The sequence below is a fragment of the Canis aureus genome, chromosome 32 (genome assembly GCF_053574225.1).
Source record: "Canis aureus isolate CA01 chromosome 32, VMU_Caureus_v.1.0, whole genome shotgun sequence".
Classification (NCBI taxonomy): domain Eukaryota; kingdom Metazoa; phylum Chordata; class Mammalia; order Carnivora; family Canidae; genus Canis; species Canis aureus.
The window spans coordinates 41,756,946-41,896,431 of NC_135642.1; the positions used below are offsets into that span (position 1 = coordinate 41,756,946).

A 139,486-nucleotide genomic window follows, 5' to 3' on the forward strand; every position below is an offset into this window, starting at 1 on the left:
AGACTGTCCTAGTCAGGGGGAATAGCACCTGCAGAGGTCTTGAGGCAAATATGCCTAGTGTATTCAAAGAACCACAAGGAAGGGAGCAAGAAGAGGAAGCAAGGAGGAGAGTGGCAGATGAGATCATAGGAATAGCAGGGGGCCAGGTCATGCAGGGCTTTTTAAGCCAATTTAAGGATTCAGTTTTTACCTTGGAGAAATCTGGAGGAATGAAAATTTGCCTATGTTTAAAAGGATCACCCTAGGTGTTGTGTAGATAGTAAATTTGAAAAGGAAGCAAAGAGACAGACTAGGATGCTATTGCAACACAGATATGTGACGAAGATGGCTTGGACCAGGGTGGTAGCCGTGGAGGTGGAATGAGGTCATCTGGTTATGAATATATTTTTAAAGTTGATTTAGTAGGATTGCCAATGTGGAGTTTGCAAGAAAGAGGAAAATCAAGGATGACTGCAAGGCTTTTGGCTCTCTTGGAAGAATGGAATGAAGTCGTCATTACCTGAGATGGGGAAGACTGTAGGAGAAAAGGTTTTTTTCGGTTTTATTTTATTTCCAAATGAGGAAGAGGTGGAAATTATACTTTTGGTGGGAGACAAGTGGAGATGCTGAATAGGTAGTCAGATATACAGAATTCAAGGACACATTCCAAACTGGAGATTTAAATTTGAGAGTTGTCAGAACATAGATAATATAGAAAGCCATTGGAGGATGAGATGACCAAGGGAATGGGCACAGAGCCGGAAGAAAAAAGTGCTGAGTACTAAGACCTGGTGTTCTCTAACATGAAGAAGTTGGTGGGAAAAGAAAGACCAGCCCAGGAGATTAGAAGGAGCAACCAATGAAGGGAGGAGAAAAGCAAGAGATGGGAATGTTCTAGAAGTAGAAAATGTTTCAAGAAAGAGAGTGAATGAATCAAGGGAGAGAGTGAAAAGACTGATGATGCAAGAGAGAGAGAGAGTGGCTGGAGTGATGTCCTCAAGGAAATGAGAGAATGCAAGAAGGGACCAGCCTCAGTAGGAGCACCCTGTCTCACCCATAGCACCAGGGGCAGGCAGAGCAAGTAGGCCCAGTTGCTCTTTCTCCTCTTCTGTCTCTGCTCTTCTCAAGGGTGGTTTTCCCCTTCTGCCTCCCCCCACCCCACCACTTTCCTGGTCTCAGACCCATGAAGCACACCACCAGGGTAATCAGATCAGGGTCTTCCCATGTGCAACGTCTTAGACAAGTGCTAGACCTGGGCAGGACTCTGATGCTATTCACTTACCAAATTCTTTCCATTCCTCAGGGTCATCTAGCAGCCCATCTCCTCTGGGCACCCTTCCCTGACCTCCACAGCCCCAGCCCACACTGCTCCGAATCCCCTCCCCGCCACTTCCTCCTCCAACCCCAAGACTGGCATTGAGGAGCATCATCCTTAGAGACCAAGGTTGGAGTGAGGATGGAGGCCCTAATTTTTAGTTGCATTTTGACACATCACCAGGAGGGGGCTCAGGATAGCAAGTGCGGCTGTCAACCAGAGTAGGGACAACTTGTAAAAGGTTCAGGAAGTTGGAGACAATCTGTCCCTTCTGGAATTTGCAGACCGCTTGCGCATGTGCTAGCCTGCTTTATTAGTCCTGCGTGCTTCAGAGCCCAGGGGGAAAATACCTTCAGGTGCTCTCAGTGAGAAACAGTTGGTGACTCAGCAGGCCCTGGAGGAGACTGGGCAGGACTCTTTCAGAGGAAAAGGAGGCAAAGACCCAGAACAGCTGCTGACCCATTAGCCTGGTCACATGTAGCGTCCTTGGCAGGGCTGGGAGGAGAGCCCTGATGTCCTGGTTTCCAGCCTACTATCCCATCTGCACCCCACCCCTCCCAGCCTGGGTTGAGGCATTCATGCCAGAGTTCAAACTTTCTTCCAGCTATAACAATAGGAGGGATGGGGTGGGGGAGGGGGCCTGGCTAAGGAGCCTGGAGGAGAATAAGCTGGGGTCCTGCCCTGAGGAATTCTAGAAATTACATGGGACAAGCAAAGAACACTGGGCAGCACATGTGAAAACCAACCAGAGCTGAAGGTGACATGTGTTTCTTGAAGATGGCAGGGAAATAAGTGGATTTGTCCAGTTTGAGAGGCCTACCTCTGATAGACTGCCCGTCCTTGAGGTGATAGGGAACTGAGTGGTGTGAATATTCACAGAAGTGTGGAGGGTGTGAAGGATGATTCAGGGTGACCACATTTTGATATAATGCTGACCCTCACAGAGCAGAACGGGGAATTTCTAGGGTGAGTAGAGACACCCCAGAGGTGGCTGGGACATTCCTCAGAGGTGGCCACGCACCTCTCCGAGTGGATAAAGTCATTGCAGCTGCTCAAGGCCCTGTTTGGAAACCCAAGGCCCATCACGGGGTTTGGCTGTGGAGGTGTCGGGTTTCCTCAGAAAGTCTGGTTGTAGAGATTTCTTTAGAAGTTATATTTGTGATGATCTCATCATCATGGGAAACGAGGAAAGAAGAAGAGATGCCAAATATGTTATTGTGCTGAAAATCCTGTTTTAAGAAAACAATCGCAAAATTGTAATTCATTAGCAACTGCTTGACACAAAAATAGAAAAAGTAGCTAAGCCAATAAGAACTAATCCCCCCCTCTGAGACAGGGAGTGTCTTTGGGGATTGGGCCCTGGGGAGAGAGCCCACTTCTGGTGGCAGAAGCAGGGTGGGACGGAGGGCTGACTGGGGACCCTGCAGCTCGCAGAGCCTGCGTACCGCGGCCTGGGCGGCTCCCCAAGATCAGCCACCTGAGGGGCCACTTCCAGCACACACCGGATGTCCCCAGACCAGAGGGACACCGGGCGGAGGGAAGCCGGCAAGAGCAAGGGCTGGGATCGGTGGTCTCCCTCGTGGCTGGGTGCCTGGGTGCTCGGTGGCTTAAGCAGCTGCCTCGGCTCAGGTCATGATCTCCAGGTTCTGGGGTTGAGCTCACTTGGGGCTCCCTGCTCCGCAGGGAGTCTGCGTCTCCCTCTGCCCTTACCCCCTATTCCCTCTCTCTCTCTTTCTCAAATAAATAAATAAAATCTTAAAAACAAAAAAGACTCTCTCCATTTCCCTTTGCTCCTGTTCCCTCTGCCCTGCCCCACCCCTGCCACCTGCTTGCATACTTTCTCTCTCTGTCAAAAAAAAGAACTGGCTGGTGAATAATGCCCCACTCAACTCAGGAGGATGGAATAAACTGTTCTCACTATTGGGGCAGTGAAGCTTTCCCTTGTGTCCTTGACCAGGGCTGGGACCATGGTCAGATGTGTCCTGAAGACTCCCAGGCACAGCATCTCAAGTCCAGCTAAAATCAAGTGGCCATAAGGAGTCCCCGTAAATGAAAAGAGCAATACAAGCATTTACGATTTAGCACCTGGATTTCTGGATTTCAAGCGGCTTATCCACGGTCTTCCTCAGAAGGTCTCCACTGCTGGCTTCTCGTGTGGGGCCCCTTGATCTCCAAGCCCGGGGCTCTTGGTCTTATTCTTCTAGCTGGAACTCCTGTTCTGTTCTGTGCTCTCTTCTCTGACCCTGTCATAGGCCAACAGGACCAGGGCCAGGGGCACACAAATGAGGCCCCTGTGACGCAACACTGAAGGAGGTGCTCACTCTCAGGGTTGTGCAAGTGCTGATCACTGAGTTATTTGCACGTGACTAGAAGTCAGAAAAAAAAAAAACCCAAAAACAACAAAAACAACTCCCAATATGAGGGAAAAACGTCTCCTGGAACCACAGTGCTCTTTGACTTCTGTTGTATTGTTTCTTAACTCCATCCCAGCCCTCCTGTTTGGAAAACCACCCTGCCCCTCCAGCAGCAGGACAGACTCCAAGACAGATTCCTGGTATCAGGAGCTCTGGAAGCCTGGGATGGAAGAGGAAGAGGAAAGCAGGAGGAGGGCTGACAGCTTCCACCAGGGATAGGGGAGAAGGCCAGACCCTGGAGAGGCTGGGGGGTGGGGGGAAGAAGAGGGGACAGTGGGTCAGATAAGGGCAGCTAGTTATACAAGCCTGTTAGGAGACGTTTTGGGATTTTTGCAGTGTATATGTCGCATGGAGAGGGGTAAGGCATTCTTGAAGGATCCCGTGTGGCCATGGGATTGTGGCCAGTTCCACGCTTTTTCAGGCTGCTCCTGTTATGTTGCCAGCCAGCTGCTTCCAGCTGGAAGTTTGGATCTAGACACCTGAAGTCTACTCCAACACTAGAGTGCCAGGAATAAAAAGCAGAAAGCGTGAACGTGCAGTGGTCGCTATGCTCTATATTCAAACCTACACTGGATCCGGTCATTTAGGGGAAACTTGGTGGCCTTAGACAGTCTGGGTGGGCGGGCGAGCTGGCTCCAGATGGCAGCCCTGTGTGCCCTTAAATGAATGGGTGGGCCTGGGTGGGGTTGTAGCCTTTGCCAAAACATCAGGGACTTGAGACCCAAAAATGCAAACAAGTCGGCAGGTAATGTGCAGCCTGAATAGGGGAAGGTCAAGGCCACGATATTGGGAAGTGTCCTGGGGAACTTGGAAAAAATGCCCAAAAGGGCCCCAGCGTGCGTGGCCAGGACTTGATGTCTCTTACGGAAACGTAGAGTTCTGCGTATTGTTCCTCGGTGAGGAATGCGGGTGTCTCAGAGCTGCTTTCTGAAAGATGGGCCGCTTAGCTGCTCTAAGGAGCCAACCCCCCCTACACATCTTAAGGCTGGGTTAGGGAATCCAGCCTGCTTGACTTCAGGGTATTCCGATAGAGGAGGAAAATGCTTGTCCTTCTGTATGTTAAAGGAAGCACAAGGAAGCTGTCTCTGAATTTTATCAGCAGCTCAGAACTTCTGTTCTGGGGAAAGGAGTAAGAGGGTCAGACCCCCCGCCCTTGCCAGAATGATGCTCTGAAGTTCCTTCCAGAGGCCCCGGGGAGGAAGAGGGTCACTATTCATCCCTCATCAGTCCTGAATGAGCAACGGCAGCTCTGGGGCCTGGCCAAGGGCTGGCGGCAATCCAGGGTATAGGTGGCAGCTCCCCAATGCCTTCGGGAGCCAGACACTTCTGACTTTCTCCTCGGCCACCCTAGGCTTTTGTCCCCATGGTTGCGGGATGGTTGCTTTACAACCGGTTGTGTCTGCACTTTGGGCACAGAGAAAAGGAAGAGCAAAGGCAAAGGGCAAAGGCACATGCCAGCTACGCAACACTGAAGGAGGTGCTCACTCTCAGGGTTGTGCAAGTGCTGATCACTGAGTTAAGTTATTTTTTTTTAATATTTTATTTATTTATTCATGATAGACATGGGGGTGGGGGCAGAGACACAGGCAGAGGGAGAAGCAGGCTCCATGCCGGGAGCCCGTCTCAGGACTCGATCCCGAGACTCCAGGATCACGCCCTGGACCAAAGACAGGCGCTAAACTGCTGAGCCATCCAGGGATCCCCTCCTTATTATTACTTTCAAAAAAGTTTCATTGTAGTAAAATATACACAGGATAACACGTACCCATCTCTACCATGCCTGAGTGCACGGTTCCGTAGCATCACGTACATTCACTGTTGTGATGCAACCCATCCAGAACCCTTCCCATCTCGCAAAACAAACCCTATACCCACTCGGCAGCAACCCCCCATCCCCTCCTCCTCCAGGCCCTGGCAACCACGCCTCTCCTCTTCGTCTCTAGGAATTTGACTACTTCAGGGACCTTATGTAAGTGGAATCATACCTCCTTGTCTTTTTGTGACTGACTCAGTACACTTAGCACAGTGCCCTCAGGGTTCATCCACGTAGTAGCATGTGTCAGAATTTCCTTTCTTTTTTTTTCTTAGAATTTCCTTCCTTTTTAAGGCTGAATAAGGTCCCATTGTATGTATCACCACATTTTGTTTAGTCATTCATCTATCAATGGCCAACTGGATTGTTTCTACTTTTTGGTTATTGTGAATTATGCTGCTATGGGCATGGGTGTACAAATATCTCTTTGAGACCTTGCTTTCAATCTTTCCGGTTTGTACTCAGAAGTGGGACTGTTGGATCCCACTGTGATTCTATTTTTACCTTTTTGATGAACCACCATGCTGTCTTCCCTAGTATAAGCCTATTCCTTGAACAACTTTTTCCCAAAGCCCCACCCAATGAGTTTCACTTCCATCTCATTGGCCACAATGGGTCATGTGGCCACTTCTAGCTGCAAGGAAGCCTGGGAAATGATGTATTTTTGACCAGGCATAGAAAAACACTCTGCACCCTGGAGATTCCTGAATACTGGGATGGTCAGTCTAGCTGTTTGTGTCAAGGCCAGGTGTCTGAGTCTCAGCTGAGCCTGTCCTGCAGGCACTCTGTCTATTCCCTGCATTGGCTGCTAACCTTTTGGGGATATCAGCACCCTCCCAAGCTGCTGCTTCCAGTAAGGAGAGGCAATACTCACTTCCTTCCCTCCTAACCTGTTCTCTTGAGCAATTACAATAAAGTCTCCTTGCTGCTCCACACCAATACAAGCTGCCCTGTGCTATTCCTTCACTGTCCATCATGGCGGAGTCATACTTCTGCTGCCAGACATAAGTCCTCTGGGACAGGACCTGTGTCACCATTGCAGGGCACAAGGCAGAGGATTGACTCTTGGTGGAGGTAAGGAGAATGCATTCTTCTAGATTAGCTATATGCCACCTCCAGGTGCTGCAGGGCTGCAGGGCTCCTGGCTCTCTCAGCCTAGGGACGCCTCTTCCTTGGATGTTTCTCCTCAGGTTGTGGGGTCTAGTGGGGGCTACTCATCCTGAGACCTATGAGGTCAGGCCCAGGCTGGACAGGCCCTGATAGGGCAGGGGGAGCAATATGGCTTGGTGGGGAGGGTCATGACCTCAATGGGGAGGCTTATGAACTTGGAGGACTCTGGACTAGGTAGCCAAGCCTTGAACCCCTCTCTCTGCCCCCATCCCTAGAAGCAGTTACATAGACATAGCCAGTATCAAACTTATATTCAGAAACACATGTGCCCTTAGATTCAAATACAGAACTGTTCACAAACACACATACCCGTGTACCACTGCCACAGAATTAATTTTTTTTAAATTTTTATTTATTTATGATAGTCACACAGAGAGAGAGAGAGAGGCAGAGACATAGGCAGAGGGAGAAGCAGGCTCCATGCACCAGGAGCCTGACGTGGGATTCGATCCCGGGTCTCCAGGACCGTGCCCTGGGCCAAAGGTAGGCGCCAAACCGCTGCGCCACCCAGGGATCCCCAGAATTAAATTTAAATTAGAATTAAATTTGCATTCAGCACTTAAATTCAAGGGGGCAAATCCTGTTCCCCTACTTAATAGTTTGATCCTTTAGGACATTATTAAACTGTTTGTGTCTCAATTTTTTTACTTGTAAAAGTGAGGATAATAAGAGCATTCCCCTCGCTGATTTGTGATTATAAATGAGATAAAATAGTAAAGAGCTTACAACAGTGGTTACAACAGCTTACAGAGGTGACCTGCATCCATTCCTATTTCCGGAGCCCCCTCCCCTTTCTCTGCTGCCACTTGGTGGTGGGCCTGGCAGAAGCACCAGCTCGGAGTCCTTTTCGTTCAGCCTCAGGTTTCTCATGTGTAAAACGGGGATATTGTCTACGCGGCGGAGCTGTTGTAAGGATCTAAAGAGGCCCAGCGGGGAGAGCTCCGAGTCTAGACCCCGGCCCACAGAAGTCTTGCTGCACTTCAGCTGCTCCTGCCTGTAAGTGACGAGGAACAGGTCAGAGAGCAGGTGCAGGCGTGGGATGACCCAAGGCCCGGGCCCGACCCCCATCTCCTCCCAGGCTGGAGCTGGGGCCTCTAACGACAGAGCGGGGAGGGGAATCAGAGCGCTCCCCGCTTGGAGCCCGGCCTGGGGCTGGGGGCAGGGCTGGCCCGAGGGTAGGAGGAAAAGAGGAAAACCAGCTCAGTGGAAATTACCCTGCGGTTGGCTCAGGCGCCCACGACACTGTATTTATAGAGAGCTCCTGCAGCTCTTAATTCCTCGCAGCCGGGTTAACCCTTTCCAGGCCGCGGGCCCAGCCCGGGGGCGGAGGGAGAACCCAGAACCCGGGTGGTCGGCGGGCAGTCACCTGTCCCTGTCCCCTCGCGCAGAAAATACACCCCGGACCCTAGGAGTGTGGGAACCGGGCGGGGGATGCGCCCGAGCAGAGCGCCCCCCACCTAACCCCGGGGGCAGGGGCGGGGTCAGGGGCGGGGGATGGGCCGGAGCAGAGCGCCCCCCCCACCCCCGCCGGAGTCCGGGGTCTGCTCCGGGGTCAGGGGTGGGGATGGGCCCGAGCCGAGCGGGGGGGGGGGGGGCAACGGGGGGTCCCAACCCTGGGATCTGCTCCGGGGTCAGGGCGGGGATGGGCCCGAGCCGAGCGCCCCCTCCGCCCACCCCGGGGTCTGCTCCGGGGTCTGCTCCGGGGTCAGGGGCGGGATGGGCCCGAGCAGAGCGCCCCCCACCCCGGGGTCAGCTCCGGGGTCTGCTCCGGGGTCAGGGGCGAGATGGGCTCGAGCAGAGCGGGGGGGGGGGGTGGGGGGGCACAACCCTGGGATCTGCTCCGGGGACAGGGGCGGGGGATGGGCCCGAGCAGAGCGCCCCCCTCCCCCCACCCCGGGGTCTGCTCCGGGGTCAGTGGGGGATGGGCCCAAGCAGAACGCCCCCTCCCCCCCGCCGGAGTCCGGGGTCTACTCCGGGGTCAGGGGTGGGGATGGGCTCGAGCAGAGCGGGGAGGGGGCCCCCCAACCCTGGGATCCGCTCCGGGGTCAGGGGTGGGGGATGGGCCCGAGCCGAGCGCCACCTCCCCCACCCCGGGATCTGCTCCGGGGTCAGGGGCGGGATGGGCACGAGCAGGCCGGGGGGGGGGGGGCCCAACCCTGGGATCTGCCCCGGGGTCAGGGGTGGGGGATGGGCCCGAGCAGAGCGGGGCGGGCCCCCCACCCGGGATCTGCTCCGGGGGCTGCTCCGGGGGCTGGGCGGGGAGGGGCCCGAGCCGAGCGCCCCCTCCCCCCCCCCCCCCCCGCCGGAGTCCGGGGCTGCTCGGGGGAGCTCCGGGGCTGGGGCGGGGTCCGGGCGGGCTCAGGCCTCCGCCGGGGGCCGCGCCGCGGGGCCGATCCCGCCTCTGGGGCACAGCCCGGCGGCCTTTCCGGGCCCGCGGCTTCCTCGGCCCGCCCCGCCCCTCGGCCTGGCGGGGCCGCCCCCGACCCCCACTCGGGCCCGGCCTGGCGGCGGCGGCCAGTCGCAGCGCCGCGTCCGGGTGTCCCGCGCCCCGGTGCCCCCGGTGCCCCCGGTGCCCCCGCCCCCGCGTGCCGAGAGCCGGGCGGTGAGTGCTTGCGTGGCGCGGGGCGGGCGCGGGGCGCGGGGCGCGGGGCGCGGGGCGGCCTTTGTCTGCGGCGAGCGGTGCGGGCCCGGGAGGCCGGGGAGGCCGGGGAGGCCGGGACGCCGGGACACCCTGGGACCTGCCCCCGCCCCCGGAGGCCCTGGCGGAGGCTGGGGGTGCTCGTGGACCCCCGGGCCTCGGGCGTGCAAGGGCCCGGGGGCGCTGTGTCCCTGGTTGGGGCCGCAGAGCTCCCCGGGGCAGCGGGCTGGCGGGGAAGCGCGGTCCCCAGCTTGGGAAGCACCCTGAGCCCCACCCCGAGGAGGGGGAGCTGCCGGGAGGGTGAGGAGCCCCCCTCCGCCCCCCCCCCCCGCTCGGCCCCGAGGACGGAGTAGAGGACTTCCGCGGGCAGCAGTGGGCGCGGGGGCGGGGGGGATGGGGGGTCCGGGGGTGAATAGGTGTTGGGGTGGGCGGGGGCGATTGGGCTCGGGAAGTCTCCGGGAGACGGTGGGGGAGGTGGGACGCTTTTATGGAGAGGATTTGGGGACTCGGTGGGGACCCCCTAGAGGGGAGGGAGTTGAATCTGTATCCAAGGCCTTCAGATGCTGTGGGGGGGGGGGCATGGGGCATGGGGGAGTTGGCAGGTCTGGTGGCTGAAGGCAGCGAACTGCCAGAAAAGGGGCTTTATTTCTAAGCCAGACCTGCCCTAATGAGAAATGGGTGACAGATGACTCAGAGGCGGATGGATCTATCACCGAGGGGAAACCTTAGGCAAATAGTAAAGCAGGAAAGGACCGCGGGCAGGGGGGAAGAGTCTGTTTGACTTAATTGAGAAAAACAATTTACCTTCAAATTGGATGTGGATAATTATAAATGAGTCAATTTCATCATTAAATTAAGGCCCCAGGTCCTTTTCTTACACGCCTGTCTTTGGCAGTTAGCTTCTGTATTAGAAAGTAATGAAGCCCTCCTGTCTTTAAGAGAGTTCTTAAAAAAAAAAAAAAAAAAAAAATTCTTCATTTAGTCCAGGCTCCTCTCACTCTCTCTGGCCTCCCAGAAGTCCCTAGGAAATCTGATGCTGAGTGCAGCCTTCCTCCTAGTCTGGGGGCCTGCACGTGGGTGGGACACTCCGCAGGCCCAGGGAAATTGAGGCCTAAACTTGAAAGGGAAGCTGAAACTTGTCTGATGGGTGGGGCTGATCTGAGAGGTGGGAGGGGTGCAGGGCTCTGGGGCTGTAGGGTGTGAGTGATGGCTCATATTTCCAGCTCATTTCGGAATGGGAATATTTTGGGTGAGTACCGGCCCCTATATCTAGAATCCCTGAGCTTCAGCATTAACACTTAGGCTTAACTATCAAGGGAGGAAACCTTCCTCTCCCATATTAGTACGTGCATCAGAGTCTGACATCAGGACGCTCCTGGAGCCAGAGAAATTTTTCTGCACGACTTCAGGTCAGTGTTGTGAATGTCAGATTTTGCACTAAGGGACTTTTGAGGGAGTGAGCTTGGCACTCAGTGGCTTCGGCCATGCTTTTATCGATCCCATGACTGCTGTTTGGAGCTCTTCCCTTTCTTCAATGACATCACTGGTGGTTCCTCCCAATTGCCTTCAGTGAGCTTTCCAATTTACTCCAGACTTCTGTGCTGCAAGAAACCGGACCATTCAGTTGGGCCGAGGTGAGAAGAAGCCCGTGTCAATGCAAGCCCGAGGGTGGGAAGGGCTGCTGGGATTGGTGGACCTGTTTTTCCTTCATGTCCCTGGTCCTCTGCTGCTCTGACCTGGCACCCAATGGAAGTAGATGGGCTGAATGTCCGAGATGCTCAGATGCCTGACAGCTGGGTTGGGTGCTTGAACATTTGTGGAAAGGACATTTGTAGGAGCGTTGTCCCCTTCTGAAGAGGCTGTGTCCCTCCTCTGGTGAGGTTGACTTCAGAGTCTTCCTAGGGGAATTCCTTCATCCTTGAACCTGTGGTCCTCTCTGGAGCCATAGATGAATTTTCATTCTTTGGAATGGGACTTAGCCTTGACCGTGAGCTGAGCAATACTGCTTGGGGTCAGATTGGCAGGATGATCGCGGGGGTTTTAGGTGGGATTCCACAGCACCCAAGGACTCTTGTAGAAAGTGTTGTAGAGCAAGTCCCTGGCCTGCTGCTGGCTGGTTCATGGTTGGACATGTGAGGTTTGAGTGTGAAGAAAAATGATCCAAATCCAAACAGCCTCCAAAATGATGACCACATGGGGCCTGAGGCTGTGGACTTGATTCATGGGGTCAGGGGAGGAGGAAGAAGGGCAGGCAGGATGATGTCACTGCCCATGAGCTTGTTCTCTGAGTGGGTGGCCACTTCTCACTGCGGTCCTCTTTCCACACCCCAGGGCGGGAGTGCCAGGGAGGTCCACCAGCAGGAGGGGGAGGCATGGCCTGGGCCTGGGGGGGAGGAAGAGGGTGGGAACTGATTGATGTGATCCATGAGAAATTTCCTGTGGTCTCACATGCATCAAACATCTGGGACAGGGCCCCATGTCCTTTTATGCACCCTTTGGCTGCAGTTTTGCCACCCTTGCAGTATGAGGTTCCAGCTAGGAACGTTGAGTTTCCAGGTTTAGGGGTGGGGTTGTGTCAGATGCTTCATAGACATCATCTCATTTAATCATGTCAGTCCTCTGAAGCAGGGAGTGTCATTGGCTCCATAGTATCATTGGGGAAGCCAGAGCCCAGAAAGGGGAAGTCACCTGCCCAGAGACACACAGCTGGCAAATGCTGGTGCTGGAAAATTGTCTGTCTCCAGGACAGGCTCTTTCTGCCCCTCGCAGAGGCAGGTATGGGCTTCCCCTTGTTCTGGAGTCTGGCAAGATGGGCTAACTGTCCCCACGGCGAGGCAGAGAGGACTCACCTGGAGAGCTGGAGGCAGGCCTGATGAAGGCCTCCCAGTCCAAGCCATCGCTGAAAGTACCTGCTTTTCCAGAGGCCTGGTCTTCAGCACATGTATGTCCTCGGAGTCCCCCCCTGCCCTCCAGTTCTGACCGGTGCTCCCACTCTGCCTCTCATTCTCTCTCTCCTTTTTTTTTTTTTTAAATTCATTTATCCATTCATGGGAGACACAGAGACATAGGCAGAGGGAGAAGCAGGCTCCCCGAGGGGATGCGGGACCCAGTCCCAAAGGACCTGAACCAAAGGCAGATGCTCAACCACTGAGACACCCAGGTGCCCCTCTCTCTCATTCTCTTTGTGGTTCAGGGAATGGATGCCTCCTCCACACCTGGAATTTCTTTGGGCATTTGAATATGTCAGAGGGAAACCCGCTAGGAGTGGGAAATGAGAAGCATTTTTTTTTTTCTTTTATTGGGAGCCCTGGAGTAGGAAAAAATAGTGCCTCTGAGAAGCAGGGCTCCCAGGCCCCGGGGCTTCCCTGGGAGATACTGGAATGTGTGCTGGGGGTTGGGGGCAGCCCTTTACTGGGGGATGTGGGAGCAGCAGGGCCAGGAGGGGCTGGAGCCCACAACGCTTGGCACTGTGGTCTCGCATCTAAAGGAGCAAGGGGGAGGTGACCACTAGGGATGGATGAGCCAGACGCAGAGATGGAACCCAATTGTTTGAGTCTGCTGCTTTGGAGCTGGGGTGCAGGTGGGATTCTCGGTGGAAATGGGGTCACAGAAGGAGTAATGGTCTCAGGGACCTGGATGCATAGCCCGACAGAGGAGCTCTTGGCTGGGGAGGGCGGGGACACTCAGTGCAGGGGGCCCAGGAGGCCTTGTCCCCATGACTACGGCAATAATAATGGCAGGACTAATTGTTACCGCTGTTTGTGGGTGCTAGGTGCTTTCCCAAGTCCCTTCTGTACATGTTCTTATTTTGTTTTTGTTTATTTATTTATTTTATTTATTTATTTTTTATTTTTTATTTTTTACATGTTCTTATTTTGTTCTCCCAGTAGCCCATGTGGGGTAGGGGTTGTTACTCCTGTTTTAGTGATGGAGGATCAAGTCTCAAAGGGGTCAAGCCGTTTATACTTGGTCCTGTGTCTAGCATAACTTTTGAATCAGAATTTGAACACAGGGCAGCCTGCTCTCGAGCCCTGGCTGCACCCTGTGGCCCGCAAGGCAGCCTGACATTCTACTTAACAACACAAAAGGCCCAAATGACCCAGATTTTTGGAAAAGGGAAGGTCAGTGGGAGAGTAGTTTAGGTCCCTGTTTTATCAATGACCAAACTGAGGGTCAGAGGATGTTTTCCCAAAGTCATGACGAGGAAATGGCAAAGTCTAGACTTGAAACTGTATCTCCTACACCAGAGTCATCCCCTAAAACACCACGGCTCACTTTTCCCAGGAAGCCTGTTGTGAGGACACCAGCCTAGCAGGGGATCACGGTTACAGCACGGGATGGTGGTGGGAACTTTGAGGGTTGAGGCGACCAAGATCCAGAGACCAAGATCCAGAGCGCCAGTGGGTTTGCCCTAGGGAGCTTAGCAAGTGAGGGATGGAGCCTGGTCTAAAATCCAGAAAAATCTTCAAAGTTGCTGTTTTCCTCTTTGTTAATTGCAAAGGAATGACCTGCTCACCCTCAGAGTCACAGAAGTGTATCAACTACGAAGGAAGAATAGATGCTTGCCCTCCCTCCCCTGCCCTGGGGTTGGGTTCACTGTCAGCCTTTCCCATATACAAACATCCACCTGTCTCTCTTTCTAAGCACACAGACCCCCTCATTCATTCGACAGCGACAGCGCATCAAGCACTCGTCAGGTGCCGGGCCTTTGCTGGAATTAGGGTGCAATCGTCCATAGAACAGATGCTGTTCCTTCTCAGGGAGGTTCCCATAGGATGTTAGGAAAAGAAAACCGTAATGAGAAGGGAGCCTGGGTGGCTCTGTGGGTTGGCGTCTGCCTTCAGCTCACGGTCCTGGGGTCCAGCCCCACATCAGGCTCCATGCTCAGTGGGGAGTCTGCTTCTCCCTCTCCCTCTGCTGCTCCCCTGCTTGTGTGCTATCTCTCTCTCTGTCAAATGGATAAAGTCTTTAAAAAAAAAAAAAAAGAAAAAGAAAACTGCAGTGAGTAACAGGGACTTCCCTGGAGTGGCAGATCCGTGCCTGGCTCTCCTGCCAAGGTGACTCTCAGGGTAAAGAGGTGTTACCCATCTCATCCAGGAGGAAGGAACTGTGTTTGCAAAAATGCATGGATCCCCCATCATAGCTCCTAGAAGAGGCCACTATGGGGAAGGAAATAGGAGGACGGGAGGCTGGGGAGGGCTTCAGGGCCAGACCAGGCAGGGCTCTGTGGGCCACCATCAAATACTGGCAGTGACGGCCTGATGCAGCTTATGTTTTTAGAGCAGTTGGCCCGGTTGCGATGTAGAGTCAGGAGCCGGAGTCTAGAAGCGAGTGGGGAGATGAGAGGGAGGGTAGAGAGAGCTCTTGTGGCCATGCAGATGGGGACGGGGATGGGGACCGGGACCGGGACCGGGACGGGGACTGGGATGGGACGGGACGAGGAAGACTCAGCAGAACGGAGCAGCAGCCCAGGTGGGAGGAAACACTGGGTGGAACCGGATCGGGCGGCAGCACACTTTTTCTGCAAAGGGCCGGAAGGTAAATATTTTAGGCTTTGCGATGATCGCAAGTGCTTTTCTGCAAGTGCTTTTCTGCCGTTGTCTGCCAAGGCAGCCGCAGACAATACATAAATGAAAGGTGGCTGCGTTCCAAGGAAACTTTATTTACAGACACTGAGATTTGAATTTCATGTAATTCCCGTGTCTCATGAAATAGTCTTTTGATCTTCAAGCATTTAAAAAAGCAAACCGTTTCCTTTTTTTTTTTTTTTTTTAAGATTTTATTTATTCATGAGAGACACAGAGGGAGAGAGGCAGAGACCCAGGCAGAGGGAGAAGTAGGGTCCCCGCGGGGAGCCCGACGCGGGACTCGATCCCAGGACCCCGGGATCACGACCTGAGCCGAAGGCAGACGCTTAACCACTGAGACACCCCAGCGCCCCCAGCAAACCCTTTCTTGACTGGCGAGCTGAACAAATGCAGGCAATGGGCTGGATGTGGGGCTTGGGCTATAGTTTGCCAACCCTGAAGATATATTTTGGGGTCAGGAATGGTCGTTCTTGGTGATGGATTGTAGAGGTGAGAGAAACCCCGGTTTCTGGCTTGAGCAGAGGGTGGAGGGTGGTGCCTTTTCTGAGTGGGAAGAGCTGGGGAGAAATAGGTTCGAGGGGAGATCAAGAGTTTGAAGAGGGACATGCTAAGAGGGAGAGGCCTGGGAGTCACTGGCTAAGAGCTGTCTAGGGGATGGTTGGAGCTCAGATGAGAGGTGTGGGCTTGGAGAAAAAAACTCTGGGAGTTGCTGGCGTATAAAGCCAGTACTTACAGCCACGGGAGTGGATGAAATCATCTAGGAAAAAATAGTAGGGAGCCTTGAGGAGAAGGCCTGGGAGCCAACTCCAGGAGGTCCCGTGCTGGAGGAAGAAGGGTCTGTGCTGGAATACAGTTGACGCTGAGATGGAGAGAGAGGTAGGGGACCTGACCTGGGTCCATGGGGCCATCTGTTAATACAGGAATGAGGTCATACAGTTGACAGTAAACTTTATTGATGGTGACATAGGTCATGGACTTACTTTCACATTAGTACACATTCTTTTAAAAAGCTCTACGCTCTTCCATTCCCCAGATGTGCCGTAATTAATGTACCAGTCCCCTCCTGGTTCCCATTTCTGCTGCTCGCTTGGGTGTCTTTGAGACTCGAGCCAGTGTTTCCGTAAACCAGTTCCTACAAACTACAGCCCATGGGCCAAATCTTTAGCCGCTTGTTTCTGTATAGCCCACAGCTAAGAATGGTTTTTACATTTGTCATGGTTGGAAAAAAATCATGTGATTCATAAAAATTTACATGCAATTCAAATCTGAGCGCCCATAAATAAAGTTCTTTTGGAACACGGCTCTGCTCATTCATTTATACGTTGTCTCTGACTGCTTCCCCGCTACAATGGCAGCGTTGAGTAGTCGTGACAGATGATCAGATGGCCTGCAAAGTCTGAAATATTTACTACCCAGACCTTTACAAAAGAGTCTTTCCTGCTTGCTCCAACAGAACAGCCCTGGGAAGTCCGATTGGGTGTGGTTTGGCTCATGGGCCCATTCCGGAGCCAATCACTGAGTGTTCCCCGATGTCACGTCTGGTCACCCAGTGAGGCCCGAGGCTGGGGGTCAGCCCCACCAGCACCACATGGACTGGGTTCCCTGCAGGGAAGGAGCCAGTGTAGAACAAGAGAGAGGCTCTCTAGAATAAAGGGCTTGGAGGAAAGTTACTAAGAGTATCAAGACTGACTACTGGGGCAGAGAAGGTCTGCTCAGCCTGTTTTGATTCTTTGTCAAAGAAAGAAGTTGCAGAAGCTGTTAAGAAGGAGCTGACGTTCAGGCCAGGTAGGGAGGTGATAATCTGCTTTCAGTGGCTTTGTCTTCTGGCCCCTGTGATCGTCCTGGTGCTGAGTGAACTTGGGGATACCTGAGAAGTTGTCGTGGATATTTCAGGACAACTGGGGTAGGTGGGGAGGGTGGGGGTTGGGGTCGTAGCCCTCCACGGTTTCCCACTGTGTACAGAATCAATCCCTAACCAACCCCTGACCAACTCCCGTGGCCCATCTCCTGACAGTCACTCCCCAGAGTCCGTCTCTTCTCAGAGTATGCTGTGGGGGCCAACTCCCTGATGACTTCCCTCAAGCTGCCAGACCGTTGACATGACTTCTCCTCAGAGCCTCCCCACTCCCCCAGGCAACTGCTTGACCCTCCATGCCCATAGTACTTCATCATGTTTATTGCATGAGTGGATAGTTGAGTGCTGGAAGATTTGAGATGAGCAAATAACCAGTTTTAGGGGGAAGAAGGCAGATTTTGGGAACAACAGATTGGAGATCATGTGCTTAACCCCTAACAAAATTCTGGAACCCATTATTAATTGAAGAAGAGTCCATTTTTCTTCAGATAAGCCTTTTTTTCCCCCCTGGTTCTTCCCCGTTTGACTGGTCCTCCGCCAGAAGGGGGATAAGAGGTGGCAGCCTGAGTAGGGAGATTGCTAATCCCAAAGCCCTGATGGGTGTTGATCCAGAGGCAGAAACCTAAGCTGTGGGATCTTCCTCTTCCTGAGGACCTTGATGACAGAAGAAACAAAGCAGGGAGAAGAGGGCAACCTTTTTGGGTGACATTCATTTTTCTGTTTTTTTTTTTTTTTTTTTTTTCATCCACCACAAAATTATTGAGCACCTTCTGTGTACCAGGAACTGTCACAACAGTACTTCAAACAACGATGGCGTGGTTGCACAACACCGTGACTGTACTTCACACCACTCAACTGTACATTTAAAATGTTTAAAAGGGTAAACCTCACACTCCATGTATTTTGCCGCGATTTCGAAGAAAAGGTTGTGGCAGTTGGAGTGATAGAGCCGACTTAACCGGATGAAATGTAATAATAGCACAAATGAAATATCCCATAAAGTTCCACCCTTTCTCCAAGTCAATCAGAAGAGGATGGCAGAGATGAGGACCTGCTGCAATGCAAATAACTGGCTTCTAGTCATTGGCCACAAATTTGGTAGTCTATTATTTGGGGTTAGCTTGGTGAACAGTATGGCATGACAGTCCGGGGTGACCTCATCAAGGGAGAAGATCTAAAACTTGCGGAGAGGAGGCAGACATGGATAAGGTTAAAGGAGGATGGACAGGGGCTATATGGGAGGCAGATTTTGGCTCGAGATAAGGCCGTCTCTCCCCAGTGACAGCTGCCCAAAAGCCAGTGGAGTTCCTTGGGAGGTTGTGGGTGTCCATCACTGGAGGGGGCAAACGGGTTATGAGAGTGGCCCGAGAGAGTTTCCCTGTTCTGATAATCTGACCATTAACTCCTGCGGTTTCTCCCGAATTTGTTGGGGGACCTCTCCTCATCCATAATCTCCCTCAATGATCCCAACTTTGGCTCCCATCACTCCCAGTGCTTGGATAACTCCCCGTCCTGTTCTCAGCTCCAGCTCTGTGTGTCCAGGAATCTGTGTGACATTTGGCCTGGATGCTCTGTAGCTCGAGCCCAGCAGAAATTGTTCTTCCTCCTAAATATGCTTCATCTCCAGGTCTCCCCACCTTATGCTGTGTGCCCACGTGTGCCCGTTTGTTCAAGCCTCTGGGACATCCTTGACTCTCTCCGCCCCTCCCCCCCCATACAAACAAAACAATCCCCAAGCCAGGTCATGTCTACCCTTGGAATACCTCCTGAGCTGGGCCCAGGCATCACTAAGTGACTCAGATGAGATAGTGTCCAGTTGGTATTTTGAAACACCTATTTTAGATGTGGTTTCCTTTTGCTGCTCTGAACAGTGGCAATTTTCATGGGGTGGGAAGAGCGGGGAGAGAACGAGGGAAAGGAGGGGAGGGATGGCTCCCTAAATTAGTCACTTCAGATGCTGTAAGAAAGACCCAAAATAACAGTGACACTTAAGTAGATGCTTGCTCTCACCCATGTGACAGTCCGGGTACGTCCAGGGCTAATACCGCAGCCCGTGGGGGGGGGGGGTTGTTTCTTGCTGTTCTGAGGTCCCCAGAGGATTGCCTTTGGCAGCATGGTCTGAGATGGTCACCACAGCTGTGTTCCAGCTAGTGGGAAAGAGGAGGAGAAGAGGGAGGGCATGCTCCCTCTCCGTAAGGGTATGACCCAGACACACACATCAGTTCCTCTCCCATCCTGTTAGCCAGAAGAGGTCACACGGACACACCTCTCGTCCACAAGGCAGGCCGGGATCTGCCTTTAGCTGAGGGACCATGTGCCTACACTAAAAATTCTACAGAAGATGAGAATAATATATATGAGGGGGAGACTAGTGGTTCCTGCCACAGTCATCCTGTGTATTCAGTGTGACCTGCGTGATGCTTAGTTGGCTCAACCACAAGGATGTGGTACGTGAAGATTTAACACACTAGTGAAGTTCCACTAGGATCCAGCAAGGCATTTCTTTTTTTTTTTTTTTAAGATTTTATTTTATTTTATTTATGACAGACAGAGAGAGAGAGAGAGAGTCAGAGACACAGGCAGAGGGAGAAGCAGGCTCCATGCAGGGAGCCCGACGCGGGACTCGATCCCGGGTCTCCAGGATCACACCCTGGGCTGAAGTCGGTGCTAAACCGCTGGGCCACCGGGGCTGCCCAAGGCATTTCTTTTATACATGGGAACGCTGAGTTTAGAGAATAACTGTTAAAAAAAAAATGCCTAGCAGTGTCAGAGTTGGGACCAGAACCCTAAACTTTGGGCTCATTTTCTGCTATTTCAAAGGGATCCAGTTGAGAGGCCCTGAGGCAGTGCCAGGAGGACAGGTCTCTCGGAACTGGGGAAAAGCCACCCTTCCCAGCCTGTCTACCTGAGGAGCTGCTCATCATTTTTCCGGACCCACCTTTAGGGTAGTTATGTCTCTGAGGTACCTCCAAGTAGCCCTCCGCGTATCTGAGTAATATACCGTATGGAAGTGCAGGAATTCCCCGGCACTGAGAAGTGCAGGCTGCATGGAGTGCAGGCTCCGTGAGGACAGACACAGCTTAGTCATCTCTCTGTCCCCAATGCCAGTACTCCGTGAATCGCTAAATGCGCTACCAAATACACAAATACACGAATGCATGTATATTCAAGGAGTCTTTGAGTTGCAGTCTTTGAGAAGCTTAGCTCAAACTAGCTTGAGAGAAAAAAATCCAAGATTGGTTCAAGTATCTGGGCAGTCTAGATGTGCACTGCTTCAGGCATCACTTGCTCCAGGTGCTTTAACTGCTGTTTTCAGAAGCTCTGCCTCTATGCTATACTGGTGAGCACAGACTGACGCTAGTTAAGTGGTTTGACTCTTCTTGCCCTCCTGGTAGGAAGCCTTGTCCAAGCAGACCCCGCAGGGATTGGGAGGAGGCAGGGGGTTAAGAGATACGGGGTTGGTTACGTTGGTTACGGTGTGGACAGTGAATTCCTCTTGAGCTTCCCTAGGTTGGGGATGTCTTGGTATAGAGTCTCGGCCTTTGCTTCTTGATTTTGGCTTAATGGGGCACCTCTTGGGTCATCTCTTGGGAGCTTCCCTGTGGCCACACCCCTGTTGGGATTGAATGAACTTGCTGTACCTTCAGGTCAAGGGTGGCCTGGGCACCTCAGTCCTGCTTCTCGGGGAAAGCCAAGGCACTGTGTGTTGTTTCCTGGCAGGGCTCCTTGGAGTTCCCACATTTGGCTGAAACTGGGATGAAGGAAGAGGAGGAGGGAGGGCTGGCTGGTGACTCACTGGGAGGGGTGGCACATGCTGACTCCAGGGCAGGTCCCTCCAGGGAATGAGAATTCCCCTTTGTAGAGAAGGTGGGGAGGATGGTACAAATGCAGCATGAGATCTGCGTGTCTCCATGAGGCTCTGAGGCAGGGCACCCCATCTCTCCCAGGGAGCGGTCATTGGCTCTCTGTTCCCAGACCATGTTCCCATTCCCTGAGCAGAACCGGGTCTCTGAGATGTGTTTCTCCATCCCCGTCTCAGCCCCCGGGGCCCGCCTGTTGTGGTAGGAATCTCTGGGTGCTGTGGAGTTCTCAGGTCTTCTCGGTTCTAGGCTGTCGGGCTTTTCCCTAGGGTAAGCCGTGACAGTGGGAACTTTGCCGGGCTCAGAGTCTAGGAAGGACTGGCTCCTTGGGTCCGGGCGGGAGTGGCAGGCGTAAGCAGCAACGGGAGGGGTGAGGGAGGTGGCCTGGGAAGAACAGATAGGCCTTGGTTTTCTCCTGGGGGTGAAAGGGAGGAAGGGACTCGTAGGATCTGGAAGCTTCTTAATCTTTAGTCCCTGGTGCTTCTTTGGAGGGGGGGCCGGGGCAGCGTGGAGGCCGCGGCCTGCTAGCTTTTCCTGTGGCCAGCGGTCGCCCTTGTAGGCAGGATGTGGCGCCCGCCAAGGGGCCTTTGTGAATGGAGCGGAGGCTGGAGGCTGCTGACTCCGCGGGCCGAGGCCGAGGCCGTGCGGCTGCCAGGCTGGGACTGGGAGCGTCTGGGAAGGAAGTGGCCGTCCGGGGCCTCCCCGTGGTGGGGCGGGCGGGCGGGCACCGAACCCTCGGAGCTTGCTGACGGCAGGTCGGCAGGTCGCATCGCGTTAACACAGGCACCTCCCTCGCCCGGGCCTTTGTTTTGCCCCTTGCAAAATGGGACCAAGCGGACCGGCTGTGTCCCCGCGCGGCTGGGAGAAGGGGACGTCTTTGCGTTCTTGATGAATGGGGCCGGAGCCTAAATCCACATGGGTCCCCTCGGCTCCCCTCGGTTCCATGGGGGTGTGGGGTGAAAGGTCAGGCAGTGGGACCTGGTAAAGGTGGATGTAGCCGGCCCATGTCAGGTGCCGCGGGGTGCAGCCAGGGGCGGGAGAGGGCCTCCCTGGCTCAGGTCTCGCCTGTGTCCCCAGACACACCCCTTAGCCCTGACTCTGGCCTCTGAGGTCCACCCCAGTCCAGGCCTCTTTCATTTTTTTTAAAGATTATTTATTTATTTACGAGAGACACAGAGAGAGAGAGGCAGAGACACAGGCAGAGGGAGAAGCAGGCTCCATGCAGGGAGCCCGATGTGGGATTCGATCCCAGGATCCCAGGATTTCACCGCGGGCCGAAGGCAGACGGTCAACTGCTGAGCCCCCCCAGGCGTCCCTCACCCAGATCTCCTTTATCTCATTTCTCCTGCAGATGCTGTCAGTTGTCTTTATGGAGCACAGCTCTGATCCTATCCTTTCCCCTGTTCTAGAACCTTCAGCAGCTCCCAGTTGCCTTCAAGATAAACTTCAGACCTTTCAGCCTATTTCTACATCTGACTCCATCCTCAGCCCGCGTTCTCCCCACCAGCTATTATCTGGAGCCGAACTGATCCAAGCTGATCTGTGCACATTCTTGCCCTGAGCCGGCCAGCCTTGCCTCTACTTGCCACCTTGCCTCATCTTCCTTATAGTTCGTACCGGCATCCCAGCTGCCCCTGCTCCGGGCGCCCTGGTCCTGCCTCCCTAGTGACTCAGTTCCCTTCTGCCAGCATGTCTCCAAAAAGCCCTCCGTGGAGAGCCTTGTAGGGAGTGGGAGGGAGGACCTGCCAGTGGGCAGTCGCAGCCTTCCGTCCTGGAGCTGGTCCAGCGGGGAGGAGGTGAGGGCGGGCCTGGGGAAGACCCTTTGAGACCAAGGCCTCACTTCCTCTTCCTCGCAGGCAGGGGCAGCCTTCCACCACGGAGAGCCCAGCTGTCAGCTGCCGCTCCGGAAGATGCTGCGTCGGGCCAGCGCGGATGTGGGTGTGCGTTTGGCCGCGGCCCTGGCAGCGCTGTGGTTCTGCATCACAGGTGAGGGGAGCAGAGTGGAGGCTGGCGGGGGGGACCCATTCCCACCAGGGCTTCGGCCAAGCCCGTCTGCCTAGCAGGGACGAGGTGGGGGGAGTTTTGGCCAACTGCCTCCCACTGTCCCCTGTCCACTCATTTGCACTGGGATTCGACAGGCAACTTATTTTGCATTTCTTCGCCTCTGTCCCCTCTTCTGTAAACTGGTAATGTGAGCACTTGCTGTGATAATGCTGTTTCTTGAACACACAGTGTGTGTTCTCCATCCCGAGGGCCTTTGCACGTCCTGTCTCCTCTGCCTGGAACATTTGTCTCCGGACATTGGCATACCTTGATCCTTTCTTTCTTTCTTTTAGGTCTTGGCTCCTATGTCACCTTCTTAGCAAAGTTTCTTGGCTACCCTGTAAAAAATAGCACACCGTCTCTCCCCACCCTCGACTTTACTTCTTCATGCTTCTTCCCAGCCTTCATCTCCGCCTGACACCTGCTTATTGGCCACTCTGTTCAAAGAGTAGGGTCTACCCCCGGTGCCAAGACTGGTGCCAGCCACATAGTAGCTGCTCAGCAACCATGTTGGATAAATGATGTAAATCTTCCCACGCAGCTCTTGGCACACAGTCAGCATTCAATAAGGGCATTATTTTGAATAACAACATCCTTACCATATTTTAAATCCTAACCAGCCTCTGGCGGAGGGAAACTGCCTTCTTCTGCCATGGGGAACGCAAAGCTGAGTGTCTGGTGCCCCCTCTTGATCACAAAGAGGAAGCAACTCTAGCCGCTGCTGCTCTTGATTTTTCTATGGAAAGCGCTTCCGTCTGGATTATTCCTCCCACAAGTTTCATCCCTAAGTGCCCCCGCCCCCCATAAGGGGCACCAGTTGGAGAGCTGGCTTGGGGCATGTGGTATTGCATGGAGAGATCCAGGGCCAGCATAAGACCTTTAGAGACCTCTACACGCTGCAAAGATCATGATACCCTCTCCCTGTGTGTCATTCACAGTAAAAATACTGTGGGCACCTGGGTGGCTCAGTCCATCAAGCTTCTGCCTTTGGCTCAGGTCATGATTCCTGGGTCCTGGGATGCAGCCCCACATCGGGCTCTCTGCTCGGAGTCTGCTTCTCCCTCTGCCCCCCCCCCTCCCCACCGCTTGTGCTCTCTCTCAAATAAATAAGTAAAATCTTAAAAAAACAAACAAACAAACAAACAATAAAAACACTAACCATAAGGTGTTTTTTTTCTAAATGCAAGAAACTTTTAAGGGGTGCTCTATCCAGTCAGCTTTGTGTCAAGACTGTTTGATCTTTACACTTTTTTGAGTATGCTTGCAGTGCTGGTGGCCAAAGCACACACTTCCCCAAGAATGGCAGTGCCAGAGTAGGGAGCATGCCTCCCCCAAAGAAAGGCTCGGGGGTCCCCGTCTAACCTTTCGGGGCTCTAAAAGAAGGAGGTGACGGAGGAATGGAGGTAGAGGTGACTGGGTGAGGAGGCTTGCCAGTTCACAGGTTAAAGGGCAGGGGAGGAACAGGGGAATCTGCCCCAGGGGGCTTTTCACTGGCCATGCCCCTGGCCCTGGTTCTGGGGATGAGTTGACACTAGGCTTCTGGGATTCCTGCTCCCGTGTTCCCCTCACCTCCAGTTCATCAGCAGGTCCTCATCAATAAACCTTGAATCTGTCCCATGCTCTCCAGCACCACTGCTACCCTCTGGAGCTAAGCCAACATCACTTCTTACAAAGACCCCTGAATCCATTCTCCACAGAGGAGCCGAAGTGAGTTTTAAGCCTTGTTGGCCAGATTATGCCTGGTTCCTGCCCCCCCGCGCCCCCTACAACCATCACCACCTGCAGTGACTTTCCGTTGCATATGGCAAACCTAAGTTCTTTACTGTTTTTTTTTTTTTTTTTTAAGATTTTATTTATTCATGAGAGACACACAGAGAGAGGCAGAGACACAGGCAGAGGGAGAAGCGGGCTCCATTGGAGCAGGGAGCCCGATGTGTGGGACTCAGTCTGGGGCCCCGGGATCACACCCTGAGCCAAAGGCAGCCGCTCAACCGCCGAGCCCCCCAGGCGTCCCTCTTCCCTGGTTTTACAAAGCCCTCACATCCAGACTCTTGGCCACATTGGACAGCTACCTGATATTTTCATTTAGGGAGCCGAACCTTGCCTCAGGGCCTTCCCATCTGCTGTTTCCTCTGCCTGGAACACTCTTAGCCTGGCTTTTTTTGTATGTCAGACTCTTCTTCATTCCTTTTAAACCTCAACTTGGCTGAGACTTAAATTTAGTGAGAACGGGCCTCACTGCATTGAAAGGTGTGGACATTCTTTCGTTCAGGTATAAAAACAAATCATGTTTATTTAGGGAAAGAAAATAGAAAAAAACATTTCATGGTCCTTTCTCATTCGGAGAAAACCACTATTAACATTTGGTCTGTAATTGTTTAGACTCCTCTTTGTAATTAATAAAGATGACATATACTTAGGTGAAAGTGCAGCTAGCGCAGACAGGTGTTAAATACCTGTCTAATTTTCTAAAAACTACCACGTCTCATCCTTTGGCTTACGTGTGTCCTTCATACCCCTGATCCCGTGCTCATGAGAATCTGTGTCTTAGTCTGTCTCACTCTCCCATTAAAAGGTGAGCTCTGTAAGGGTGTGACCCTGCTCTTGTTCTCTGTTGCATTCCTAACTCTTGCGCTCGACAAACAGTAGGTGCCTACTGTAGTCTTGTTGACTGAATGAGGACCACTTTGGGTCTCAGGTCTAAAGGAGGGATGGAAGAGCCGGGAAGGGGAGGAGGACTAGGGAAGCTTCAGGGGCCCTGCCCCCTCACCGGCCCACCCTGTGTCCCCCAGGCGCCGTGGAGGTCCAGGTGCCCGAGGACCCCGTGGTGGCCCTGGTGGGCACCGATGCCACCCTGCGCTGCTCCTTCTCGCCCGAACCCGGCTTCAGCCTGGCGCAGCTCAACCTCATCTGGCAGCTGACGGACACCAAGCAGCTGGTGCACAGCTTCGCCGAGGGCCGGGACCAGGGCAGCGCGTACGCCAACCGCACGGCCCTCTTCCCCGACCTGCTGGCCCAGGGCAATGCGTCCCTGCGGCTGCAGCGCGTGCGCGTGGCCGATGAGGGCAGCTTCACCTGCTTCGTGAGCATCCGGGACTTCGGCAGCGCCGCGGTGAGCCTGCAGGTGGCAGGTGAGCACCCTCCCCGGCTGCACCCTCCAGCTGCCCTGGGCCCCTTCCCCGCTGTGCCGCCCCCGACCCCAGGACCCAGGTGCCCTTTCCCCCACGTGACACCCCGCCCCGTCCAATCCTTGCAGCTCCTCCACCTCTGCCCTCTGCCCCACTCCAGCTCCCTACTCGAAGCCCAGCATGACCCTGGAGCCCAGCAAGGACCTGCGGCCCGGGGACACGGTGACCATCACGTGCTCCAGCTACCGGGGCTATCCGGAGGCCGAGGTGCTCTGGCAGGACGGGCAGGGAGCACCCCTGACCGGCAACGTGACCACGTCGCAGATGGCCAACGAGCAGGGCCTGTTCGACGTGCGCAGTGTCCTGCGGGTGGTGCTGGGCGCTAACGGCACCTACAGCTGCCTGGTGCGCAACCCGGTGCTGCAGCAGGACGCCCGTGGCTCCGTCACCATCACGCCCCACAGAAGTCCCACAGGTTCTTTATTTTTGTTTCGCTTATGTCCTGTGAGAGAGGGAGGCTTTGTCCCATCAGAGGGGCTGCGGGATTGGAACCTCGCTCCCTACCTTCAGTCTCCCACAGTGGTGAAGTTCCTAGTAGTGATGACAGGAAAGGTGAACGGGGTGAGGAGGCGGGGCCTTACCTTGCTGGGCAGGGAGGACAGCCGTCACGGGCCTTCTCCACCTCTGGGACTCCTGACTCCAGGGCTCCGGACGCCTCTGGAAAGGATGGAGGAGCATTCGGATCTCCCCAGAGACAGTAAGGATAGGCGAGGGAACGGATCCATCAGCAGGTGGGGGTTTGCTAGGGCTGGATACTGTCCCAGGCCTGCCCCCCCCCACCCCCCACCCAGGCATTGTCAGCCCGAGGTCAACCCCCTGTAATCCTTGTAAGATGGGGGTGACTCCACATCTGGAGATCGGAGACTCAGTCTGCTCTTGGGTCTGGAGAGAAAGTGGGAAGATGGACAAGGACCTGGGGGTTAACAGAGGAGGAAGTCTGGGAAGCTGGGGGCGGATAGGCTGGCATGGCCCTGCCCCCCGTCACCGGCCCACCCCGTGTCCCCCAGGCGCCGTGGAGGTCCAGGTGCCCGAGGACCCCGTGGTGGCCCTGGTGGGCACCGATGCCACCCTGTGCTGCTCCTTCTCGCCTGAACCCGGCTTCAGCCTGGCACAGCTCAACCTCATCTGGCAGCTGACGGACACCAAGCAGCTGGTGCACAGCTTCGCCGAGGGCCGGGACCAGGGCAGCGCGTACGCCAACCGCACGGCCCTCTTCCCCGACCTGCTGGCCCAGGGCAATGCGTCCCTGCGGCTGCAGCGCGTGCGCGTGGCCGATGAGGGCAGCTTCACCTGCTTCGTGAGCATCCGGGACTTCGGCAGCGCTGCGGTGAGCCTGCAGGTGGCAGGTGAGCACCCTCCCCGGCTGCACCCTCCAGCTGCCCTGGGCCCCTTCCCCGCTGTGCCGCCCCCGACCCCAGGACCCAGGTGCCCTTTCCCCCACGTGACACCCCCCCCCATCCAATCCTTGCAGCTCCTCCACCTCTGCCCTCTGCCCCACTCCAGCTCCCTACTCGAAGCCCAGCATGACCCTGGAGCCCAGCAAGGACCTGCGGCCCGGGGACACGGTGACCATCACGTGCTCCAGCTACCGGGGCTATCCGGAGGCCGAGGTGCTCTGGCAGGACGGGCAGGGAGCACCCCTGACCGGCAATGTGACCACATCGCAGATGGCCAACGAGCAGGGCCTGTTCGACGTGCGCAGTGTCCTGCGGGTGGTGCTGGGCGCTAACGGCACCTACAGCTGCCTGGTGCGCAACCCGGTGCTGCAGCAGGACGCTCATGGCTCTGTCACCATCACAGGTAGGTGGCGGGAGTGGGGTGGGGTGGGGGTGCGGATGAACAGCTGGGGAGATGCAGGGAGCTGCTGCCTGGTTTCTAAAATATGAGTTGGAATTTAGGCAGGTTTCAGTGATCAGAAGCCTTTTTATTTATTTATTTTATTGATTCATTTTAAATATTTTATTTAAATTCAATTTGCCAACCTATAGTATAACACCCAGTGTTCATCCCATTAGGTGCCCTCCTTAGTGCCGGTCACCCAGTCACCCCCCACCCCCGGGTCAGAAGCCTTTTTGAAAAACATATTCATACATTTCAGGTGTCTCAAACCCTCCACCAAGAAGTCCTTAAGGGATTTGCCTGAAGGAGCTGATAAGGGTCGTTTGTAATAGTCGCCCTCTTCCGAGTGCCTTAGCTGGTGCTTGTGCTTCTTATACAGGGATGGGGGTAGCTCCCTGGACTCTGGGGGTGCGGTGGGAGTTCCAGGGCAGACTCCACATGGTGAGGGGGGGCTTTCCTCCCGGTGATGGGAAGGTTTTGCTGCATGCATGGGCACCATGGGCACCACCGAGGCCCTGGGAGTCGGCTGTCCGCTGCAGGTGGGGGGAATCGCTGCTGCCCCCATGTGGTCAAACACCAGATCGATGTTGCTCATTTGGCAGTTCCCTGGATAGTGGGGTCTGGTTTGGGGTCCCAGCCCAAACACCCTCCCTTCCTGTAGTGCCCACCTCAGTGGGTGCTGCTTGTGCCTGGGGCGGGGGTGGGGGTGAAGAGGGCTCAGGCCCACCCTCAGGCCATGGGAGGACATCTCCATCTGTGTCGGGACATCAGGTTGGCTCCAGGGGCCTCCTCACATTTGCTGGTGTCAGGACAGCCGGTTCTGTCTGCCTGGTTGGCCTCTTTCCCCTTCCCATGACTTCCACATGCCTGGTGTGTTTCCAGAGAGAATAAGAAATACCAGGTAGAGTGAGATTGGCAGAAAAAGTGAAGCTTTCTAAGAAGGGAGGCAGGGGCCAAAGTGGGCTAGGGTGGCTGGGAGAAATCCCCAGGGACAGGTGGGAGTTGAGAAAGCCTTGAAAGATCGGTGGACTTTGTGATAATTTGCACACTGGGCTGAGATGGATATTTGCCATGCCGCGCAGAAAAGGTTTATGGGTGTAAAAGGAGTTGTAGGGAGACCGCTTACCCCATCTAAAGGGGGAAAAGAACCCTTTTATTTTAAACTTCAGTAGCTCACATATAAAGCACTTTTGTTTCAGAGATGAAACCAAAGCCCAGAGAGAAGAGAGAACTTTCCCCAAGTTTGCAGACATGCACAGTGGCTTTATTTTTTTTTGGGGGGGGGGGGGGGGACAGGCACCTATTTGAAAATTAGGTAAATGATAAATGCAATAGTTGGCACTTAATGTTTAGAAGGTGCATGAGCCCCCCCTCATCTGTGGGGTGTGTGGCCCTCGGCTCTGGGACCCGGCCGTGAGCACATGAGCCAGGACCAGAATCCAACCTTGAGCCTCTCAGCCTCATTTTCTCTCCTCCCCACCACCCAGCCTCCTGTTTTTGGAAGAGTAGGTCTGGCCTACTTTGGAGCCCTTGGCCTGTATTCCGCTTCAGGCAGCTTTGTGCCTGGTAAAACATTCTGGGATTCAGAATGTCAGTCCTGCAGCCTGGTGCCTCCCACACCCGCCGGAGGTTCGTGAAGTTATGTGTGCTGTGCTCTACGAAGCAGGCACCGGATGTGGAGCCGCAAGACCCAGGTCTGAGCCCCGCTCTTCACTCCAGGGCAGGTCTGCCCTGTGGCAGGCACTGTCAGCAGCCAGGGGGTGAACGCAGAAAGAGATCTTCCCTACTCCGGCCTATATTTCTGGGGCTCTGCTCCCTCCTTGGCTGCAGGAGCCCCAGCCGGGATCCCAGGGGTTTCTTCCATGGGCCTCCCGGGCCAGCCTTCCTGGGCCCTCCTGTCAGCCGCCGTCCTCTCCTGCTCCCCTGGGTGACGGGCCCCTTTGGTTGCAGGGCCCTGAGCGGCAGCTCTGAAGGAAACATCTGCCGCGAGTGGCTGCGCCCCTGCCCGGGCCTCTGCTGCCGACGGCTGTCCTGGCGCTGCTGTCTGCGCTGCAGGTGCCTTCTGCAGAACCCGGGGGCCCGGCCGCGGCTGCTCTCTCCAGAGAGCAGAGCCAAGCAGTCCTGTCTTTGGCCAGCTCTGACGTCCCCGGGGCTTCTGCCCGGGACCCAGCATGGGCTCAGGGCCTGGGCTCCTGGCCGGCGTGCTCACAACAGCCGCTGGCCCTGCCCCAGGTGTGGGTGCCTGCAGCCTTCCCTGCGGGGTGAGGTGGCGAGCAGAAGGGCCCTCGCCGTCTCACAGCAGCATTCCCCTGGCAAGGCTCCTCCTCCGGGGTAAACCCAGGACCTCACCACGGCACCCTCGGTTCCCACCCCCACTGCATGTGGGGCTCCCCAAACATTTTCTGTTCAGGGATGGGTAGTAAATATTTCAGGCTCTGTGGGCCACAGACGATCTCTGTTGCTGCTGCTGATTTTCCTTCCCCTTCTGCTCTTCCTGTTCCTTTTTTGGTAACCCTTCACAAATATAAAAACTATTATTAGCCTACAGGCTGTACAAAAACAGACCACAGGCCAGATCTGGCTCGGAGACCAGCCGGCTCCCTGATCTATCGGATGGGGGATATCTCCAGGCAGGGCTGGAATAGTCAGAGAGGGCCTCCGGAGGAGGTGAATCTTAAACTGGGAGAGCGTTTGGGAGCATTTCTTTTTTTTTTTTTTTTTTTTTTTGCATTTCTTTTTTTTAAAATTTTTTTAGTAGGGGAACCAGTCAGCAATGGCGTGGGGGCTGGAGGGAGCCAGTTGTCTCTGCCGAGAGGTTAGTTCACCAGCTTGGGTGGAGCAGAGGTTCCTATAGTAGAAATGGAAAGAAAGGTTGGGGGGAGGGTGAGCAGCAGCCACGTAATAGAGGTCTTTGAGAGGATTGAAGCGTTATTCAAGTCGGTGCGGAGCCATAGAAGGTTCTAGAGCATCATGGATGGCAGGCTCTTCAGCCTGCCAGGTTGAAGCATGTCTGCAGCAGCCATGGCTGGCAGGGTCTGGATGTGTCTTGGTGTGTGGGGAGGGGGCCTGGGAACGTCAGTGAGCTCCCTTCATAGTGTTTGGAGCTCCCCGTTCACACCTTGTGACCCCGGGTGTGCTGTCCTCAGGGACCAGGGGGCCAGGCGTGACCGTCTCTTCCCACTCTCCCCACTTCCCCTCCCAGGGCAGCCCATGACATTCCCCCCTGAGGCCCTGTGGGTGACTGTGGGGCTCTCTGTATGTCTTGTCGCACTGCTGGTGGCCCTGGCCTTCGTGTGCTGGAGGAAGATCAAGCAGAGCTGTGAGGAGGAGAATGCAGGTGAGTGAGGGTGTGTGCGTACATGCACGTTGGGTACGTTGGTGTGTCTGTGACATCAACATGCAGGTCGCTTTCTGGTGACAGAATGAGCATGAGTGTGCACTTGGGCCCTGACTGTGTGTGTGGCCTGAGGCTGAACATGTCTGCTACGTGTAGACAGGCGTGAGCCGAGCCGGCCGGGGTGTGGCTTTGGGCGTCACTGTGTGAGGGTGTGTCTGCCTCCCCGTGGGCAGAGTCTGAAGCAGCTGCCCTTAGCTGGGCTGCGGTCAGTATGAGTTGACTTTGGCAGGTGGTGGGTGGACGTTGGTCAATAGGTGCTTTGAGCTTGACAGCTAAGTGTGTCAACTCTGGTGAGTGCGGGGTGAGCACGCATCGGGGAGTGGGGGGTTGATACTGGTGGGTGGTGGGGGGGCACGCAGAGGCTTCCCCGGGTGAACATGAAAGTGGATGGTCAGAGGTGGGAGCTGGCTGGGCGTGGAGAGGGAGGGTGCATATGTGGAGAAGGGACAGACGGGTGGGGGCAGCGGTGGCGGGGGAAGCTGTAGAAGGACAAGTGCACGGGGAGGCGGGCAGGGCTGGGTGGATGGGTGAGCCGTGGGGTCGGTGGGTGGCCAGGAGGAGGGGTGAGGAGGCGGGGCTTGGCTGGGTGAGGGGTGGGCTCTGCTCTGTGCTGGCCTCAGACTCCCACCCTGTGCCCGACACCTGGACCGCAGGTCAGGCCTACGCAGCCCGCTCGCCTACGTCCCGCACTCCGGGTGGAGAACTGCAGTAACGGCAGTGGGCTGAGAGTCTTTTCTTTACTGAGTTCTTTTCTTCCAGGTGCTGAGGACCAGGATGGGGATGGAGAGGGATCCAAGACCGGTGAGTCTGAGCTTAGAGCTGGTCTTGTCGGCTGCGGGAAGGACACAGGGGCGGGGACAGGACTCTAGGGTCTGGAGCCACACTGGCTTGAGGTTTGAATGAAGTGTGTTCTGTGGACGGTGGTCCTCTACGCAGGTGAGTCTGGTCTTTGCTCAGTGTTAGGCCTGGATGTGAATCTTCCAGGTGCTGCTTCGTCTTTCCCGCCTCCCTGACCTTTCTACCAGGGCCGGTTCCACTCTGAGTGACCCTGCACTGTGGGGTCTGGTGGCTTCCTAGGGAAAGAGTGAGGGAGCAGGAGACGGGGCGGCCTGGGCTTCAGCTCCAGCTTCCACGTGTGGGCTCCGTGGCCTTGAGCAAGTCACTTTGCTTTCTGGGCCTCAGTTTCTTCATCTTTGGGCCTTGGTTTCCCCCTGATGACTGCCTCCCTTCATAGGTTGTATGGGTTTAATTAGATGAGATAACGTGTATAGAGGGCGCGCTACCATCCCCGTGCCTGGTCAGTGCTCGATATCTCGGAGTCTTGTTAGTAGGCAGACAGTCCCGTTCTGGTTAGAGGCTGTGTGACTTTGGTCAAAGTGCTTTGCAGCTCTGGGGTCCAGAGTCCCTCTGTAAATGTTATCCTGACGCTGCCTCGATGGCACCGGAGGGCTGTGCTGCAGCTCTTTTGAGTGACTGGATACACGGGTGGTTTGCGAAGGGCGTGGTGCTTCAGAGACACAAACCCGGAGCCCAGCTTGGGGCGGGTGCCGAGCCACCGGTGTTTTGTCACCACTGGAGGCCTCCCTGCCCTCCCTTCTGGGGCTCCTGGGGTGGGAGAGGCAGGTTCCCGCTGAGTCATTTGGGATAGTGCCAGGTGACACCAGTCCCCTCCCCGCCCCCATGAAGGCAGCAGGAGACTGACACCTGGGGATGCTGAAAATTCTGCCAATTAACTCCCTGCCTTTGGTGTGGAGGCAGCCCTGGGATCAGGCCTCATTTTTCTTGCTCAGAGGCAGATGTAGTTGCCAGGGGGAGGAGGTGGGGCGAAGAGGACGGCCTAGAGATTTATTCAGTCTCGGTTCCGCATGACCCCAGGCCCACCCGGGGATGGCTGCAGCCTCCTGTAGCTTCTTACTGTGCCCCCTTTTTTTTTTTTTTTTTAAGTAGACTCGGCGTGCTTCCAATTCCCTAGCTCCCTGGAGGGCAGGGTAGCCGTTCCCATTGTATAGATGTGGGCAACTGAGGCCCAAAGAATGGGGAGTGACGGGCTGCAGAGCGGAGCTAGGCCTTGGGACGGCTGCCCAGGGCCCCTTCCCTGGGGCTGGGAGGTTCCCCTCATCCTCCCAGCCTCTCGCATCCCTGCAGAGCTCACCTCTTCCTCGGCTCCCGTCCCTCGTCCCTCTGCCCGACTGCTGACCCCATCACTTTCCGAGGTTCCCCCTCACTGTGTGCTCCTTCCTTTTTTGCAGCCCTGCGGCCTCTGAAACACTCTGAAAGCAAAGAAGGTAAAGACACGGGGTGCTGGAGGTTGCGTGTCTGTGTGTTTGTGCACCTGAGTGCGGGGCGCTGGGGAGGGTCGGCGGCGGTGGGTGGTGATTATCACCTGGTGCCCGGTGACCTGAAACTCTGTCCCCGGGAGAGCAGCCTTGACTGTCCCCCGGTGAAATGGCCCAGGGCAGAGTAACCAAGGCCCCGGATGTGACGGGGGCATCACAGAGACAGGCATGTACTCCCGTCTCCTGTAACGGTCTAGGCCCGGGTGGTCTTCGGGCCACTGGTGTCCTCGACCTGGGCTCCATTTATTGGTTTCTGGCCTCTTCCACTCAGAACTTCCATCCCTCGGCCCAAGGGGGCTGCTCCAGCTCCCACGCCCTCTCCAGATGCAATGGGGGGGGGGCGGGGAGAGGAAAGAGAGGAACGTTTTTTCTAGGGCTTGTCTAGAAATAGCTCCTGTTACTCCAGTTTCTGTGCTGGGGCAGGACCTCGTCACATGACGCCTCACTCGAGCCAGGCTAGGGAATGTGGCTTCGGGCGGGGCAGCCGAATTCCTGGTCCACGGTGGGTGGTTAGCAGGTGGGTGGTTAGCAGGTGGGTGGTTAGCAGCCCGTAACAATCGTTAATACTCATCTTCTGTAACATCAGCAGGTACATTAGGGGGTGGTTGGTTGGGGGTGAGTTTGAGATTCTTTCTTACTGGAACCAACCAACAGCGACATCTCTGTATGTGTGTTTGGGTGGAAATATATGTGATCCTGTGTGTGTGTGTGTGTGTGTGTGTGTATTTTGAACGAGACATTCCTGGATGCAGAGTTGCCACTCGATGTGAATGGCTCTTCCACCTAGAACATCAAAGTTGGTTGCTACAGGTCATGGAAACTTTCTCAGGTTGCCTGGGCGTCCCTGTCAGGATATAGACTTTCACTGACTTCCTGGATGCTCATACCCGCACCTAGGGGAGGAGGGAAGGACGTAGGCCCTGTCTTCAGGAGACTTCCAGAAGGGTGGGGGTGGGGAGCAACGAGGCTCTCAGCGACCTCTACAAAATACGTGATTCAAGAGGGTCAGAGACTCAGACTTTGACAGAAGGCAGTCAGAGGACTTCAGGAAGGCAGCACTGTGCGGAAGAAAGAGGCCCCAGGGTTTGGAGGGGGGACCTTGGGGCTAGTCTCTGCCTCCGGCCTTCCAGGAAGTTCCCTCATCTGTGGAATGCACACCTCCCTTGCAAGGTGGTTGTGAGGATTAGGCAGGGTGACAAATGCAGAAGCAAGAAGTCCTTTTGAATGCTGTAGAATGTTCCCTGGCAGTCAGGGACCTATGTTGGGGTAGGGAGGGATGGAGATAAGTTATCTGCCTCCTTGTTCTGAACCAAATGAGGCATAGAAGCATCGAGCAGATGGAGATGGAAATGTCAGCTTGGTACCAGAAGAGAGCTGCAGCTGAATGGCCTGGGTGCGGGGTGCAGTGGGCTCCCCGTTCCTGCTCCCACCAGGCAGCCTGGCCACCCAGTCTCTGGTCACGCTGGGTGCGCACACAGGCGATGCCCAGGAGGGAGGACTGCTTCCCCCGGGACAGACAGACAGAGCCCAAAGAATGGGAGAGGGAGCGGTGGGGTCACACAGGCCCTGGTCCTTCTGAACTCTCCCCAAGCCAGGGGGTCTGAGTCCACTGGGTGCCCCCCCATGTGGAGACAAGGGTCAGAGGGACTCAGCATGGGAAGGGGAGCTGGAAGGGATTTCTTGCTAGTGGAGGGGAGGGAGCCAGTCCAGGGAAGACGGAAGGGAATAGCAAGGAGGGGGGCATGGAGGGGACAAGTGTGCCAGGGAGAGGAGGGCAGGTGATTGGGCAGCGTGCGGGGCAGATGGAGCTATGGGGCTGAGAGAGGGCTGGCGGGAGTTAGGCAGCCCCCCTGGGGCGCCTCTTGGTCTGTCTGATGGCCAGCCCTGTGCCTGCGCGGGCCTCCAGGGCGGTGCTCCGCAGAGGGGCTGCTGGTCAGACGGCAGCGGCCGCTCCCACAACACTCCCCACCCAGCAGTGCCTGGCCCTGGGCCTGGGCTCTGGCGCATGCCCAAGAGCAGGACTCCTGCATTTAGTGCCTTTCCCCCCATTTTTTTTCCATCTCAACATGCAGATGATGGACAAGAAATAGCCTGACCATGAGGACCAGGGAGCTGCTGCCCCTGCCTGGGGGCTCCCTCCCCTGGCTGCACTGGGGCCTCAGTGTGAGCCCTGCCCCCGACAGATGGCTCCCACCTCGGCGGGTCCACTCATTCTCCAAAGGACAGAGAGACCACCCGCAGCCTTATTTCTCCAATGGACGTGATTCCCAAGTCAGCCTGCTGCCTTATTTCTCCAGTGACACGATACGTAAACCATCCTGCTGTCTTCTTTCTTATGGACGTGATACAGACACCACCCCGCCGCCTTATTTCTCCAGGGGATATGCTGTGTGGACCGTCTGGCTGCGGCAACATTCAGAATGATCCTCTGCCTTATTTCTCCAAAGACAGGAGACACAGTCGCCCTGGCCTTCTTTCTCCAGTGGTCCTGATACACTAGTCATCATTTCTCAGCTTTTCCTCCTCACCGCTCCCCCCCACCCCGAAGCCCATCTCCTTAGAAAGGGCCACAGCAGCTTCAGCATCTCCTTGAGTCCACGGGCATCTCCCTCCTGCCTCCTCCTCCTCCTCTGGCCCCCACGTTGGCCTCCTCCCTCCCTCACTAAGTGAAGACAGGGCCCTTCCCCCCAGGCCCGCAGGGGCACACAGGTGCATGTTCTGGAACATGTGCGGGGACACGTCCTGACCTCCCTTCGCCCAGTCTCTCCCGTGGTGCCCTGGGCTGTGCCCTGTGAGCTCCCTCCCCGTGGGAAGCATGTGCTGGTCACACTGGGTCCCCGGGTATCTGCGTGGGCCCCCTGGGGGGTCCCTTCTATCCCTCTGCTTTTCCCTCCTTTCCTTTTGTTCATCCAGTCTAGTAATGTTCATTGAGCATCCATGGGGTGTCAGCACTGTGTTAGGTACCGGGGACCCAGGTGAGAAGACAAGCCATCCTTGAAGGAGCTCATCCTTCAACTGGCTTCTGTGAGGAGATAGACAACTGCGGCTCATGAGGGCCTCCTGCCCTGCCCCTCCTGTACCCCTCTTCTGTGCTCACAGCTTCCTGGATACCTCACTCCCACCCCATCCCTAACCCCTACCAGGGCACGGGGTGGGGGCAGAAACCTGGAGAGACAGGCGGTTTCCAAAGTCTTTCCAGGTGTGAGCAGGTGGGCAGGTGGCCAAGGCACTCGGGCCCCGGGGAGCAGAGGCACAGGTGAAGCCTGGGGACGGGGCAGGGCCAGGAGGGCGCAGGGACACAGCCTCTCGCCCCTCCCATGGTGCTATTCCGGGGCTGGGAGGACACCTCCTGGCTTGTCTCTCGCCGGCCCCCAGCCCCCGGAAAACTTCTGAAGTCCTCCCGCTGACATTTCTTCCCCGGGAATGGAAGAGGTGGCATGTCTAATTTAAATGTGGGACTCTGAGGAATTTTGTTAACTGGGGGTGTAATTTGGGAAAAATAAACGGCTTTGTAGAAAGGTTTTTCTCCGAGAAGTGTATGGAAGTGGGTTGGGCAGCAGGACTCGGCAGGAGGGATCCCCTCCTGGACAGTTGAGGCCAGAGGGGGCTGCCTGCATCTCCACCCTCTCACCATCCTTCAGTCGCTGGGTCTTTGTGGCCATGCAGCCCCTCCCCGGCCTCAGTTTCCCTCTTGGTAAAGTGAAGTTTGCTGTCTAGAAAGCCAAGCCTCTGGTCAGCGTATGGGACTCCTCCCATACCTGGAAATGCCCCCTAAATTCTTTATCCAGGTAGACTCAGATCCTCAGGGCCACCTCTAGTGCCCCCATTTCACAGATGGGGAAGCCAAGTCCCGGTAGGAAGCTGAGGCCAGGGAGGGAGCTCTGCATGCTGCTGTTGGCTGCCCCCTGGGATCAGATCCAGGTCCAGGACCACTCTCTGCCCTGTGACCCTGAGGGCACCCAGCTTCTCTGGACCTTACTTTTCTTTTATGAGAAATAGGCCTGAGGTTTTCACCATCCTTGCACCTCCAAGGGCTGAGAAGAAGGGGGTGAATGTGGCAGATGGACCGGGTTCCGGAGGACTGGGTTCAGGGATGCAGGAGTCTGCAGGGATACTGTGCCCACCTGGCACTGGGTGACAGTCTCGCACCTGGCCGGCCAGTCGCTCCCAGAGCTCCGTCGGCCCTGCCTTAGGCAACTTTGTAGATGGAGCGCAGTGACCTCAGTTTGCCCACCTGTAAAAGAGGCTTGATAACCAGGGCTTTTCCTTTCTGCAAGGGCCAGGATAAGCCTCAGACACTGGATCAGTTGCTTGCAGGAGGGACCCAGCAGGTGTGGGACTTTCCTGGAGGTGGAGGGGTGAGAAAAGTGGCCACTAAGTCCCCTGTGATAAGTGCCCCCCAGAGCAGTATTTTTAGCCGCCTTTTCCTGGGCAAAGCTCCAACTTCTGCATTTTAATGGAGAAATAATTCTCACAGTGCGACAAGCTGTAGCCTGCAGGTGTCACATCCATATTAAAGAGGGGACGGAGCAAGGGTTCATTTGCCTGGCTCGAGGTGTGACCGGAATGCACCTCCAGGAGCGCATGTGACCAGGGCTGTGAAGACCAATTAGTAGATCTGATCACTCAGAGGAAGGAGCCTGGGTAGGGGGTGAAAACAGCATGGCTGGGGGGCCCTGAGCCATCCTGATTGTCCTCTTTCGGAGCTCTGTGCCTCTGCTCACGGACAGAAACTGTGCCTTCCCCTCCCCAAGTCCCTTCCTGGGGAGGCACCTGACCTTGCTGAGCTTGTGAGCCAATGAGCAGAGACCCTGGTAGCTTCTGAGCCGGGCAGCGTCCAAAGGTCCTTCTGCAAAGCCCGAGTCTTAAACTGAAACGAGGAGCCAAGATTTGCCCCAAGTAGCAAAATCCCAGGCCTCCCGGAGAAGCAGGAGCTGAGGACGGTGTGAAGTGATGCGTGGGAACACTGCAAATGCAAACGGTGTCGTGTTAAACCAACAAGCAAACACAAACAGAACACCACAGGCCCAAAATGGCATCGCTTTGGCCAAGCCCCTTCACTGGGGCTTAATACACAATGGAATTGCACTTTGGACCTACCCCCCCGCCCCCCCGCCCCCGAAATACAGTCTACTTAGTAGGGATTTTCTTAGTTAGTAGGGTCACCAGTGAGGCTGCCACGTAGGCCCTCTCCTTCCCCCCAAGGGAGGATCTGCACACCAAGGGGAGTTGCTTTTCCCTGCCCAGGGAGAGCGGCCTTGCCTGGAACAATCCTTTTGCTCACAAATTTTCTTGCCCCACCCTCCTAGAAGAACCTTCCATTTTGTACAACTCCTGGGAGGTTCCCTCTACTGGCCAGATGGCCCGAATCATTTAACAAAGCCAGTGAGATCTTCAGGTTCACTCGGCTGAATTCCGTTACTTAACAACAGAAATGTACAGAGGGATTGTCGTCACCGCCAGCCCCCTCCACTCGGAGGGCCGCACCATTAGGGGTTGCTATCCTTCTAGACTTTTCTCTGGGCTAACATTTCTATAAAACGGACACCTTATGTATTGTTCTGCAGCTTTTTTTCTTTTTTTCAGTTTCTATTACCGTGTTCCCCACTCAGTTCTTTTTCTTTGCTTTTTATACTGAGGTGTAACATACATCTAGTGTTTAAAAGATGCTGGTCCTTAGTACAGGGCTGCGTGACTGTGTACACACTTCCCCAGGTGAGATACCCAGCTCTAGATATAAAACACTCCCAGAATCCAGAAGGCTCCCTTGTGCCCCTTCCATCCAATGGCCTCACCCAGGGATACTGTTCTGGCTGCTTTCTCCGTCGATTGGTTTTGATTTTTCCTGAATTTCGATTAAAAAAATTTTTTTTTAATTTATTCATGAGAGACACAGAGAGGGAGAGAGGCAGAGACACAGGCAGAGGGAGAAGCAGGCTCCATGCAGGGAGCCCCACGTGGGACTCGATCCCGGGACCCCAGGATCAGGCCCTGGGCTGCAGGCGGCACTAAACCGCGGGCTGCCCGAATTTCGATTGGTTTTGATTGTTCTTGAATTTCATATAACTCAAACCCCGAGTCCATACTATTGTGTGCCTCGCTTCTTTCAAGGACACCCCTCCTTCTTTTTGAATGGCTATGGAGTATCTCACGGTACTGCTTTCTAGAATATGTTTTCCAGTTCCTACAAATAATGCAGGTGTGTGCTTGCGTTTTGACAGGAGGGAGCCCCAGAAGCGGGATCTCGGGGTCACAGGCCTGTTACTTTCAATGTTGGTAGAGTTGCCAGTCGTTTGCTTAGCCAGTGTCCGTGGCAGCAAGAACGAGCAAGCAAAGGACACTTAGGGCCGCTCGCAGGATGGCTTCTGGACAGGGCAGGAAGGGTGCTGGGAATTCCCATACCCAGCTGGGCTTCAAGGGCCCTGAGGGGTGCACCCCACTCAGGAGTGGGTGGGGCCTGTGGTCAGCTCCTCCTCCCCTCCCTGCTCTGGGCCGCCTTCTCTTCAGTCCCTGCCCCTGTTCGCAGTGGTGACTATTTCACCACCACCGGGTGGTGCTTGTTAGGACACAGGACACCAGGGGCTCATGGGGCAGATACATCCCAGCCCTCAGAGATAGAGCGTCTCTGACCTTTGTTCCTGGCCTTTCCCTGGTGTCTGAGCAGCAAAGCCTCCTCTCCTCAACCTCCCTCAGTGGATATTATTTCTCCACCCCCATCACCCTCCTCTGGACATGTTTCGTCACTGTCTTTCAGATGGAGGCTCTGGCCTCAAAAATATCTCATCTCATAATCGATTATTCTCTTACCTCCTTGATCCTGAGCGCTATACTTCTCGTGATACAACTCCGGATTCCATTAGTCCAATAGTTCTTAACCCTGCCTGCGCATTAGAATCACTCGGGAGATTTTTAATGATACTTGTGCTTGGGCTCCATCCCTAGAAGTTCTGATGCAATTGGTTGAGATCATGGCTAAATATTTGATGTGTGTGACCCAGAGGCCCTAGCATGGCTTACAAGTTAATGCAAAATAGGGCTCACAGGGAAATCCTGAGCAGAGACCTTTGAGACCAGGCACATGAGACAAGCCAGCTGTTCTCTGCAGTCACTGAATCAGACCGAGGGGTGTTTGTTTTCTCACTAAAAGAAGCACAGAAAAAACAGGTACAAAGAAGGTTGAGGGAATCTGTGATCCTACGTGGATGAAGAAGGGGGGTTCTGTGTTGTGGGGCCCAGGGGTGAGCAGGAACCCTGGGTTCTTGCCCTCAGTCAGACCAGGCACCCAGGCTCTGGGGGAGTGAGGAAGGACGGGATGCCATGCGTGAAGGCTCAGACCCTTCAGCTCAGGGTAAGAAATGGGGCCCCTCCCCCTCCCACTGCCTCCCTTTCCCCCCCCCCCTCTCTCCATCGCCCCCAGGCCTCCAGATGTGTACAGCTGGGTGGCTGGTTCCGGCTCCCTCCCTCTCTCCCTCCAGCACCGCATTCTCCAGGAGGGAAAGACCATCTGTCCTGCTCCCTGCAGCCCTCAGGGTGTGCCAGGCTCAAAGAGGCAGCCCTGCACTCCTCCTGCGTCTTTCCCATCTTTCCCTTCGTCTCAGACTCGCTTCCTCCCCAGGGGGTCCCGAGCCTCTACTGAACTGCAGACCAGCCAGTGCCTGGAGCCATGTCGCATCCTTCCTCTACCACTGCCCCCCACCAACTTCTTGTGGGGTCTCTGGCTTCTAGTCCTTCCTAAGTTGGCCTACCTGGTCCCACAATTCTCTGGGCCATGAGGCTCTTGGCGGGGGGTGCCTGGTCTGCACCTTATTCTGCTCCCTTCCTGCTCTCATGTTTCAATAACCTCTCCAAAGTATTTCCTGCACAATGCGACCACCACTCTTTTTTTTTTCTTTTTTAATTTTTTTTTATTGGAGTTCAATTTGCCAACATATAGCTTAACACCCAGTGCTCATCCAGCCAAGTGTCCCCCTCAGTGCCCGTCACCCAGTCACCCCAACCGCCCCTCCCACCTCCCCTTCCACTACCCCTTGTTCATTTCCCAGAGTTGGGAGCCTCTCATGTTGTGCGACCACCACTCTTGGGGGGTTGGAGGAAGGGCCAACGTGCATCTCTGCCAGCCGCTGACCTGACACTGCCTTATTTGCTAAGATAATTTAGTGCAATTTCCTGCTAATGAATGAAAGCACTATTTTTCTCTTCCTTTAGCTTTCATAATGGCTTTGAAGTCCATGTGCTCGCTGATTGCGCCTTCAGAGAACCTTCCGGGAACCCGGAGGGGGCCAGGCTGCAGATGGAGCTCGGCCTCCTTGGGGGACCATGCTAAGGGCCTGGGTGACACGGCTGGGGCGCTGATTTCCTTGGTGGCTCTGTCTCCGCCGCCCTTCCGGGTGTCCGCCTGCCGCTGCGGCTGGGAGGATCTGGCTCAGCGCAACAAGAGAACGCTGGCAGCCAGGGACCCCAGACCTAGGGCGTGTGTAGAAGGGGCTCTGCTGAGAGAGGGGTGCATTCGGCTGTGTCTGGAGGGCGGGCGACGAGGGAGAAGGGGACAGAGATGATGGGCAGAGTGGCCGAAGTGGCGCGCACCACATTCAACCCTATTTACCAGCCTTTGCTGCGGCTCCCCGACTCCCACCGGGTCCGCCCTCTGTCCCCTCCACCTGCGCAGATCCTACACACTCCTCCGGCATCCCCCCTCACCTCGGGCTGCCCTGGGGGTTCACTGCTAGGGAAGGCACCGGCTCCTTCACCCTTCCCCGGGAGTCCATCCCCTTCTCCGCAGAGCAGGCCTGTGGCCCCCCACTCAGCCCTGGGCATGGAGCAGACCCTGGGGGTTGCAGGCCGGCCAGCACCCAGACCACATCAATCTGAAGGGAAGGGAGGAGCCTGGAGTTTGCTTCTGCATCATCCCTGAAAAAAGAATTTCCCGGGGAATGAGTAATATAAGTGAGGCTGCCAAGGGGTGATTAACCTATTTAAAGGAATAATCTATTTTAAAAATCTCTTAGAAGTACCTATTTACCCAGAAACAATTGATATGGTAATTGCAAGTCATTCTCTCTCTCTCTCTCTCTCTCTCTGTCTGTCTCTCTCTCTTTGTTATTTACCAGAGAAGGTTCCCTAAACTCCCTTTGCCCACTCCCAGGTTCGGTGTAGAAAATACTATCTGCTAGCTCTTGGGGAGCTGGGTACAAAGTGCTCTGCGTCCTTGCAGTGGTGTCTGTAAAATAGGGCCAAGAGTAAGTAGCACCCTCCTTCCCTGGGTGACTGAGATGGAGACAGATCACCCGCAGGACAGAGGCTTCGCGGGGCCGCCTCACCTGCACTTAGTGTGAAAGGAAGACTCTGAGCAGATGGCACTGGGCTCAGTGCAGACAAAGGAGAGGGGACAGACAGTCAGACAGGGTAGAGGAGGGTGGAGATGGGGGCGGGGAGGATTGCTCATTGCTCAGCCGAAGATGGCAGTTGAAGGAGCCCCAGGTGCGAGAGAGAAGCAGCCACGGCCCCCCTGGATACCAGCATTGCAGATCAATGTAATCCCTTGGCCTGCAGATCGATCCTGCTTTCTCAGGGTTTAATTGGCTTGTTGGCTTTGGCTTGGGGGAGAAAAGAAGCTCTTTCCCAAGGAGAGGAGCTGCATCAGAGGCAGCCATGGCGCCTCCATTCCTGCTCACCCCCACCAGAGGGATGATGGGGCAACAGGCAGATACCATTCCTACCCCCTCCCCAGACCCTGGCCAGTGCTCTCCCAGCCTGCTGGAGTGGGGTGAGCCATGCCAAGATGCTCCTGGGGGTGGTAGTCCAACCCTGTGCACCTGCTCTGGCTCTGCTGCACCTGCTCTGACTTGGCCCTGGCTGGTGGGAGTGCGTGGGTAAGGTGGGGGGAGGAGGAGGTGAGGGAGGATGGGGAGGAGGGCAAAGGACAGCATCCACAATCTGGTACATCAGCCTGCCCAGGAAGGGACCCTCAGCCTCCTCTCCACTGTCCTGTTGAGCTCAGAAGCGGGGAGCTATTGACCAGAAACTGGAAGCAAAGCTCAGAGGAGAATCCGGGAGGCCTTTGTCCCCAGCTCAGCACTGTGTCCATAGGGATTCTGCTATATAGCCCTATGGGGTTCAATCTGAGGATAAGAACATGGTATCCCTTGCAGGGAGTAGAGCTGCCCAACAGAGTGGAATTCTCTTTGCAGCCCCCACAGGCAAGCCCCTCTGGGAGGAGTACATGTTTCATTGGTGGTGGCAGCAGCAGCAGCCGAGACCTTTTGGGGCATCTCTCCTCCCGGCCTCAGCAGCCTCCTTTCCTCAATCCTGTATTTTTCCTAATAAACGCCTTTAAAATATTTATGAAGGCAACTTCAATGAAGTAACACAACATTGCTTTAAAATTATTTTCTTCTTCTAATAGGTAGCTTTGGCATGAGCTCCGAGTCCCAAGCTTCTGAGGACAGGCCCACCAGGGTAAAGGGCTGTCTTTTAATGAGCTAAGCAGTGGGGATCCTTCCCTCTCTTGGGGGGCCTGACCTGGTGGCAGGTGTGGAGCTGAGACAGTTTGATAGGGCTCGGGGACCAGAATCTGGAATGTGGAGAAATGGGTCAAGGGAAGAAGGAGACTGGAGGAGGCTCTTGGAAGAACTGACAAGGGAGGAGCTTGAAACCATGGTTTCTCTGGAGCCATGACAGCACCCCTGGGCTCCGCTCCTAGGGGTCTGAGAAGCCCAGAAGGTGGCACTCCTGGATCTGTGCCCCATTTTGTTGATAGGAGTGGGGAAGGGCTGTGCTCTAGAAGGGAGTGATGGATGCCATGGGTTGGTGGGGTGCGGCCAGGGGCACCTTGCCTCTGAATAGCTGGTGGCTGAGCTCAGCGACTCCCCAGCAGCCCCAGAGGGGGAAAGATTGGATAGCAGCACCTTGTGTGCATATGTTGGGAATGGGATTCAGCAGCTGGCCTCCAGTTTTGTCTGTCTGGCCTTTGAAACTCTAAGGAGCCCTCGCCTGCCCTCTTTCTTGCACAAATGCCTGTGTTGCCCTCCCACGTCAGCCTGATGTACCTTGTCCCCCGTACAGATGGGGACATGGACACCCGTCCCTACGCCCCTGCCCTTCCCTCTATCCTTATCTATCTGGAATGGAGGGGAGGTCCTGATGGAGACATTTGGAGAGAAGGGTTCTATCCTCACCCTGTTCACGCCCCGAAAAGTCTCTTTCAAACAAGAACTGTTTTCATCACCATCGCCTAAACCCTGGAGCTGCTCTAATTATGTGTCAGGATGGAATCTGACAGGAAGCATTTTAATTATTAATTTGAAGTGTGCTGAGTGTCGGGATGGAGGAGGGCCGGTTCCTTCAGCTCACTCACGTCTGTTGGGAGCTCATTAGTGACACCTCAGGCCTTCCAGGACTCTCTGTCCGGCCGGAGCATCTTTCCTGCCATGGCCCAGGGCCCGCATCTCCCACTCCTCTGCCCTCTGACCCCTTGCTTGGCACAGCTCGGTATGGTTTTCCTTGCTCACAGAGTCCTTCAGCAAGGAGCCTACAGATCCCATTCTATAGATGGAGGGGACTGGGAGGAGGGGGGAGAGCGGTGAGAGGCGCTGCCCGCAGTCATGGCACACAACAGCCAGAGGCAGAGCAGAAATTTTGGGTTTTCCAACTTGAGCTCTTTGGTTCTTGGCCACCCGTGGATGTGGCCTTCTGCTAGGCTGTTCTTCCTCTGGTGTCTTATCTTCATACTTAACCTTATCTGTAGTGGCACACAGACTTTTCTCCGATTTGCTGCATGCGTCTGACACTTTCAAGGATGTACACTCCTTTACACTCAGGCATGGGCATAACCTTCTGGGGTCTGGGGCTGGCCTGCTTGTACTGCTCCAGGGAAGGGAGAGTCAGGGCCTGCCACGGACTGGGGACGTCATCTGGCCTGTTGCCTCTTCTGCCCCCGGTGAAGGGAGACTGGTCCTCTGCTCACTGGTTATGTTCTAGATATGACCCTCCACACTCTCCTGTGTATCAAGACCTGATCTTCCTATCACACATCATCATTTCTGCATTTCTGGATTCAGAGCCACCAAGTCCCAGCTCTGGAGCTGACAAATGTACTGCTTCATATGTGTGCCTGCTGACTTGCTTCTGTATCTGAAAGGACCGTTTGTTGCCCCTTGGAGCCCCAGGGTTTGTGAGGTTGAGATTGTGTTCCCATCCCTGGCTTTCCTCCCTGTGTTGCTGGCTGCCCCGGGGAAGCCCAGCCCTCTCTGGCTGATCCCCATCCTCCCCAGGGCATGCCCGCCCCTGCCCGCCTCTGGAGGGCCGACACGCAGGAAGTTGCTCTCAGCCAATGGCCTCTGGTTCGTTTCCTTATGCGGCCTTCCTTTACGGTAGATCCCAAGCCACGGTTGGTTCGATGGAGAAGTCATGGTCCACGAGGGGAGATAACATTTATACAAAGTTGAAGTAGGAGGAGCTGTGGGGTCCACAGGAAGGAGGAAGAAGCCCTGGAGGAATTGGAGGCGGCTTCCCAAAGATGGTGCTCTATGAACTGAGTCTTGGAAGATACTGGTTTGTAGTCATGGTTGGGTGCAGGAAACAGAAGCTACGGCATTTTAAGCAGAAAGAGGTTGAATACAGGGTATTGGGTGTTTACAAAATCACTGGAGGGGCTGAAGGAGCAGGCTTGAGGCTGGGTTTCCAGGAATGGCTCCAAGAGCAGCACAGACCTGACCGGCCAGCACGCTGCCATCCTGGCCGCAATCAGAAAGGCACTGTGGTGGGCTGGATCTCGTGCCGGATTCCCTGAACCCGTGAGTGTTATTTTATATGGCAAGGGAGACTTTGTGGTTGTTATTAAGTGAAGAACCTTGAGATGGAAAGATTATGCTGGATTATCCAGATGGACCCAATATAATCACAAGAGTCCTCATAGAAGAAGGAGGCAGGAAGCAGAGTCAGAGGAGGAAAAAGGGAGATGGGATGACAGAAGCTGGCTTGAAGGTGGAGGAAGGGGCCATCAGCCAAGGAATGCGAACAGCCTAGAAATCGATTCTCCTCTACGGCTCCTGAAGGAACGCGGGCCTGATGACCTTGATTTTAATCCAGCGAGACTGACTTTGGACTTCCGACCTCCAAAGCTATAAGAGAGAATTAATTTGTGTTATTTCAAGCCTCTAAACTGTGGTCATCAGTTTTAGTAACAAAAGGATGTGGGGGGCGGGGAGGAATCACTGGAACCAGTGGGTCTGGGGACCAGGATCGTGCCCCCGCCTCTCTGCACCCTTGACTCTGAAGACTTCATGCTGAAATGCTGCTGCATTTGCGCAACTGGGCTGCAGGCCGAAAGCAGCCCAGAGCAGCCATACAGCCTCCAAATCTGCCTTCCGAGTCTTGCCAAAGTGCCTCTAATTGCTGGAACGTAGCTCAGACACGGAGCCTCAGCTGCAAGGGGGCCCAGAAAGTGTCATTTTTAGCTTTCCAGCCACAGACGTCCAGCAAGGCCACGAGGAGGGGGTAGGAAAGGGATGCCGAGTGTTGATCAAACATGCCAGCCAGTGGGGAATAATGGATGATGACAATGAGTAATATGCCTCAAAACCTGTCTGTGGGCGAGCTCTGAAAGCGTCACCTTGGCCCATGCACGGGGGTTGTTGAACTGTCCCCTGTAATCCCATGAAGCTAAGCTATTTGCCCAAAGTCCCACAGCAAGCAAGTGCTAAAGGCAGGCTCTGAACCCAGCTGTGCTGGACTTTAAAGCCCGAGTTCTAACCAGTACGCAAGACAGAGGAGAAGCAGGGGTCAGTCCACGAAGGGAAGCGGCCCCAGAGAACACAGAGGCATGAGGGAGTCGAGCACTGGAGGGACTGAAAGCTGCTCATCTGCCCTCACTGGAGGCTGAGTGGATGGGAGAGGCAAGGAGAGCTGAAGCCTGCGGGGACCAGGCTGTGGGGGGACTCGGGGTCCTGCTGTGTAATCCTAAGGGCCACTAGGAGCCACTGACATTTCCTCCTCTTTTCCTTCTTTTCTTAAGAGCTTTTAAGGCAGGAGAGGGAGAAGTTGTTTTGCATTCTGTAGGTAAGGAATGGCTTACACTAGAGATTGGGGAGCTGAGTCAGAAAGAATATACCGAGTCCTGACCCTGGCCATACCCTGAGCCCCGACCCTGGTTACACACTGAGCCCTGACCCTGGTCACACACTGAGTTCCGACCCTGGTCACACACTGAGCCCCGACCCTGGTCACACACTGAGCCCCAACCCTAGTCACACTGAGCCCCGACCCTAGTCACACACTGAGCCCTGACCCTGGTCACACACTGAGCCCCAATCTTGATCACACACTGAGCCCTGACCTAGGTCACACACTGAGCCCTGACCCTGGGCACACACTGAGCCCTGACCCAGGTCACACACTGAGCCCTGATCCTGGTCACACTGAGACCTCACCCTGGTCACACACTGAGCCTTGACCCAGGTCACACACTGAGCCCCAACCCTAGTCACACACTGAGCCCCAATCTTGATCACACACTGAGCCCCGACCCTGGTCCCACACTGAGCCCCAACCCTGGACACACACTGAGCCCCGACCCTGTCACACTGAGCCCCAACCCTAGTCACATACTGAGCCCTGACCCTGGTCACACACTGTGCCCTGAGCCTGGTCCTGTACTCAGCCCTGACCCTGGTCACACACTGAGCCCCAATCTTTTTTTTTTTTTTTTTTTTTTTGAGCCCCAATCTTGATCACACACTGAGCCCTGACCCAGGTCACACACTGAGCCCTGATCCTGGTCACACTGAGACCTCACCCTGGTCACACACTGAGCCTTGACCCAGGTCACACACTGAGCCCCAACCCTGGTCACACACTGAGCCCCAACCCTGGTCACACACTGAGCCCTGACCCTGGTCACACACTGTGCCCTGAGCCTGGTCCTGTACTCAGCCCTGACCCTGGTCACACACTGAGCCTCAATCTTGATCACACACTGAGCCCTGACCCTGGTCACACACTGAGCCCCGACCCTGGTCACTCACTGAGCCTTATGTTTAGACTAGGCTGAGTGAGTCCTATCCCTGGCCTTTTCCTGAGCCCTAACTCTGAATGTAGACCGAACCTGTCCAGCAGCTGAGTCCTTATCTCATTCAATTATCCCAGGAATGCCACCGATCACTGGGGCACTCCGATGAAAAACCGGTTCACTCAATATAGCTGTTCTCTACTGCTGTGTCCATGGCCCGGAGCTCACATCTTTAAAAAGCAGAGAAGTGTCATCTTCCTTGTGAAGGATGACTGGACAATGCTTGCTTTGCACCTGATGAATTGAGGAGAAATAAGGGCAGGGAGAGGAGGGGGAAGAGAGGAAAGTGAGTTTCTAGAACATTAAGCTGCTTTTTCCATAATGAAGGGAACTCTCACTACCAACCTGGAGCTCCCTGATAACCAGATGGGAGTGCGGGAGCACCGAGGGACAACCAGAGCTAGGTGTGCTCTGCTGCCTCCAGGAGAAAGCTCAGCCCCTGGGCCTTCCCACAGCCGCATCCAGGTGGGGTCCTACCCAGTGTGAAGAGGTCTGAGGAGACCAGGGAAGCAGGACCAGCCCAGCTCAGACCTTACTGGTGCCTACTGGCTGGAGGTGGCTGGACACTGCAAGTCAGAGGAGGAGGCTTCTGTAACTGGCGCTCTGGGGGATTGGTGAAATAGCTACAAATCCTATCTGATTTGAGGATTCCTTATTAAGAAGTACAAAAATCATCCTCCGGCCCTATAAAGATGCTCTAGACTAAAAAACAAATCGGGGCACCGGGGTGGCTCAGTCGGTTAAGCATCTGCCCTTGGCTCAGGTCATGATATTGGGGTCCTGGGATCGAGCCCCACATCAGGCTCCCTGATCAGTGGGGAGTCTGCTTCTTCCTCTCCCTCTGCTGCGTCTCCTGCTTGTGCGCACTCTCTGTTAAGTAAATAAATAAGATCTTAAAAAAGAAAAAAGCTGGGTGAGCGCCTTGGCACTTCCAGCGAGGTCGGCCACCTCAAAGAGCAGGAGGGTCAGGCAAAGTGCCCTCCTCAACCCTTTGCTCCCCACCAAGACCTGGAAGGACACCCCGTCCCCTTGGAGAGATTGTAGGTGTCATGACCCCCACTCTGGATCTGGGAAGAGGTTGGAACCACGTGGGCAACGGAAGGCGGTTGGGGGCCTGAGAATCAGTGAGAGACGTAGCCACTCAATGCACATCCACCAAGTACTTGTGGCAACTCCCCGGAGCGCGTGGATTATTCCTGCCCTCCAGGGGCTTGCAATCCGCTGGAGCAGACAGCTGTGTGCGACATAAACCCCAGTGCAGTGATGAGGGTGGATCTAGGGCATGTTCTGGGACGGCAGGAGAAGAGAGGGCATGGTAAGAGATGCACTGAGGGCAGCTGGGAGCAGCAGAGGAATCAGACTTGCACACCTGAAGGAGTCCCTGCAAATGACTGAGCGCCACCCGGCCAGGTAGTGGGGACGTGGGGAGTGTGGGGAGCCATGAGAGCCCCCCCGCCCGACCTGGACCTGGAGGGGGCTGGTTGCTCTGCTTCTGCTGTTTCCATGTGGGAGACCAGCCCACTATTGTCAGATCGTTTGTTTTTTGTTTTTTTTTTGTTTTTTTTTAAAGATTTATTTATTTATGATAGACATAGAGAGAGAGAGAGGCAGAGGGAGGGAGAACCAGGCTCCATGCCAGGAGCCCGACGCGGGACCCGATCCCCAGGCTCCAGGATCGCACCCTGGGCCAAAGGCAGGCGCCAAACCGCTGAGCCACCCAGGGATCCCCCATTTGTTTTTTTATTTTATTTTTTTTTTTATTTTTTATTTATTCATGATAGGCACACAGTGAGAGAGAGAGAGGCAGAGACACAGGCAGAGGGAGAAGCAGGCTCCATGCACCGGGAGCCCGACGTGGGATTTGATCCCGGATCTCCAGGATCGCGCCCTGGGCCAAAGGCAGGCGCCAAACCGCTGCGCCACCCAGGGATCCCCCATTTGTTTTTTTTTAAGACAATTTTCTTTAGAGCAAAATTGACGGGACTTCCCCCCCACCCCGAAGAAACCTGGGAATCTGTATTTTTATGTAAAATCCTCTTCAGAACCAAACCAAACTATGTGTGGGGAGCCAAAGAGGTGTTCAGGCCACCAATTTGCAAGCACTGCATGAGAGGAAGAGAAATGCCCAGGGAAACTGGAGAGTGAGTGGGGGTCAGCTCGGCCCGAGCGGGGGTCCGGGGGCTAGAGAGGTTCTCAGAGCGTCCCCCGCTTCTGCAGCTTCCAACCTGCGCCCAAGGAGCCCCTCTCTGAGGAAGGCTGAGGGAAGGCCTGGATGGGGCTCTCCGCTGAGGAAGGCAGGAACCGGGGACACCAGCTGGGGAGTGGGCCAGACTGTATTCCATGTCTGGGGCCCCCCCGCAAGATCCCTCCCCTTGGCCACACCAGATCTGGGGCGAAGCCGATCCTGAGAGGTGTTGGCATCTCGTCCAGGGACGCTGCGGTGTGCCACCCATTAAAGGAGTGTTAGGCTGAGCACCCCTGGACCTTGTCCTAAAGCCACCTCTTCACCGGGTGAGCTCTTGCTTCATGCTCCTGGCTCCTCTCACAGAGATCTCCTCTGCGCCCCCCCCCCCCCCCCATCCCTTGGGATCACAGGGATGCATCCGCTCATCTCCACCCCACACGGGCCCAACACTGGGCTCATCACTCCTGGGACTCATCCTTTCTTGTTTGCTAGTTTTATGGATTGAAATCTCCACGCTCACCTTGGGTCTCTGGGACAGATCGTACCTCCCGACAACGTCCCTGGAGGGAGCGGTCAGTCGTGGGGGCAAAGAGAGATGGTAGCAAGACTGCAGGCTGTGGGCAGGGGCCAGAGTTCTGTCTTGGCCCCTGTACTCCTGAGTCACCAGCGAACTTCTTCCCTTCCCCACCTCTCCAAAGTGTGCGAAACGTCACAGCCTCCTCTGGGGCCCTTCCCATAATCAGTGGGCTTGGTTCTGTCCCTACAAAGCTCTCCTAGGAGGGCCCTACCACTGGCCCCAGAGAATCCTCGTAGAAGTTGGGATCCCCCGGCTTTTATCCACTGTTCCTCTATAGGCTGTGGCCTGTAGTGACCTCAGCCCTGTGTTGCCCTCTTGAGGGTGGAAGGTGGGTGGGGCACAGCAAATGGCAGGTGAGCTGGTGCCTGGAGACGGGCTCTGTGACACTTGTAAGATGGCAGGCGGCGGGGGGGACGTCCTGCTGGGTCTGCACCACCGTGTGCTTGCCCGCAGCGGGAAGCTCCTGCCGTCCGTGTGATCCGGCGGGGATGGGAGGGACAGCAGCCTGAGCAGGGACCTGAGAGCCTCAGGCAGGTGTGTGAGCTTGAGTGTTCCTGGCAGGGAGTCAGATCTGATCAGGCTTGGTGCCTGGGCATGGACAGCACGGGCCTGAGGTCACCCACCTGGGTCTCCTTGGCTGCCACGGCCCGGGACAGGTGAAGTGGGACACGTGGGCGTCGACAGTGGCCGTGCTCCTCTGTGTAGCCGGCCCCCGGGCAGGCAGGCGGGCAGAGTCAGGTCTCTTCAGGGTCTCGGCTAGTTGGCCCGGAAGCGGCCAAGGGGGCCCTCGCGTCCCAACCCCTGCCCTGGCGGGAAAGGAAGGTTGGGTGAGAGAGCTTTGCAGGAGGGATGCTTAACCTGTTGGATATGATGACTTTCGGGGGCTTCAGCGTGTTACCTACCGACGTGCTCATCACGTGCTGCTCTTGTCCATTCTTTCACGCCGGCCCCTGCCGTGGGCGCCTCTCCTGCTAATGCTTCCCTGAGCCCTCCTAAATCTATTCTCCAGGTGCCCGACCAGACGGGAAAGCTGGGGTCCTTCTCCGCAGGCAGGAGGATGCCCTGGCTCTGAGGAGGGTGAGGGGACCCTTAATCCCTTGCTGCTGCCGGTCGCATCTTTCCCAGATGGCGCCGACACACGGCCTCTGCTGGAGCGAGGTCTCTCTCTGCTGCCCACTGAACGGCCGCCCCAGACATCTTTGTAACCCCCCCCCCCTTTTCCAGCTGCCTGAGTTCTACTCCATTGCAAATGCATTCCATCTCCAGCCCTCCTCCTCCCAGAAGCCTTTTCTACACCCTATAGTCCCTAACAAACGCCAGTTCAGCCCAGACCAGAAAGGGGTGGCCATGTATTGGGCTGAAGGCCTCATCTTCCAGGCTCTGCTGGAGATACGAGAAGGGGAAAGGTTCCCTTGGACCTGGAGCTATATTCTGCTGGTCATCTCATCCTTGGCCCAGAGCCACAGGGAACAGGGTTGGTTGGGGGGTTGCTTCTAGGAGTCCTGCCTACCGCTCCAGAGGCCTGAGGGGCTGAGCTGGGGGAGGCAGGGCCTGAGCCCTGGTGAGCCCTGGTGAGCCCTGGTGAGCCCTGATCAGTTGTACCAAGGGAAATCTGCACTCTGGCAACGTCTCTGCTCGCAGGGGTCCTGCCTTGGTCCCCTTGAAGCATGTGGGAAGCATGAAGTGTCCATTCAGATCCCCTTTCTGTCCTTAGGAGCTGGTCATTTGGAACAGGATACTCTACGTCTCTGGGCCTCAGCTTTCTCCTCTGTAAGCTGGTAACAGTCTGAGTTACTTGGAGGGGTGTTGTAGAGCAGGGGAGGCCATTTACACACGGTGTCTAACACACCAAAGAGTAGGTATTCCATAAACAGTTGCTCTTAGGTAGTGTAAAAAAACACTAGCAATGTCAAGTCCCCAATTTCTGACTGTGCAACTTTGAACAAATTCCTCGTGTGTCCGTTAGCATCCTCGCCTGTAAGGTGAAGATTGTGCTTCATCCATGTATTCAGTAAATAATTACTGAGCGACTTGTGACATGCTGGGCATTACTAAACCTGGCATTTACTGTTAGTTAAAAGATGTGGCCCAGTGCCTGGCATATATGAGGTCGTCAATAACTCAGTTTTCTTACACAAGTCACAGCTGGACGGTGGCAGGTAGAGGGGGTGGCACGGAGGAAGGGGACTCAGGGGTGAGGGTGGAAGGCTGGGCCTGCCTCAGATTCCCAGCCTCCTTCCCACACTTACACTTTCCCCCTTCAGCCAACACGGCCTCACTTTGCCTCTAAGCGAGGTGTTGGGGAGGGTGCTGGGGCCTCTGAAGAGTTTGCCGTCCTTTCTGCCCCTTGGTCCCGTCAGACCACTTGCATAGCCTGGATTGTCCATTGCCTGTAAAATGGAGACCGTGGTGTCTCTTTGTTCTCAGACACTGGGGACACGGCCATGTGCCCACCTCAGTAAGAGTGGTCTCTTCACCAAGCTGTTCCGCCGCCTCATGCTCCTGGCTCCTCTCCTGGGCCCACACAGTCTGGACCCAGTGTCACCTCTGGCTTCTCAGCACTGGAGCCCCCCACCCTTCCCTGCTGGCTTTGCCCGGCCCCCAGCCACACCGGACCAGGTCCTCTCAGGGGAACCGTGGGTATGTGTGTGCATAAGACCTGACACACGAGGTCTACGATCAAAGTTGATCGAACGAATCCACAGTGGATGCTCCTCTGCAAATGGGGCTTGTTCCTTCAACCCTCCACCGTTTATCCAACTCATAATCCATTTGGTGCCAAACCCCGTGTCAAGGGCTGTGGCATTTACGTCACCAATAGCCAAGCTCGCCAAAGACTGAAATGTCATTCACAGGTTTTCTGCTCTCAACACCTCCCCATCCCCCCCAGGCCACCTGACTCCCAGCCCCCCAGCCCCCTCCTTTACTCCCGGAGACTAGAGCCCTGGCTCCACCAGATTTTGGCTGCAGCAGAGGTCAGAGTGCCGCGCCACTGAGTTTGGGGTCAAATCCTGGTGCGTAACCCACCCGGTGCCCTTAGACAAGTTACTTAACTTCTCAGAGCTTCATTGCTCTCATCTGGAAAATAGGCGTGAATAAAACTGCTTATCTCGTCTTTGCTGCACGGAGTAACTGAGATAAGGCACACGCTTAGAACACTGGCCGCACGCGGTACAGGCTCCGTGAACGCGAGCTGTTCAGGACGGTTGTGACTCCTCTCTGTCACGAGCGCCCACCTCCCTCCCCCTCCGCACTGTTTGGCACAAGCCTGAGCTCCTAGCAGGTGGTCAGTGAAATAAGACTTCCCAGAAACGGGGACACCTATGGACCTGCTGGGTGAGGAGACCCAGAAACTGGTAGAGGTTCGAAGGAGGCGGGGGAGCAGCGAGGGGCTGTCCCTGGAGGAGCAGACAGGGTCTCAGGGCTGGCTGTGTCTGTCTCAAGGACCGGGAGCTCGTGACATGTGGGAGCCGGGCATCCCACAGTTCAACAGCTCTGACGGCCACGTGCTGTGTTTGAAGTCCTAATAAGCAAGCCACGGGGATCCCACCCAGTGTCGGGGAGGCCCACCCTGGCTGTGGCATAGTTACAAGAGGAGTCCGTTACTCCTTTGTTTTCCAGAACCTATACCCCCTTTTCCTCTTCCAGGAACCCCTTGCGCCTTTGGTCCACATGAGGCAAATCGCCAGGTGGTGAGGCAGGGGAGGGCTGACCGAGGTCAACCGTGGCCAGGGGTAATCACAGAGCCGGAGTGGCTGGGTGGCTGCGGGGGAGGCTTCTGGGAGACGGTAGGGCCTTGCCTGGGGGTCTCTCGGAGACCTCTGGCTCTGGGCCTCAGTTTCTTCCTCGGTGAAATGGGGACCTTCTGTAGGTTGCTTTTCCCTGCCCGTTGTAAAGACCGGAGACTGTAAGTCTAGGAACAATCTTGCCATCGGGGAGGAGAAACAGGTCTGGGAAGTGGATGTCTTCCCTCAGGGCGAGGTGTGCTCAGACCTGGGCGGGGACCACCTGGACTGCAGGACCCAGCTGCTCCTTCCTCAGGGGCGCCCCTGGGGTTCATAAGCCACGTCTTGTCGGTGAACTGCCTGAGTGGCCTGGGGCTGCCAAAGGGGCTCAGATCCCTGGCTCCCAGGCCAGGCCCGGGCAGGGTTAGCGCGGCCCACCCACCTCTGGATTTCCACCCCCGAGGCTGCGCCGCGGCTAGAGCTAGACTTCTGACCTCAGCCCAGGCCTGAGGGGAGATACCCACACTGCAGTCGCCCACCCTAGGCCCGGCCCACATCGCGGGAGCATCCCTGGCCGCTGCTCCAGACTGGCCTACAAATTCTCTGGGTCTCCCCACTGCTGGGGCTGGACAGCATCTGCTCGGGCCCCTCCGGCGGGGGCACTGGTGCTGCCAGGGGCAGAGACCCCCTTCCAACGGGTCCTGGTGGGCGGAAGCCTGCCTTCATCGAAATGTGTGGCATGAGGACCCCACAGGGTGTCCTGTCGTGCTGCTGCCACCACCTCCCTGCACTGAGGGAGGGGCCGTGTATCGAGCTGAAGCAACCTCCTGGCCTCAAGCTGCCGTGGAGGGGACAAAGCAAAACAGTGATGGAGGGATGGCTCCCAGTTGACAGAAGTGGCTTCTTTCCTGCGTGGGGGATGGCTCCTGGAAAGCACTGGAATCCAGGTTAGGGGGGGGTCATGCCCAGTGCCTTGGCGCTTACCAAGTGCTTTTGCATTTTCCTATCTTGTCGAAGCCCCACAGCCGCCGATGAGGTAGGTGAAGACGATCAGCCCCATTTTACAGATGAGGCGGGTAGGCTCAGAGAGGCAAGTGGACTCCCCCAAGGTCACACAGCTGCTGGATAGCGAGGCCAGGTGCAGCCTGGAAACCACAAACTCACGGGAGGCACAGGTTCTGTGACTTTGGGCCAGTTACTTAACATCTCTGAACCTCAGTCTTTTCGTCTGAAAAATGGGGATAGTAATCGTTTCTATCTTACCAGGTTATTGCGAAGATCAAATGAGACAGCGCTTCTACGACATACTCGGTACGGTAGCGGCACAGACCTGGTAATGACTGTGGGCAATGACCAGGATTAGTATCCCAAGGATATCCAGATGCTGTCCCTGTGGAGGCCACACCCCAGAGGACGCCTCGTTACCCATAGGCTCCCGCCTCGTCTCCGTTCACCGTATCTGAGAGCTGCTAACGTGGGTTCGGGGTCCTTGTGTGAAGAGGCAGGGCCCGAGCAAGGCGCTGGATTCCTCTCCGGCTCTGCCTGCCTGGAGGAGGAGCTGGGGAACCTGCCTTAGCCCTGGCGGACAGCCCAGGGGGGCTCGCGGCCCTCCGGTCAGCACCGGGCCGTGTCAGGTGTTGGCTGAGGCTCTGCCCGGAGTCTTCCACCCCTGGAGGATGGGAGCTGAGGATCGGCCGTGGCTGAGTCTCTCCAGCCAAGCTCTGTCCAACCCAGCCTGCTCCTCCAGGGTCTGGGGAAGCCCAGCTCCGCAGCACGGAGGCCTGGCCCAGGGGAGCAGCTTGCTCCTTGTCTGTCGCCTGTGTCACCCTGAGATGGAGCAGGGGTAGGGTGGGGCTTCCAGGGAAGTCTGTCTTTGGGAAGCAGGGGTGAAAGTCTGCCTGGGAGTAGAAGGCACGGTGGGGGGGGTGGTGGTGGCTGGTGTCAGTGATCCTGGGCCCAGCTGGGGTGACGCCAGCGCCTTGGCCATCGCTCCCTGCCAGCCTGCCACCTGTTGATCAGTCCCCTCCAGGACAGCCCCAAAGTCCGCTGCTGTGCTCAGGGGCCGGGGAGGGAATCCCAGGGGAGGCCTCTCTCACCTGATTCACACGCCCCTGGATAACCCTTTCAGGAACCCTGCAAGGAGGGAAGGGCGGGCGGTTCTGGCCGCCCAGGGGGTGCCTAGAGGGGGAGGAGGCATCTCTGCGTCTAAGACGAGCTCTGTGAAAGCTCTGGGGCCTTTGGGGCTAGATCCTTAGCATTTTAAAATTTTATTATGACTGCGTTTGTTTAAATATATATATATGTATATATATATATATTTATAGCTCTATGTGCCCACTGCCCCCCGGGCCCCTCCCAAGCCCCTAGTTTTTCCCCTTGGCCTTCTGTTTGGCAGCCGTGTAGGGCAGCAACGTCTGAGTGCTTTTGTCGGACACCGTCTGGGTGCTACTGTTCCTTGTGACCCTCCGGGTCTGCTCGGGGGCGGCGGGGCCCGGGCGGCAGCTGGTCAGCGGAGGGCGCCTGGGCTTGCAGGGGGCGGGCGGGGGCTTGGGGGCGCCCACCGGGGCCTCGGGGCGGGGGGGCTCTGGGGACAGGCCCGCCTCGGCCGCCGCCCCGCCGTCCGCCTCCTCGTCGTCGCAGCACAGGGCGTGGTAGAGCACTTTGTCGCTGAAGCGCACCCTCTCGCGGGTGCCTGGGGTCCGCTGGGGCTGGCCCTTGGCCGGGCCGCCGCCGAAGGCCTCCTCGCTGGAGGAGTCCGGGGTCTCCACCCGGGGCCCGTTGGGGACGGGCGTGCCGCCGTTCATGAGCCGGTAGTCGGGGCCAGCCCCCGGCCGCGAGGGCTCGGCGCCGTCCACAGAGTCCGACGGGGTGGACGCGTCCAGGAAGGAGCAGAACTCCCAGCTGTCCGAGAGGATGTCGGCCGTGACGAGGTCCAGGTGGCCCAGGTCGAAGGGGCCGCCCACGCCCGCCTTGTCGCTGCTGGAGGTGCTGCTCACAGTGGCTGTGGTCCAGTCGTCTGGCTCCAGTTCGAAGTCGAAGTCTGAGGTTAGCTTATCGATCTGGCTCACCACCTGGCGGGGCCGGGAGAGAGGGGTGAGGGGCCCCGGCCGCACCCCGCCAGGTGCCCACCCACGACCCCCGAGGTCTCGCTGCACCGGGGGGTCCTCTCCTTCCTCAGTCTCCCCTCCCGGGCCTGCACCCATCCACTCACACACCCACTCTCCCAAAGCCACAGGCTGTCCTGAGCGCAGCCCCGGTGCTCAGAGCTCGGTTTTCCCTTGACTGGGAGGTGGCCTGGGAGGTGGCCTTCCACAGAGGGCTGACGCTGCAGCAAGGCCACTCAGCGGAGAGGACAGCGGGCCACACCCTTCGTAGAGGAGAGGATACGGGGTGCCCATAAGGAAGACCCTCCCCAGGTTTTCCAAAGCATCCTGGGCCACCCTGTGCCGCCGGGCAGCGCCTCTCCCCCGGGGACACCCTGGAGCCACCTCCGTCCTGCCCTGCCCCCTGACAGTGGAGATCAAGCGTGGCTGGCGGGGAAGGAATAGGACAGCATCACTTGGTGAGCAGGGAGGAACCCCGGCCCTGGCCGAGCTGGCCAGAGCCAGAGCCGCTCCTCACGGGCACCCGGGGGACAGCCGGCTGCGGAGGGCGCTGTACCCCCCCGCCCCTACCTCCCTACGGGTGGCCTGCCTCGGGACGCCCCCTCAGCCAGGCCCTGCAGCACAGAAACCCGGCGAAGGGAGACCCTACCAGCGACGTCGGGAGGGGACAGAGTTAGAGGAGGAGGAATGATGATTCAGAGCAAAGACAAAAATGGCAAAACGACGACGACAGCAAAGCAGAGAGACGGGGAGACCCAAGGACAGGACATACACAGGGAGCCACTGGCCCAGGACCCCTCCCGGCCCCTCGCTGGGGTCTCTTCCTGGGGGCAGGGCGGCCAGTTAATGAATTAACTAAGAAGTCTAACAAACTTTTACGAGGATGACTGCTGTCCGGGATGTGCAAGGAGCTCGTGAGGAGTGGGGCGGGGAGTGCCCCAAAGTGCAAGACCAAAGCAAGGCCAACAGCCACGAGCCAGGAGGCGTTGGGGTCAGCGGGACATCTACTTGGTCAGGAACGGGGGCAGGGGCATCCAACAGTGACCTGGTCATCATTTTCCCTCTGAGCCTCAGTTTCTCAATCTGTAAATGGGGAGGCTGTGCGAAGGGTTTACTTCCAAGGTTCCTTCCATCTCTGAGATTCTAGGACTCTGTGTTTATAGGGATCACTAGGGAAGCTGTTTGGGGCTGTCCCTGCCTAGGGGTGCCCATTCCCCACGGCCCCAGGCCCGAGGGGTGCTGGGAACACTTGGCTGAAGCCTGCAGAACCGGGGGAGTCCAGACACTTGGGTTCCAGATTCAGCTTAGACATCATTCTGTGTGTCTTCAGGTAAGTCACACAACCTCTCTGGGCCTCAGCCATTTAAGCATGATGACCCCAGCCCTGCCATCCTCACCAGCGCCTCATGAGGGACAATGAGAAGGGCAGTGAAGAGTCTCCGTGGGGCTTTGGTGATAAAAGTGACATCGTCTCCCATCTCTGAGGACCTACTACGTGTCAGGCTTTCTACCTAAGAGATCATCATCTCCTGAGCTTCTAGAAGATGGGCCAAAGTCACCAGAAACTAGGGGGAGCCGAGGCTCCCACCCTCCCCCGAGGGTCCCCTGTAAGACTGCACACCACCATGAGCTGCTGCTGTGATTTCTGGGCTTGGGCAGGCAGTGGGGACAGGGCCCCATTCTCCAATCTGGCCACCCTCCCTATGCCCGCCACCCGCGAGTGACTCCCCCTATACCTCAGAGAAGCTCACATTCCCTCAGAAGCCCTTGCTCAACCGAAGACCCACTTGAGGGGTGGGAGCCCTGGCCCAGGGCAGGGGGCTCTCAAACTGGAGTGTGCGCCAACCTACTCCCCAGAGTCTCTGATCAGCAGGTCCCGAGCGGGGCTTGAGAAGCAGCATATCCGACATGCTTCCAGGTGCTAGTTCAGGGGCACACTTTGAGAACCACTGGCCCGGGGGGCCTGGGGATTTAAGCTGGTGAAGAGATAGCACCTCAGGGCATTGCCAGCCTCAGGGGAAGCCCTGCGTCTCTGGGACAGTCACATCCTCCAATGAGACTCCCTGATCCAGCTGAGCCTGAGTCTGCGGCTGTGGCAGCACGGGGACACGGCTAACAGGACTCTGGGTGGATGACCAGCTGTGACCACACAGGGTTGGCTGAGGCCAGGCCAGGCCCAGAAGCGGGGTTCCTAATGCCCTGTGAGGAAGATCCGGGGTGCATAGGGCAGGACCCCCAAGGCCGTCAGGCTTGCACACACTCCTGTCTGCCCAAGAAGTTCCTGCTGGCTGGCTGCTCAGGCAGGCTTCACGTTCAGGCCCCTCCTCTCCTCCATTAGGACGTCCTTCTCTGGTTTCATCCTGGGAGTGTGGACGGATGGGACAGAGGGAGGCTTGGGGTCAAACCCCAGGTAGGCCGCATCGCATCTAAGGGGCTTGAGGCAGGTGATTTTCCTCTCTGAGTCTCAGTTTCCTCCCCTGTAAAATGGGCTGACCCTCCTCTCCTCACCAAGGCGATGGGGACTAACTAGATATGAATGTGGTTTACACCGCAGAGTCGGCACAGCCCGGCACTTAAGGACCCGGCCTCTGGAGTCCGCCCTAGCGTCCAGTCCTGGCCTCACGGCTGACCGGCCCTGTGGCCTCAGCCAAGTTACCCAGCATCTCTGTGCCCAAGTGTCTTCATAAGGGGGATTTCTAGTAGCTCCTGCTTGATGGGGCTGTTGTGAGGATTTAATGGCACGATGCATGCAAAGCAGGTGGAGCAGCACACACTATCAACGCCCTCTGTGTGCCCGTGGGTGCTGATATGTGACCCAGCCCCTGGCACCAGGCCCAAGAGCGGATGGGCATCAGCTCTTCACCAATGGAGTGACATTCTGAGGGGGGCAGTTCCAGCGCCTGTGGTGGAGGAATGGGACCTACTGGGCATTTCAAAGCCCAGCACGTGGGTGACATCTACGTTCCCTAAAGTAGGTCTGGCTCCAGACAGAGCAGAAGCAGAAGAGGTTCTAAAAGCCGAACGGTAATGAAGCTCGAAGCGAATCTGGCCCAGACCGTGAGGGACAGGAACACCCACATGATGAATGACCTGAGTGAGGACCAGAAAGGGGAGTGATGGGCCAAGGGTCCCCGGACTGCACGCAGGGCCCCTGTACCTCATTGCATGGGGCTGGTGGGGAGGGCAGAGGGCGGGCAGGCCCTACCTTACCTGCTTGTCTGCTCCGGATGCCTGGAAATCTGTGATTTCTCTCTGAGATTTAATAATCATTTTGCCTGCGTGTAATTTGGGATTGTCTTGGAGTGCGGGGAAATAATTATATATACAGAAAGAAATAGAAGGGGGAGAGAGAGAACGGAGAGAGAAATGACAGCATAAAAATGACAGGATCACAGAACCTCAGAGCCAGGGGGACTGGAGTCGCTGTTGGCTTCACCCCGTCACCGTGCTTGCTGGCGGGGAGGCTAAGGCAAGGCCCAGCAACTGGAAGGAGCAGAGCTGAGGCCCCGGGTCAGGAGTCCTGGGACCTTAAGGACAAGAATTACTGGATTTGGGGGGTGGGGCAGGGCTGAGGGCCGGGACAGACCTGCTGGGGGCTCCAGGCCCCATCTCAGGGGCGTCCCCAACCAAGGTCCTGCTCTCAGCCGTGGCTCCCTCCCCTGACTGTACCCATCTGGTGGCCGCTTCCTGTCCAGTTCCCGCTGCATTCGAGGCACTTGGTAATCAGCCTAGAAGGACCCCTCGGCCTCCAGCACCCCCTGCTCCCAGACTCCTGAGCCTCTCAGACACAAGCCACTCCCAACGCCGGCCACGGGCCCTTGGCCGCCAGCGGGCAGCCGCCACCGCCAGGCCTGCCTCCTCGCCAGCGCTACACACTGCACCGGGCCACGTCCGCCCCGGGCCTCACCCGAGAGGCTCCCTCCTCGGCTACTCGCCCCATCTCACTCCCAGAGGCAAGTCTTCCCTGCCCTTCCATTGCGGACAGGGGCCCTGTCATAGGCCCTGAAGGTATTCTGTGCCTTTCCTAAAAATATTTTCCAGTTTTATCACCGCTACACTTTTATGTGCAAATATGTTAAATGACTGACGTCTCCCCAGGAGACAGTAAGCCCCATGAGGGGTGGGACTGGGGACGCCTTGTCCACCCCCCCCACCAGATTGGCACACTCGTTACAAATACGGCCATTGGGTGAGTGGGTGAGTTGAGACAGGGGGCTTATAAAACCGGCTGGGGGCTGCTTTCTGAGGAGTTCCACAGCCCTGTCCCGCCTGCCCCAGCCCTCCCTCCCGCCCTGGCCCTGGCTGAGGCCCCACTTTAAGGAAAGCACATCTGTGTCCCCTAAGGTCCCCGAGCCAGGACGGAGGGCCCGGGAGTTCTGGGACTCCCGGGTCCTCCATCCTGGTGCCTCCCTCACCTCCGGCCCCTTCACCTCACTCGACAAGCTGCTACCTCCTCCCCTCCCTCCGAGCTCCCTAGGCAGCTGGTTATATAACTGGGGATCTGCATTATTTATGACCACTGATTATTTTTTAATTCTGTGATTATGTTATTTATTGTCTTCCTGGGGGGGGCTGTGGAGCTGGGCAGGGGGGAGAGAGGGGACTGTGATTCATGACTCTCATCCTGCAATTTGGCCTAATTGGCCAGGGAGCCTTGAGAATCTGTCCAAAGGAGGAGAGCGCAAAGGGAAAAGGGAGGAAAGGAAGGTGAGGGGGAAAAAAAATAATAAGAAAAAAATCTGCACAATTCTTGCTGAGCTGCGGGTGATGGAGCTGACCCACTTTGGCACAGCTCCGTGGTCCCCAGCCTCTCCTGCCCCAGCTGCTTCCTGGCCCGGCCACATCCATCTCGTGCCCGCACGGCCCCTGGCTTCCCAGGCCACCCCATACACAGCGCTCAGCCCGTGGGACTGCGCAATTGCCAGCGGGCCTGCCCCCCAGGGAATATCAGGTGGGGAGACCCTCCAAGGCCACCGCTAAGGTGAGCAGCTTGTGACCACCCAAGAGCCAGTGATGACATAGCAGACGCTAGTGGTGAGCCCGAGGACCATTTTCAAGCTCCCACACTGACACCTTGGGGAGGAGGAGGAAGCCAGGTAACTGCTTAGGATAAGCTCAACATCTGGGAGGGTGAGGATGAAGAGTCCCTACCCCTGCCCTTGGCCACCCCCCCACCCCCCTCCCCGGCTGGTGGGGAACAGGGAGAGCACGGGAGAGGCAGATTCCCACCCAGAATCACAAGAGGAGGTTCCTGGGGAGCATGTTGGGATTCTAACTGAGGATTAATCCGAATTTCATATCACAGCCCTCAAGGCTCTGTGTCATCTGACTCCCTGCTCTCTCTTTGACCTTTCCTCCTGCTTCTCTCCTGCTGGTTCACTCCACTCCAGCTGCCCTGGCTTCCTTGTTGATCACGAACATGCCACGTACACTTCCACACTTCCTCCTCAGGACCTTTGCACTAGCTGCTCCCACTGCCCAGAAGGCTCTTCTCCTACATATCCATTTGTCTCGTACCCTCTTTTCCTTTGGGTCTCTGTTCAAAAGGCATCTCAGTGGAGATTCCATCCCCTTGTCACTGTCACTCTCCTCCCCTTTCCAAGTTGGAGAGGGTGGCACTGCCTACTGCAGGAGAGGCCAAAGGGTGCTGGCCAGGAGGCCTGGCTCCTGCCTCTGCCCGCTCTGATCATGGCTCAGAAGCCGACAGCCCTCCAAAACAACAAGGTTGTACCCAGAGTAGGGGGCAGGCCAGTGCAAGAATGTCTCATTAATAATACCTGAAAGATGTGGGGCTAGTTTTGTGTCCATCCCTGTGCTAAGTACTTTATACACAGCATCACATTTCATTCCTAGAGCAAACGTGGGGTTGGTTGTGGAGGCATAAAATTCAGCATCCTCATTTGCCCAAAAACGGAAGCCCAGACAGGTGAGGTAACTTTACCAAGTTCACACAGCTAGGAGCGGGGTGGACGCGGATTTGCACCAGAGGTCTCTGGCCACAAGAGCCCACGCTCTTAGCCTCTGGGCTGTACTGCATCTCTACCTAAGTGAAGATGCACAGAATTTTGCGGAGCTTTGAGAGCCTGCTGGGATTGGCCTGGCATCCTGGAGTGCTGGGGAACCTAGGAGAATGAGGGCTAATTAATGATTGACTGTGACATCCCTCTGCAGCCGTTTCTTTCGCTTTCAAAGCACTTTTACATTCCTCACCTCACTTAGTCCATTAAGATACTTTTGCCACCCATGGGACAGAACCTGCCCCTATCCTGTGGGGAGCCCGGTGAGAGAGGCAGCAGGGGTTTGGGAGGGTGGGGGAGGTTTGGGAGAGGGAACCCCAAAACCTTTAGGGCTGTGTGCTAGACCCCCTTGCCACAAGCCCTAGATAAACCCTTGAAGAGCACTCTGAGATGGGAATGATCAGCATCCCCGTTTCAGAGATGAGCAGACTGAGGCTTAGGGGTTTGGGAGGAAGGGCTTTAGTGTCTCTCATCTTTCTATGAATTTTAGGGCTGTATGCTCAAAAGGATCATGGGAGTCTGCCAGGGTCAGTGGTATCTGGGGCCAGGGAAGTGAGCAGCAGGAGGAGGAAGAGGATGGCCGAGGGGCGGAAAGCTGGCCTTGCTCCTTCAAGCGAGCATCCTGGGCTGCTCCCTGGCAGCCTCACATGTGCATCTTGTCTTCACATCTAAGCGCTTTGCTCTCCTGAGAGGGAACCCAGCTCAGTGAGCCCTGAGCTGGTGGTGTCTGCGGAAGGGGGTATGATGAGTGAAGATGAGCCTGCCACCCTCTCGACCTTGGGTCTACTTAGGCCCAGTGGAAAATTGCCACACAAAGGGACTGAGAAGAACCAGCTAGACCCAGCTTTAGAAGCCCCCTTGGAGGATCAAGAGCCAGAATCACAGGTTCCAGGGAACAGAGGTCGGCAGCCCCTCACCCCAAACCAAGGCCTGGCCCTCCCACTGGGTAGCCCACGTCCCTGACAAATCCCATCCCACAGGAAGTCAGCTATGGGGTCTCCTCTTCTGCCCGGGGCCTCCCAGAGCCTCACCTGCCTTCCCTGACACTCACTTCTATCCACCACCCCGAGTCCAGACCTCGCCTGGGGGGTGGGAGAGTTCTGAGGCCTGCCCCCCTCCCAGCTGGGTGCCATTGGCAGCGGGCAGGCGGTGGCATACGGGGTAGATGCTGGTTGCCATAGCAACCTGCCAAAGTCTTGGGTGGAGGCACATGGCCTACAGGGTGTATAGGGGGAGGGAGCTCATCTCTCTCTGTCCGGGCTCAGGCCTTTGGGCAGCCTGTGAACCTGAAGTTCTACTGTTCGGGACACGGGGTATGAGTGTTTGTGCTGAGGAGGGCGAGAGGGAACATCTAAAAGATCTGCAAATAAATCCTAGTGCTTCTGATCCCCCTGCCTCATCCCCAGAAGGGCAACCCCTCAGAGCATCATAGCAAGAGAGTAAGCTATCATCTCCAGAAGGCCTCTGCCAAAATGCCAAAAGGTCACCTGCCTGCCCACCTGCTCCAGCTTCAGAATAGGCTACAGGAACCTAAGTTCTAGTTAGTTCTGCCACTAGTAGGCTGTGCCACCTTGAATAAGCTCCTAGCCCTCTCTGGGCCTCAGTTCCTTCAAACAGAAAATGGATAGGGCTGGTACGGATGACCTGTGAGATGTCTTTAAGTTCTGGATGACTATGCCCGGGGCGGGGGGGGGGGGTGGGGGGGGCGCAACAGGGGAGGTGGATCTTGGGAGATGCTCCTTGGAAGATGCTCGATTGGGAGTAGGTTCTGGGCTGTATGATTTCCAGGCTTAGAGTCAATCCTGGCTCTTTTCTGGGTGGGCTCCTTTCTTGGCATAGGTCCCATGCCCCTGCCCAAGGCTGAGACTCTGGATGGCTCCCACGACCCTGAGAGACCCACAGAGCATCTAGAAAAAGATGGGGTGGGGAAAGATGAGGGGGCCTGGGGGAGGAGGGGTTACTCCGAGGCATCTGGCCTTTGGACCAATGGGGTTGGGGGAGGAGGGGTGGCTCAGAGGCCTCTGGCCTTTGACCACAAGGCTGATTCTGGGCTGAGTGGCTGCCCTGCCCCACCTCAGTTCTGTCCCAGCCTCTCCACAAGCCCTCTGCTCCGGATACAGCTCCGTTCAAACATCTCCTGCTCCTTGGCTCTCAGGCCAGGCTGGAGTTGGCACCCACCATCATCTCCTCTCCTCGGTCCTCCTGGAGACCCCCCGCTCTTGCACAGCTGGCTGGGGAAAGCATGAACCCATAACTCCCGTTAAATCACTCTCTCTGCTCTCTCTGCAGGGGCCCTGGTTACAGGGAGTTGAAATTTGCCTAAAGCCCACCTGGCTGGCATAATGGCACCCAGTGGGCAAATTCAGGCCAGCGGCTCAGAACGCTGGTCATGCATTTTGGGCTTGAACACAGCCCAGGGGGCAGGGCTGAGGACATGTGTACCTCATTACCCCAGCGATGTGGGAAGCAGTAATTAAACCGAGCTCCGCTTAGAGAGACAGAAAGGGACACACATCCCAGGATCTCTCAGTGACTTTTCAAGCCTTGGCATAAACATTCAGAACTGTGGCCAGGGACGCATGCCTTTAGACGAGACTCCTGCCCCCCACCGACGTCCACAGGAACTCTGGTTTCCACTAGCAGCCCCCTGGACTCATTCCCATCTCAGGACAGGGAGGGCAGAGCTGGCTTTAACTTCTCCAGGATCAAGGGTTCTGAGTGGCTGTGTGATTTCTGGAGAAAGCTCCTAGCTGGACCTCCTTAGTAGGGCCATCGGCACCCCCACAGAGCCCCTTCTGAGCAGCTCAGAGTCTAGGAGGCAGATGGCGGGGTCAGAAGCCAGCTTGGGCCCCAGGAGAGTGTCTCCCACTAAGAGGCTATGGTGGGATTTAGTCTATATTTGTCACCTTGGCAGCCCTGAGTGCTAACCACAGAAATGTGGTCCCACAACACGCTGCCCAAGCCGACTCTACAACACCAGGGCCCCTCTAGTCCTGGAGTATGCGGAGATTTCTAGCAAAGCAGATCTGGGGAAAGGAGAACAAGGAGAAGGAAGCATCCAGCAAAGCGACACATGTGCACACAGCTTTGAGTACACACACACACACACACACACACACACACACCGGAACACATATGTGAGTCTGTTTTTGTGCCAGGCTCAGGAAAACTGGTCTGGGGTCGGTCTGGCCCCTCACTCACCTCCCTGAGCTCCTTGGCCACCTCCTTGAGTTCCTGCAGAATGCCCTCGAGCTGCCCGATGACCATCTTCATGCGCTGTCGAATCCGTTCCCGCTGGCCACCACTGCTGGGGTCGTCACTGGGCTGCCCGAGGTCCGGGGTGCCCCGAATGTTCATCCTTTACCACGTCGCTGCAGGCCTGCCCATATTCCCCCCAGCCGGGCACTCGCTGCGTCTGCCTCCACAGAGCCCCCCTCGGCCAGGCACAGCTCCACATCTTAACGGCCCGCCAGCCCACCCTGGCCCTGGGTGGCCCTCACCCAGCCTCTGCCCCCTGCCCCGCCGCCTCCTCTGCCTCTGGGCGGGGAATGGGACACCCCGAGGACGACAGAGGATGACAGAGGGGACCGAGGTGAGGACACAGGAGAACAGGGGGAGGGCCTTGGGTCTCAGGAGTGGTCTCCAGGACTTGAAGCGACGACGAGACGACGCCGAGCTGATCTCTGGCTGAGCCCAGACACAGAGACAGGGGGATGACTCTGCAGGGACTCGGGGTAAGAGATGCCCTTGGGATGGGGGAAGGCGGCCGTAATCCCTCACAACTCCTGGGCAGTTGCAAAGGCAGAGGTCTCCGCGAGCGGCTGACACCTGCAGAGGGCCGTGGCTGGGGTGGGTCTTCCAGATGTGGATGTGGAGGGGGTCCAGGCCGGGCAGCTCCGCGAACCGAGCCGGACGCACGGGAGAAGGGCAGCCCCCTGCAGAGAGAGCAAGCCTGGCATCAGCCCTCCCAGGCTGCAGCACCAGCCGGCACTGCCGCTGCCTCCCTCCTCCCGCCGGCCTGCACCCTTCGTCGCGGCAATGGGGTTTTTTTTTCCCCCTTTGTGGGGAGGGCTGGTGGAGGCACCGTCCGCGGCCTAGCCCCTCCCCTGGAAGGAAATGAAGGAGCCCCTGCTTTCAAGGCAGAAGTCTTCAGCCTGCCGGGGGGCGCCCTGCCCTGCCCCTGCCCCCCCCCCCCCCCCCCAGCGCCGGGCCTGCTTCGCGGGTCTGCGAGCCTCCCTCCCCGCCGGTGCCCCCGGGCCGACCCTCCCTCCCGCGGCCCCGCCTTCCCTCCCGAGCCCCGCTCCGCGGCCCCGGACTCACCTGCGGGGGGCGCCGGCCTTCCTTCCGAGCAGCGTCGGGGGCCAAGCCCCAGGGGAGGTCGGGGGGCCCCCCAGGCTCCCTAGGGCGGGCTTCTGTGTCTGGAGTCGGCCCCTGGCCGCGGGGGGGTCCCCAGGGGCGCCGCGGGAGACATCGGGGCGGTGGGGGCGGGGCCTCTGCGCTCCCGGGACGCGGGCAGGACCGGCCTCCCGCAGGACGCGCGGGGGCCCGAGGCCACAGGTGCCCGCGCGTGGGCCGGCGTCGGAGGGCGCGGAGGGCGCGGGGATCCCCCAGCCCACGCGGGCGTCCCCGGGCTCGGCTCGGTGCGGGCAGGTCCGCGGGGGCGGGCGGGGCCGGGGCGCGGGGGGCGCGGGAGGGGGGAGGGGAGGGGAGCGCAGGGGGGCGCGGAGGGGAGGAGAGCGCAGGGGGCCCGGAGGGGAGCGCAGGGGGGCGGGGAGGGGAGGGGAGCGCAGGGGAGCGCAGAGGGGCACGGAGGGGGAGGGGAGGGGAGCGCAGGGGGGCGCGGAGGGGGAGGGGAGGCGAGCGCAGGGGGGCGCAGGGGGCGCGGAGGGGGAGGGGAGGGGAGCGCAGGGAGGCGCGGAGGGGGAGGGGAGGGGAGCGCAGGGGGGCGCGGAGGGGGAGGGGAGCGCAGGGGGGCGCAGGGGGCGCGGAGGGGGAGGGGAGGGGAGCGCAGGGGGGCGCGGAGGGGGAGGGGAGCGCAGGGGGGCGCAGGGGGCGCGGAGGGGGAGGGGAGGGGAGCGCAGGGGGGCGCGGAGGGGGAGGGGAGCGCAGGGGGGCGCAGGGGGCGCGGAGGGGGAGGGGAGGGGAGCGCAGGGGGGGAGGGGGAGGGGAGGCGAGCGCAGGGGGCGCAGGGGGCGCGGAGGGGGAGGGGAGGCGAGCGCAGGGGGGACGCGCGGCGGGCCGGGCCCGGGCGCCCGGGGCTCGCAGCCTCCGCCGCGCTGCGCTCCTCCCGGCTCGCCGCGTCGCCAGCCCCCGGGCGCGGGTGAGGCTGCGGGGAGCGGGGGGCAGAGCGGCGCGGAGCCGGGGGCCTCCCTCCGCCGCCTCGCCCGGCCCTGCGCTGCCCGGCCCCGCGGGGCCCCGCCGGCCTGGCCCGCGCCTCGGCCCCTCGGCCCCTCGCCCTCGGCCCCTCGGCCCCTCGGCCCCTCCGCCCCGCGGCCCCGCGGCCCCTCCGCCCCGCCGCCCCTCCCGCCCTCGGCCCCTCGGCCCCGCCGCCCCCGCCGGCCCGGCCGCCCCCCGCCGCCTCCCGCAGCGGCGCCCGCTCGCCCGGCCCGGCCCGGCGCTGGCGGAGAAGGGCGGCCCCGCGCGCCGGGAGGGAGCTTTTAAAGCGACACACACGCCGCCCAGCGCCGAGCGCGCCCGCCGGGGGCTCGGCTCCGAGTGACGCTGGGGCCCCGCGCCCCGGGCCTAGGCGCCCTCGCCCGGAGCGACCCCGCGGGACCCGCCCCCCGCCCCGTGACCCCGCCCCCTCCGCGGGGCGCCCGAGCGCCTCTTGGGCCTGAGCCTTCCGCGCCCAGCCCTTTCCCTCTGCCCCTTCGCACACCCCGACCCACCCCAGGCCTCGCCTGGAAGCAGAGAATTTCAGGAATCTCAGAAACCTCAGAACACAGACAGCTCTACGGAGCGCCTACTGCGCGCCGAGCTCTGCGCAAGGCCCCGCGGGGACTTGGAGGCCCTGGCGACAGGTATGCCCGGGACACAGCTCATTTCTTCGGTTGCTCTGTGCATTGGCTCGACACTTGTTCCACGTATTCGGCGCCTTCCCGGTAGGCCCCACGCTGGACTCGGGGGCTTCGGGAAGGAGAGCAGCATTGCTTACGGCTTACAGCCCCTGGGGGAGTAGAGGGGGGGTCAGTGCAGGACAAAGGCAAGTTCTGGAATAAATGGTAAGGGATTGGGGAGGGCGGGGAGCAACCCGGGTCAGGGGCTGGCAGGCTCTCCCTGGAGGCAACCCTTGAGCTGCATCTGGAAGGAGAAGTAGGAGTTACCCAGGTGACTGTCAGTGTGGGGGAGGTGGGGATGAGCGCTCCTGGCAGGGAGGAGAGTTAGGGGGGAGGCTCGGAGGCACAGGGGAGGGGAGGGGAGTTTGAGCCAACTGTGTCCTTTGGAGATGCCTATTTGACAGCTGGAGGGGGTGGGGTGGGGGGAGTGGATTGGAGGAAGACCAGATCCTGGAGAGACTTGGAGGCCACAGTCAGGCGCTAGGATTTCCTCCCAGGGGCAGAGGGGAGTGATGATGTCCGGGACGAGTCTGTTCCTGCTCACCTTCTCAGGAGATCCCTCCCGTGGTGTTGTGGACGGGAACGCTGAGGGCCAGGCCACAAGGAGGAGACCAGTTAGGAGGCCGTTGCAAGAATTCAGCTGGGCGGGGGGTGGGGGTGGGAGCAGAGATGGAGAGGATGGGATGCTTTGAGAAAGCATTTAGGAGAATTGGACGGGACTTAGGGACTGGCTGAACTTTGAGAGGGAGGGAGAGTCCAGGATGCCTCTTACAGCTGACGGCTTACAGCTCGGGAGACTGAGTGGACGGCTGTGCCGCCACTTTCACGAGAGAGCAGTGGGGAAGAACGGGTCTGGGGTGAAAATGAGCAGTCCGATTTGGGACACGTGGCGATACCCCGAGGACAGTCGACTGTATGGACCTGTTATGCCCGGCCTGGAGAGGTTGGTTTGTTTTCAATTGAATCATCATTGGAGGCGACGTGATTAAGCAGGACGATTGTGTAGACTAGTACCAAAAGCAGTAAGTGTAGGCTGGAACTTTGGAAAAGAGCCCCCGAGTGAGATGGAGCAGGAACAGTCAGGGAGTTAGGAGAATAGAGAGGATAGGGCATCTTGCAGGCCAGGGAGGACGGGGTTCGGAGGAATGCATGCTCAGCCGTGTCAAAAGCTGCAGAGAGCTGCTGGGAGAAGGAATGGAAAGTGCCCACTGGCCTTGGGACTTAGGAGGCCACCGGTGGTGTGGCAGGGGCAGGTTTTTGGGGGGGTAAGAAAGAAAAGGAAGGTGGCAGGAGCCCTATCATTGGGCATTGGGTGCTGAATGGTTCGTGAGGAACAGAAGTGAGTCTAAGTGACACTTGGCTGCCCATTCTTCATCCCCCAGACTCTGGCAACCACCCTTCTTCTATTTTCTGTGTCCGTGAATGTAACTACTCTTGGCACTTCACAGAAGTGGAATCCTATAGTCCCACCAACCATTTTCATAGAAGCTATGATGCTAAGGATAGCCAACATCAAAAATGGGCTGAGCCTGAGAAAATAGAGGAGTTTCTAGCTTAGGTCCACAGGACCATCTGTGCACGTCCGGGATGGGGGGAGTCGTATTCGAACTGGGAGTTATTAGGAGACAGTGAGCTTGGTTTCAGAGGATGAGATGGAAGTGCTTAATACCTACTTGATTCTGGGTCTCATTAGTGGAAGTGTGTTATTTGGGAAAAGGGAGATGACATTTCTTCTGCTGCCTGGGTGGATCGAATGTCGAGGACCCCCATGCGGTGGGGGGATCCCCAGGAGGGCAGCCAGACGGAGAAGCAGAGGGACTGGTGTATATGTCCTGTGAAGAAGGGGTAGGCTGGTCAGAGCAGAGCAGAGGAGAGGATCGTCAGAAGATGTCTGATTATAAATCTCCAAAGGGCGACCACAGGCGAGAGACAATAACTAGGCTCTGGGTGGTGCTCAGGCCTGCCTTCCTCAGCGTTTGGAGTTTGGCCCATTCTCTCTTCCTTTCAACCTCCCTGGGCACCTGCCCAGATGTCCCATCCTTCAGAATTCTGCTTAGATCCATACTCCCTCCCCCTGCCACCTCCGGACAGCCTTGCCTAGTCCTTAGTTGGCAGAGAGAAACAGAAGCATTTTTTTTGGCCCTTAACCGAATGTTTCCGAGGATGTTCATTTAATGTGCTAGCTGTGCGACCTTGGGCAAGTCACTTAACCTCTCTGAGCGAGGATAAGGAGCCCATGAACATTTTATTTTTCCCTCTATTGGCTGCCTTGCCAAAAGGGGAGGGGGAGCTGTTTTTCTAATGTCTCTTTGACTCGGAAAAATAGGGATGATAACAGTCCCTACTTTCCAGGGTCATTGTGAGCTTGGAATAAAATAACGCGTGTAGAAGTACTTGGCCCGATGCCTGGCACCTGGTAGGTGCTCCGTGGATGGTAGCTGCTCTCAGCTCTTATTAACGGCTTTGTGTCTGAAAGCCTTATTTCTCTGTGAGGCTCTGACTCCCCAAGATGGTGTCTGTTTCGTGTCTGCCCCCGTCTCTCGCATGGACCAGTGTCGTGGACTGTATCAGTTAGTGACTTTTACCTCTTTAGCCTGTTTCCCATCACCCTACTTCTGGCATCCCTTTCCTTTGGGAACCTCCCCGTTGTCACCGAGACCTAGTGGGCTGCCCAATGCTCCCACTTATCCTACCCCATGGCCAGCAGGTGGGCATGTGACCCAGACTGCGCATATTATAGAACCTCACCCTCTAGCGTCAGGGGTCAGGGATCGGCCCAAGAGGTAGGCAACACTACCCAAGCAGAGCCAATCAGACTCTTTCCCCAGGATTGATATGTGGGTGCTAGGGGAGCGAAGCCTTCTTACTGGGCCGCAAAGGCTGCTGACAGCCAGGAGTCTAGGGTAACAGAGTGGGGAGGAGTTTAGAGAGCATGCTAGGGGCACTGAGTCCCAATCTTGGCTTTTACGGCCTGGCAGTCTTTCTTTCAGCCCTGGGAGCTGCAACAGCATCCTGCCCATCTCGAAGAGCCAATAAATTCCTTTTATTGCTCCAACTTGTTTGGTTGGGTTTCTGTCTCATACAACCAATAAGAACCTGACACATTCAGGGAATATTAGCAAACAGGTGACTGGCTAAATGATCAGATTCTGGAGAGGGTGGGATGTCAAAGATCCTGAAACCCAAGGGTTGGGGGCTGCTGCCCTGTGGCCGTAGAAGGGAGAGTGGGTATTTGGTGGGTTATTTATATCAGGCAGACTTGGATTCCAGTTCCAACTCTGCCATTTATTAGCTGTGTGATCTTGGTCAAGTTCCTTACCGTCTCTGAACCTCAGGTTCCTTATCTGCAAAATGGTCAAAGGAATAGAGACTGCATAGGGTTGCCCTGAGGATGGAATGAAATAAGTGACGAAGCACCAAGCACTGTGCCCTAGGTGGGGGCACAGGAGACAAGAGCTAGAAAAATGGTAGCTGTTTTTCTTAGCTCGCAACCCCTTGCCACTGATAGCATAGGACTGAGGTTGGGACGCAGGTCACAAGGGAACCACGATTCAATCTGCAAGCTGAATGCTCAGAAGGAGGGGGGCCTGGCTTTCCACTAACCACGTGACTCGCTAAATCTTCCCAAGCCTCAGTTTCCTCTTTTTTTTTTTTTTTTCAGTTTCCTCTTTGTCAACACTTTCTTGATGGATATCTTGAAGGCTAAATCCACGTAGCATGTTCAGCACAGGGCTCAGTAGGTGTTCCATAAATATGATTGTTATCAATGTTTGCGGCCTAGGGAAATTTCTGAGCACAAAGGTAGGATCAGTGGATAATGTTACAGGCAAACTTTCCATGAGAAAATCCCCAAGTAAAGGAGCGTCTGTATCTGAATCTCCCAGGAAAGGCCATTTCGGAATGAGGTGGGGGGACATGTGTTTTTCTGTAGCTGGACGGTGGTAGGGCTCATATCGGGGAAGCCATGTCTGGGAGCATTCCTGTCACCTTCTTGCTCCCTGTGATCTCCCCAGCTAAGACAAGGTTTTCTTTTTTTTTTTTTTTTTAAAGATTTATTTATTTATTTATTTATTTATTTATTTATTTATTTATTTATTTATGATAGACACACACACAGAAGGGGGGTGGGCAGAGACACAGGCAGAGAGAGAAGCAGGCTCCATGCTGGGAGCCTGATGCGGGACTCGATCCCAGGACTCCAGGATCGTGCCCTGGGCCAAAGGCAGGCTCTAAACTGCTGAGCCACCCAGGGATCCCCCAAGACAAGGTTTTCAAAAGATTTTTCTACACTGGCTGCCTCTTCTTCCTCACTTCTGATTAGTTCTCAAGCTTTATCACCTGGTTTCAGCTGCCATTGCATTGTTGGAATCACCATCACTGAGCAAGATCTTGTTCTTGCTAAGACCAGCAGACACTTTTTCTCCCCTAAGGTGACCACTTTGTAGCCCCGACCCTGAGAAGCTGGTCCACTCTCTGTTCTATGACATTATAGCTCATTTTCAACTGATTCTCTTCCCAGCCCTCTGAGCACTGCTTCTCAGTTGGCCTTTAGCATTCTTCTTCTGGGGCGCCTGGGTGGCTCAGCGGTTGAGTGCCCGCCTTCAGCCCAGGGCGTGATCCTGGGGTCCCGGGATCGAGTCCCACGTTGGGCTCCCTGCATGGAGCCTGCTTCTCCCTCTGCCTGTGTCTCTGCCTCTCTGTGTGTGTGTGTGTCTCTCATGAGTGAATAAGTAAAATCTTTTTTTTAAAAGAGGATCCTACTTCTTCTGGTCCCTGGAATGTTGGTGATCCTTGGGGGTTCTCACTTGGACTTTCTTCTCACTCCATACGCCTTCCCCAAGGGAAGTCTTCCACATTCCCTAAAGGTTTCCGACCTCCAGTTTGCTATTTCCAGAAGAAACTGTTCCAAAACTTCAGATCGTATTGCTACCTGCCTGCTGGACATTTCCATGACGATATCATGAGGCGCCTTGAACTCAGTGTACCCACATCAGAACCCATTATCTTCCCCCTATCCCCCACCAAATGTAGCCCCTTTTATCACCCCCCATCTCAGAGGCTGGCGCCACCCTGCAGCCCACCATGCAAGCTGGAAACCTGTGATCATCCTAGACTCTCACTTTCCCGCATCCCTTGGGGAGCTAAGTCCTGTTCATTCTACCCTCTTAACACTGCGTAGACAGGTATGTTCTCTCTGCTGATGGCCAGGCCCTGTCTTGAACCCCCTGGCCCCCATTAGCTGATGGCCAACTAATGGGTCTGCCAACCTTCAGACTTATTCTGTGGAGTCCACTGTGACTGGTATCAGTTTTCTGATCTCCCTGTTTACGACATTCCATGGCTTCCCATCCCTACAAGGCAAATCCAGCCTCCTTAGTTTGGTGTTCACCTCTTTTCAGGAGTTTGCCCTTGTTAGTCTCTGCAGCCTCCTCTCTGTAGCCTCTTGCTCCCTTGGCTTCTGCCGGGAGCTCCTCATGCACCGCTCCCTTTATACTTGCTCTCCTCTTTGCCTGGAATGCTCCCCTGCTTCACCCTTTTCCTTGACACCAACCGCCAGAACTACCTGAAACATTCCCCCAGCGTGTGACGTCTCTCCTCTGCGCCACCACAGATGCCTGGTCCTCCGCAAGCGCTTGCCATGTTGCATTGTCATTGTGAGTCTGACCCTCACAATGAGCTGCCGGAGAGCAGACACCTCCAGGTCCTCCACGTCCAGCAGAGTCTGCTGTAGTCAATTCTCCAGCTATATTTTTTTTGAATATTGAATCTCTAAAATACCTGTTGTCTCACATCTTCATTAAACAAAATATCCTTAAGGTGGAAAAAGCTGGACGGAAAGAGCAGGGCACATAGCTCAGGGGTTTTCCCAACCACATCCTGAGCCTTCCCACCCATGAACCTCTGATGCTCAGACCCTGCCAACAGCATCAGTCTGCCCACAGTATGGGCAAAGTGTGTTGTTATCAACCCCTCCTGCCTTCCGGAGAATCGTATGCTGTCCATGACCCCTCACTCTCTGCCCTCCTGTCAGTTAAATCATACCCCCATACAAAAAAAAAAAAAAATCCTACCCCCTGCACACACACCCCCGCCTCTTTCTCCTGGGCCCTTTCCATCAGCATTTACACCTGCTTTCTAACTCTTCCATCTTAAAAGTAAGATCTCACTTCCCTCTCCAAGAACTGGCTCATCTTTCCTCTCTCCACAGCCAGACTTACCCCAAGAGTTGTCCCCATGCCCGGCCTCTTCTTCCCCAGCTCCCACTCACTCCTCTTCCTTGGCAATCTGGCACCCGCCTGTACCACTCCTCTAGCCAAATGTTAAATGCTGAGGTCACCTGTGACCTCTAAGAAGCCCCACCCTCAAGTCCTGACCTGACCTGTCTTCCCACTACATTTGGTAGTTAACCACCTCTTTTGTCGGCCGCCTCTTTCTCCTCGGCTTCGGGGGGCACCAAGCCTTCCCGGATTTCTGTGGGGGGCGTGGGGGGTGTATCCACCACAGGCCCCAAGCTCCCTCTGTCTTTCCACTCTGCCCCCGTCAGAACGCAGCAGTGCTCCAGGCTCAGCTCTACGTCCCGTTCATCCTCACCCCTGTCTCGTCCCCCTCTGTCCTGCCCCCACCCCCGCCCAGCTCGTGGCCCCTCATCCCCACATGGCATCTCCAGCCCAGACTCTCTCCAGGTTCCAGACTCATGGGATCCTCTGCCTCCTGGGGAGCTGGGATTCAAAACTGAACTCGGGATATCTCTGAAGCAAGCCCTCAGCTCCTCTATCTCAGCAGCTTACAGAGACTCTGGGAAGCTTCTTTTATACCTATATCTCCTCACCCCCCCACCCCAACATCAAATCCACCTCTGCTCGTTCTGCCTCCCGCGTGTCTCCCAGTCTCCCTTCTCTGCTGCCACCGCCGTGTCTGAGACACCGTCATCTCTCCCCCAGGCAGTGAAATCCACCCCCTACCACGTGCTCGCTGGGCCTTTCAAGGCATTAGCCCCGTGGCAGGCACAGGGATCTCAAAAAACTCTGAGTCAGACGTATCATTCCCCTGCTTAGAAACATCACGTGTCTCACATTTTCCTAAAATCCCCAATGCACAGGAGCCCCTGGCTGGTGTGGCCCCTGCAGCTCCCCCCCACCTCCCCGCCCTCTGTCCTCACCTCCCCGGACTCCCACCCATCAGCCCTGCTGACCTTTCAGCGCCTGGGATGCACACAGTCCTCTAGGCCGGGCACCTGCTGTCCCCTCTGCCCGGGGCACTCTCCCCCACCTTCATGCAGCTAATGTCCGTTCATCCTTGAGGTCCTGGCTGAAAGGTCACTTCTCGGGGAAAGGCCTATGCACCCCACCCCCCGACACCCAGTCCTTGCTAGGTTTCGGATCCTGTGGCCTACGGCAGGCCGCCTCTTAGCCCCTTTTGGACGTCTTGGCGCCTGTGCCGCCGGCCCCACAACACGCAGACTCCTTTACCAAACCAGGGGTCGCGCCTCCTCCGAGCTGCCTGTTCGGTGGCCGAGCCCAGAGGATCCAGGGCAGAGGCTGCGCCGTCCCGAGCATCCCTGTGCCCCGGGCCTGGCATCTGGCCAGGCGAGGACGCGGAGTCCCCGGGACGGGCCTTCGGAGAGTGGCCCGCGCCGCCCTCCCCGCAGCACCATCACTCTGCAGCGCGCCGGGCGCTGAGCCTTCTTTCCCTTTCCATCCTAAGCTAACTCTTCACGGAAACTTTGACTACAAAGAGAAAAGCAATAATAATTACTTGGCGAGTAATAATCGACAGAAGCGCAGAAGGAAATAAGACCCAGGCTATAGGGGCAGCCCCGGGGGCTCAGCGGTTTAGCGCCTGTGGCCCAGGGCGGGATCCTGGAGGCCCGGGATCGAGTCCCACGTCGGGCTCCTTGCGTGGAGCCTGCTTCTCCCTCTGCCTGTCTCTCCCTCTTCTCCATCTCTGCCTCTCTCTCCCTCTCTCTTTGTGTCCCTCATGAATGAATAAATAAATAAAATCTTTAAAAAAAAAAAAAAAAGACCCAGACTATAAAACACAAGAGCCTAGAGATGGTTGAGGCCAAGAGGCTGGGCTCCATGAGGTCTCTTGGGGATCACTGCCCCTTTGGCCCTTGGGCCAGGACTTCCACCCTTGTCCCGTACTCTGGGCTCAGTCCTGGCTAGGGGGGCGCCTCCCTGGGCACTCTCACTGGCTGACAAATCTGTGGGCGGCACCTCTAAGGGGACTGGGATCTCCAGGGATGGGGAAACAGAGGCCCAGACAGAGGAGTGGAGAGTGGGCTTCGGTGTTCAGCCCCAGACCCAGATCACACCCGTGCTGGCTGAGCTGGTCTGTGTAGCCCCTGCCCCTGCAGGGGCTGGCCCTGGACCGATAGGGGGTAAGAATGGAGGGGAGGGGGCCCAAGTGCGTGGAGGCAAATGGGTACAGCTGAGCCGGAAGGGGGGGCTGGGGGGAGGGGAGGGCCCGCGGAGCAGGGGGCAGGACGGAACAGCAGGTTCTTGTCAGGCACACAATTTAATTCTGAGGCTGTATCCCTCGTGCCTGAGAGATTTTCAGCTTGCAATAGTGTCATTTACAGATGGATTTGCAGTGGCGAATTACAAGTTTGTAAGCAACAGCTTCTCTGACGCCTCGAAGAAAAAAAAGCCTTATCCCTCTGCAAATTATAAATTCATAACTAACACTTTTATCCAACTGAATGCAAAACAAATTCATTACCAGCTATATTATTCCATTGAATACCAAGTGAATGAACTGCGCAGGATTTTGTGCGGATTAGGGATACGTCGGGAGATGGGGACCAGACAGCCCTTCCTCCGGTCCCTCTTCTTTGTGTCCCTTCGGGCCCACCTCAAGCTAACCCCAAATGCAGGCGGAATTGGACGGGGCACACTGCTTGGATCAAAAGGAGGCTGGAGGTTATGGTGGTGATGGTGGCGAAGATGGTGCGGGGGGGCGGGTGCGCCGAAACACAACCACCCTGCGGGCGCGAGTGTACATCTTTTGCATGATTATTAAAATTGTTGTGGTGTTATCTTAAGATACTATCTGGTGAATGCCTAAGTCCTTGTGAGGTGCAGGACACCCCCCTGTAAAAGGAGATCATTGCAGTCGTTCACTACGCAGGAAGACTCGAGTCCTCTGAGCAGACTCCAGACTGGAGCAGGAATTCCCAGTGTCTCCCCAGAGCGTTACTCTCAAGACCACGTTCCAAGGTGCTGAGCATGTGGATGGGTGATCCTGGGGGCAGGGGGTGCGTCCAGACCATGCCTGCCACATGCGGGCCCTTTGGGGTCTGTGGCGGGATGGGGGGGTCATACTTTTTAACTCAGATAATTTAGTCCCTGACTCTCTGGTGTATTCCCCATGTGCGGTTCTCGAAACTTAACTTTTCTCTTTAATGTTTATTTTAGAAAATCAGGAACATACAAATAAACAGAACTAAAAAATATGTATACGTCCTGCCAGAAACAACCCAAAGTGGTTGAATGAATGGAAAGCTGTTCATTCAGGAACTCTCATCGCTTGGAAGACTTGTCTCCACGTTGGCTGTGGAAGAGGAGGGGAGATGGCCCATGCTGTAGCTGTGCAAGCAAGGGCCGGGGACCACAGCTCCCGTAGGATCCCCTCCACCCCCCACACTGCCCCACAGTGTTCCCAGCCTCCGTGTCCCGTCTCGGCCTCTCCTCCAGGCCAACCTCCCTGCCTCCCTTCCTCCTATTTCTCTGATCCTGGTGCCTCTCTCTGCATCCTGCTCAGGAGCCAAATGACTTCTTATCTCATGCTGAATGGTTTGCAACCATCATCTCACTGAACAGTTGACCGAGGGTTTTTTTTTTTCTAAACAAAGACAGTTTCCCATCTGAGAACAATTTCTGGTGCCAACTGTGAAGATAAACTATCTTTACCTTGTTTTATGAACACATATTTTTTAGAAAGAGAGGGTTATTCTACAAATGCTGATATCAAACCTGCTTTTGTTCATTAACAATGTAGCATCCGCATATTTGTATGCCCATCGAGAAATCTATATGTGCTGTTTTAATGGCTGCATATTCGTCCATGTGATTTTTAAAATTTTTTATTTATTTATTCATGGTAGACAGAGAGAGAGAGAGAGAGACACAGGCAGAGGGAGAAGCAGGCTTCATGCCGGGAGCCTGACGCGGGACCCGATCCTGGGACTCCAGGATCATGCCCTGGGCCAAAGGCAGGCGCTAAACTGCTGAGCCACCCAGGGATCCCAGTCCATGTGATTTTTTTTTAGTCTCTCTCTCTCTCTCTCTCTCTCTCTCTCTCTTCTGCTATGCACTTAGGCTGTTTCTAGTTTTTGCTATTATAACAGCACATATCATCCTTGCACATTAATTATTTCCTTAGGTTCTTAAAAGTAAAATTTCTGAGAAGGCACTTTCCAAAGGCTATTGTCATATCATTGAACTACTCTTTTTTTCTTTTTTAATTGCACTTCTCTTCAGAAAGTTCATGCTGATTTGTATTCCCGGCAGCAGATTGTGTTATTGCCCCCTTACTATTAGTTCTAGCTTTGTCTCAGTTACGCTCCGAGGTGCCACAGGAGGACCCCCGTGGCCGCTCTGGTGACACACGGCAACCAGTGAGTGACTCCTTGAAGGATGAAGAGACTCAGGAACAAGAATGGGGGCCATGTGACCCACCTGCCCCTCCTATAGATCCTTTGATGGCCTCCGTGGAGGGATTTGAAATTGATTGATTGATTGAACCATTGATTTTATGAAGGAAGATACTATGTCCCTTCCAGTGATGGTGATGGTCACCAGTGCAGTGTAATGATGGGTGGCCATGCGGTGAGTGGCAGGTAAGGGTGGAGGTGATGGGGAGTGCAGCGTTGTCATGGAGCCGGTGGGGGCGGCACCGCCCACAGGAAGGCCATCACAGTGGCGGCAGTGGGGACCGCGGTGGCAGGGAGGTGAGCCCAATGGTGATGGAGGCCGTGAGGCCGTGAGGGCAGCAGTAGCGGAGAATTGGAGGTGTCCCTGTGGTGGTGCGGGGCTGCTGTGGAAAAGTGCAGATGGAGGTGGTGCAAGTGACAGTAAGAGTATGCTACAGGATTACACAGATATACCACCGGGGAAGAGGTTGTCTCAGGCCTGGGGAACAGTGTGAACAAAAGAAGCAGCGTGAGACTAGTGCCAAGAAAAGCGAGGAGATCCACTGGCCAGCAAGGTGGTCGAGGAGAAGTTTCATGGTGGTTGGTGCTGGGGAGGGTCTGGAAAGGGGCAAGAGAAATTTGGACTCCAGGAGGGCAGTGGAGAGACGTTTTGGATCCTGGGGTGAAGGTGGACGGGAGACGAGTTCCCTGTAGGACAAAGGAGGAGAATCTGAGGAGCTGAGCTGCCAGCCACGCTGCGGAACTCGAAGGGGAGTGGCAGGTGGACTAGACCCTCCAGGGTGCCTGTGAGCATCCAGGGGCCGCCAGCAGCCCGCAGGAAAAGGGGGAAGGGTCCACGGCACCGGGTCCGACCCACAGGGGGGAAGGGCCCCTGACCCCGGCCACTCCTGTGCCAGCCCCAACCAGCAAACCCCACTCTCACCTTTGATGGAGCGGGAGAAAGGTCTAGACCAGTGGTTCCGGCCGCCCCCACCTCTCCCGCAGCAGCTCCCAGCACCCACCCTGAGTCTGATAGGCATTTACTCGTAGCGCTGCCTGGGAAGAGGCCTCTCCTGCTTCTCTGGATGTAGCACGAAGCCTGCTTTGACGTGTGCACAAAGCTGCAGGATTCTTTCTTTCAGGGCAAGGACACCTGGAAAATCTCAGGGAGGCAGAGCGCTGGTATCTGAGCAGCCGCATCCTGGGGATGAGGGGTTACTCCCTCCCTGGGGCTGGGGCTGGTCTCCTCTCCCGCGGCCTGCTGTCCTCCTCACTCCTACACAGAAGCCCCCGGAGCCGGTGGGTGATCTCTAGGCAAGAGCGCGAAACATACTTTTTCTCCCATTTTAACGATCTCAGTGACCTCACAAGGTTTCCATGGTGACAAGACCAAGGAGTCAGTCAGGGGGCCCTTGGTGAATTAGGCCAAACACACCCACCCCCCAGGACCTTCTTCCTGGTGCTGGGCTTCGGGAGTGGACTCTAGATCATCAGCCAGCAGCAGAGGGAAGGTCATTCTAGGCACCAGGGCAGACGAGGCGACTGAGGGGGGTGGAAAGGGCACAGCGCAGGGGCCGCGAGGAGATTAGCACCTGGTGAGGAATTGGGGGCTTGCCATCTGAAGCTTGGCTTTGCAGGGAGCAGCCAGGGCCCAGGGCCCAAGGACACAGGCGGTGGAGTCCAAGTGACCCAGGTGTGAGTGACACCCACGTCCTATGGCTGCGCATCTCCCGAACATCGCAGTCAAGGCACCTAGCGAGTGCTTATACATTCCTGTTTTCTCCCTCCTGCCCTTTCGATCGTCTGCACCATGGGCCACTGCAGCTTCCTGAGGGGTTTGAAGTGCCATCTTGCCCCCCACCCCGAATTTCTTGCCTTCAGGCACTGAATAATTCAATCTTTACATAGCACAGCGATTGAAATGCCCCATCCGTGGTCCTACTGCTGGAAATTCCACCACAGAAGCCCCACGGCTTTGCACCCAACCTCCCTGTAAATGGTACCCTCTTACCTGGGAGGTGATTCGTCCCATCTTTGGTCCCTGGACAGGGGCAGTAGTGCTGGGAGACGGGGACAGCAGGTTTTTTCTTTTTTCTTTTTTCTTTCTTTTTTTTCTTTCCTTTCTTTCTTTCTTTTTAGTGCAGATGGAGCCTGTGAGTGAGGGTGAATGAGAAAGAGAAAGCAAACGAGAGAGTTTGCTCCCCTGAAATCCTGGCCAGCGGTCATGGCTTTGGCTGCGGAATTTCTCTGAGGGAGAGTGATGGAAAGCCCAGAGATTACCGAGCATCTGAGAGGAGTCAGATATGGACATCGTGACACACTTTGCACCGTGGAAAACGGCAGAGAAATCTATAAGCTTGGCTTTCGGAGAATAGGTCCCGGAGGTGGGATAAAGTGGCTCCGTGCACCTGCAGCTCAGCTGGGTGCCTCCGGGGGAATCGCGCCACCTCAAGCAAGACAAGGCCCACTTGCCAGGAGTCTGGGGGCAGAGAGCTGGGGAAGGAGCCCGCCTGGGTATGTCTCTTTGCCTTGACAGGTTCTCTGGGGAAGTCAGCTTTTATGAAGCCTGAAGAACGATTTGTAATCGGCCCATCAGATATTCAGAAACACTTTTTCACCTAGAATCTCACTTGCTGGGAGTCTGTGGCCTGTAGTGGCTATGGATTCTCCGTCAGCATCTGCAGTCCTCTACCCCATGTCCGAGGCAGCCTGGATCTCCCAGTGGGCAAATCCCACCTCTCAATGGGTCCAGGCCCACCGCATCCTTGGGAGGCATCTGGGTCTCACGGTCCTGAGCTGCTGTCTTCTGGGACGACCGGGAATCGGGCCCACTGGCCTGGGTCTTCTGCTAACAGGGCAGCTTCCAGCCCAAGCCTAACAGTTGCCAATCCTGGGAGCTCTACCAGACACCCTCCTCCTCCTCCTGTCTCTGATCTCTCCAGCTCCATCCTGTGTCCCATTCCCCCCCCCACCCCCACCCAAGGCTTGGACCTTATTCTTGAACTTTGAGTGCCCTTGGGCTGCTTCTTCACTCCATTTGCTCAGGATGTGCAGAATCACTGAAGAGAATTCATGTTGGGTGTAGGGGAATAGGCGAAGGGAATTAAGAGTACACTTGTCTGGGTGAGCACTGAGTAATATATGAAAGTGTTGAACTGCTACATTGTACACCTGAAACAACTATACCACTGTCTGTTACCTACACTGGAATTAAAAAAAAAAAATTCACATTGGGGATTTTTTCTTCTTTTCTCTTTTACATTTCCTAACTGGATTTTGCTAGTGTATTTCTTGATTCCCGCCATCTTGCTGACCTCCTCCATAGTCTCTTTCTTGTTTTTCAGTTTATTCTCTGGAGTGTTCTGGATAAACAATCATATCATGAACAAATAACGATAGCGATTTCTCCTTCTTCCTGAATGTTATGCTTCTTTTTATTTGCATTTTTAATGTACTATTGCATTAGCTAGAACTTCCAGAACAATGCAGACTAATTGTGGTAATAGCAGGCAATCCCATCCCACTCTGCCTTAAATATGAGCACCTCTCCTCGCCAAGAATGTTGTTGTTGACTGTTGGTCGCGGACAGGTATTTTTTTTTTTTTATGATGTTGAGAAAATGTTCTTTTATTTTTATTTCACTAGGAGTTTTCATCAGAATGGATGTTCAGTTCTATCAAACGCATTTTTGGTTTTTGTTAAGATTGTCAACGAACTTTTCCCTCTCTGGTAATTGATGTGATTAATCATATGGGCCGATTTTCTCACGTGTAGTCACCCTCACCCCGCTGCACTTCTAACACAGCCACCTGTGAAGTGGGGAGGAGATCTGTTGCCCAAGAGAAGTCTGGTTGAGTAGCAGCTCTACCCTGTGCTCTGAATCCCATGGCCCTGAGCACGCTTTGCCCCACCCCCACCGTCTACTCCAGGATGTAATCCTGTGATGCCTAGGGGCTTGAGCTGCGGTTCTGGAGATGTGGACGGGGTGCTGGCTGGTCCCAGAGTGATCTTTTTTTTTTTTTTTTTTTTTTTATTTATTTATTCCTGAGAGATGCAGACAGAGAGGCAGGGACACAGGAAGAGGGAGAAGCAGGCTCCCTGCAGGGAGCCCGATGTGGGACTCGATCCTGGGACTCTGGGAGCATGACCTGAGCCAAAGGCAGATGCTCAACCGCTGAGCCACCCAGGCATCCCCCAGAGTGATCTTCTAAAGGTCGGTCAGATAGATGACTCCCTTCACTGGCTCCCCATCGCCTTCAGCAGAAAATCCAAGCTTCTAGCCGCATGGTCCTGGCCTCTTACAACTGGCCTTTGCCCAACACCATCCCCCGGCCCGCCATCTCCCCATCTTCTCCCCTCTAACCACGTGGAAATTTTGGCAGGTGGCAGTGGGGTGTCAAGGTCTGTGCCTCTGGGCCCTTTCACAAGCTGTTGTCTCATGTGGAATGTTCTCCCCCAGGGAGGGCTCATCGGTCTCTCCGGGGAGCCTTCCTGACCCCACCTGCCGAGTCAGGAGCCCCTCCCCAGGTGCCACAGTCTATGAGTTCACTACCTCTTTGGTGCTTTCCAGGCAGAAGGTAGTTCTATGTGAACGGTTGTCTCCAGTAGCTCCAGGAGGCCAAGCAAGGGTCCTCCTCCCAGCCCAGGGCTTGCCCTACGACAAGTGTTGGTCTGCCAAGCCTGGGTCAAACACCGTCTGAAGACAGCCGTGAGCACAGTCAGCTGTCCAGACTCATGAACGCACCCTGTTTGAGCCCACCCCATCTGTGCCCTCCAGGGCTCACTGCCCCCCCTCCAACGGTCCTGTGTGTGTGGAGAAGCTCACAGGTGGCTGCAGCTCCCTGGAGCCTCTTTTAAAAATGCAGTCAGGCTTGTTTCCTCCTCGTAAACAACGACTTAGCACAATGTTGGGTCCCACGGGAGAGTGTTCCCCCAAGCAAAGGAGACGCGGGAAGGGGAGGCCAAGTGGGCCCAGGAGGGACCGGGTGACTGGGCATAGATGGGAGGCAGCAGGCAAAGGGGGCTTGGACGGGCTGCAGCCCCCGGTTTCCTGCACGGCCCCAGCTCTGGCATCTGATCTGGGCCTCGGCAACAGCTCTGCCTCTTTCTCCCTACTGGGCCTCAGGCTCACACCTGGTCCCCACGGAGGTGTCCTCAGCCCACCCAGAGAGGATCCATTTTCAACTCTGCCTTCTCCCGGCCACCAGGCGGCCAGTTAGAGTTGTCACCTCTGGTAACAGCAAGCTGATGGCAAATGGAGGGCCACTAAGCCTGAGGCGGGGTGAGGGTAGCTCACCCTGCCCCTCTCTTCTGCCCCCATCTACTCGCCCCGGGCAATCCTGGATAAGAATCTAATGAGATCAGGTGTCGTGGCCCCGAGGGCACTGGCGTCAGGTCGTCAGGTTGTGGAGTCAGGCGGAGCTGGGTTCAAGTTCCAGCTTCCCGTCTGGCTTGCTGTGTCATCTTGGGCACACGGCTTAACCTCTCTGAGCCTCGATTTCTTTACCCGTGGAGCAGTGCCCGCCCGCGGAGCCGTCGTGGGGATGAACTGAAGCGACTGACGGACCGCAAGGCGCTCAGCACACGTCTGACACACGGTCGGAGCTCAGCTCACGTCAGCCGATGTTACACATCACAGGGCGCAGCAGGCTGGGCACGGCGGTCGCTTCACACAGCCTCGTCTGCCATCAGGGGTAGGGAAACTGAGGCCCAGAGAGGCACAGGACAGCAGGCTCCTACAGTTCCTCCTCGGCCTCGGCTTGTGTCTGTGGAGGAGACCTCTGCGAGGAGCCACTGCTCCCGTCACAAAGGCCTTGACGCCCGCAGTCTTGGGTCTTGGGCTCTGCCCTACAAACATCTTGGCAGCCTCATTAATTTAACAAACTTTTGCACGGTGCTCACTAAGTGCCCAGTGGAGTTAGATGCCTTTTGTGTATACTAACTTTTTACTATCATTACCCCCATTGTATGGAGGAGGGAACGGAGCAGCTCACCCTTGCCCGAGGCCGTCCAGCCAGCGGGTGGGAGGGCCACCCTCGGCCAGCAGAGACACGCCAGCAGCCGGTTTCCCATCCTCAGGGGAGCCCAGCCCAGGCTGGGGGAGAGGGGAGGGTCATGAGGGTACCTGGGGCATCCGAAGCCTGTCTTGCCCCACCTTCAAAGCTGGGGTGGAGGAGGCAATCTTGTGGAACTTGAGCCTGAGGCTGGCCTAATGGGAACATGAGCTTCGCCCTACAAATGCCCGTCACTGGATGCCACGTCTCAGGCCACAGCAGGTATTTCCCTGGAGAGAGGACAGTGAAAACTTGGAACAAGGGAGCTTTTTATTATTCAGAATAACCACAGTATTTAATTTACTATTAATAATAGCTCTTGAGTCAACCTGCTCTTGAAGGGAAGCGGGAACTGAAAGGATGTCCCTCTCTCCTCTCCTGCCTCCCCTCCTTAGAATACTAGGAACACAGTCTCGAATGTTTGCATTGTGGGGCAGGTTGGCGTGGGAGGAAGTGAGGCCCAGCAGTGAACCCCTCTCCTTCCTCCCTGTCCAGCTGTGCTCTGCTATTCTTCTGTGGGTCCACGGCGGCCACCACCCCTCTGCTGGCAGGACCCCTGGAAGGACAGTGTGGCTTCTGTCTTTAGGCTGAGCTGAGGGCAGGGCCAGGGGCCTCCAGCTGAAGTAAAGGGAAATGTGGGCTCAGCAATCCTTGCTGCCTTAGCACTGATGGGAGCCATAGGGACCATAGGTAGGGGCGAGGAATCAGTGAAGCCGGGATCCCTCGGGGGCCCGTGTTTTGCCCTCTGCATCCAGTGTGGGTGCAGTGTCAGAAGGAGCCCATGCAGAGAGGAGCAGAGCCAGGGAGGAGACCGGAACCCGTGCCAGAGAGTTTGCGGCTTGGAGTCCAGAAGGCCCAGGGGGACCTGAGAACTGCCTTCAAGGAACTAGAGGGGTTTGTTTTCTCCACCATCCGTCTTCACTGAGGGCTCCTCTGCCAGGGGCTGGGAGTGTGTGGCCCAGTCTCTGTGGGGCTCTCAGGGTGGCAGAGACAGTGGGCAGGAGCATGACTGAAGCTGGGCAGGGAGCACTTCGGGGTAGAGCTGTGTGGTCCTGATGGGAGTCGTAGGAGACAGTCAATTTGCCTGATTTGGAGCTAGACGGGTGTCCTGGCTCCCAGAGGCAAGAGCTCAAGGACTCTCCTTTGGAGTTGAGTTTGGCCCTTTGGGGTTGGTTTGCTTGTTTGTTTATTTTTGAGAGATTGAGAGAGAGAGAGAGAGAGAGAATCTCAAGCAAGCTTCACACTCAGTGCACAGCCCAGCGAAGGGCTCAGTCTCAGGACCCTGAAATCATGACATGAGCCGAAACCAAGAGTCAGACGCCTAACCGACTGAGCCGCACAGGTGCCTCGGCCCTTTGGCGCTTATTCAAGATGGCACCCAGACTCCTGGGCACCCACTGTCCTTGACTCTGCTGCCTATATTAGGGCCCCTGTGTGACCTCGGGTGAGTTAAGTGGCCCACTGGGCACACGTCCCAGAGGGCAGGGGTCATGCTTTCCCTTTCTTTTAACTACCCAGCTACCCAAGTACCTAGAGCTGGACGACCATGGTTGACCTCCCAGGCTGTGGGATGCAGGTCCCGGGCAGCACGGCAGCATCTGTTCTCCTTCCCCGAGAGATAGCCAGCAGCCTCCTCTCCTCTCCTGTCCACCTCTCCCATGGGCTGAGTCCTAGACATCTTTCGGCGATTGAAGACTGCTCTGTAACACTGCCATGGGGTGGATTCAGACCAGCTGATGTGATACTTGAGCTTTCTTAGTCTGCCAGAGTCGAGCTCCACATACCTGCACACACACACACACACACACACACACACTCCTAAACATGCACACTCACACACATGCCGGCTTTCATTGTGAGGGCCCCACTCTTTATTCAAGGAGCGGTCTCGGGTGTCTGAATGGATGCTTGAAGACTCCCTCTTTGCAATTAACACGCTGCTGCAGTATTATTAGCCTCTGATAGGCAGGTCTGCCTTTGCCAGAGACTATAAATATGTGGAGCCAATGACTCAGCAAATCTGTTGCTATTTTTCTTACAGATCCGTGTGGATCTGTGTCTGTGTACACCATGGCCCCATCTCCCAGCAGCTCCCATGGCTTGTATCCATGGAAACGCAATCCTCCCCAACTACAGTACTCCGGCTGACAAACATGGGAGTCTCCCCAGCCCCCTACCCACTTTGGAGAGGGAGTGTGGGCTCCCAGTGAGCAAGAGGGTGGCACAATGGAGGACGTGGCACTTTCTCTGTTGCTTTGAATGTCCAGTCTCCAACCCCTCCTCCTCCCCCCACACTGATCTGTGGTCAAGGCTTTGCCACCTGTTCAAGAGAAGTGGCCCAATGAGGGAGCCCTTCCTGAGGGCTCTCATGGGGGTGAGGTTGGCAGGGCAGTTCCTGAGAGCTGTGGGTCATATGGCAAGGGAGGCAGGGAGGGCCGGATGCCCTTGGCTGTGGGGGACACCAGCCATTGGGAGACAGAGTAGACAACAGGGCAGCGGCTATGAGAGGGAGAGGGAGATTATGTTTGGTACAAAACCCTGTCTCCTGACCTTGACTCTGTCAAAAGAACCTGTGAGTTGGATGAAAGAGCATGAGCTCTGGAAGTCCTCGCTCCCTCCTTGCCTTCTGTAAACACTTGCATCTGCTGACTCCGTGCCAGGCCCTGTGTTGGGAATGGGAGTGCAGGGAAGAATTGGAATCAGACCCTCCTCCTTGAGGACTATGGTCTAAGAGGAGCAAACAGACTCAACATCAGGTCAGGATTGAGCAGTGGGCCACAGCAGGGTGGGCAGAGCAGCTTCCTCGGGGAGCTACAGGTCATAGAACATGCCAGAGGATGAGGCAGGGTACAGAAGATGCTAGGAGGCAGCATGGTAGCCCTGGGGAGCTGGTGAGACTCACACAGAACTCTAACTCTCGCTCCTATTAGTGGTATTCCCATGAGAAAGTGAACTAAGCTTTCTGCCCTATGAAATAGGAAACCACAGTACGTCCCTCATGGGGCCCGGTGAGAATTAACGCAAGTATCTGGCCTTAACTGTAGCAGACTTTTATTGTGCTAACTATATGCCACAACCATCTACATGGCAGTTATTTTCTTCCTTTCGGGGCCTGTTGCCCTATGTCAAATGAGGAAGCTGGGCCAGATAATATCTAGAGGGCCAAACACCCTGACTCTCCCTGTCCTCAGTTTCCCCATTTTCCAAATGGGAAGAGGAAAGTTCCAGGAGGCTTCAGAAGTGAAGGAATAGATCATGGAATTATTCAAAGAACATGAGCAGTCATTTATTAAGCTCAGCTCGCTTCTCCTCCTGCTTGGGATACAGAGGAGCAGGAGACCTGGCCTCACCCTCAGAACGTCTGCTATGGCTGGAGAGGCAGGGAGGATGTCCAGTCCTGGAATATGAGCTCTAAGGACCATTCGGGCCTCCTCTGGCCTCCAGATCCTTGTTCTCAAAGCTCCAGGGAGGCTGGGGAGCAGAAATGATTGAACACCCTCTTTGTTGGCTCCTAGCAAAGTCACGCTGACCCTTCGAGGTAACTAGTATAATTAGAGAGTTTTAGGACTGGCCTGAGGTCACCCAGATGCAGGTGGCAGAGCCGAGGTATCAATCCAGGTCAGCATCACCCTACCGCCCACAGTCTCTCCACAGCTCTGCACCCCACCCTCTGGAGCTCTGGTAAACCTCCTCAAATCCTTTGGGAAGTAGAGGAGTTATAAATAGCATGTGGGATTGTGAAGTGAAAAAACCAAGTTGCTGAACAACATATACAGGATGATTGCAGTCATGTAAAAAACAACCTGGAGTTGATATGTCTGTATATGTAGAATGCAGAGGAGCGTAAGCGCAGTCTGAAAGTAAATCTGGAAGGGGCTCTTCCCCATTGTTTGAACATCTCTGAGTTCAGACAATGTCTGAGAACATTGTTTGTTCATCTCTGAGTAGAAGAGTAGAGTGGAGGTGGGGTGGAGGGCATCTTCCCTTATGATTCGACGTATTTCTGAATTGGTTAACTTTGTCACAAGGAGAAAGTATTCATGTCTTACTTGTGTGATAAAACCATTGTACCGGAAGGATGACCAACTCCCCCATGTCATGAGCGATGACCCATCTCCCCCTGTCATGAGTGGGGCAGGCAGTGACTTGGAGCGGGGAATGGTGCTGGTTGGAGAGGGTGAGTTTAATGACCCAGGTGGCCTGATTCACAGGAACTTTTTAGTCAGACATGGCAGGAGTTTGCCAGGAAAATCTATGAGCTTCATCTATCTTTTAACAACCAAGAGAGCAGCTCGTCCACCCATTTTTCTAGATGGGGACCCTTAAATCCATAGACAGCTTAGCCCAAGGTCAGAGAGCCCTAATGTTTGGTTGATGAGTACACCTGCTTAATTAGCAAGGCTCAGAGAATCATGAGCTTTATCTTCACATGGGCCTGGCTTTGACTTTACACAATGCCATAGATTTTCTGAGCCTCAGCTTTCCTGCCTGTAAAATGGCATCGATACATCTACCTTGAAGCATTTTTGTGAGGGTTGAATGAGATCAGTTTTGACAATGGCCCTCTTCATGGTAGTTGCCCAGTGCTCTTCCCCTTTCTTCATCTAAGGGATGCTGTTCTGGACTCAGACTGTGCAAGTAAGACAGAGGCTATGTCTTCAGTCTTGGCATGGCCTTAGAGAAGGCCTTACCACACATTGAGCACATTCTAGGTACCAGTGATTATGCCAAGAGCTATCTGTACAACTCACTTAATCCTAATTCTGCTCCCATGTCCGAGATAGGGGCTACCTGTTATTATCCTCACTTGACAGAAGTGGGAATTGACATGTCAAGGTTATTCTGACCTGGTAGAAATAACTTAGGACAATCACCATTTTCCATCATTAGGAAGACTTTGTGTAATAAGGTATATTTATTTTTCTTAACTATTAGGTAGAATTTGCCAGGAAAATCCTCTGGGCCTGGAGTTTCATGAGAAGTTTGATTACAAATTCAAATTCTTTGAGGGACACCTGGGTGTCTCAGTCAGTTAAGCATCTGAGGGATCCCTGGGTGGCGCAGCGGTTTAGCGCCTGCCTTTGGCCCAGGGCGTGATCCTGGAGACTCAGGATCGAATCCCACGTCGGGCTCCCGGTGCATGGAGCCTGCTTCTCCCTCTGCCTGTGTCTCTGCCTCTCTCTCTGTGGTGACTATCATAAATAAATAAATTAAAAAAAAAAAAAAGTTAAGCATCTGACTCTTGGTTTTGGCTTAAGTCATGATTTCAGGGTCATGGGATGGACCCTGAGTCCAGCTCCTCACTCAGTGAGGAGCCTGCCTGAGATTCTCTCTCTCCCTCTGCCCCTCCTTCTGCTCTTGCTCTCTCTCTCTCTCTCTCTCAAATAAATAATCTTTTAAAAACCCAAATTCAAGTTTGTTGAAAGTTTCAGAAGCATCTGTACTCTCTATTTCTTCTTGTGTCAGTTTTGGTAACTTTGCAGCTGTAAACATAAAAGGATAATGGAATTCCTGCCAGGCAGGGTTATTCGGCAGAGTGACAGAGCTTACTTACTTATGTGTTAGAGCAGCAAACCCACTCTAAGCCTGGAGCACACTGGGCCTCCTGACATTGCATAGGATTTCGGCATCCTAATGTGCCCCCTGCTCTCCATCAAAGCAGATGGGCCAGGATAGGAGCCATGCCTCCCCCATTGGATTTGGGGCCTGAGTTTTTCTCATGCTAGAAAGACTTGGGTCAGGGCAGGAAGGCCCTAAAAGGTTGGCACACGATACCAGAGGGGCCATCCAAGGCCGAGACAACCTAGAGGGTCAGTGGAAGCAAGGCACTTAGGACCTCCACACAAAACTACCCAGAAGCCCTGGTTTTGAAATGTTGAGTGCCCAACTGGTACTTGGGTAACGCTTATGGAGGGAGAGAATGGGAACAAGGGAATGGGGGCAGGGGCTAGATGGGTGCAACCAGAGGTGATGTTCCCTACCCCTATCTCCTCTAGGATCCCCAGCTTCCAGATCTGAGTCCTGGAGGGGTGATTATAATCACAGGCACTGCAAGGTACCCCCACAACCAGTCCTCCAGCTCCAGAGGCTGGGCAATGTGGGGTCTGTATCATACTCGCCTCTACACTTTAGCTTTAACTCTCCTTCCCCATTGAATAACAGGGCTGAATGGGGGTGGAGGCACAATGACAAGAATGAGAATGTACTTTGCTGCTTTGGTTCCATGCTTGTATCTCTTCCCTGTTCTGTGAAGCTAGAAGGAGCTAGGCCTGTGCTGGAAATACTTGTCCCTGAGTTCAGCCTTTGGGGACTGCTCCCTGGGATCCCTTATGCAAGGATGTTCTAGGCCATGCGGCAGCTTGACACAGCAGAGCTGCTCCACATAGCACTGGGATCTTTCAGAGAGCTCAATATCCTTGGAACAAAGGAAGGAGCAAATGAACGATGGCTCGCTGAACGACTGAACGTGTATTGCACGTAGCAGCACATTAAGGTAAAATGCGTTGTCTGGTGAGAGGCTGACACACACATGCAACAACATACCTTTGGGTGCTAAACACAGTGCTAAAAGTGGTCCAGGGTGCTGTAGGGGCACAGAGGAGGAATGTCTAATCCATACTGGAGGATTGCAGGGAAGACGGCAGCAATGATTTCTTGACAGAGGTGGCAGGGGCTGAGTCTCGAAGGATAAATAAGAGTCGGCTGGGAGGCTGGTATTGCTGAGAGAGACAGCAGGGAAGAAGAAACACGCTTGGCACAGGGAAGTGAGAGTTCTGATCTCAGGGCTATTAGTGAAGTTACTGATGTTCAATATTCAGCCTTATTTCCAGGGCATATCCTGCTTGGAGAGGATCCTGGACTCACGGTGCATTGGAAGGTTTTGTTTTTAAAGATTTTATTTATTCATGAGAGACAGAGAGAGAGAGAGGCAGAGACACAGGCAGAGGGAGAAGCAGGCTCCATGCAGGGAGCCCGACGCGGGACTTGATCCGGGGTCTCCAGGATCACGCCCTGGGCCGAAGGCGGCGCTAAAATGCTGAGCCACCCGGGCTGCCCATAAAAAACCTTTCTTGCCTTTGAATAAAAGTTTATAGGAGGTTAGTGTCAAAATCCCAGTAGAGAGAATCTGGCCTCTTTGGCCACTTACGAAGTAGTTTCCCTTGGAGGTTGGAGAAAACACGCAGACAAGTGGGGGTAGCAGAGTTATACCACGAGTTGGGAGTGACAGGAGGGGGTCACTGCTCGTCCAGCCGTGTCAGCCTCCCACCGCGTCAGAGGGCCCATCACCCCCACCAGGATCTCCTCTCCCCTTGAGGTTATCTGGCAACTCCTGACCCTTCGTAGCCCCGAGCCCAGGAAGCAACTTGTGATATTGTAGCAGAGAAAGGTCCTTCAGATCCTCTTGGTGGCCCCATCCCAACCCAGATCCATTCTGGGTCTAGTGAGCAATGCCCAGGGCTGGGCATCAGAAGGCCTGTGTGACCTTGGGCGAGTCAGTCAACCTCTCTGGGCCTTTAGTGACACCTTGTGGCAGCATCTGCTTGAAACCACAGTGCTTGGGTGAAAAAGAGAAAAACCTCCTGCCCCTGTGTCCCTTTTGCCACCCCCAGGCCTGTCTCCCCTCAGAGCAGAAGGGCAGGCTTCCAGAACCTCTGATCCAGCCCTTCCCAGTCCCCCATCTGTTGTCACATGACTTAGCCACACTAAGCGAGCTGGCCTCCACAGGGCAGCAGTCCCACCTCAGTCCTCTAGTCTGGAGTGGCAGGTGTCAGCGCTCTGTCCTGCGTGGCACTTGGGAGCAGGATGGGAGGGCCATGTGCCGATCACAGGAAGGCAGACAAATCTCCCCATTTTCCAGAAAGAGCAAGTGAGTCCGCAGCCGAGCGAGGTTACCACCTGGGTTGCCAGCCTCAGCCTCCCATTCTCTGTCCCTTCTCCGATAGGTGCAGGGTTTCACCCAGAAGTAGCCAGGAAGGGTTCCCTGCTTGGTGTGCGCATGTGTGTGAGTGTGGGTGCGTTGCCATGCACTCCGGGAACTTCCTCCTGGAGCCCCTGCAATGGCAGGATGGTTGTCGGTGGTCCATGTTCTCGGCTTCCCTTCCTGACCCATGAAGCCGAGCCCCTCTGCTCTGATCCCCAGCATCCCGACCTGTTCCTACCCGGAGATGTGCTGGTTAGAAGGGATCTAATAAAACGGCTCCGAGAGGCAGCTGCTCCTGACTAATCAGGGTGCCCAGAGGGGACTGACAGGTTGAGAAGGGCCTTCCAGGCCCAGAGCCAAGCGCTAATGGTGGAATTTCAAACCAGGTCTCCGTGGCCCAAAACATTTTCTCTTCCAGCCTGCCAGGCCGACCCACGGGCGCAAGGAGGCAGGTCTGGGCCGGAGGGAGAAGCTGGCCTGAGCTAGCCATGGCCCCGCCTGGCCACCTGGGGAGTACAGGAAGGGGGCCCGGGGCTGGGTAGCCAGGAGACAGGGCTTCGGGGACTTGGTTTGGGGCTCTGCAATGTCTGGCCCAGCTCCATAGCATCAAGAAGATTAAGGGTAATCGAGTGACTGCTCTGGGCAAGGCGCTTACTACTTGGAAGTTAGAGGTTGGCCTGACACCCTCACATTCAGTCTGCTCTCCCCGGGATTTGAGAGTCCCTCAAAAGGCAGGCAGCCCCTCCAGGCTTTCCCCAGGGCCGATGGAAGGGGCTCACCCTTGAGCAGGTCTGTCCCGACACACACGGTGTCCCTTACTCCTCCCCAGCCCACGAGGTGCGCATCATCTCTATTCCACTTCACAGACGAGGAGGCCAAGGCTCAGAGAGATGGGGCCGATTCCCGCTGTACCGTGTCCTGGGGCAGCTTGCTGCCGGAGGGCAGGTGGCCTAGACGGTGGCATAGGCGGAGGTGGGGCACACGGGCCTCATCCCTGGCCAGGCGCCCTCAAGCTGGGCTCCAGGAACCACCTCCCCTGTTGGATCAGAGCCAGGAATGTGGGCTTCGGGGGTCCGGGCCCAGGCCAGGCTCCCGGCATTGCTATGCACTGCCCCCTGCCACCCCTCGACACTGTTCCCGCCACGTCTGCCCCTCAGTATTCAGTGGCTCCCCATCACCTTCAGGACCTGCTGTCACCTCCCCTATGTCTACCCTCTTTGGGGCCCAGGACAAGTCAGCTCCCACTTTTGGCCATCAGGATACCCCTCTAGAGCTGAGCTTTCCCCTCCAGCTGAGCACTAACAGGGGACCTTCCCACTGGCCTCCTGACTATGTGTGATGGGGGTGAGGGCACAGCCTGGACTGGGAGCCCCCCCCCCCGCCCTCCATGGGCTTTGGAGGGCCCTCATTATCACCTTTCCCTGTGAGCTAGGCCTTGGGGTGGAGCCAGCCCTTAGCCTTTGAGGGGAGGAAGACTTAATTACCTTCTCCAGCAGAGGGAGAGGATCATGAAGAGCCGAGGAAAAGCCTGACAAGGCCGCTCCTGCCTGGGGCCCCCTCCCCGCCAGCACCCGACTGCCCCCACCCCCACCTCGGGCTTTGCATCCCGGTCCACCGTGGGACCCAGGCAGCCATGGCCCTGGTGGGATGCACAGACCACAGGGACGACCCCGTGCCTGAAACCCCCTATTGGCACTTCCCGCTGGGGTCACCCCAAGTGCTTCTATCCGATATGGAAGGAGGGGCCAGGATCCCCTAGACCACACGGGGATCCTGGGACCCCTCCGATGAGGAAGAGATGAGGCCAGACATAGGGCTTCTGGTGTGTGTGACGGATCCCCGATGGAAGGAGGCAGAGCACGGCTTCCCAGAGGACAGTCAGCTGCGGGGTCATGGCCCTGCCTCCCGGAGAGTCTGGCAGGGGCCTGCACCTTCTGTTGCCCATGGGCAGGAGCCAGTGCTTGTGTGCCCTGGGCCCTCAGTGGGCAGGGAGGAGGGCATCGGGAGGAGGGGGAGGGGGGGAGGAGGGGGGGAGGAGGAGGGAGAGGAGGAGGGGGAGGAGGAGGGAGAGGAGGGCATCAGGAGGAGGGGGAGGAGGCGTCAAGAGAGAGGGGAGAGAGAGATTGGAAGCCGGGCAGACAGACAGAGAATATCCTCACAGGGCGGAGCCACACCCAGGACTCTTCCTTGTGGGTGACACTGGACACTGCACTTTTAGCGGGGGGCACTCCTTTGCCCTTCCCCCCGAAGTGTCATCAAGCTCAGCCCGGCGTGGAGACCCACCCTAAGGGCTGGAACCCTAGTTCTGCACACAAGGCTCGGAGCACACCATTGGGCCGACGCCAGACCGCTGGATGCCTCTCCGGCATCGTGCGCACCCCCACTCTGGTGCCTGAGCCCCCGGCTCCCACTTAGCGCGACTCCTTTCCAGAGAGGCAGCCTGAGGGGTGGGGGCGCGGCCCGGGAGCTGGGGTCCCTCCTGCCGCGGACTAGTTCTATGCTCCTCAGCAAGTCCCTTCCCTCGTCTAAACCTTTAGCGGTCTCCTCTGTGAGGCGGGGACTGTAACAGGGTAGGCTTGTTACGAGGTTTAAAAAAAAAAAAAAACATACGTAAGGCGCTTAGCATAACGCCTGGCGTGGGGCAAACACTCCCAACTGTCAGTTCTTATTACGGTTATTATTATTAATCCCCTTGGGTGGTGTTTCTCGACTTTAAAGAACTCCAGGCTCCCTTGTGATAGACATACAGGCCTCAAACTCCTCCCTTTAATGGTACAGGATTAAAATGTCAAAGAAATAAAAGTTTGAGGCCAAAACCAAATCAGAGTGCTTATTAGATGGAATATGCTTTTTCAAACAGGAGCACCCCCCCACCCCGCGCACACACACACACACACAACTGAGGCTCACTGTGGGGAGCTGGGGGTAAGAATAGTTTGGGCTGGGTTTTGTGCGGCTCTCAGGCCAACCAGAGAGAGGCCGGCCTGGCAGGGGCCTGGGAGCCGAGGTGGCAGGGGGCCCCGAGCCTGGGGCAGCTCCCTTCTAGTAAGCACCTCTTTCCCCTTCCCCTCAGGGGCCTCTGGGTTCCAGCCCAGCCTCCCAGCTCCACAGTAATGCCTTCTGATGCCAGCAGAAGTCCCATTCTCATGCCAATGGAGAGATTATGGGAGAAGAATGTGCCTCCATAGGGCCCCCAAGAACGGGCCCTGGGGACAGGGACGGGTCCCCGGAGTCCGTTCCAGACTGGCCTCCCAGGACCCAGCACTGGTTCCAGCCCCACACCCAGCAGTCCTGGTAAGTCCCCGGGCAGGCTGGGTAGGTCGCACAGTTCCAATTGCCCATAGAGCTGGACAACTGCCTTCCTCCTCTCCCCATGCAAACAACAATCCACTTGACAACAACACCTGCCTTACCTCACCCCTCCCACGACGAAGGTGCTTCACGTACCTGGGTTTGCTCCTCCCAGAACCCTCACCATGGAAATGAGGCTCATCGGGGTGGCACTTTGCCCCAGACCTTGGCGCTGTGATGCCAGGATCCAAATCCAGGTGTGTGCACCCCAGGACTCCAGCTCCTAGGCCTTTTGGCTCCGTCCTGGGTTCATGGAGCTGGTGGCATTAGAGATTCATGGGACACAAGGTAGCAGCCGGGAAGCCTGGTAGCTGAGGGAGGGTGGCGTTTGATGTAGGCATAGCCAGGACCCAGGTGCCTGAAAAGGACCCAGGGATGGTGGCTCAGGTCCAAGAGGCAGCGTCCTTCAGTGCTGAATCTGAGTTCCCAGCCCAGGCCACACTGGGGTGGGGGAGCAACCAGAGTTGGATGGGAATTCTTAAAGGAGCTGACAGGGATTTTAGTAAAGTGGTCAGCTGACTGCTCACGGGGGACGCGGTGGGCAGGCCCCAGACCTAGAAACCTCTGCCTACTTTTCAGCTTGCCGAACTCCTACTCATCCTTCAAGGCCCAATTAAAATACCCCCCCACTGTGAGGCCCTCCCCGACTCCTCCAAGCTGACTCCCTCCCCCGTGCTCCCCCTTCCCAAGCCTCCCTCCTTAGGCCTCCCTCCTCCCCCAGCCTGCAAAGCTCCTGCAGAAGGATCCGTGCCTGATTCACCTCCGTGACTCCGGTGCACAGCACGGGGCCTGGCACTCGTGCGCCTTCAGAGGTGTTTACGGAATGAATGAGTGATTGTGCAGGGTGGTCCGACTGAGAAAGCCTGTCACCTGCATGCTTGAAACCTAGGCAGGCAGGCGGCAGCGAGTGCGGGAGATCTCCATGCGCCCAGCACGACCTCGTGCCTGCTGGTTGCTGGTTTCCACCAGAGCCTCGGTGCACAGTTCCGGGTGAGCTTGGCTTCTCCTTGTCTTGGAAGGGTCCCTCCTCGAGCGCACCCCTGAGACAGTTTACTCTCTGGCTCAAGGCCTTGCCCAGGGCCAGGGAAGCCTGCGTGGCCCATCAGCAAATGCAGGCTTAAAGCACAGGGGAGCCAACACCCCATAACAACCCCCAGCCAGGGGGGGAAGGGAGCCTGCAGGCAGCTGCTCCAGCCTCTGGCCTTCAGGTGGACAGTTCTGGAGATGATCCGTGCGCCTCTCAGAGGTCAAGGCACAGGAACCTCGAGGACGCCCCATATGTGGGCTGATCCCCTTTCCCTGCCTGCTGTCCTGTACCATCAAGCTTTCTGCTCTCAAGTCCTGGTCTTCGGTTCCAATTTTGGAGAAAACCTTTATCAAGACGGTGAGCTACACAGAAGAAACTTCTTGACTGAAGACTCCTTCTCTTGCTGGCTCTGACCCTGATTCCTGGGGCTGCCTGTCCAACAAAACCCCATCTTAGCTTCTAAGGGATCTCTGGGGTGTGTGCGAGGCTCCGTAGAGGAGAGTTATTCAGGGATTATTTCCCGAAATTAAACTCCACGGTCCCTGAGGGAAAGAGCGGATGGGGCCCAGCGATGCTGGGGTGGGGTGGGAAGTTGCTGGGGTTTGATGGGAAAGCCATTTTGCCTTAATTGTATTGTGCACATTAAACCAACAACTACAGGAGCAAAGGCAGGGGGTGGGAGGAGGTAGAGTGGGAAAATGGCTGGAATGAGCTGGCGGGGGAGGGGGCGGGTCTGAGGATTCAGGGGGCAGAGGGGGTTGGGGTTTAGGGACTCCTTGGCCAGGCAAGGACACCCCACCTCACCTCTTACCAACTGGAGTGTAAAGGAGGTAGTAGAGGGAGGGTAGGGACTGGACCTGTGCTGACTTGACCTTCCACTGAGGCCAGGCATCGTACCAGGTGCCTCGCTGGAGCTCACTCACTCATAAGCTGCTTTACATGCACCACCAGATGTAACTCCTGCAGCAAGCCCGGGAGGTGAACGCTATTGCTATTCTAATTTCCCACGAGACAACTGCACGGAGAGGCAAGTAACTTGCCCAAGGTCACACAACCCCATCCACTCCAGCTGGGGGGGACGCCTGATTTCTACAGCGAAGGGCGAGGGAATGGAGGCCAGACCCGTGGTGAGGGATGAGAAGTCATGTTGGAGAAGCCCTTGGCCTGATGCCCGTGGGCGGAGGCTAGAGACCTCTAAGGGGATCAGAGGCATGAGGCAGGCTTCCTGGAGGAAGTAAGGAGGGATCGTGATGGGCTACTTTCCCTCTCCGGACCCTCTGGAAAACGGTTAGTGGTAACCCTCTGCCCCCTCCTTCTAGCAGTGAGGACCCGGGAGTCGGAGCTGTAGGGTGGGAATGTCTGATGGTGGGCGGAAAGGCGATTAAGATCCTCTCTGGGAAAGGATCAGGCTAGCAGGAAGCCAGAGAGGGAGAAGTCGCCGTCTGGGGGGGCGCAGGAGGGTGCCTCTCTCTGCTAGACCTGCCCGGGCTCCTGGAGAGGAGCTCTTGGGACCAGAAGTCAAGTGGGCCAGGCCCCCAGTTGGCAGGGCTGGTGAATTAGTCAGACAGACGCGGCCCTCCCCACCATGCCCATGGAAGGCCAGCCACTGCCGTCACAGAAGCCTGCCTTGGGCAGCTTGGCCCCAACCTGGCCGTCCTACCGACTGGATGCCTGCGTGGTGTGCCTGCCAAGGCCTGTCTCCCAAGATCTGGAGCTTGCCCCTGGAAGAGCCCCTTCTGGATCCCAAGCCTCCAGCCAAGCCTCCATCCCCTTGTCAGCATCTCACATGACCTAAATGTGCCAAATCCTTACTGAGGAGACTGTGGTCTGAGTAGCTCCCAGGAGTCCAGCGTCGGCGATCTCCTCAACAAATGGCCGTGCCGGTCAGTGTTTTGAATGGAGACTTCCATCAGGGCCCTAGTGTGCGACCAGGTCTGGGGAGCGGGGGGGCATCTGTAACCAGCGTCAGGGCTCGTTGTGTGACCATGTTCAGAGTTCAGCCTGGGGCTGCTGTCAGGCATGAACGTTCCCAGGAACTGACTTTTCCTTGAAGCAAGGTTCCAGGGGCACAGGGACAGCCCGCTGGGAGCAGTGGAAGGTCATCCTTAAGAGAAGGGGCTGCAGCGTCCAGATCCGGGGTGCAGCTCAGTCCCAGGCTGGGTGCAGGTCCTGGCTCACCTCTGGCCAGTTCTCACCTTGGGGAACGTCCTTAGCCCCGAAACATTCTGTGGCTCTGTCAGGGAGTTGGGGCCCTGTGCCTAGTGGGTTGGGAAGGCTGAATGAGACGGAGCTCTGGGGCTGACACACACTGAGTGTCAGGAAACATGAGCCTCTGCCCAGGCCTGTCATCGGGGTTCTGCAGGCTCTGGGGCTCACGGCTTTGCAGCTGGCCCCAACACTCCCCCCTGATTCAGAGGAGGCTCAGAGAGCCGAAGGGACCAGCCTCTCTGCTCCTTCATGGCCAAGAGAGCCATTGGGTCCTGGAGAACTTAGCTGGAGGCAGGAGGGCTTTGGGTTAAAAAGGTTTGGGAACAGGAGTCTCATCCCTTTGGTAACCTGTGACTTTTCTCAGAGGTCTCTGGCACTCTGCGTGGCTGCTGCCTGTGTCCTCTGGGGTCAGCTCAGCTCTGCAGCACTTCTCAGACCCTCCATCATAATGTCCCGGGATCCTTTCATTCCCCTTGGCTTCCTCTTTCCTCCCCTCTCCTCCATTCGGATGTCTTCTAAGAGGACAAAATTCCAATCACCAGGCAGCCTTCTCTGCCCCATCCAACAACGCCAATCAACTGTTCTCCATTTTTCCAAGAGCAGAAAAAGGAGAAAAGTGGGCTGAATGGCAATGAGGAGATAAGGAGGAGAAAGATGGGTTGGCCAGGGACAGGCAGGGTGGTCCTTTGGGACCCTGGCCACTTATCTCTGGCTGGAAAGGAGCCATCCTGCCAGAAACGAAGGACAAACTCAGTAACCTCGGATCCCTCCACTTCCTGTCCTGGGACCCCAGTCTTTATTTTCTTAAAGATTTTCTTTATTTATTTTTGAGAGAGAGAGAGAGGTGGGGAAAGAGCGGAGGGATAAGCAGGCTCCCCACTTAGCAGGGAGCCTGATGTGGGACTTGATCTCAGGGCCCTGGGATCATGACCTGAGCCGAAGGCAGAGGCATAACCGATGAGCCGCCCGGGCCCCCAAGACCCCAGTCTTATCAGGGAAGCATCATGGATTCCAATCCAGCCCACAAGGGAGCAGCCCTCCCTGGCCCTGTACCTTGCAGGCTGAGTGGCCTTCGGCAAGTGACTCAACCTCCCTGTGCTCTAGTTTCCTTTTCTCTAAAGTGGGCTGTTGTGAGGAATAAATGAGCACCGGGACCTAGACCATGGCAAGTTCTGCATCATCGTCAGCTATTCCTATGCACATAGTAGACTCCGGACACTTTTGACAGCTCACTCCTATCAGGAAAAAATTTAGGGACCCCTCTATACACAGCGACATTAATTCATTTGTAGATTATATGCGTCTGTCTCTGTGCTGATAGACTCTACGTTATAAAACATTTTAAGAGGATGCGTCAGAAAACCGAATGTAAATGGGAGCTCTGATACTTTCTTGCCAACAGGCCGATGGCTTCGATCGTGCTCCCACCCGGGGCCGGGCACGGTAGCTGGGAGACCACTTGGTGCAGAAATTGTAGCCGTTCGGGCAGCAGCCCCTTCAGCAAAGCTTGTGCCAAGCCCACATGAGAGGAGAAGCTCCGGGCCCCGCGTGGGAGCCAGGGAGTGCTAATGGGGGTGATTAAATCATTTGCAATAATCCATTTGGAACAGCAGCCGTGTCTAACACGGGACTCGATGACTGTTTCACAAATAGAAAGGTGGCCAGGGAGGCCGTCGCGGGACACACTGCAAGGGCATGGGGAGGCGCGTGCAGACTCGCCCTCGCTCCTCACTGTCTTCTTGCTGCAGCTAATGCACAGGGCGATGGCTCCGGTGCCCCTTCCCCGCCCAAGGGCACCTGTCCCCAAGTGCTCGCGTTCGACTCTTCCTCCCTCCTTCCCTCTCTTCCTCCCTCTGTTTCTGTCCTCGGATAACGGCTGTGCGCCCAGCCTGGTTCCCTTCTGGGTTTGCCAGGCAAATCATACTCGGTTTTGTTCTCCCGGCATCAGCTCCCCTTTCTTCTGGAAACCACATCATCTTTTTTCCTTTTCTGAAACTTCCCTTCTTTCAGGATATGCAATCTGGGCGGGTGGGCCTCGCCCTCCACCCCCACCCCCACCCCGGTTCTCAGAAGGGGCACACCAGCCAGGCCTAGCCAATCAGAGTCACAGGGGTGGTCACGTGGCCTGTCCCGGGCCAATGGGATCCTGCTCTGGGACGTTCTCTGGAGCTGTTCCTAAAGAGGAGCCCTCCCCTTCTATAGCTCAGCTGATGGAATGTAAACTGGGAGGTCGGAGGTCGGCTTGCCACCTCAAGGGAGGCGGTACAGAGGAAAGCATACGCATTCCTGGTGACCTCAGGTGAACCCTGACTTCAGCTCTACCTGAAACATCCCTTTATATGAGCCAGTAAATTCCTTTTCCATGCCTTTCTAAGTTTCGGGGGGGGGGGTTGTTTTATTTATTTTTAAAGATTTTATTTATTTATTAGAGAGAGAGAGAGAGAGAGAGAGGACATGAGCAGGGGCAGGGAGGAAGGTCCAGAGGGAGAGGGAGAGGGAGAGGCAGACTCCCGGCTGAGCAGGGAGCCCAAAGCGGGGCTCGATCCCAGGACCCCGGCGTCATGACCTGAGCCTAGGGCAGACGCTTAGCTGAATGGGCCCTCGAAGACCTCTCTTCCCTCACCAACCTGGCCTCCCCTCTCGTCCCTCTCCCCTTCCCTCATTCTGTTCCAGTCACACCTGCCTCCTTGCCGCTTCTCGGCGAATGCTGGGCACACCCTCACCTCTGCACCTTTGGCCTTGCTGCTCCTTCTGCTTGTTACAGCCCTTGGGCCGGGACAATGCTCTATGACTGTTTTTCTCTCTCATCCCGAATGGTACCTTTCTTCTCCAGCCAGGAGAAAATAGCCCCCTCCCTAAGCCCCTTCACTCCCTATTTGCTTAGCCTGCTTTATTTTTTTAATTTTTTTTTTCCATACCACTGGTACCTAATTGCTCTCTCGTTAACCATCCATCTCTGCCAGCTACATCATAAGCTCCACGAGAGTGGGACTTTGCTTTGTTCACCAAGGAATCTGCAGGCCTAGAGCTGAGCCCAACACATGGCAGGTGCCCAGGAAACATTCGCTGAATGAATGTGTCTCCCTCACTGTCCTGTGAGGCTGAGCCCTGTCTCTCTGTGGCCTAGACCCCCAGGAGAGGGGCTAAGGGCTCCTCCTCCATCTCTCCCACTGGTCAAGTCATCAAGTTAACAGCCGGCTCCCTCCGGTCCGTCTGGCCTCCTCTTTGCAACTCTGATCACATTGCAAATGACTTGTGTGTGCCCGGTGGGGGGCGTCTGTCTTCCCCATCACCCAGCCCCCGCCTGCTACATCCCAAGTGCTCAGAACAAGTTTGTTAATGAGGCTCCAAACAGCACTGGCCGAGGCAGCCCCTTCCAAGGTATCCAAATCAGTTTTGAAGGAGCAGGCAGTTAGTTTGCTCCTAATTACCAGCCTCGCTGTGGACATCCTCTGAAGATGCCTCTTTCCTAATTAAAACAGCAGGGTGGATTGTAGGCTCTGGGTAGCATCCTGTTCCTCTCCTGGTGGGAGCTAGAGGCAGGCAAAGGTGTTTCATTAGAAAAGAGCTGGGGAAGGGGGCTGGTCACAGTGACCACCACCTCCTAAATGAGTTATTTAGAGGCTGGTAATTTAGACACAGGATGAGACAGCAACGGAAGGATGAAATAATGAAGTCCCTCATCTGTCTCCCCATCTTGGGCGCCGGCCTCACCTGGCCGCTCCTCCTCCCACCAACTCCCAGCGTAGCTGTAAACTCCTGCTAAGAGGCAGCTCCGCAGGCGCTGCTCATGTGACCTTTGGCCTCCAGCATCTGTGGGCAGAGAGGTCTTGGCTCAAGGGTGGGCCTCGGACTGTGTGGAGCCCCTGTCCTTCCTGGAAGAGATAGCATCTTGACCCAGACCAGCCGAAGCGGGGTTTGGGGGCTTATTTGGCTTGCTGCAGTTGCTGGCTGTGACATGGCTCACTTACTGCATTCCCGTAGCCTTTCTCCCCTTTTTTCTTAATAATAGAACTTCAGTTTTATTGGGGTAGCAAGATGCCCAGCTAAAAGATTTCCTGGCCTCCCTTGCAGCTAGAGGTCACCAGTGATATAAAAACAGAAATTGTAGGGTGGACTTTCAAGAATACTCCTTAAGAGGAAGGTAGACAGGTGACACATAGCCCTTTTACCCGATTTCCCTGGTTTCTGCCTCTTGCCTAGAATATGGGCATGATGGTTGGAGTGCCAGCAGCCATTTGGGGCCCCTGAGGATTAATGCTGTATGCTGAGGGTGGTGGGCCAAAATATGGGAGCCCAGATTCCTGATAACCATGAAGCTGCTACACCAACTTGATCTGCTTAAATCCAATCTTCTCCATTGAGAGAGAATAAGTGTCTAATTTGTTTAAGCCGTTGTTTCCCAGCAGCTGAGTGTAAATTCTAACTCATGCACTGACCCCTTTGAGAACGTGACAAAAGATGGTACCCGGTTCCATAGGCCCATACGCCTGCAAGCAGGCACGGACATTCTGTATGATTTTGCACACAGTTTCTGTGGGAAAGAAGCGATCACCGATGTTCTCTAAGTAAGGAGTTCAAACATCTCTTTGGTTTACCACCTCAGATTTTACTGCGGTTCAGTGTTTCTGGGGCCTTGGGGGTACGTTTGGCATCTAGAATCTGCATTATTGACAGCCTTTTTGCTTCTAGTGGTATGAGGTCAAAATTTCAGCATCATCAAATAGAAGAGAACCCAGGACCCACCATCACCAAGTCCTCTGGGGAGGGGCAGCTGGAGCCCCGAAGAAGCAACCATGAGCCCGGCCACCCTGACCTTTACCTCCGGGCCTGGCTCTGCCCCCGGTACCCTTACACACGTATCTTCCACTCACAGACCCCGCTGCCCCGGAGCTCCCCAAGCATCCTGGGAGTGGCATTCAAGGCCAGCTTGTTGACTCATTCCTTTGGGCCTCCAGGAGAAGTCTGCCCCAGGGCAGCCTAGGCCAGCTCACAGGGCCCCTCCTCCCATGGCTAACTGCTCTGGAAAGTCCTCCTCCCCTCACCTGCCTTCCCTCCTCCACACCCCACCCCTCCAGCCCCTGGATGACAGAGGTCAGAGAGACATAAACAACCCATGGTTTCCAATTAATTTTTAATTGCAACCTGAAATTCTTAATTGCAGCTGGAACGCTATTACGGGTAGAAGGGTGATGATGGGTGGAGGTGGGGGTGACCCAGTTAGAGACGCTGGCCCCTGCCGGACCGGGCACTGAGCCAGCACAGGAGGGGGCACTCTGACCAATCACCCCAAGCCAGGACAAGGCGATCGATCGCACCACAGGTCTTGGGCCTGCCCCCTGGGCGACGGCAGCGGACTGGCACTGGGGCCTGGCCTTGGGGAGGGCGGCCTGAGATTTGTCAGTGTCTCATTATGGTCACAGACGGTCCGGCAGGATAGCGCGGCCGTTAGAAGCCTCCCCTGGAGCAGGGCCTGGCAGTGGAGGGAGCTTCCTGTGGCGGCAGGCCTCCGGGGTTTCTCAAAGGACACCAGGGCCCTTCCCAGGGAGGCCCCCCACCCTGCACAGAAGCCCTGGAGGTTGGAGCCCAGGCTGTAGTCACTTGAGGGGTTGGAGGCAGGGCAAGTTGGGAGTGGGAGGACCAGCTGTCCCAGTCTGTCTGAGACCGATGAGTTTCCTGGTGTGTGGGATTGTGGGTGCTAAAACCAGGACAGTCTCTGGCAAATGGAGGGGGTGGGGTGGTCACCCTGGTTGGAAGCAATTAGCCACTTTGACACAACTAACTTGGGAGAATGAATGGCCACCCTCAGGCTCCTCCTGGGTGGTGGGGCCTCCTAACTACAGGAGTGAGGGGCTGTCTCATCTCCTGCCACCTCCAGCCCTTGACTTTTAGGGGCCATCACTGTGACCTACAGGATCTGTTGGTGCCACTCTATCCTTTGCTAGACACACTGGTGCATCCCCCCCGGCCAACTAAACTTTACCCACATGGTAGGTGAGACAGACATAAGGCCGCTGGATATCTGTTCTGGCATAAGGCATATGCCTGGCCCAAGCCTCAGTTTCCCCATCTGCCTTCCTCCCTGCCTAGGAGCAGCCTGGGCCAGGTCGGGGTGCGGCTAGAGGGGCCAGAATGGACAGGGCCTCTGGCAGCCTGTCCTGCAGGAGGCCTCAGAAGGTGGGAGAGGCTCACCCACCTGTTATGGGGGTAGCCTCGCAAGCAGAGGTCCACTGCGCCTCCCAGGCTGCATTTGCAAGCTCTTCAGGGAAGGCAGCTGGTTCTCCACGGGAGCCATCACCTGACACCTGACAGCTAATGACAGCAGAGAGCCACAAGTTGGCCAGTAGGCTTCCCTCTCTGGGCTTGCATGCAAGCCTGCTGAGGGATGCTCGGGGCTGCCCACAGGGGTGGGAGCCGGGTGGGGGCCGAGACTGGCGGCAGTGGGGCAGGGACATGAAGGGCTGGAGGATTCTCAGAATACAGGTTTTTCTGGGAAGTTCGGGGAGGGTCCCTCGGGCAAGTTCTGCTTGGTGACCCACGTCTGGCTCCCATTCGCTCGCTCGCTCACTCACTCATTCATTCAACAGAGGCCTCCTGAACAGCCACCACCTACAGTCCCCATTCTGGTCACAGGGGGTGGGGGGGTGGGGGTCAGGAATGGGATCTCAGACCCAAGGCGCTCCAAACAAAAGTCCCCCCTGTAGCATGGTTCCCAGACCCCCTTGGCCAGGCCCCCTCCCCAGAAGCACCCCCAACTTCTTCTCCAGCCCAGATCCGCAGCAGGGCAGGTGGAACAGCCTGGGGGCCTGACCCAGCCCGGGGACCTAGGGGCTTTGGAGCCTGAGGAGAAAGACAGGGCCTGCTTATGCCTTGAAGTCATTCCCTCAATCTCCTTGGTCCTGATCGAGTCCTGATATGGCCAGAGCAGCTCCTCTGTCTGCAGGAGCCCCTACCCCCGGGCTTACCAGGCACCCAAGTACCCAGGAACCTCTCTGGGATACCTCAAGCTCCACATGCCATTTCATCAAAACTTACCTGTCTGGCTCCCTTCCCTCCAGGCTGCCCTTGGGAGTCCATGGGCTCCGGAGATTCATGCATGGAACAAGCAAATGTACATTCATGACATGATCCTCCATACACATTCTGTACCTTTGGCGCCTCCAAAGCCCTGCCCTTGACGAGCCTGGGGGCAAGGAGAGAGAAGGACCTGTGACCCCACCAGAGGGCCATTTGAACATTAAACCTGAGTACCATTGAACCCCTATGATGTCTGGGGCACATAGCACTTACTCATTTACTGCTCATGAGAACGCTAGGGAGGAGATACCATCGTGTTCCCATTTTACAGATGGGGACACGGAGTGTGGGGAGGTCCCTTAACCTGCCCCTGATCATCCGGCTGTGGGCAGGAAGCTGGCACATAAACCCGGGTCTCACCCCTGAGCCTGCGCTCCCAAGGCCCACACTGTGCCCTTCTGAGAGGCACGTAGGGCAGAGCAGGGCAATGAGCTCCCCAAGGCCTCTGCTCCTGCAGGAGATGGAGTGAAGGCATAGTGTGGGAAGGACCTTGTGGTTTGCTCGGAAATTTAGAGCAAGGGTACGCTCAGGGGCGGACCGCATGAGTGTAGGCCCGAGGTGAGGGCTACGGGCAGGCCCTTCCCTGAGAGGACCCCCCCACCCCCGCCACCCCGGTGTCTCATCAAACTGGTCTGGCTGAGGCAGAGGGGAGAGGCTGGCTCTTTAAGCTGCTAAATTGGCCGCAAGGCGACCTCTGCGTTGGCCTGACTTTCGCCTGTGAGTCTGAGAATTGGGCTAGAAGGGCCTTCACAGATCAGGTGGTCCAATCTGCGGACAGGTAGGAGATGGGAGGTCCGGGGAGGGGAGGGCAGCTCCTGGTCTCCCCACCTCCCTCCCAGGGGAGTGGCAGGCAAGAAAACTTGTCGAATGTTTCCAGCATCTAGGAGGAAGCAGCTCCAGGCTCGACTTCTTCCAAGAATTCTCTCGAAGTCAGCTGCACCTGCTGACCTCTCATTTCTTGAAATGGCTCTTGGCCTGTGGGTCCTGATGAACTTAATGGGATCGTAGGAAAGCGGGGTTTCGCCCTCCAAGCTTCCATAGGCCCACTGCTCCTCGCCTGCCACGCTCCGAGTCCCCCAGGGGGCTGAGCCTTGTCCCAGAGCAATCGGGCTGGAGAAGAGGAGGCCACCAAGCCCTAGTCTACAGGGGAAGCCACAGCAGGGCCCCCACCCCCATCCTGCCTGTCCTTGTCACCTGTATGGACAGAGAGATGACTTCTGCCCTTGGAGTCAGATGACCAGGCTTTAGGTATGAGATTAGGTGCCTCTTCACCTCCATAACTTCATTCCCCACCCCCACCCCCACCCCCAAGGGCAGCCCCCTCCCAAGCCCTTACGGGACCATCTCAGGGTCACCTCTCAGGGTCAGACGAGCCTCTGCAGTGACTAGGCCAGGGCGTCTGACGCACTCACAGGCTGCTTACTCTCTGCAGCATCACTTTATAGCCTGCCTGGCCTGGTCCGAATTTGTGTCTCTTTTTTTTGGCCAGCAGCGCCTAGTTGCCGAGGTCCTGACGCCAGGCCTGAAGCTGGGTGAGCCGCACAGAGGCTGCGCAACCCGTGGTAAGCCGCCTGGGCCGGGGACAGCACTTGCTCTGGCCCTTCCGTCTGGGGCCGCTTCGCCCGCCCGCCCTCCCTCCCTCTGTGTGGAGTTTCTTCTCCTCCTTCTCCCTCTCCCCCCACTTCCTTGTATCTAAGGATTGCATGAGTCACTTCACTTTGCGCTGCCAGATGTCGGATGCAGTTGGGCTCAGAGTGGAAGCCAATTTTTTTCCCTTTACTCAAAGAGAGCTCGGGGCTGATGAAAGCCCCCAACAGAGTCATCCTGGATTTCTCAGGAGGGCGGGGTTGGCTGCACCCTCACTTCTCCGGGGGTCTGGCCCACCCTCCCTTCCTAGCGTGCAAAGGCCACTTGTCCTGCTGGCACCGGGCAGGGGCCGCCCAGGGCAGGCTGAGTCCGCACCCATCATCCGGCCCCTCAGCGTCGCTGGCCTGAGAGGAGCCCGGGGCCCAGGGCCCAGGTCCCCCCGCCCAGGAAATGTTCAGTGGGAGCTCCACGCTGGTGCTGTGGGGAGACAGGAAAAAATAAAGAAGGCCCTCGCCTTCAAGGAATCGGCAGTCTGTTTAGGGAGACGAGATTCATATAAACAGTGGTTCACGTTTTCAGCCTGGATCGTGCTTCTGCTTCCACACACGCCCTCATTTAGCTCTCGCACTGCTTCAGCGAGGCGGTGTTCTCACTCTGCATCCAGAAACATGAGGATCTCAGAGGTCATGTGGTTGTCCAAGGTCACATGGTGGGGGGGGCTGAGCCCACCCCAAGGCCACTGGACCCCAAACCTCGCTATGTGTGGCCAAGTTTTCGAGGACGCAGGGCCGTGTCCTCTGCCCACCGCTGGCCCTGGGCTCTGCTCCTTGGCCTTGAGGGTGTGTAGTCATGAGCAATGCTCCAGGTGCTCGGGGGGCCAGAGACTGAGTATGTTGGGGAGTATGGAAGCGGGAGGTGGGGAGGCTTTCTTAGTCTGGGTTCCCTTGAAAGCATAGTGAGACCAGGGCTTGAGTGATGGTAGTGGATTTAGGATGAGTCTAGAAGCAGGAGGGAGTAGGGTGGGTGCGAGAGGAGTGTAAAGGAGCATTAGCAGAGAAGCCAAGATGGGGGGCCGTGGGCAGGTGGGCTCTTATTTTCCCAGGTCCTCTGGAACCACTTGTCTGTGAGGTGCAAGGCTGGACCGGTTATCCACTGGCTCCCATCCCCCATTGGTCGGGGGCTGTCCTGGCAGGGTGTTCACCCCTCTGCCCTCCCGGATCACAAGCCCCATGGGTACCAGGAGCATCAGAAGAAAAGGGGGGGGGGGGTGGAGCCTGGCAGCAGGTGCTTGAGGCGGATGCTGAGTTTGCAGAGAACTACCCGCCCCTCAGCGGGCCTGAGCCAGACCTGGCTTGGGCTACAGGGGAATGTGGGCACTGGGTTCTGAGCAACCAGATTCTGGGCACCGCTGCTGCCACACCAGGCCCTGGCTCGACAACCCAGGGGGCCAGCCTTGTTGAGCAGCTCTGGGCAGGTGCCTAGCCGGGTGCCCTGCGTGCCTGGAGAGAGCAGGAGGGAAGAAAGGACACCTGCGTGCTCCCAATTCACTTCGCTATGGTCAGCGTGAGGCGCCTGAAGGTCCTCGCGTCCTGGTCCTGCCGACTGGCTGCTCAGGGCCCAGCAGCGCTCCCAGCCCGCCCGTCCTGGGCGTCCACACGGGCCCGGCACCGAGCTGCTGCCTAGGGAAGCTGCCCCGCAACGTTCGTGAGTGCTGGCGCCCCAGCCTACGCTCTTGGACGCCAGGGGTGGACTGTGGGTCCCCGGGCTCATCCCAGATGGCACTGGGTCTTCAGGGGAGCGAGAAATGAAGGGAGAGCCTCCCCTTCCTGACTCGGGCTTCTCCCTCCCTCCCCCACCCCCCTCTTCCATTTATCCCTGGAATTAAGTGGTTTCACCTGCTGAGGGGTTGGGGGAAACTATCCCGTGTCAGAAAGACACATTCCCCCCCTAAACTTGTGCTGTGGTTTTGATGGTCTCCCATGGAGGAAGAGACGTATCTTCTAGTTTATGCTTCTGAATCTGTAGCTGGAAACAAAAACAAAAACAAAAACAATTCTCTCCCTCTTCATTTTTTTCCGCCAAACTTCCCCCCGGCAGCCTTTTGGCTGGACCGATAGACGATGCCCAGAGCTCAGGGCTGGAGGTTCCTCTGCGGTGTGCAGGCAACCAGGAGGAGCCACAGCCTGAAGCTGGCGGTGGGCCTGGCATAGACTGGCACAGGAAGGGCCCTCGCCTCTCAAGCCAAGTCGGCTCCAGAAGGCAGGGGTTGGCTGACACCATAGGGCAGTCCTCCAGGCAGAGGGAAGGTTGGCCAGCAGGGAAACAGAGGCAGCCTCCACCGGACCTAGTGCAACTGCTATTGGGGGCAGCAGGGACCTCTCCCCTGTCAGCCAGACACGGAAGCTGCTGTCACCTCCTACATGAAGCCTTCCTGATTGCGCAGGATAAACAGAACCCTTAGATCGCTTAGTTTCCCTGCTGGAACCTCTGCCCAGATGGCTTTCTGTCTGCATCTGCTGTGGGATCATTTGCAGTCATGGTGGCCCGGTAGTTTGGATCAGAACTCCCCCATCAGAACATTCTGGTTCAGATCCTAGCTCCTCCTTTCCTCGCTGTCTGACCTTGGGCAGGTTACTTAGCCTTTCAGAGTCTCAGTTTCTTCAACTGTCAAATGAGGTGTATTATAAGGATTAAATGAGACCACCTGATTGACTGATTGATTGATGATTGATTTTGAGACCACATGATTTAAAACCATACCCCGCCCCCCAACTATCCTGCTTTATTTTTCTCCATAGCACTCACCACTGTGTCACATCCTACCATGAAGGCTGCCCTTGAGTCTGGGAGCCCTCTGAGGACAGAGACCATGTCTTGCCATCCCAGGGTCCCCAGTGCCCTGGTTCATAACGGGCCTCCTTGGGATCTGAGGTGGCCACAATCCTACTGCAGGAGGCCAGAGAATTGATGCCTTAGTCTCTCACGAGGGTAGTTCTCAATGGAAACCGTCCTGGCAGGTGCTGTGCTGTGAGCTCCCCAGCCCGTCTCCTCAGGAGATCGGTCCTGGGGGACCAGGCCCTGGTCGCCCGCACACTCGCACACCAGCTCACCCTGCAACTCACTGGGGGCTCCACTGAGCTGCCTGGTTCCAGCTGGCCAAACAATGCTCTGCCTATGAAGTGGACCAGGGGGGCTACTGGCTTCCGCACCCGGCAGACATAGCTTGATTTCTGGAAAGTGGCCGTCGGCCAGACCCAACCCTGTTGGGCCTTACGTATGACGTCTGTAGAATGGGCATGGGTGGCGATTGTGACTCGGAAGCCACGTCCTTCTGGCAGCCCCTTGGGGGTACCTCTACCTTTCCTTACACCCTTTCTCGCCTTGTATTTGCGTGACCCTCGCTGCAGAGTTGGGAGAAGCTACCAGGAGCTCTGATGCTCGTTTTAAAGATGAAGTAACTGAGGCCAAGAGACAAAAAGCACCCCATGAGGTCCCCCGGCAGCCTGGGACTGGCCGGGTCAGCCAGGCACCAGCTCTGGGGGTGGGGGATGGGTCTTGGGTGCTGTGGACGGGCCCGTGGGGGGCTGTACCTGCTGTCAGCCTCCCCGCAGGGCCCCCCACTTGGGGTGTGCTGTCTCTTCTCTGCTTTTTAATTGCTTGGAAACAGAGCTGACAGCAGCGGGAACAGCTCAGCCGCTGCTGGTCTCATGACTGGATGCTTTTGTTTGTTCACAGAATCATATTTTTACACTCGAGCTTCTGCTAATTTATGCCACAGCCTGAGCTCTCCGTTGCTGAGGATCCAGTTTTGGGGAGCGGGGAGTCAATTCCTGGGTTGATTTAGTCATCTCGGAGCCTATCAGAAGCCAAGCAGGGGACAAATTAACAGCAACAAAAAGTAATAATAGCCAGGCTCAGTGTTTATTTTCTGGCCGTTCCCTCCTCCGTGGGCCCACCGCGCTCCCTTAGCGCGTCCACCGAGGGAGGCTGTGCTGGGAAAATTAAATGGCTCCTTATTTAAGTTGGAGCAATTAGCCGGTGCTGGTGGCTGCTCAGCACCTATGGGGGCTCATCCCAGCTCCGCTCCAAGGGGAGAGGAGGTGGGGAAGCCTGAGGGCTTGCCTCCCAACACACACACTCACACACATACACACTCACACACACGGAAACCACAGCCTGCGACATCACTCTGTGTGAAATGACGTTTAGGTGCAGAGCTGCAACGCCCTGTAGGAGATTGGACTCACTTGGGAGCAATCAGGGAGGGCTTCCTGGAAGAAAGTCCGTTTGGATCTCAGAATGGGAGGCCGTAGTCTGACTCTGACCCATAATAGGCCAAAGGTAGAAACGGAGGCAGAGCTGCTACGAATAGAAGAGAGGGTCGGTGAGTGGGCCGGGGACCTGTTTTGGAAGCCTAAATTTTTGCATAATCTTGCTTGAGATGGACTCTGCGCCAGCAAGTAAAGTTTGAGAGACAAACGTTTGTTTGTCTTTACTGCAAATAAACCAGGGCTGGAGCTGATGAGAGGGTGCAGGAGGAGACCGCTGCTGCAGAAAGCCCCTGTAACAGAAGGGAATTGTCTCTTAATTAGTAATGGAAGCAGGAAGGGCCTGAGTAAGGCCCACAGAGGTCAAGGTCAAGCAGGCAGGGAGAAGAGACAGGGGCCAAGGGGAGGGGGAGCCAGCCCTATGCTCAGTGCTGCTGGTAGGAGGTGCCCCCCACACAGTTTAGTTCTTGGCTACCTCCTGTGCCCTGTGCCCACCAGGGCCACTCGTGCTTGATGGCATCCTCCCAGCCACCCGTCCTCCCGCCCCCCAGTGTCCCATCCATCACTCACCTCTTCGCTCAACCACACATCCATCTACCCACACTCTTAACCACCATCCGTCCACCCTCCTCCCGCACCCAGCCCCGCACTCAGCCAGCAGAAAGGCAGCCGGCGGGGCACAGCACAGGGGCTCCTCGCCAGCAACCTGTCTGGCAGCCTGGTGGCATTACCTTGTGAAGGTACGAAGGATCCGGCGACCAGTCTTGGGGCCGAGGCAGGAATCTGCTTCGGTAAGCTGGGTTCAAGGAGATTTATCGATCTGTAGACTCACATTTACCAAGCTCACAGGGACTGATATTTATATACACACCCTGATGCCAATTTATTAATTTATAATAAGAAATGCTACTCAAGTGGAGCGGATGTTTGCCTTGGCAGAGCGGAATCTCTCCCAGTAGGCGAGCTACACGGGAAGTCCAATTATTATAAAAAGTGCTGGGTTAGTAATTCACAATGAGACACAGAGCTTCTGAGGGGTCTGGGTACTTGCATACTCCCCATCTGTCTTCTCTTGCTAAGAGCAAGTGACACGAGAAGATTGTCATCAGAAGACCCCTCGGTGGGCAACCCCGGGTGGCCCAGTGGTTTAGCACCTGCCTTCAGCCCGGGGTGTGATCCTGGGGTCCCGGGATCGAGTCCTGCCTCAGGCTCCCTGCATGGAGCCTGCTTCTCCCTCTGCCTCTCTCTCTCTCTCTCTGTCTCTCATGAATAAATAAAATAAAATCTTAAAAAAAAAAAAGAAGAAGAAGACCCCTCGGTGAATCTGAATTAGAGCTGGGGCAGGTGGGGGAGACTGGCCTGATGCACATGCCCCGCCCTGGGATCTGATCTGTGCCAGGCACCCTCTACCCCCGGGGAGCAGCAGACTTTGGCCCGCAAGCCTAAACCAGCCCACGGACAGTGTTTGTACAGCCTGCAAGCTAAGAATGGTTTTTACATTTCTAAATGATTGAGACAGAAGCAAAAGGAGAATAATATTCTGTGACATGTGAAAATTGTATGAAATTCAAATTTCAGCACCCGACTAACGTCGTAATGGCACAGAGCCCATCCGTTCACTCCTGTTATCTGGGGCAGCCTCTGCCTCATTAGCACAGAGCTGAGAGGTTGAGCAGAGACCATGCACCTGCAAAGCCCACCTACTATCCGGCCCTTTACAGAAAAGTTGGGGGACTTCTGTTTTTGGCCAGTCCTCTTTCTCCTGTGCCCTTTATCTCTTCACCGAATTACTTGTCACCCTCCAGCTCCGTTGATGAGGGTGTTCAGAGATCATCTGGACCGTGGAAGCTGCCCAAGTGGACTGGTAACAAATTCTCAGGTGATTTCTCAGTCTGCACGCACACTGGCACGCCATCACGCTGCGGGAATGTTACCCACACAGCCCCCAGCAGGTGCACCAGCGCCTCGATGTGCTAACGACGCAGACACTTGTTATCTTTGTGTTCGCCAACTGTTCCCCATTCACCCCCAGCCTGCCATCCAGCATCGCTCCATTTTCCCAAGCCGGCCTCGTTAGCCCGCCCATGGTAGCACCTACCTTTCCATCTCTGGAACATCTGGCCGTCCATCTCTTGGGTCTCTGGTCTAATCAGGCAGGGTGTGGTGCGTGCGTGTGTGTGTGCACGTGTATGTGAGCTCACATGTGTGCGTGTGTGTGTACTGAGTGACTTAACAACTCGACACACTCCCAGCTACGTTTGAGACTTTAATCGGAGATTAAAGGCCAGTGAGCAGTCACGGTCCCTGCAGGCCAGGGTTCAGATACCCTGAGTAGGGCTGATTGTCTCCAGTGGGAATTTTCTCTAATGGAGAACAAACAGCATCTTGTGACCCTGTGGCCTTGAAGTATCGTCTGGAGTTCTTAGAGGCAGCCCCGGGAGACAGGAAAGGAAAAGAGGAAGTAAGGGAGAGGAGGGGAGGGGAGAGGGAGCAAGGGGACCCAACAGGAGCCTGGAGAGGGAGGGTGGGGGGGGAGAGGGAGGCGCCCCCAGTGGGAAGCATTCAGATGGCCCATTGATTTCCTTTCTTCCAGGGCTCCTTTGTCCAGGGCCCCGGGGGTGTGGGCAGGCTGGTCTGGCAGTGCCCAGGGGTGGTGGGCACAGCTGGGCGCTCAGGCGGCCAGTGCCCTGGGCACTACCCTCCCACAGTCCTGCTGCCCAGCTGGGCACTTGGGTTTCTGGCTCCCCTGGAGGGGCTGGGGAGCGTCTGTGCAGTTTAGGGACACTCAGAATGACAGGCCCCTCTGAATGGGGGGAGCGGGGGAGGGCTGTCTGCAGTCCCGGAGGCCCCCTGCACCTCCGATCCGGCTCCGCTGGCTCCTGTTGGCCTCCGACACCAGGCCAGGGGTGGGTAGTGCCGGCCACGCAGGACGGCCCCCGGCGGAGTGGCCACTAACCCGATGTCTGAGACCCTACTCCAAAGGCCAGGAGGCAGTGTGCCCCACCCCCCTGCTTCACCAGCCTTCCAGAGGCCCCAGGAGGCCGTAAGGAAACCAACAGAGACAAGAACCTCAAAAACAAGGTGTCGACTCAAAGGCACAGTTACCGCCTCTCCTGCTGTTGGCATAGACCTTTAAAGCTGGGAGCACCCGCCTTTGCATTTCATGGCGGGAGACGTCAAGGCCTGGGCGGGAAGAGCTAGGTGGTCCGGCCAGCAAGACCTCGGGCCTGGGGCCTGGAGTCCACAGCTGCCGTCTCCCCGGGAGGTGGGATAACAGGGCAGGGAGGACCTTGGGCCCCAATGCCACAAAGCCACGCTTGGGTGCCTGCCTCCTTTCCTGGTCGGGATGAGTGTCAAAGCCTCCATAACAGGAGAATGCTGGAGGGGAGCCGAGTAGGCTGTTGGGAGGGCCAGAGGCCTCTCGGCACACAGTAGGTGGCCAGCATGCCCCCGCTTTTAAATCCCCTACTGTGCCTGAGACCTTGGGCTCAGAGAACAAACAGAAACCCTTTGTTACAAAGAGACCCCAGCTTGGTGGGGGAATACAGACTCCCCAGATCAGGAATCAGGACAAGTCAGTGCAAGATCTGTGTGTGTGGGTGTGTGTCGAGGGGAAGGACTCAGCAGGGGCACTAACCCTGCAGCTGGGCAGGGGGGCAAGGGGAGGAGGAGGGGAGCACTCTCAGGTGCAGGCAAGGCAGAGAGAGCTCCTGGACCCGAGGCTGCTCCCTGGGCAGCCTCCAGAGGGTTCTCCCTACCCATTAAGGGTCTTCAGCCGGCTTCCACCCCCTCCCGGGCCTCCTCACCGCCCTCCCTCTGCGTGAGCTCTGGGAAAGCAAACTGGCTTAATATTTGCTGAAGCCAAACACCATTTTGCTTCAGCAAATTTTCTGATGGAAAAAATAATTCGGTAATGAGGCCCCAAGTTAAATAGACTCGGTGTTTGGAATTCTCCAGTCCCGCTCTTTGCCAGGAATGACAGAAGGACAGGAGGATAGGAGGGTAGGAAGATGAAGGGGATTGGCCCAGGTAAGTGTACGGGGAGCTGCCCCCAGGAAGCCTCCCCAGCTTTCGTGGTCACCCAGACGCCCTCCTAGTAAGTACTGTCGCCCGCTATTGTGCATTCATCTCTGAGCACTCGCGCCAGGCTCCGCCACACACACACCTCCGAGCAAAGGCAGATTCCCAAACGAAGGCCACATAGCATTGCTTTTGCACACACGTACACACGTGGGCCTGCTTTGGGTGCTCCTGCAGGCCGCTACTGCCGGGGAATGGGAAGATTGGGGGACCTTGGATCCGAGAGTGACCCCGGCCTGCTAGTGGTCACTGCACATCGCCCCAGGTTGGGAGGGCATGCACATGTCCCCACCCATCCCGGGCAATTCTCTGAGCCCAGAGGGGTTGGTGGGACCCACTCTGATCCTAGGCTCACTCAGAGAGCTGGGTGGGACGGCCAGGTACCTTCCATGACCAGAACCCAGGGGAGGCCCAATGGTAGACAGTGGAGCCCGGTGTGTCTGGTTTGGAGGGGCCCAAAGACAAATAATGTGGCTGGCAGGCTCCGTGGAGATGTAATCGGGTCTGACAGCCCTTGACTAATCTGTGTTTATCTTCCTCAAGCCCCTGTCACGCCACCGACAGCCCTGGGCACTCCCCTAGCCCAGACTTGGGAGAGGGAGGAATGAAGGCGGGAAAAGGGGCAGAGACCCACCGCCAGAGCCAGAGCAAGACTCCACATCAGACACACGAACCCAGACGGGCTCCAGTTCCCAGAATTAAATTCTGGAAAATCTGGACTCTGCATATGGCTGTCTCTCCGTGTCTCTCCTCGTCTCAGAGATCTCTGCCAGTGGGTGCACCTCTCCCCTGCTCCAGGGTCAGAAGCAAGGGGTGTCACTCGTCCAGCAGGGGCCGACTCGCACCCATGCCCTGTCACCTCATGAAGCAGGCTGCACTCGGGCTGCTGAGATGTGCTGGTTATTTTTGTGGGTGAAGGTGTGATGTCACAGGTACAGGGCCTTCCTGCTCCTGGGAGAAGGGGCCACGCTTACTCAGTCCTCGCAGCCCCGTCAGTGCTGGGCTCCAGGGTGATGATCAGCTCCTTCTCCCAGCGCTTGCCTGTCCTGGAAGGGCTGCCGGGGGTGCCCAAGCATTTCCTGATACCCCTGTGTGCCTAGACCTGCCACAGTGCTCTGGGGACGGAAGGCACCAAGAGAAGGGAGCCTGGACCACGTAGGAGGATGAGTCACTCCCCAAGATGCCCGACCCTGCATGCCACAGGGATTCTGAAAGGAGGCTTGTCCATCGTGGCACAGTGGTCAGGGGAGCTGTAGGATGGTGTGGTTTGGACAACAGTAGGGGCATCCTAGGTGGAGGTCGGTGTCAATCAAGTCTCAGAAGCCAGGATAACACTGACCTCTATGTGCGCCACGCATAGGTCCAGGTGATCTGTGTGGCTAAGCTTAGTTCACCCTTATAATGGTGGAGGCACAGAGATGTCAAGTAACTCGCCCAAGGTCACACAGCTAGGAGGTAGCAAGGCTGAACCAAGGCAATCCAGCGCCAGAGCCCACACCTGTAGCCGCTCTGCTCTTCTTTGCGTGAAGTTGCCTGTGTGAAAGGAGCGTTTGGGGCAGGAGTTGGAGCCATAAGGATGTGGGGGAGGAGCTGTAAAGGGATTTAAAGTCAAAAGGCACCAAGCTGACAGCCTGTTTGTGACAGGACAGTAGGAGGAGTGACAGCCCCTCTATGTCCCCGGGACCCCTCCCCTACCTGTACTACCCCCCTGCCCTGCCCCTGCCAGCTCCCATGACAACAAGGAGATGCTCTAGATTATCTGAGATCCCCCACTGCTTTGCTGCCCAGCCCCTGTCCCTGCCTCCCGGGACCTGCTCACCCCCACTCTCATCCCCACCCGCAGGGACAGGTCCGTGACCCAAGTCTGGCCGATCAGCCTCTTTCCTTGGGATCTGAACATTTAGAACCCAAGAAAGAGGGCCCCTTCTTCTCTGCAGAGAGCTCTTGGCAGAGGGAACCCTGGAGCCTGGGTACAAGGTTCTGGCCTCGGCCAGCAGGGAGGAGAGGCTGCGAGGGAGGCCTGTGGCGTAGGGGTCTCACGCCTAGCCTCCTTGGGGCTTGCTGCTCCCCGGCCCCCCACCCCCAACATTTGGTTACGTGACTCAGTAATATCCCCTTTGCGCCTAATTGGCTAAATTGAGTTTCCATTGTTTGTCAGCAACACAGCCTCAAAGGGTGGTACCTCATAGACTCTGGAAGAGAAGGGACCGTGGGGAGCTTCTAGGGAAGTCTCCACATAGGACTCTGGGGGCCCTGTTGGGCACCCCCTCCCATCTCCCAAGATGGGGGCTCACTGGGCATGTTCTCTGTCCAGGTCTGGACACAGCAGAATGGAGACTGGACTGTGCAGAGGTGTCACCCCCAAAATGGGAGCCAGAACCAAGCCCTGTGCTCTGACCTCCGAGCTAAGGAAGGAGGGTAAGACGAGTCGCAGAGGCCCGGCATCCCCTGGCCTGGCCTGGCCTGCTGGCCCCGCGTCTGTGCCTACTGTGCCAGCAGACACCGCGTCCTGCTCTTCCCTTGGTCTTGACCACCAGCCCTGGCCACCAGCCCAGCAGCAGCGCCTGCCTCCAGACCACTTAGGTTCTTGAAAAGTAGCAAGAGCACAACTAAACCTCAACACAGAGTCACTGTGACCATCACTCCTCTCCCTGGTGCTGGTCCTTCCTCCCAGAGTCCCAGAAGGCTCCTAGGGTTTCTCATCTGTCCAATAAGCTGCCCGCTGGTCCCTGCATCCCAGATGGCTACGCTGCCTCGGCGGCCGGGTGTCCGGGTTTGTCTTCACCTTCTGTATGTGCCATTCTGGTGCCGGTTATCTGGCTGGTGTCCTTGGATTTATGTCTCCTGCTCCCCAGACGGTGGGCTTTCTGAGACGGATGCTGAAGGGACATGACAGGAGGCCTGGGCCTGGGCAGCTCCGCTTCCCCGGTCAGCTGCTACGCCAGGCCCTCTCTTCCCCCTCTTACTGGAAATGTCTCTCTCCCCTTCAAAATAGTTAGAAAAAAAATGTTTCCTAAATCCTGGAGCAACTGAGCCTATGACTGTCCGTGGGGATTTGAGCCTGCTGCTTCTGGTGCTGGGGCTCCAGCAGAATGAAGTAAGGGAGGGGAGTGGGAGTCAGGGGCGGGGGGGGGGGTGGCCTTGGTAGGTGCAGCAGCAGACATAAGAGAAGAAACCGTAGAAGTCGGGCCACACGGCATCTCTCGCTGGGGACCCGGGCTCGTCCAAGGGCTGTTATGCCAGGAGAACAAATCGTGGCAACACGCTCCATTTGGCTTTTGGACTTAAAGCATAACCCAAAGGGCAACTGGCGAATTATGAAAAGCTCTCCCTGGCTGCCCAGGCTCGGCTCCAGCCCTCGAGGCTGTGTGTGCACGTGCACGTGTGCATATGTTGTGTGCGTGCACGCCTGAGGCCAGTGGGTACTTCTGAGCACACGTGTGCACACAGCGTGTGTACGGGCTGCGGCTTGGCTGCATTTACCCACACCTGCTCGTGGCAAGGGCTGGTCTTCAGCAAAGCTGAGGAGTTTGAGGATTCTGAGGCTCTGCACGCCCCCTCCCCGGCCCACCCCACTGCCCTGCCCTCCCGCACTGTTTCTCCACCAGACATCTCTCTGGATCGACCAGCGCTGAGCTGTGATTTCCCCCACAGGTCATAACAAATACCATTTACAAACGCAGTCTTGTCCCTAAGGCCTCATAAACCAGATTTGATGCTTCTTGCCGTCTCTGGAAGATGCTCTTTAGTAAGAAAAATATTAGAACATCTGCGCCTTATCTCTTAGATGAGCTTCTAACATTGGGGGGTGCTGCTCCAGGCTTTTCCCAGCCTGGCCCCAAAGCTCACTTTCCTGATTCACCAGATCTTTCTAGACCCTTCTCCCTCCCCAGATAGGAGAATCAAGGGTAGAAGAAGGCAGCCTGGGGCCCTGGGAGGACCGAGAGTCCTCCCTCGCTGTCTTGCTGAAGGTCCTCGGGACCTTCTCTGGACCTCAGTCTTCTTCTCTGTAAACTGGGCGCATTGGATGACATCAAACGCTCAGCCTGAGGGACAGTAAGAACCTCCAAGGGTGGCTCTTGCGGTTTACAAAGAGCTTATTTCCCTGTGGCTCTGACTCGTTTTAAATCATTGTCTGAGTTTCCTGCCATAACAGATTAGCGCGGGTTGTGAGGCTCAAAACAACAGAAATTTATTCCCTCACAGTTCCTCATAGTTCTGAAGGCCAGGAGCCGGGGGGTCAGTAGTCCCGGGCTGAGACCGAGGATTTCGGCAGAGGCGCGCTCCCTCCGGAGGCTCTAGGAGACAATCCACTCCTTGCCTCTGCCGAAGTGTCGAAGTGTCGCGGCGGCTAGCACTCCGTGGCTTGTGGCCACAGCACTCTTACCTCTGCTTCCCCAGCCACAGGGCCTTCCCTCTGGGCGTGGAACATCTTCCTCCTGGATCCTTACACGTGATGACATTTAGGGGCCACCCAGATAATCTCGGGTATCTCTCCTCTAACCTAACTTAATCACATCCACAAAGACCCTTTCTCCAAATAAGATAACACTGGCCGGTCCTGGGGATTATTTGGGGGCCACTGCACTGCACTGATTCCATTTAGAAATGTCACCATCACTAAAGGCGAGTGTGAGGTCCTTATATTTATCAAAGGGAGGCAGGAGTTTACAGGGTTGAGAGGGACGGCTGGGAGGCTCAGTGGTTGAGCGTCTGCCTTCAGCTCAGGTTGGCACCTGGGGGTCCTGGGATCGAGTCCCACATCGGGCTCCCTGCATGGAGCCTGCTGCTCCCTCTGCCTGTGTCTCTGCCTCTCTCTGTATGTCCAATAAAATCTTTAAAAAATAAAAATAAATAAAAATAACAGGGTTGAGAAATAGCGGACAAAAGGACCTGCAAGGGTCCCACCGGCCTATCCCTGCAGTTCTAACTGCCGTGTGCTGAAAGAAACACGGGTAATTTCATTTCAACCAGAGCAAAGCACGAGCAAGGAGGGCGACGCCTCTCCACTAGACAACTCGATCCCAGGCACGGAGTCCCGAGGTGCCCCTGTGGGTGCAATACCGTCTATGAGGGTCTTTGACTTATCGAGGACCCCCATTACAGGGGCCCAGATGCCACTGGCTCCTTGTTGCATGTGGCATGGGCCAGGCGGGCGGATTGGCCAGAGAGGCCATGGTCCCAGGCCTTCTGACCACCTGGAACTCTGCGCCTCTGTGCTCTTTGGTGGCCCAGGAACGGGGGCAGACCCAGCTTATGCCCACTGCCCACTCCCACCATGGGAAGATGGCCACTTCTTGAACATTCCAGATAAGCCGGTAGAACCCCTGGGCCTGTCGGTCCCAATTAGGAGCCTACCGCAACAGATCACTTTGCTCCCCACTTTGCCCACGCATCCCTGCCTGCAGCCTCGCCGTGGCCCGTAGGAGTGACCTCAGTGGGAGGTGGGGAGTCTGTGTGGGACACATCGGGGCTCACACCCTGGCTCTGTCATTTGCCAGCTGAGTTTGCTCTGGCACGTGATTTCACTTCTCCAACCTAGGATTTATCACTTCTCGAGCGGAGATGTACCCTGAGGGTCGTGAGGCTGTGCCCAGTAAAGAGGGATCTAAGAGGTGGCCTCCGCTCAGGGGCTGGGGGTGGGGGGGTGCCTCCCTCAGAAGTTCAGAGCAGGCAGGCACATGAAGTGTGTCCAGATGCACACAGAGCAGACAAGGAGAGAAAACAGGGCCCCATTAATAACCCCAGGCCCCTTGTGGCCGGCACGTTCACATGCCCACCTCCGCCGGGAAGGATGCCTGAGCTCAAGACGGAACGGTCTGCCTTCAGCCTCTCCGGAGACGTACAGGGCTGGTCTCCTGACCTCAGCAAACGGATCCTTCCACGGCCCTGGGCTGCAGAGTAAGGAGCCGGGTAATGAGAGCAGAGGCCAAAATGGGGAGCCCGGGGCTGTGGGCCTGGGAGGACAGGGAAGGGGAAGCTGGCCTGCGTGAGGGTCCTCAGCAGGGCTCTCTGGGGGTAGCTCGCACCCGGGCCCGAGACCCTCTCCTCCGGGAGCAGCGCTCAGGAGGCCCCGTGTGCGTGCCCAGACTCCCAACACCCAGCATTGAAGGATGGAGGCCCTTCCTAGCGGAGGGCATCTTAAACTCTCCTTTCCCACACCCTTTCCTTTTAGTCTTGTTTTAATTCTCTGTTAAATGGGAAAGACATGTCTTTTTTTTTTTTAAAGTAAACTCTATACCCAACATGGACTTGAACTCATGGCCCCAAGATCAAGAGTCACATGCCCTCCACTGACAGAGCCAGCCAGGCGCCCTGGAAAGGACGCATCTTTGAGCTGGACCTATTTCTGGGTCCCTGCCGGTCCTGGAGGTGGAAGCCAGGCTGCCAGTGGGAGAAGGGGTATCTAGAATGGGAAAGAGGGGCAAGGGCTGCCCTGAGAGCCAAGAGTCATCTTACCCCCACCTGGGGAAGCTGCTGGGGGTCCTGTGGGGGTTTGGGGAGAGCCCCCTGGGCTACGGGCCTTTTAGAACCCCTCATTCCCCCCGCACCACTGGCCTGACCTACTTCACCAGGCAAGCCCCTCAGAGGGGTCACACCCTCTGTCCTCCTGTCTTCATGGCCAGGAGAAGGTGTGGCTCCTGCTGCTGGCGGAGCGGGGCAGGGGAGCTCCACGTAGGCTGTGGCCCCTGCTGTAGAGCGCCCAGGGCTGTCTCTTGGGGACAATGTGTGAAGTCCTGCTCTCAGCCATGTGCCAGGCAACCTGAAAGTGGCCATGCTGTCCTGTTGTTGCCTCAGCCCCCTGCCTTTGCGGGGAGCCCTGAGCTCAGAGGGTGAGGTCTGGAAGGAGTGGAGCGGTCTGGGCAGCTGTCCGGAGGAGGCAGGCTGGAGCCCTCTGGCACGCGCCCGTGGGAATCTGGGCATGAGGGGGGCAGGGGGGTCAGTGGAGAGCACCTGAGGAGGGATGAGGAGGTGGGACACGCTGGCATGTGAGGAGGCCTTTGCTCTAGGGGACGAAGCCGAAAGGATCCCCCAGCCCAAGGTCGCAGAAGAGGAGGGCCAGCCTGCCTGCGCGGGGCGCTGAGGGACAGGCTTTGTCTTCAGGGAAGGAAGGGGATCGCCCTGGGGCCTTCTGGGGCTGGTGCTCCCTGCACCCCGGCTCCCTTCCTGGGCCTGTGGCCTCTCCTCCCCCCAGTGAGGACTGAACTGCGGGGCTCAGGCTCCACTTCCTTTAGATGGGCCTGGGGGTGGGGGTGGGGGTGTTGAATCCAAGCCAGTGCCGCCCAGAAAGGGGGCTGGGGGGCGGGATGGAGAGACAGGTTCCAGGGCTGGGGTCTGGCCCCAGTCAACCCCTGTGTCTGCTGCCTTCTCCTGAGTGCGACACCCTCCTCTGACCCCCAGCAGGGTGCACGCCCCTCCTGGGGCTGCACCAGCCTGGGTGCTGGCATCGGGGAGGGGTGCCCCCAGCTGGGCTGCCGCGGCCACTGTGAGCGCAGGCGCCCCCGGGCCGGTCCATGGGGTCTCCATCTGGATTTTTCCGCGTTTCTCTGCCTCCGGATCTCCTTCCATTTTCCTCCACCGCTCTTGAAATCTGCTTGCTTGTTTTTTCTCTGTCTCAGACCCATGAAATCCCTGTTACCCAGCTGTCAATCTCACCTTCCTTTTTTTTTTCTTCATTCCTTTTCCTCAGGCTCTCCCTCAGCCCCAGCTGCCCACACCCAGTTGGCTCAGAAACAACTCATAGCCAGCCCCTTGGGGCCTCAAGGTGGCCACCCCAGTTCAGATGCCCCTGGCCTGAGCTAGACCACTACAGAAATCTCCAGAAGGTTCCTCTTCCTTCATTGCCAAAATCTGTTCCCCCAACTCCATCTCCGAGCTGCCCCCCATGCCAGCATGGCACCCTGGCCCTTGCAGCTCATGCCCCGTCCTCTCCCTCTGGGTGTCCCCCCAGGCTGAGTGCATGTGGCCTGTCAGAAGCAGCGGGGTCAGATGAGGGGTCCTGGGGACTGGCATTACCGGGGGGTAGGGGGCTGTACCCAGTCTGTCGAAGGAGGCATCGCTGTGGCCACAGACGGCTTTGCAGCTGTAAAGAGCTAGGAAAGCATCCGGAGGATGTGCTAAGGCAGAGCGCAAGTGGGGGTGGGTGCAAGGACACTCTGGTCACAACCAGGAGAATGACGGAGAATCAAAGGATTTCTGCATCGAAGTCTGTTTTCTGGGATCAGTAATCAGAACGGGGACAGCGTCCTGCCCACCGGGCACCTTGCTGGGTTTGTCTGCGCAACTGGGGGAGTAGGAGCCCCCAGGACTGCAGAGGGAATTGAGTGGGGGCACTTTGATCTTGAGAAATAAGCCGCAGGGGGTGGGGCTGGCTGCGGAGGACCGGAGAGGGTGCTCCCTGGTCAGCCCAGCGCGGGTTCTGGAGACAGGTCCGGAGGCTGTTTCTGGGGTGCACATTGCAGACCCCCCCTTAATGGCCTTATAGAATCTTTAGCAAACTATGCATTTCTCCCTTGGGCTTAGGTATGAGTACACTCCTTCAGGGGGTTGGGGTTCTCACCTGGGCCATCCCGATGGGGTCAGAGAAAGGCACTGAGGGTGCAGAGCTAGGAGGAGGAAATCCCAGGAAACTTCTACCCAGGTCTCCTTCAGTGATTGGGGGACACGAGTACAAAGCAGTGTACAGTCTGCTAGTTCTGAGCAGAAATGGGTGGACTTGGCTCCAGAGGAGGGTGCAGATTGCAGATATGCGTGGATGTGTGTGGGGCTGAGTGTGCACACGAGCTGAGGAAGCAGCACTGGGACCTCAGACCTACAGTGATGCAACATGACCACACGTCAGTGTGTGCTCCCCGCCCCCCCCCCACACACACACACCTGCAGCAAATGCTGCTGGACCATCAAAACCAGCCCAGCGTTGGCCACCACCAGGGGATCTGCCTTTGCAGCACCGCAAAGACACAGCTGCTCAGCTGCTCCGCTCCGCACCGGCCGCCCTGGCCCAGGAGGCTCTCTACTTTCCTCTCCTTGAGGCAGTAGCCCCAGGATTGAACCATATATTGGACTGCATATGCTCCCCCGGGGATCCTGGTTTTATCATAAGCAGGAGGCCCTGGGAAAGGAAAAAAGACAGAGTCGAAAGAGCGTATTATTTAATTTCATTAGTAAAAGGATACAGTCTCATCTTGCACTCCTCCTTGGTGAAGAGGACACAGCAGTTATTGGTGCCTTAACTCAGACCTCACTCAAGGAGCCTGCCTCCAGCCTGGGAGACCCTATGTCCCTGATCCAAGAACCTGTGTGGCCCTGGGGCAGCACAATGTGGTGTGCCTGCCAATAAGAAGGATCAGAGCATTGGGACTGGTCTTTCTGGTGTTTTCTATAGGTTTCCAGAAGTTTAATGTGTCTGTGCAATGTGAGATTTTCATAGGCCATAAAGCCTGGCTTGACTTTGCACATGTGAACTAGGCATGCTGAACCCTCTGCCCAGGAAAACACTAGAATGTTCACATTGGACAATCATCTGTGACCATGGTGATGTCATCAACCCAGGCTTGGGAGGATGGCCTCCCCAGCTTCAGAACATGCTCTAGGCCTGGTTGGAATGCTCCTCAGGCTGGGGATAGCTCTGGACTAAATCAGCCAGGGCAATGCCGTGATGCTTCTTACATGTGCATCAGTGCCAGGAGGAGGCAGGAGCTGAATCAGATGACCTTAGGAGACCACTTCCTTATACTCCCTGGTTCTATCACCAAAGAGCTCTCTGTTGATGTTGGCCATCAGGCATTAAAACTTAAATCGGAGTTACACTGGAAGACGATCTACATTTACTAAGGACCCACTGTGTTGTGTTTTTTTAAAAAGATTTTATTTATTTATTCATGAGAGACACAGAAAGAGAGTCAGAGACACAGGCAGAGGGAGAAGCAGGCTGCATGCAGGGAGCCCGACGTGGGACTCGATCCCGGGTCTCCAGGATCGGGCCCTGGGCTAAAGGCAGCACTAAACCACTGAGCCACCCGGGCTGCCGACTCATTGTGTTTTACATTTTGTGCTAGAAACTGGGATCCAACAGATAACAAAGCAGTCATGGTCCTTGCGTTGGGTGGAACCATATGAAGTTGCCTATTTTGTAAGTCAAAATATTTGACATCCCATGTCTCAATTTAACATTTGAGATTCTCTGAGGTAAGTGGGAGAGACAGACTGGTAAAGAGGAACTGCTATAAACTGTGAGTAGCTTCGATAGGCCTAAGCTCAGGAGCTATGGAAACCCCAGGAAGAGCAGTGAACCAGAACCAGAAGCCTTCCCAGAAGAAGTGGCATTAGTAAGAGCTAAAAGATGGGTAGAGGCAACCAAGTAAGGATAGGAAATGAGGAGACAAGGGAAATTTTTAGGGAATAAAATAGTCTATCCAGAAAGGCTCAGAGATGTGAGGGAACAATGCATAATTGAAGACCTGATGTGGGCAATGCCCTGAATTCAAAAAAGGGGTCTGGGTTGAGATGCAGCCTGAAATGCAAGCAGGGCAGGATAATAAAGGGCCTCCTAAGCCTTATTAAGAAGGTTAGATTGAACTTCATTTTGAAGGTAATGGGGAGCCATTGAAAGCTCTAAACAGGAGAGTGATGTGCTCAGATTTCTGCTTTAGAAAGATCCTTCTAGTTTCCAGAGTGGAGTCAATAGATGAAAAAGGAAGATGTCAGAGGTGGGGGGACAATTAGGAGGCTCTCAGGGTAGGAGGTGACGATGGATTGAATGTGGGGCAATGATGGCCAATATGGAGAGACAGTGAAAGAATCACTGAGTATGATATCGTCTGAAAGTCTTCCATTATTTTGTGGCTGAAGGATAAGCCAATCCAGGAGGCCATGCTTCCTCTTCTAGCTCCTCAGTAGAGCTGCCATGTTTTTCCACGTACTTCCATCTGTTTTCAGAGGGGAAGACATCAAAGAAAATGGACTATACTGAGCTGGAGTTGGGAAGAAAAACCCACGCCATTAGAAGATTGGGTCTGGGGTCAATGGAACTTAGCCCTTTAGGGAGCAGGATGCTACTTTATTCTCCTTGTCCTTGGCCCGTGACCTCCATCATGCCTGGCCTATTGGATCTGAGTCTCCTTGCCTACCAGCCTCTGAAGCTGGAAGTCCTTCTTTCTTCAGTCTGAATAAACCCAACCACACACTATGCTTCTGCTGACTCAGTCTGGGCTCCTGTTAATGTGACCTAGTTCATCCTATGAGGAAGTCCTGAGCTTCCCTATGGTCCCCCTCATGTCACCCCCACCTCTGAGCCATATATTCTATGCTTTTGAGCATCTGTTGACTCTGAAATCCTCTGTTCAAGGAGAACTGATGCCTGGTGGAGCCAAGAGGGCTGTGATAACTTGTGGCTCCTAGACCTGGGAGTGACTTGAGCTCTCCACCCTAGATAAACCCATCCTAGACCTGAGCTCCAAGAGAATGTCTCAGAGTCTCTATGCTCCCAAGGATACAAGCCTGAACTCTCAGTGGATTCCAAGCACATACCCCAGTAGCTACAAAATTCCTTATCTCATTCTTGGTACAAATCAGGGTAAACATTTCTCCCAAAATGTTCTATCCTTGAACACTAAGTGCAAGCAAGAGGCATGCGAATGGCAGAGAGCTTTAGGTCTAAGGTCAGGGAGACAGGGCCCTACTCTCACAGCCAGGGCCCCCACCCCAGCACTTTGCCCCCCAAGGATTAATTAAAGATGAGTACAGGCCTGGGGAGCATATAGCTTGTCAGGTTCATTTTCAGGTGAAGCCCTGAGATGAAGGTGAGGGGGAGCTCTGTGTAGAGGAGAGGTGGCTGCCAATGAGTATCTCCAGTGCCTGCTCAGCTCCTCATAAGTGGTGATCACCAGTGAGGACCCCTTTGGCTATAATTAAGAGAAAGCTCGGGCCCACCTACCTCAAACCACAAGTAGCCTGAGTATCTTACAAAACAGGAAGCCCAAAGATGGGATGGGTTACAAGGGCTTCAGGAGCAGCTCTGCCTCTGCTTTTCCACTATGGGCTTCAAACCTCTTTTTAACCTACTCTGAGAGAGATGAGCTCTTCCTATGTCTTTTTAAATTTTTTTAAATCAATGTGAGCACATTATCCATACTTCTCAGCAAGCCAGAGTTGTTCAAATATCCATTCCTAAAACAACTGGCAAGGAAAAATGGGACTACTATAATTGCCTTTGTAAAACCCACACCTGCTAGAACAGGTCACCCCTGAATACAGCCTAGGTGCTGTTAAGGGAGAAATGACTGGTAGGATGGATGTTGGGTGTGTGACCAACAATGCTTGCTACAGGCGATCAGGTGAAAACTAGTTTTGACATTTTCTCTGCATCACTTGGAAAGAAAAGCCTTTATTTTTTCTTTTTTAAAAAAAAAACACTAAAAAAGAAAAGGATGAAAGAGAGTCATGGCAGGTCAGAGGCTGAGCTGGACTGTTGGACAGAGTTCCTCCCATCCATACTTTCTGCTGCTCACAGCACTTTCCTGTCCACTGTCTCATTTGATAACCATTATGACCCTGTGAGCAAGGCAGGGATGCAAGGATGCGATTTTTATCTCCATTTGACAGGTCCAGAAGAGGAGACACCAAGAGCTAAAGTTACTTTCTGAGATCCCTTCCAGGCACTGCTTTCATTCACACCACCTAGATACACCCACATGAAATTGTGGCTTATTTTTAGATCTTTTAGGAAAAAGATTCTTTCTCACTGGTTACATGATCCTAGAGGTTAGCCTCTGGAATTAAGCATCCAGATTCTCAGAACATTTCTCAGAATCTCTAGGCTTGGTTTTTTGTTTTGTTTTGTTTTTTGCCTCTTCCACCATATAGAAAGAGATGCAAATATGCCTTTCCTGGCCCTGATCACAAGCCTTTTCTATTAATATGAAAACAGGGTGTTTCTCAAACTATCCTTGCCCTCCAAGGAGTGGCACTGTCCTTGGTACTGCCCACTGCTTCCCATCACTTGCTGCCCTTGAAACCTCTTTTCAGCTTCAAGGCTGGATTCTTTTCTTTTCTTTTTTTCAGGTTGAGAGGTGCAGAGGGAGAGAGAGAATCCCAAGCTGGTTCCATGCCCAGTGCAGAACCTGATGCGGGGCTTAATCTCACAATTCTAAGATCATTACCTGAGCCAAAATCAAAAGTTGGATGCTTAACCCCTTCAAGACTGGATTCTTAAACCAAAATCTAGGGATTATGGGATTATTTCAAGAGAGATTGTTTCAGTCCACCCACTGCCAACCCACTAGCTGTCAGACAACTTAGGTATTAACTGAAGAATGATTTATAAGTTCCAGACGCACACTCCCATGTGGTTCTGTCTACAGCACTAAACAGTCTATGCTCTAGGTCAAGGATCAGCAAACCATGACCCACAGCCAAATCTGTCCCACAAGCTTTTTTAATAAAGTTTTATTGAAACATAGCTGTGTTCATTTGTTTACTTATTGTCTATGACTGCTCTTGCTCTACAACAGCAGAGTTAAGCAACTGAAGCAAAGACTATATGACATATAAGCCTAAATAGTTAATAACTGGCCCTTTATAGGAAGTAAGCTGCCAACTCCCTCTCTAGTTTACTTCCTTTGGGACAGAAGATTTTTGTTTTGAGTACAATCCTATATTGCTGATAATTCCCTTTATCTCTACCTTTTCCTCCGAACTCAGGATGGGGTCTTCCCCTAGTTTTTCTCTGTCCCTAAATAAACAGACTTCTCTGTGTGGGTCCCAAGTCCATTCCCTCTCTTCAAATTCAACTACCCTCCTCAAATATGAACTCAGTGGTGTTCTCTGGCCCCTTCCCACAGATGTGTCCCAAACTCATCCATTTCAGGCACACAGCATTCTGCTCATCTTCCTTGAGCCAAGCCTCTCTAGTCTGACGCCAGCAATTAACTGACTATTTACCCCTAGGAGTTTCAAACTTCTTTATTGCCTTTTTAGCACGTTGGGACTTTTTCAGTTATGAACAACAGAAACCTGATCCAATTTAGATTAATTAAAGGAATTCTGCTAGAAAGCCCAGAAGTTGATCGTACTGCTCCCAGAACTCAGGTGATGCCATCAGAGCTCAGCCACATGGCACCTCTTGGCTCTGTGTCTTCAATACTCACTTCATTCAGGCAGGCCTGTACCACGTGGTGGACAAAGGACTGCAAACAGGTCCACTTCTAAGAGCTTCTCAACACACCCAGCAGAAGTGACATTGCCTTTCTTCTAACAAAAGAGCCCAGGACTAAGTCTCAGTGGCTTGGTGGGATCACATGATCATCTCTGAGCCAATCACTGGCCAGGGGAGTGGGACACTGTGATTGGGCAGACCTATGTGGGGAGGTGATTGAGGTGGTCCCTGTGCAGGTGACCATCTGGTTAGGTTGTGAGTGGCAGAAGGCTGTTCCCCAGAGGTAAATGCTCTTACCTTATGGAAGAAAAAGTGCTGGCCAAGCAAGGACTATAGATAAACATCTCACCCCACCTGCAGGGTTTGTATTACTGCTCCCACAGGGAGTTTCATTTTCTCCTTCTCAACTATCCTCTCTCTGTAACAGGGCTTGAATCTCTCCCAGCTTACATGATTCAGCCTGTGCTTTTCAGGCTATCATACACCCTCCCTCTTGCCTGTCCCTCCAGCATTGCCTCCCACCCTCTCCTTTATCTCTTAGACTCTGTCAGTATCAAGCTTCCACCAGAAATCCCCCAAATGTCCCAGGTCTTTACTGTATCTTTGCACATTCTACTCCCTCTGCCTTTCTCTTTTTGTCTACATGGCACACTCCTGATTCACTGCCCAGATCAAGAATCCCCTCCTCTGAGAAATGCCTACCCAGCCTCCAGGATGGTAGAAAACATTCCCTTGTCTGTGTGCATGGTCACTGCCCGGCACCAATGTTCTGTTGACCCTCCAATTAGCACTCACTCCACCAGGTTTATCTCTCTTTGTTTACCTTTGTCTTCTCTTTTAGACTATAGTATCCCTGAGGTCAGCGACATTTTTAGGAAATGTTTGTTTAATGTAAGCATCTTTTCAGTGAGCTGGGCTTTGACTGGCCTCTCCAACACCAGCCTTGTAGAATGTCAGGCCGTGTAAAATTCCATGGGATTAATGAGAGACTACAGTCTTAAAAGGGGATGAATCCAATTACACACATTACTAATGAACACAGTCTATACTTAGTGAACACTTTATGTGTCAAGCCCTGTACTGAGCATTGGAACCATGGAAGTGATTTAAGCATGTTCCCAACCTCAGGAAACTAACTCACTGTATGGTAGAGAAATGAAGACATGTAAGCCGCTTGTCTTTTCATTGCTCTTTCTCCAATGCCTATCCTTGTGCCTCACACATAAATCAATGTTTAATAAGCAGTTGCTGAATTAAGTAATGAATAAATGAGTAAGAGAAGGAATAAATGCAATGAAAGGTATAAGTAAGGCTTTCCCTGAGCATGGGGGAAAAATAGAGCTGGGGGGTATCATGTCATCATCTCTTGCTTACTGAAGGTGCCAGGCACTGTACCAGTTGCTGGGGCTTCAGGGAGAAGGGACATTTGTCCCCCGTGCTCAATGATCCCACAGCCCAGAAGCTGAGGCCATATGGAAAAATCAATGCTTACAAGATAGGGTGTGAATTACTGAACTGAGGCACGCTGAGAGCTGTGATAAGAAAATGTGGTGGAAGGGGGATGCCACTGAATTAACTGAGCAATCAGTGTCTTCCAACATGAGATCTCTGGGTTCTCAGCCCTTTCCTGGGTTTTCTGCGGGAGCTCCAAGAAAATCCTAATCAATTTGCTGAAGAAGATTGTAATCGATGAGAGGATAGGAAAAAACACTCATTGGACACTAAATAAGGAATCAAAATATTGGATCGTGTCTGGCTCTGTGCTAAATTCACAGACACAAAATGTCACAGCAGGGAGAATCCAGGTTCACAATGAGCCCAGGTGGTTGGGAAGGGCTTTGTAGAGGAGGAAAATTCTAGAAGGGAAGCTCTGGGAACTAGAGATCTCTGAAGGTCTCCAGTGTAGGCTGGGCCCATTTAGACTTTTATAGTTTACTTTATAGGAAGCATAGAATATGGAGCTGGGGAAGGGCATGATTAGATGCAAATTTTAGAAAAATTACTCAGGTACACAATATAGAGAATGGGGGAGGGAGATAGGGATACAAGAAGGAATGTGGGGAAACCAGTGAAGAGCCTTTGCTATAGCACCTGTGAGAGATCATGATGGCTTCAACCGCATCCTTCAGTTGAGATAACCTGGCTCCCAGCAGTTGACTGGCCATTGAAAGCTCCCTTTCCCTCAGTAAATGGGCAAGGGAAGGTTTCCTGGTTGGGGGGGTCTAATTCACTCATTCATTCAACAAATATTTATTGTTCTAAACACAGAACTAGGTGCTGAGGGTAGAAACTGTATCAAAACAAGAGTCCCTGCCTTTGTGGAATTTGCATCCTACTAGTTAGTCAACTATTGCTGTAGATTGCTCCCAGGGAGAGAAGAAAGCTGGTCCAGAATGGTCTTTCAGGGCAGTACATCTGGGAGGTTCTCTTGGCAAGCAGTCAGCTTCCACCCCACACCTCTCTCCCACAGCCCCCTTGACTAATAAGCCATGTGCTTCTTCCATTTTATCCCATTTAATCCTGATCCCCAGCAGAGCCTAATGAGGTGGATGGTGGTGCCCATTATGCAATGAGAATGTGCGGGCAAGGACTCCCTGGGATGCTGCAGGCAATGGCTTCCCTTACAGGGCACTGAGGCAGGGGGCATCTGTGGGAGGATGCTGCTGTGCATCAGGCAGGGAGTTTGTGGGGAGGCCCCATCTCAGGCAGGGGAAGGCCTCCTTGATGCCTGAGTTGGTCCACGGATACCTGGGGTGGGCTGCATATCTCACCACAAACAACTCTGGTAGCCACAAAATTCTAATCAGACTCAGACATCACGATCTGAGACGATAACTGTGATGCAGAAAACACGCAAAATAACCAGGCAGCCTTTGTAATTAACTTCTGCTCCCTTCCAGCAGTCATTTGGAGTTAATAGTTTCTTAATTCAGTGCTCATTTGGTGACTTTAATTTCCAATTAATTTTGCCGATTTTCCTCCGAGGTGTTCATGGTGTGATAGAAATTCCTGCATGGTTAAGTCCCCACCACAGGGACCTGGGGGTGGCGGTGGGAGATGAGGTTAAGCTCTCACCAGAAGGCTGGACCCTGCCTGAGTGCCAGGAGTTGGAGCTTCCTGAGTTCAGGGGTCCTTCGGAGATCCCTCTGCTTGTAGGGGGCTGCCGAGAACTGATAATGTGGTGCAGGGGTTGGGGATGCCCTTGAATGTCTCTAGTTTTTGATAAGAGTTTTGATTTATTGCAGGGAATGGTAAGAGAGAAAGCCCAGCCCTGCTGGAGGTAGAAGGGAAGAGTCAAGATCAAGGACAATATTCTCCCTTCTGTCAAGCAGAGGGGTTTTGAGAGTTCTTAGTGCTCTGAGCTGGCACCATTGGTGCCCCATCCAGGTCCCCTTTGCTGGACCAATGCACCCATTGCCTAGCTGCAGCAGGTGTCAGCTGCTAATAGTTCACAGCCCCTGTCTTTGCTAGAATTGCCTTTGGCAAAAGTAATTCGCCTTTTCTGAGATGGTCCACTCTCCTGCTGCTCAAGGCATCCTGTAGATAAGGGCTGAGTGATATAGGCAAAAGGCTGCCCCCTCTCCCTAACTCCTGCCCCTTCCCCAGGATGAGACTGCCTCTGTGGTGCAGCTGGTGTTCCCGAGTCTCAGCTGGGGTCTGGCCAGACCCCAGCTGAGACTACATCCTTAGTTAAGTTGTTCACATATTCTGTCTTCCTTCTCTTTCTTCCTTTCTCCTTTAAGGATCTCTCAATAAACCCCATGCATCTGAATCTCTGTCTTGGGCTCGGTTTCTAGGGAACCCAGACTACAACAGTGCTTTAAATATTAAACTTTTGTCTAGCTCCTACAGTGAGTCAGACACTGTTCTAAGTCCTTTACAAAAGCAGTTCATTTCTTCTTCACAGCAACCCTATAAGGTAGGTACTGTTAGCATCCTTATTTTGAGAGAAGAAAACTGAGACACAGAGAGGTTGAAAGACTTGGCCAAGATCACCATAGGTAGTAAGTGCAGAACAGGAAGATGAACTCAGTCAGTCTGGTTTCAGATTCTGTGACCTTAGCTATTATGCTGCCCAAGGTGTAACCATTAATCCCAGTAATTGCTCTCAAGTCATGGGTTACATAATTCAAAAGGCTGACCATCCAGAGGGATGAGAGATAGATAGCTTTTCTTGAGGTCCTTTGTTAGGAGATTGAGGAACAGGGAGATCTGAAACCCTGGAGCTCTGGCCCCATGATGTCAGGACACTCCTAGGGAAACTCTCTCCCTGCCCCCCTGCGGATGGTACTGAAGAATGATAGTATGACTCAGTGAAGCAAGTGCCAGTATGAAATCAGGCAACCCAGATTCTAGTGCTGACTGTGTCTCTGACTCCTTTTATAACTTGTGATGAGTAATTTCCCACCAGTAGGTCCATTTCTCCATCTCTACTATGTGGATGAGAGTTAGTTAAAAGTCTTGACAAGCCCCAGCTTTAACATTTAGACTTTAGGAAGTAGAAACATGGTACTCCCTTGGGGATCCTCCATTAGAGTGTGAAACCAGATGTCTATGGAAAGTGAAGGAGATACATTCCATGATCTTCAAATATTATTGGCTCTGTCCCCAAAAGATCATGGGAGGGGTCCGTAAGGCCACAAAAGGACCTGGGTCATAGTGACCACTCAATACCTATTAATGAAACCACTTGTCAGCAAGCATTTAGAGAGTGCCTACATTATGCCAGGGACTATACACATGTAATTCATGTCTCCCAACCTAGGGGCACAATGGAGGAACCTTCCCACAATTGCTGTCAATTCATTGACTTGCTCAAATTGCTATCAAAGGACCAGCCCTGTGTAAAGATCTTTCCCCCATAACACACATACAGTCATATTTGGAATCTCCATGGGGTGTGTCCGTTATACTTGGAGATAAGTATTTTCTCCTATAAAGTGGAACCATGATCTTGGTCTCCTGCCAGAGACCCTCTCGGTGATTCCTACTGCCTGTGGAACCACAGATGGGGGCCCCATTGCTGCCTTCGTGGCCAATACCTTTTATGAGAAAGCCACATCCAGCCATATTCCCAAAGCTGCCAATCCACAGGGGGCAATGGAGCGTGATGTTCTTTTCAATGCTCCTCAAAAGAAGAGGAGACTCCCTTGTTCACCTGAGGCAGGGCTGGAGCAAGATGAAAATGGTGAGGGAACGTGAACAGGAATGGTATAAATATTTATTCTTTCCTTCTCCCCTAGCCTGCACCTCCCGCCCTCATCCCAGACTCCTTCTCCAAATCTTAAGAAGCCCATATCCTAGGTCAGTCTCCACACCACAGGCCTGGGAGGCAGGGAAGGGGCAGGGCAAGAGCCCACCTAACATCATGACCTCTGTGAGTCCCAATCCCTATACCTCCCCCCCGAAAGCCAACCCCCACAAATGTCCATGGCAATAGCTGCTGCCAGATCAAAGTCTGTGCTGGAAAACTCAAACCCAAGGCCTGTCGGAGAGTGCTGGAGCTGTCATAGCTAATGCTGTTCACAGATCTCCAAACCCCCAGCTGGCAAGACCTGCAAAGTCCAACTGGCCAGGGCTGGTTTTTCACTTTTCTAATGCTGTGGGTAAAAAAGACACCTTTGCAGAGGATGCCAACTCTACTCATGGAGCCAGGGCCCCAAGGCAGCATGCTGTGCAACCTGGAGCCATGGTCTGTCCTTGTGGCTGTTAGCATCAATCCTGATGGATGCCTTGTTTTATGCTCCCAACTTCTTTTCTCCCCATCTCCATCCTACAGAAGAATAGCTCCATCCATGTGCTTCTCCTGTCAAAAACCTTCAGAGCCCTTCAAGAAACAAATGGGTAAGATCTGAACGGGTCCTGTGGCATCCAAGGGCAACTGTGCTCTGGTTGTAAGCCATCTTGATGGATACCAAGATTCCAGTCAAATCTAGAAATCCATTCTATTCTCTCTCAAGCTTGCTGCCAAGCCTCACGGCCTTTGCATGTGACATTTCCTCTGCTTTGAGTTCTCCACCTTCCCCCATCCCACCTGTAGAAATTCACATTTTCCCTGGGAAGGCTGTAAGTATAGGGAGGACCCAGGCCATGGGAGCCAGATACCAAGTCAGCCAATTATCCCCTCCTCTGGTGCCCATGCTCTCTCTCTCTCTCTCTCTCTCTCTCTCTCTTGTCTTCCTAGATCCTGATGAATGCAGCAGAATTATAAAATGGGGATAAGAATTGTAGTACATGATTGATATTATGGTAGAATTACAGTATGGAGATTAGAAATATGATAGAATTGTAGTACAGGATTGGAATTATGGTAGAGTTATGGTACGGAGATTTGAAATATGATAGAATTACAACCAACATCACACAAATACAAAGGAGTATAAGAGAATGTTATGAAAAATCACAGGCCAACAAACTGGACAACCTAGAAGAAATGGGAGAATTCCTAGCAACACGCAACCTCCCAAATGGAATCAGGAAGAAATAGAAAATTTGAACAGACTAGTATCAGCAATGAAATTGAATCAGTAATTTAAAAAACTCCCAACAAACAAAAAAGTCCAGGATCACATGGCTTCACATGTGAATTGTACCAAATGTTTAAAGAAGAGTTAATGGGGCAGCCCGGGTGGCTCAGCAGTTTAGCGCCGCCTTCAGCCCAGGACCTGATCCTGGAAATCTGGGATCGAGTCTCACGTCAGGCTCCCTGCATGGAGCCTGCTTCTCTCTCTGCCTCCCCTCCATGTCTCTCATGAATAAATAAATAAAATCTTTTAAAAAAATAAAGAAGAGTTAATACCTGTTCTTCTCAAACTATACAGAATATAGAAGAGGAAGGAAATCTTCTAAATTCATTCTATGAGGCCAGCATTACCCTGATAACCAAAACCGGATAAAGACACCACAGAAAAGGGAACTATAGGCAATATTTCTGATGAACATAGATGCAAAAATCTTCAACAA

The 139,486-nt window shown here is 55.5% G+C and overlaps 3 protein-coding genes and 1 long non-coding RNA gene across 5 annotated transcripts; 2 read left to right on the forward strand and 2 right to left on the reverse strand.

Annotated features, from left to right (window-relative positions):
- Nucleotides 1-9,175: 9,175 nt before the first annotated feature.
- Nucleotides 9,176-36,953, forward strand: CD276 (CD276 molecule). 2 transcript variants are annotated; one of them, XM_077881809.1, is made up of 11 exons: nt 9,176-9,293; nt 22,042-22,241; nt 22,489-22,618; nt 25,468-25,806; nt 25,964-26,278; nt 26,871-27,209; nt 27,367-27,663; nt 30,905-31,039; nt 31,859-31,900; nt 33,349-33,384; nt 35,508-36,953. In XM_077881809.1, the coding sequence occupies exons 3-11, from the start codon at nt 22,543-22,545 to the stop codon at nt 35,528-35,530; spliced, it is 1,602 nt and encodes a 533-aa protein (XP_077737935.1). In that variant the 5' UTR covers nt 9,176-9,293; nt 22,042-22,241; nt 22,489-22,542; the 3' UTR covers nt 35,531-36,953. The 2 variants fall into 2 exon arrangements, with proteins under 2 accessions (XP_077737935.1, XP_077737936.1); XM_077881810.1 differs by lacking the exon at nt 22,042-22,241 and having other exon boundaries at nt 9,183-9,293.
- A 4,443-nt stretch (nt 36,954-41,396) lies between these two features.
- LOC144303519 (uncharacterized) lies at nt 41,397-57,094 on the reverse strand. The gene is made up of 6 exons (XM_077881812.1): nt 56,412-57,094; nt 56,250-56,326; nt 53,511-53,651; nt 52,164-52,329; nt 51,885-52,067; nt 41,397-46,553 (listed from the first exon to the last, which is right to left on the reverse strand). The coding sequence occupies exons 1-5, from the start codon at nt 56,413-56,415 to the stop codon at nt 52,018-52,020; spliced, it is 438 nt and encodes a 145-aa protein (XP_077737938.1). The 5' UTR covers nt 56,416-57,094; the 3' UTR covers nt 41,397-46,553; nt 51,885-52,017.
- Nucleotides 57,095-57,237: 143 nt separating this feature from the next.
- INSYN1 (inhibitory synaptic factor 1) lies at nt 57,238-68,744 on the reverse strand. Its single transcript, XM_077881811.1, has 3 exons — nt 68,428-68,744; nt 67,309-68,042; nt 57,238-58,057 (listed from the first exon to the last, which is right to left on the reverse strand). The coding sequence occupies exons 2-3, from the start codon at nt 67,462-67,464 to the stop codon at nt 57,350-57,352; spliced, it is 864 nt and encodes a 287-aa protein (XP_077737937.1). The 5' UTR covers nt 67,465-68,042; nt 68,428-68,744; the 3' UTR covers nt 57,238-57,349.
- Nucleotides 68,745-69,301: 557 nt separating this feature from the next.
- LOC144303520 (uncharacterized) lies at nt 69,302-84,031 on the forward strand. Its single transcript, XR_013370558.1, has 2 exons — nt 69,302-70,127; nt 82,941-84,031. It is a non-coding gene; the product is annotated as an uncharacterized LOC144303520 (long non-coding RNA).
- The last annotated feature ends 55,455 nt before the right edge of the window (nt 84,032-139,486 follow it).

Bases quoted from the DNA above. Each gene is read 5' to 3' on its own strand.
- CD276 (XM_077881809.1), top strand. From the start codon at position 22,543: ATGCTGCGTCGGGCCAGCGCGGATGTGGGTGTGCGTTTGGCCGCGGCC. The intron at 22,619-25,467 runs GTGAGGGGAGCA...TGTGTCCCCCAG, and splicing joins GCTGTGGTTCTGCATCACAG to GCGCCGTGGAGGTCCAGGTG. The intron at 31,901-33,348 runs GTGAGTCTGAGC...CCTTTTTTGCAG, and splicing joins TGGAGAGGGATCCAAGACCG to CCCTGCGGCCTCTGAAACAC.
- LOC144303519 (XM_077881812.1), bottom strand. The intron at 53,652-56,249 runs GTAAGATAGAAA...TCCATTTTACAG, and splicing joins TTGATCTTCGCAATAACCTG to GCAATGGACAATCCAGGCTA. The intron at 52,330-53,510 runs GTAAGTGTGGGA...CACCCTCCTCAG, and splicing joins GTTGGCTGAAGGGGGAAAGT to AGCCAGGGCATCCTCCTGCC.
- INSYN1 (XM_077881811.1), bottom strand. From the start codon at position 67,464: ATGAACATTCGGGGCACCCCGGACCTCGGGCAGCCCAGTGACGACCCC. The intron at 58,058-67,308 runs GTGAGTGAGGGG...CGGCCCCGCCAG, and splicing joins TGGCCAAGGAGCTCAGGGAG to GTGGTGAGCCAGATCGATAA.